The following is a 144,179-nucleotide window of genomic DNA, read 5'->3' as shown; positions in this document are numbered from 1 at the left end:
CGGTTAATCTACTGAGCTTGCTTGTCACCAGACACTGTAGTCAATTTAGCATTGCCAATCCAGTTAACTTGCACATCTTTGGAGTATGGGAGGAAACCAAAGCATCTGGAAGAATTCCACACACACAAGGGAAGAACAAACAAACTCCACACAGACAGTGACCTAAGGCTAGAATCAAACCCAGTTTCCTGGTGCTGTGAGGCAACAGTGCTCACCACTCAGCCACTATACCACCCCTGCAACGTGGGCTCTAAGTGCATAGATCACTAAAGTGTCATGGATAGACTGTGGAAGGACAGTTTGGCAAAACACCAGGTGCCTTGTAGATGAGGTTTTATGTAGAGAAGTATAAAATGACACATTTTGATAGAGGGAATACTGAGAGACAACATAAATGGTACAATTTTAAAGGCTGTATAGGACCAAATGCACATAAATCTTTGAAAAAGAAAGCAGTCCAGTTGTACCCTAACACCATATGCAGTTCATGGCCCAGCATGTTCCACGCTCTGCCATTACCATCAAGGCCAAGGATTCCTGAAGAAGGGCTTATGCCTGAAACGTTGATTCTCCTGTTCCTTTGATGCTGTCTGACCTGCTGCGCTTTTCCAGCAACACATTTTTAGGCCAAGGATCAACACTGGTTCAATGAAAGTGCAGAAGGGCAGAAGGAGTAGCAACAGGCATATCTAAAAGTGAGGTGCCAACATGGTGAACCTACAATGGAACTATTAAACAGCACAATAAGCAAATGATACGCTTATCCATTTCTTTGCCTAAGTGCTGTTCTCTCTTTTGGAGCTTCATCTCCTCCAAGTGTTTATCCCCTCCCCACCCCAGCTTCAGTATGTACCCCTACCCTTTCCAAGTTAAATCAGTTCTCAAGAAAGGTCACTGCACCCCAAGCATGAACTCTGCTTTCTCTCCACGGATGCTGCCAAACCTGCTGAGTTTTTCCAGCGATTTCTGTACTTGTTCCTGTTCCGTACTAGTTCTGTTCTTGTTAATTGAATATTTTTACAGAGTTGGTGAAGTTTGTGGACACCCAGAGTAGGACTGTTAGCGCTGTTAACTCTTACCTGGCTTCCTGAAAAAGAGACATGAGAATCTCTTGCATTTAGAGTTTAGGCGCTCAATGTTTTGAAAGAATTGGATAAGAAAATGGAATTAACAAGGCCGTTGCTATGAAGGGGTATATAATTCGGGAAGATCAGTAAATCGGGCAAAAATAAGTTCGTTTTTATTGCAATGCTTCAGAGATTTGGAGTTCTGAGCGTCACCGTCTGCCTTTTATATTTAGTGTACGGTTTTTTTTGTTTGTTTTTGTTAGCTTGCCTGAAAAGAGCTGCTTGAATTCAATGTCAATTATACACTGAAGGTGGATTGACACTGATCGTTATGTGTCATGATTTCTAGACAAGAGACGAGACGGACTCTTACTTTATTTGCTGGAATGATATTCAAAATGTTTTTCAAACGAAAATTATTGGCAGCGTAATCTAAGCTCGGCTCGATCTATTGAGGAGTTACTTATAAGGATCAAAGTATTTAGAAAGAATAATTAAAGGATATGAGTTACAATTGGTCTTCGACTGCATTCACTGATTTATTTTGAAGTTCAGCTAAATTATTATTTTTAGCGTTATTTGGCACCATGTTTTGACTCAAAATTAAATAAGCAGTTGTTAACATATCCCCAGGTGTTTGCATGAAATACCCTTTCGACACACCAATACAAGTTCTAGAAGTTGTACCTTTCCGTTTCCTCCTACCTGTTATTTTCCGTCAATCCTATCCGTGCAGAGCGGTTAAGTTCCCTGTTGACAGCCTTCGATTGTTTCGTTTGTCCTGTGAGTAGGAAAGCCAACAAGGGAAGGGTTCCCGTTGCGTCCCGAAATGCCTGAATACCGTGCCAGCCGTTGTTATGCAGGGCCAGGAATGAGCTGACCCAAAGACACACGCTGTGGAAGACGGAGGATCTGCATAGCTCAGAGACATCCCACACAGCACAGGCGCACAGCAAGTTCAACCCTAATGGGACAAACAGGCAACACTGCAAAACACATCACAACTAATATGGTTCTTTTAGCTCCAGTATAGACATTGTTAACGTAGCGGTGTGCGATAAAGATCCCACCAAATGCAAGACAAATGTCCTCAAACATCCTTAAACTGATGTTGAGGAGCAAATGTTAACCAGGACGATTGCGTATTCCATGCAATGCTGGCTAGAATCCTGACAGTGTGGAAGCAGGCCATTTGAGTCCACACCGACCCTCCGAAAAGTATCCCACCCAGACCCTGCCTCCTACCTCACCCCTGTAGCTCTGCATTCCCTAATCCCACCTAGCCTGCCCATCCCTGGACTCTGTGGGCATTTAGTGTGGCCAACCACCTGATCTACACATCTGAAAACTTTGTCTTCAAGTCCTGAAGTGGGGTCTAAAATAAAATCCTTTTGACAATGTGGGTGAGTGCACTGCTGCTGATCCATTACCAGCTGTACACAGAAGCCCTGTCAGGTTAGATAGAACTGTAGAGAGCAAGCTGGTGCTAGATAGGCCTACACAATAGTAGACAGATTTTCAGGATGACATTATCACAACAGTCATTGGATTTGTACGGTGACAGCCATTTGGATTTGACAGTATATATAGAAATATAGTATATACAACTGAATTTTCATGAATTCAAATGACTGTCAAATAAACATAATAAACCCAGTGGAGCTGGGTTCTGATGCATGTGTGGTGGGAAGCAACCTGAAGTTGATGTCAAGATGAGCTCCCACCATGATTCCATCCTCTTCGGGCGTTCCCTTTGGCTGGATTGAGGGAGAGTAGGGAACAACTTTCAATATATTGGGCAAACACTGACAAAGGTTATTCAGAAGTCAATATGAACTTATTAAATCCTGGATTTCCAAATGTGGGAGCCTGCTTCCTGACTCATCAGCAACTTGCAAGTGCCATCAAGTAATTGAAAGTAGAGGATTAAGGATCTCTTAACATACCAGAATATCAGTGCCTCAGGAAGCTCAAGTTTTCACCCCAGGTAACTGCTTACATTTGCACCATCCTCAAACAAGACTGCCTTCCAAGTGAAGATGATAGGTATACATTATCCATGGCTAATAAAGTCATGGGAGAACAATACCTCTCCAATGTGTTTCTACCTCTCACCAAGTTATGGACTTTTATTCTTCAGGAGGAAGTACAGAAGGATATGAGTATTCATAATGGCTTCTGTGAAGAGGAGATGAGGGGTAAAAGATATCATTACTTGAGGGTGATTGTGTGGAGTGTGTACAAGAATGAAATACAATGAGCATGAAGGTGATTGTTTGCTGAATGAGTTGTTACGTACCTGCAAGAATAAGGGTGAGTGGAACTGCAAAGTGTGTTGACTTTAGGAGTGCTGTGTAGGAGAATGGTGGACAATTCAGAATGTGGGATTTGGCATCTGGAGTATGATTCCATTCACTTGTCATACGGACTTGAGGTGCAGGAGCTTCAAAGTGCACTGTCTCCAGGTTGAAGGGAGCACAGTCCCAAGCTGAATTCTTAAACCACTTCTAGCCACAGTTGCTTGAATGAAGCATTCATCCTTTTCTTTTTGTTCTTCAAAGAACCTGTGAGAGATGTCCACTTTGTTGTGATAGAATCTTCTTTGGGTAAATTTATTGCCATTAACCCTTTTGTAATATTGGTCAATGATGTTCACTAGTATTATGGGGTGAAGGGTTACAATGATAGATAAGTCTTTAACAGAAGAGGCATATACACAAGTAAAAAAAAGTTACATAATAATAATAAAAACAATCACCTTAAGACTGATTAACCACATTAACATGAGATAAGAAACACTGTTACCTCCCAAATAATAGATACTAGGTTTATGCTACATTGCAGTAGATAGTAGAACTAACTAACAACAAACTGACTCGTTCCTTCAAGAAAAAAATATATTTGCGGGCAGAGCTATTATAACCTCAGGTCAACTAGCTTAGACAAGTGTGCCACACTGCTGCCACCCAAAGCCAACAGAGGATCGAGCAGTGTCCAGGTCTCCCCCACTTTCCCGTGGTTGCTGAATCTTCAAATATCCAAGAGCTGGTGATCCCTTATAACCTAAGCAGTAGCCCTTCAATTAGAAATCATTCCTTTGACAGAAAAGACCCATCCTCCCTCCTTTGGTCAGTGGGTCTGAAAGAGATTCAAATTGGTTTGCTCTGGTAAAGATCAAAAGCCAGACATGCTGTTCGGAGTCAGATTCCAAACCTGAAAATGATTCAATCACTCTGGCAAGGAACAAGGTGAAAAGATTTTGATCTATGTCTGCCAACCTTGCAACAAGGCAGCAAAAGTGAGTGAAGTTGGGAAAGTGTGAGGTGACTTCTGTGGAACTTTGCACTGTACAATGAGATGCTCTTCTTAAATTCATATGACATCAGTCATAGGTAAATGCTGGAATGTATTACTAAAGATTTTATAACAGGACCCTTGAAAATATCAAGGCTATCAGGCAGAGTCAGCATGATTTTGTGAAAGAGAAATGATGTTTGACTAATTTGTTAGGATCCTTTGAGGAAGTAAGAAGAAACATGGATGAAAGGGTTCTGAATGAAGTATACTTAGATTTCCAGAAGACATATGACAAAGCGCTGCATCAAAATTTTCTACACAAGATAAGAACTTGAGGTATGGGGCGGGGCAATGTATTGGCATGGATAGAGGATTTTTTAACAGGAAAAAGAGAGCAGGCGTTGTAATATCTTGCAAATTGTAAGTTTCGAGTTGGCAAGATTTCCTCAAAGTGGTTCATGAGCTAAATGTTTGTGTGTGTATGGCCCCTTTTAATTTGTGAATGATTCAATTTAAAAATAACCAGGAGCAAAGCTTTAGTCTTAACCAAGATAAAGTTTATTACAAAACACTGCTGTAAAAGTTCTATAAGAAATAGCAATAAAGTTACTAACTAAATATGTACAAGGTTTAAATGCAGATAAGCACAGAAGATATTTATAAAGTTAAAATTTGTGATATTTTTGCAGACCTGTAGCTTGGAGTTGAAATATTCATTATCTGGAGTGAAGGTTAGGAATTGAAGAGTAGTGCTCATAGTAACTTTTTACAAGTCATGTACTAGAACACTCAGATGCCCTACACCTTGGAATTCTATAGTTGTTCTCTATTTACATAATGCTTTCCTATTTTATTCTTACTGGCAAAGTGAACAACTTCATGTTTGCCCACATTATGCTCCAGCTGCCAATTTTTTTGCCCACTCAAGCAACCTATTAATGTTTATCTTCATCCTCCTTCTGTCCTCTTCACAATATACTTTCCCACCTATCTTTAGGTCATCTGCAAATTTAGCTATCATATCTTGCTCCCTCAAGTCAATCATTGATATAAAAGACATATTGAAGCTTTTCATCTTGCTGTCATCAGAATAATTTGTCTGAATTCCCAAAGTAAAGTAAAGGGAGTGCTGATTGGTTTGTGAGTGAGCTCTGATTGGTGGGCATGTTGCCATAAAGAATGCACCAGTTAATGAGAATGAGAATACAGGGGAGAATTTAAGTACCACCATCATCACTGGAAAAGCAGTATTAGTAGGGGCTAAAGGCATTTAGATACTCCATTCTTGATGGTTTGCTTCCAAGGAGCCAAGAAGAAGGAGCTACTGATTTAGTGGATGCATTGGCTGTAAGTTTCCAGAACTTCTTGAATTTTGGAGAAGTCTCAGAGGATTGGAAAACTGCTAAGGTATCACCTGTATTCAAAAAGGGAGGGAGGCAAAAAGCAGGCAAATGTAGGCAAATTAACTTGACATCTATAATTGGGAAAAAGTTGGGTTCAATTATTAAGGAAGTAATAGCAGCACATTTTGGAAATTGTAATCTAGTGAAGCAAAGTCACCATGGCTTCATGAAAGGGAAAGCATGTCTGACTAATTTATTAGAGATTTTTGAGGATGTTTCCACCAGACTGAATAGAGGGGAACCAGTAGATGTGTTGTACTTGGACTTCCAGAAGGCATTTGACAAAAGTATCTCACAAAAGGTTAATTTATAAGATAACAACCCATGGTATTGGAGGTAGTATATTAATGCAGGTAGAGAATTGGCTAATGGGCAGGTAACATCGAATGAAATAAAGGGTTCTTTTTCACGTTGGTGACCTGTGACGAATGGGATTCCACAGTGATCAGTGCTGGGACTACTATTAGTTACAATGTATATGAATGACTTGGAGGAAAGAAGTGAATGTACTGTAGACAAATTCATAGACAACACAAAATAGATGGAAAAGCAAGTTGCAAGAAGGATGCAAATAGTTTACAGGGAGATATTGATAGGTTAAGTGAGTGGGCAAGAAGTTGGTAAAGTGAGTACAATGAGGGAGATGTGAAGTTGTCATTTTGGAAAGGAGAGCAAAAGAACAATTTAAATGAAAAAAAACTGCAGGAAGCTGCAACACACAGAAACTTGGGGGCACCTGAGCACAAAGCACAGAAAGCAGGTAATCAGGAAGGCTAATGGAATGTTGGCTCTTATTTCAAGGTAGAACTGTACTGCAACTGTACGAGGTGCTGGAAGGACCACATCTTGCATACTGTAAGCAGTGTTGGTCCCCTTATTTAAGGAAAGACATTATTTTGTTGGAGGCAGTTCACAGAAAGTTCACTAGGATGATCCCCTGTATGGAGGGATTGTCTTACAAGCAAAGGCTAAACACGTTGAGGCTGTACTCATTGGAGTTTAGAAGAATGAGAAGTGATTGCATTGAAATATATTGGATTCTTAAGGGGCTTGACATGTAAATAGAGAACATTTCCCTTCATGAAAGTCTAGGACCATAGGGCAAAGTCTCACAATAAAGTAGCCACAATTTATGACTAAAGTAAGAAATATCTTATCTCAGGAACACTAGAACTCCCTGCCACAGAGACCTGTGGGAGCAGTCCTTGTGTATATTTAAGGCCAAGATCGACAGATTCTTGAAAAATAGGAGAATCAAGGGCTACGATGAAAAGACAGGACATTGGACCCAAGAAATATTGGATCAGTCATGATTCTATTGGGTGGTGGAGCAGGCTCGAGGGGCCAAATGCCCAATGCCTACTTCTATTTCTTATGGTCTTAATGATAACTGAAAGTTAACTGTCAAGCTTTGGTGAAATTTTAAAGCATGTGAGTTGACAAATTGATCAAGGCATACTCTGAGGCTCTCATGGTGCAGTAGTAATGTCCCTACTCTGAGCCAGAAAGACCAAGTTCAATTTCACCTGTTCTGAGATGTGTAATAACATCTCTGAGCAGGTTAATTAGAAAATACTTTGCCCAGAGAAATGAAACCGAGAATGGCTGTCATCTATCTTGTTGTGGTGAAACAGGCCAAGTGTGCATACATGTTCTTTCTGTCTAAAGTTAGGGACAATGAGTTCTAAATCAAGGAGTTTAGTTAAGTGGGTTAAAGGTAACCTGATGCCATTACCCTTTAAAAATCCTTTAATCTCTATTTTCCTGTCTCTGTTATTGTTAGCATGCTTTTAAATTTATCTTTGTTTCTCACAACCTTTTATTAGTACAAACAAGTTATTTAATTCATTTTCATTTCTTTTCATTTGCACCACACTTTTCATGGATATACAATTACACTTTAGTGAAATACTATTGTATATGCAGTGCCACAATAGTCAACTGTTCACAATATTTATGTTAAGAGGTAACTGTGAATGTTGTTTGTCTGGTTTTAAGGTTACTTTAATGTTGGCATGGAAACTGAGTAGTTTGTCTGAAAGCTTTTCAATCTTGTTGGCCAATGGATTTAATGAAAAATAAAGTCACCTCAGCTTTACAATCAGTATCCTCAGACTTTCAGTGGAATGTTCTTCCCTCGTCCATGTCTGAATGTTTGCCTTAGTTATGTAGCTCTACTTTATTGTATGCTTTATTAGGTGCTTGTAAAAATACTTTTTTTACACAAGTCAGCAATTTCATCACTTTACCAACAGGTTGTAAAAGTCTTAGAGAAAAAGATATTTTATGGTCTTTGTCAGTTATAAAGCAGGATTTCTAGATCACAGCCACACAAAGGTAATATATGACCTACATCTCTAAAGTTCACTACAGGATCATCCTCATATAACTAGTCTTTTATTGGCTTTTGAATGGCAAACATGACTATATAGATTATGAAGGTAATCCAACAAACAGCAGACTTACGGATTTCTGGCTTTTATCTGCCGTTACCAACAGTTTAGAGATCACAGTAAATATTAGCTCTGTGCAAAAGCCAAGAGCTGCCATTATGAGCAAATGGTCTAACACATATTCAAAAACTTCTCCACAGTTCAAAGTCCAGTGACTCCTATATTTTATTCAAATATTATCTTATCATTAGTGATAATAGAATTAATTTTGAAGAACTGTCTGAAATATACTGTTTAGTGCCTTGAGTTTAGTTTTATATCAGAGCTAAGAACAATGGTTAATGGATTGGGTTGGATTGGATTGCCACGTCACGTCACGTCACCTTACGTCACGTCACGTGTACTGAGGAACAGTGAAAAGCTTTGTCTTGCAAGCAATACAGGCAGATCACATAGTTAAATAGCATAGATAAATAACTAATAGGTAAACAGAGGCAAAAACAAAAACACAGGTACAGACGAATGTCAAGAGTTTGTAAGTCCATTCAGTATTCTAACAACAGTTTGGTAGAAACTGTTTCGAACCTTTAAAAAGCAGATTAAAATGTTAGATAAGATATGAAAGCAAAAAAGTAAGTTCAATACTTGTACTCAAGAAAATAAGGCAATTTGCACAAATATAGTTATGTATGAATTGAATTCAATGGCTGAAAATATGCCATAAAAAGAGTAGCATGGTTTGAAATAAAGAATTACTGGTGGGAATAAAACTGGGCATTGATTTGGATATCTTTTTGATTTTCCAAAATGCCATGGTATTAGAACAGTAGGTCCAGACTAACTTAAGATAGTTACATGTAATATTACAAAAAGAAGTAATGGGTCAGCCAATTAAGTTTTTTTTTCTAATTGCAGCCATCGTTTAATGTAACTAAAACACAGGCAAGTGGACCTCAACTTCACATCTCAGTCCTAAAAGGTTTACACCTCACCCTTAAACTATGACCCCTGGTTCTGGACAATCCCACCATCATGAATATCCTTCCTGCACCGAACTTCTCTAATCTTCATAAGCCATGATTTGGCCACTGTTTTAGATTAGATTACTTACAGTTTGGAAACAGGCCCAACTAGTCCACACCGACCCGCAACCCACCCATACACCTACATTTACTCCTTTATCTAACACTACAGGCAATTTAGCATGGCCAATTCACCTGACCTGCACATCTTTGGACTGTGGGAGGAAACTGGAGCACCCAGAGGAAACCCACACAGAGAATGTGCAAACTCCACACAGTCAGTTGAATGAGTCGGGAATTGAACCCAGGTCTCTGGCACTGTGAGGTAGCAGTGCTAACCACTACCATGCTGCCCATTTCTTTGCACTCTTGTGCAAGACAGGAATAAACGATTCATCCATTTGCTCTTTAAATGTTTCCCATTATCTATCCAGTGTCATTCTTTTCAGTAATATTTCTAATCCATCATAAGCAATTAACACCTCATACCATTGTAGCTTCTCTTCTTAAGAGTCAGGGTCCTAGTCTCAGAGTCAATTGCCTCACTCACCATCTTGATGAAGAATTCTGTCATGTTATGGTTGCTCATCCCCAAAGGGTCTCTCTCAACTACATTACCAATTATTCCTCTCATTGCATAATATCTAATCTAAGGTGGCTGTTCCCTAGTTGGATCCTCAATCCATTGGTCCAGAAAACCGTATACACTCTCGGAATTCCTCCTCTGCGGTATTGTGACTATTTTGATTTGTCCAATCTAACTAGTAATACAATTCCACAATATTTTCCTTTTTGTCTGTCCTTACTAAATACTGAATACCCCTGGATGTTCAGTACCCATCCCCAGTCACCCTGCAGCCATGTCTCTGCAGTACTAATGTATCATACCAGTTTATACCTGTTTACGTGATTAATCTTCCACTTTATTTTGAATTTTCTGTATGTTTAGACACAAAGCCTTAAGCCTTGTCTTCTTAATGTTCCTTGTCCCATTCTCACTATCTTTTTACTGTGACCTTTTTTAATTCTGACCTTTGATTCCTCTATCACTTCCTTTATTCTTCTTAATGTCTTTTGTTCTTTCCTTAATTCCCCTTCCTCTGACTCTTTACATAGGGTCCCATTCTCCCTGACAACTATAATTTAAACAGTCAGCAACCACTCTAGCAGATACTCACTGAAGGGCATCAGTTCTGGTCTTGCCCAAGCATAACCCATCCAGTTTATATGGCCCCACCTTCCCCAAAACCAGTCCCAATACTTGAGGAATTTGAAACTCTTCACCTTAATCCATTTCTTTAGCCATGTGCTCATCCAATATATCTTGCTGTGTCTATTTTGACTAGTGATCCTAAAATCATTGAGGCTCTATGTTTCAGTTTGCTTCCTAACTTGCTATATTCTGTTTTTAGGGCCTTATCCCTTTTTTTAACTCATGCCATTGATACCAATGTGTATCACAACCATTAGCCATTCACCCTCATCCTCCAGGGTATCCTGAAACTGGTCTAAGATATCCTTGATCCTAGCAACAGGGAAGCAATATACGATCGTGTTTGCATCCACAGAAACACCTATCTATTCCATTTACAATAGAATCCTCTATCAGTAATTGCATTTCCACACTTCTTTCTCTTCTTGGCAGAGCCAACCATGATGCCATAAATCTGGATGTTGCTGCCCTGAGAGGCCATTCCCCTCAGTTTCTAAAGTGGTATATCTATTTTTCAGGGGAATGGCCACAGGAGATTCCTGCACTGAGAACTATGTTATTGTCATTGTCAGTTGATTTACTGTTGAATCACATTACACATTCCCTATTTCGTTGCCTAGAAACAGAGTCTATATTGGTTTCTTCCATAATATAGAAAATATTGGAAGTACTTAGCAAGTCATTCTGCATTTGTGAATGTAGAAACAAAGTGAAAGGGCCAGGCTTTCTCTCCTGAGCTGGGTAGCTCAAGGTCAGGAGATTTCCAAGCATTGCATAGAAAAAGTACCCCTAGTAGTGCGGTTTCAAATTGGAGGTAGATGCAGGATGTCCACCTCAGTTCTCTAGGATTTTGTCCAGATGGTTCTGTTAACTATTAGGATTTGAAACCTGACTCCTGCATTCCATCCCTCCTCCACCCACACCTCATGATCTAAGCTCATGCTCAAAATGCTCCACAAATCTGGGCGGCATGGTGGCACAGTGGTGAACACTGCTGCCTCATCGCGCCAGAGACCTGGGTTCAATTCCTGCCTCAGGCGACTGACTGTTTGGAGTTTGCACATTCCCCTGTGTCTGCGTGGGTTTCCTCCCACGGTCCAAAAAAAATTGGTGAATTGACCATGCTAAATTGCCTGTAGTGTCAGGTGTAGGGGTATGGGAGGGTGGTGGTTTGGTGTGGACTTGTTGGGCTGAAGGGCCTGTTTCCACACTGTAAGTAAGTAATGTAATGTAAATCTGAAACCCTTGTTTGATACTATTCCTTTTGTGGTTCTGTTTATTAATATTTTCCTTAGCTTCTGAAACTCTACCCAAAGGGCCCCAAAACTATTTTATGGACTTCATTAATGGAAAAAAATAGAGAAATGCATTGTGAATCTTTATATTTTTGACGTAATCAGAGATGTTACAACAGACCAATGGAGTGGTGGTACTACTACTGTGCCACAAGAGCCCTTTCTATGGTATAGTGCAGTGAGGGTATACATCCTTCTTCCCTTTCCTACTTTGATTTTGTTGGTGATATCCCCTTCAATACCTTTTTGGAAGAAAGAGAACATTTTCTGGCCATTGCTAATTCTGCAGTTGGACTCCTATAAAAATATGTGCGCCAATATGATCTACTGGAGACAAACTGTCTGATTTCCATTTATGTATGTGAGAAGGTAACTTACCTTTGTCTGCTGCCTTCCCAAAGCTGGACTCAAATTAGAAATTCAGTGGAATAGGCAGTCAAATGATCACTCCTTTTGTCAATGATGGCAATATTCCATTGATACTCAAATCTAAGCAGTTTGCCCAGTTCACATAATGAATCCTGGACTTCTTGCTTCATTGGCTGTTTACCTTGGGTAAATTCTGGGAGGTCAGAATTGATTCAATTTGGCAATGGACGTCAGGAATGCCATGAATGTTTCTCTTGTGTCTCATGAACTTTTAACTTTTGGGTGGTCACTGGAAAGGGCACACATCAAGAAAACATGAACAGAGTAGGCCTCTGTTGAGTGCTCACCTGGGTCACACAAAGAAACCTTGGACCACTTTGCTTTAGTTTCCTATCTTTTTTCACAGCCACCTCAATGGACATAATCTCTTCTGAGGATGTTCCTGCAGGCCCAAAAGTAGTTTCCTGTCATCCTAATATTAGACTACCAACCTGACAGTAATTAGGAAGAAAATTCAATCATGCAAATGTAATTGAGGCCTGAGAGTTAGAATCTTTCCTGTTCTCATCATGGTTGTCCTGATACTCTCCCGAAAAACTGTTCCGCCAAGAGTTAGACTACCAGTTCAAATGCCTCGTAAATTAATCAAGCTTTGAAAAATGGACTATTTGTCTTTTCTTTACTTTATATGTTTGTGGAGGTATGTTGCCAAGCAACACAACAGTATTTGCGAAAATGTCAAATATGTGTACAAGTGTGTATTGTCCAAATTCTCAATCACTTTTCAATGATAGAATTTGTTTCAAAGTCCAAGTGGTGTAAAACAAACATCCTTGGCAAATATAAAGACTTGGATTTTAAAGTTTGAGAAGTGCATCCCGAAATTTTTAAATACCTTTCTTCACATGATTGTGAGGGCTGAATTAAGTTGAGGATTCAAGTCCCTAATCAGAATTTGTTAATTTCAATCCATCCCTCAACAGGCCACGCTATTAAAGAAGGGCAATTCTTATGCTGAGATGATTCTGAAGTTTCATCCTAAATCATTTTAAAACTAACTTGAAGCAGTTAAAACAGGGTTTACATTTGGCAGAATGCCTGATCGCCAGAACTTCAAACCAAGAATCAATTCATAACTTGGCTGGTGGTGAAAAGGAACCTGTGTGTCAGATCCTTTGTTTACACTGAATATCCGCATCCTTGAGAGGGTTTTCAATGGGAAGAAACTGTGTGCTTATCTCCTTCTGAAGCATGTTTTTGTCAAGAAACTCTGGAAAGGGATGCATTAATTTCTATCGGACTAATCAATGCATGTCTTCCAAACTTGGACTACGCAAGCCAACTGAACATAAGTGCTAATCGCGCACAAGTGAACCTGTATTAATCTATATAAGGACACCAACTCCTCGAAAATCACCCACATTTAGAGTGCTTGCCATCCAACTTGTATGTGAGATAATTTGACATATTTCTGCTGTGGTAGTTTGTGGAAGTACAGTACATCTTTCAAAGTTGTGAATGAGCTGCTAACCAATTAGGCAAGGCAAAGAATTTGTCCAACCAGTTCTGCAAGAAGTACGGAGGCTGCAGTTGCAATGTCTTTTAATGTATAACACAACTGAGAAATGAGGCAGAGGTTCAGAGATGGGAAAAGGACCTGCTCTTCACATAAGGTCCTATTGTGGGTGGCACAGTGGCACAGTGGTTAGCACTGCTGCCTCACAGCGCCAGAGACCCAGGTTCAATTCCCGACTCAGGCGACTGACTGTGTGGAGTTTGCACGTTCTCCCCGTGTCTGCGTGGGTTTCCTCCGGGTGCTCCGGTTTCCTCCCACAGTCCAAAGATGTGCAGGTTAGGCGAGTTGGCCATGCTAAATTGCCTGTAGTGTTAGGTAAGGGGTAAATGTAGGGGTATGAGTGGCGGGTTGGTGTGGACTTGTTGGGCCGAAGGGCCTGTTTCCACACTGTAAGTAATCTAATCTAATCTATCCACCAAAGATTAGTTTGAAGGTGCTTCTTACACTTCCAACTTCTGAAGAATCAATACCTGATGCAAATCAGATTCACCAAGGTCACTGAATAATATCATTTCCTTCAACAATACCAGGTCAAAAAGTGGCTGCTAGTGCTCATGAAGGTCACAATTAAACATCTACACAACCAACCATTTTAGCTTGGATCAAGTGACCTACCCAATCTCTACTAGTACACAATCTGTAACTGTATCCAAAAAAAAATTCATTTGTTTAATGTTTTCTCATGATTAAGAAAGGAAATAGAATATTGTCCTTCATTGCTAGAGAAATGGAGTTTTAAAAATAGGGATGTTATGCTGCAGCTGTGTGGGGTGCTGGTGAAACCATATGTACAGTTTTGGTCTCCTTACTTGAGAAAGAATGTACTGGCACTGGAGAGGGGCAGGGGAGGTTCACAGTTTGATTTCAGAGTTGAGGGGTTGACTTATGAGGAGAGAATGAATGGATTGGGACTATACTCATTGAAATTTAAAAGAATGAGAGAGGATCTCATAGAAACATTTAAAATTTTGAAGGGAATAGATCAGATAGGAGAGAGGTTGTTTGCACTGGTGGGAGGAAGAACACCTAACCTCATCTTCCACCTAAGGACCCTCCAACCACATGGTATCAATGTTGATTTCACAAGTTTCTCTATCTCCCCTTGCCCCACGTTTTCCCAGATCCAACCCTTCACCACCTTCTCGAATTGTCCTAACTGTCCACCTTCATTCCCACCTATCCACTCTATCGTCCACTTTGACCTATCACCATCAACCCCCACCTTCATCTACCTATCACCTTCCAAGCTACCTACACCCCAGCTCCAACCCCCTCCCTTTATCTCTCAGTTCCTTTGGCACTAACCCCCCCCCCTCCCCACCCCCCCACATTCCTGATGAAGGGCTTGTGCCGAAAATGTTGAATGTTCTGCTCCTCGGATGCTGCCCGACCTGCTGTGCTTTTCCAGTGCCCCATGTTTTACTCTAATATAATACCTCCATTCTCAAGTTGTCTGCGTTTCTGCTACCTTCAGGTCTCCAAAACATATCAGGGCATCACTGGCAAAGGACAGCATTTATTCCCTATCCCTAAACCCTTGAATTGAGTGGTTTGCTGGGTCTTTCCAGGTGGCACTTAAGAGTCAACTACAATATCGGGCCTGTAGCCACACGTCAGTTATACCAGTCAGGATAACAGACTTCATTGCATAAAGTGCATGACTAAATCAAAAGGGTCATGATAGATGCCATGGTCACTATTATTGAGACTTGCTTTATATTCAAGATTTTGTTAGTCAAATTTAAATTTCATCAGCACCATAGTGGGATTTGAAAATGTGTCCACAGAGTATTAGCCTGGGCTTCTGGATTATAACAACTACTGTACCATTTCCCCAGAGTTAATGATTCCCCACCCCAAGCATTGCTACACAATGCTATCCAGTGGCTCTTGACTTTCACTTGGGATGTTTGCAAACAGTCTAACAGGTCAATCAAATTCTGAGCCTTCAGGGCCTGGATCCACCTTCTCAACACCACCAGCATTCTGGGCTAGCTGAAAGATAACAGCAAGGTCACTAGTGGAACAGCAGCTCTAGGATCACAAATGCTGTCATTCTGAAAGAGGATTCTGAAAGTGTGCCATAATGCCACTGCCACATGGTGCATCTCACCCATCATAGTAACCTCTGGATGGTAGTTTGCTGGACTACCTTGAGTATGTGCAAGTCTCAGTGAACACTGAGATCTGCAATATGGTGGTAGCAATCTGAACCTGTGTGGATTTCCGTCTAAGTTTTGACTACAAAACTGGGCGGCCATAGCATGTGCAGGTTAGAAACTGAGATATTAATTACCAGATGTGTGTCAAGGCAGCAAGAGCTGGGTATGAGGCTGTCATCATAAGAGGGTGTGTGAAGGTTAGGTGGACAATCTGAATATTAGGCCTGAGTCCGGATTGCTATTGATTATTGCTGAGAGTGCAGTGCTGAAAAAGCACAGCAAGTCAGGCAGCATCCGAGGAGCAGGAAAATCGACATTTCGAGCAAAAGCCCTTCATCAGGAATCTCAAAATGTCGATTTTCCTGCTCCTCGGATGCTGCCTGATCTGCTGTGTTTTTCCAGGATCACAGTTTCAACTCTAATCTCCAGTGTCTGCAGTCCTCACTTTCTCCTGCTATGTATTATTGATAAGTAATTGATGGGAGTGTAATGGATTGAGCAGTGTGAGATGTTTATGGTATCGTGGAAAAAAATGTCCTCTGAAGATGCAATTACTATTGTTACAAAGATGCATTATATCTAGTATTGCTTAAAAGACTTAAATTTTGGAACATTGTGGAAAAGGGAATTTATTTTAAGTTTTATAGGCATACCTGGAGTGATTTCTTTAGAAAAGATCATTGAAAGTTTCAGTGTGAACATTGGTGATTTCTTTTTTGAACAAGCCTTCCTAGAAATCATATGACTGGTGATAACTACTTGCTTTTTTGCATACCCTGCCGAGGCTATTATCTACCAACAACAAATTGTGCTGGAGGAAAGTTTACTATGAACAAGCTGCCCAGCTTGCCATTTCTGAAAAAAATCTACATCTGTTCAGGAAGTTATTTATCCCTTTGAAAAATTGACTGAAAGAACATCTCAAGACTATATTTCTTGTCTGCAAGACTTCAGAGACAACTATGGCTGATCAGTGACTTGTGCAAGTGTGCCAGAGCAATAGAGCAACAAGCTCCAGAACATCCGACACTTTATCCTTTTCCCTTCAAGAATAACTGATCGGCCAAAGTGTTTTTTTCCGAAAGTCAGACTTTACAGAGATTTTGTTTTTCCTTTTTCCTTGCAAGTATTTATGTATGCATATGTATATGTTTGTAATTGCACATGTTTTGTGGATACATATAGGGATAAACATTTATACTCAGATGTTACTGACTTTATGTTACTCAATTATTACCTTTCTATTGAATGTATTTGTTTTGATAAAAGGCCCATAATTGTGATTATTATGATACCTGATTGACAGATCATTTTGTTTAATTTCTTTTAGAAATTATGTATATAACTGGTCACCTTAGTAACTGGAAAATTATTTTTGCTTTATGATTTTACTCTTGGAGTTGTGGGATTAGAATGACAGAGCACTCCTCTTGCCTTGGGTGTCACAACTTTCTTTTTTTGTATTCATTGATGAGATGTGGGTTTTGTTAGCTGGCTAGCATTTATTGTCTGTCCCTAATTGCCCTTGAGAAGGTAGCGGTGAGCTTCCTTCTTGAATGCTGCAGTCCACTTTTTGGACCCACAGTGCCACATGAGAACATTGAACTTTTTACAGAATGGTGGCAAGACCTTGTTCCGAGAATTCTTTCATTGTCAGTGTTACCATCTTTTCTTCCCCTCAGACAGCCTTCTCTTATTGCCATAAACTCTCTTCCAATGTCATAAAATATGGCTTATCTCCATCTGGTGATCTCCATGACAAAGCACCATATCTGTGAACTTGGGTATCCTCTCTCTGCCATAGAGCTCCATTTTCCATGTTTTCAATTGCAGCTAATTACAGTACGTTCTTTCTGTTAGCGCAGCTCCCCTTTAAGAGGCTCAGACTGCTTTTAAGAGCTGACGCTAGCCTTGTATACTATTACAGCCTGTTTGAGTGAACAGCCAGCAGCACAGTTCCCACTGGTTGCCAGTTACATCAGGCAAATTAAGAGGTAACATGGTTTGCCTGGATTCTTAAATTATGAGAAGATGGAATGCCATCTAGAATTTATTCCCTGGAAATTAGGAGTTTAAGGGGTTATTTGTTTAAAGTTTTCAAGAGATTAAGGGGAACAGATGAAGAAGAGAGAAAGTATTTTTGCAGTCAGTGATTTAGGAAAAACAAGAACCAAACTGTTCAGGAGGATAATTAAGAAATATCTCTTTACTCAATAGCTAATAGAAGTTTGGATCACTCTGGCAAATAGCAATTGATGCTAGATCAATAAATCTTCACCTCCTAGATTCATTAGATTTCTCCTCTTGTCCACTTTAATTGATCTAGTGTTGCATCAAACATTCTGGAACCATCTCTCTCCCTCTCCACTGGTATTTAGTTTTCATTTATTTAATTCGAGCAATATCACTCAAAGTAGCTTCTCCCTAAGAGGAGCAGCCTACTGTAAAGATGACCTGACTAACAGAACCAGAACAGTGTTGCGCTTCAGTAAGCCAAACCAGGGCAGGACATACACAGTTAATGGTGGGATTCTGAGGAGTGTTTTCGAACCGAGAGACCTACGGGTGCAGATACATAGTTCATTGAAAGTGGTGTCATAGGTAGACAGGGTGGCGAAGAAAGTGTTTGACGTGTTTCTCTTCAACAGTCAGAGCTGAATACAAGAGTTAGGACTGTTACAGCTGTATAAGACAATGGTAAGGCCACATTGAGAGTACTGTGTACAATTCTGGTCACCTTGCTATAGGAAGGATGTTATCAAACTGAAAAGGGTGCAAAAATGATTTACAAAGATATTACTGAGACTGGGAGATTCAAATTATTAGAGAGGCTGGATAGGCTGGGACTTCTTTCCCTGGAGCACTGGAGACTGAGGGGTGATCTTACAGAAGTTTATAAAATCATGAAGGGCATAGATAAAGTGAATAGCTAAAGTCTTTTCCTCATGGTAGCGGAGTCCAAAACCAGAGGGCATAGGTTTAAGATGAGAGGGGAAAGATTTAAAAGGGATGTGAGGGGCAACTTTTTCACACAGAGGGTGGTACATCTAGGGAATGAGCTGCCAGAGGAAGTAGTAGAGGCAGTTATAATTACAACATTTAAAAGACATTTGGACAGGTAAATGGATTGGAAAGGTTTAGTGGGATATGGGCCAAATGCAAGCAAATGGGACTAGTTCAGTTTAGGAAACCTGATTGGTATTGTTACGGACACCCTAAAAACATTTCAGGAAGGAAGTCCAGACCCTAGCTTTCCTAGTTGCTTTAAGCAGGTGTACAGTGGATATTCCAGGGATGATGCAGCTGGTCAAAACTCCTCAGTTTCAAACAAAATAGAACTTATTTACAGAGTACCAAATGAAACACAACCAAAACAGAATAAAATTCAGAATAACTTAACCTAACTGAAAACTTAACAGACCATCCCAACTTAGTAATGCTGTTCCAAATGCCTACAACAGTCCCCATAAACACCCCCTTGGCAAAAAGGTAAAATCAGATACAGGTTCTTACAGGATAGAGAGATGGCAGAGAGATTTAACATGGAGCTGTTTCTTTAGATTCCTCAGCTTAAACTGGGCTCGCAGCTCTGAACAGACTGAGTGCTAAAACCAACCAATCCAGAGGAAAACTGAGTTGTGAGAACTGGCCACATTGTAGGAGTGTTTTTATTTAAGACTTCTTCTTAAAGTAGACAAATCCAGACATCTCGGAACCATGACTTTTTGACCCCTGTGAAAATAGCACCTTGTTAAAGGAGCAGCATTGTCACACCTTGCCCCTCCCCTTAAAAAAATTGAACCAATAATATCCAAAGACGGCTTCATTTTAAAACCCATTAATCTTATCCTGTTAGTAGACTACAACATTCACATACATTACACTGACTATAAACTTGCAAACATGCACTGCTGCATTCTGTTCCAGTCCATTTACTTCTGCCATCGAACACCTCCATTTCTCATCCAAGTCTCGACAATGCATTGGCAATCACGTTTTCTTGTCTTGCCACAGATACAATTTTCAAATTGAATGGCTGTAACAACAAGCTCCAACTAAACAGTCTGGAACTTGTGTCCTTAAATTTCTCCACAAATTTCAATAGGCTATGATCAGTTTATATGATTGTCTCAGATACATTACTGGCAACATAAACATTGAAATGTTGTAACGCCAACACCAAGCTTAAGTTTCCTTCTCAACTGTTGAATATTTCTGCTGATGAATGTTCAGTTTCCTGGAGAAATACCCAATAGGTCTTCCTATCTTCCCATTATCTTCCTGTAAGAGCACAGCACCGACACCCACATCACTCGCATCGATAGCCATCTTGAATGGCTTTGTATAATTAGGTGTGGCTAACATTGGTGCAGTGGTTAAAACAGCTTTCAGACTGTCAAATGCCTTCTGAAAGTTCGCTGTCCACTGAAACTTCTTGTCTTTCTTTAGTAATTCAGTGAGTGGAGCAGCCGCAATGCTAAAATTTAGTATGAATATCCAATAAAATCCAGTCAATTGCAGGAATCATAGTACTGCTCTTTTTGTCGATGGTATGGGAAATTCCCCGATTACCATTGTTTTTGCATTCCATGGGGTTGTTTCTCCATGTCCAATCACATGGCCCAGGAAGGTGACTTGGGCATTGCAAATTTACTTTGAACCAGGTTTATCACCAAGCCTGCCTCCTGAAGTCCATCAAATAATTCTGATAGACTTGCAAATGTTCCTTCTACATTAGACTAAAAATCATAGGTTATCTATATATGTGACACAATTGGGTAACCCGGAGGTTACCTTATAGGTTCCTCTTTGAAATGCGGCTGGTGCATTTTTCATACCAAACGGCATGACTTTGAAATGATATATTCCGTTTAGTGTTACAAAAACCAAAATAGTCTTTGCTCTTTTGGACAAAGGTACCTGTCAATATCCTCTCAGCAAGTCCAATTTAGAAATGTAACTTGCTTCCCCACCTTTTCAACAGTCTTTCAAATGTAGAATTGGATATGCATCAGTTTTTGTAACTGCATTGACTTTGCAATAGTCCACACATAACCACTAGGTACCATGTCGCTTTAGCACCATTACTATAGGTGAGCTCTGGTCACTGTAACTCACTTCAATTATGTCGTGTTGGAGCATGCGTTCAAACTCCTTTTCAACCTGTGCCAACTTTAGAAGGTTATGCCTATAAATATGTTGTTTAATTGGAACAGCATTTCCTATATCTACATCATGCATAATTAGGTTAGTACCACCCAGCTTATTTCCACATATCTCCCTGTGTGAGCAAAAACTCTTTCAGGTTATTTTGATTCTCCTCTGGAAGGTAACTCAAAAATGTATGCCAATTTTTGACAAGCTCCTCATTGCCCAACTTAATTTGAGGAATGTCCAATTCAGAATCTTATAAACTTGGTTTTTCACTCTGTATTGTAACCAATAACACAGTCTCCTTTGGCTTTCCTTCCCTGTAAAAATACCTTTTAAGCATATTCACACGACACACCCTGTGAGATTTCTTTATGTCTTGAATCCTTATCAAATATTCACTTCACTCAATCTCCTTTCGACTTGGTAAGGTCCACTAAACCTTGCTTTTAAAGGTTCACCTACCACTGGAAGTAACACTAACATCTTATCTCCAATAGCAAAATTGTGAGTTTTTAATTCCTGTCTGCTTCCCATTTCATTGTATACTGTGATACTTTTAAATGCTGTCTAGCTAACACTCTCCCCAGCTCTATTTAATCATGCCCTTAAATCTGACACACAATCCAAATATATGGTCTCTGAATTATAACTTACCAATTTCTTCTTAATCATTTTAAATGTCCTCTCACTTCATGCCCAAAACCTAATTTAAATAGACTCAATTTGGTCGATTCATTTGGTGCATCTCTGATCACAATAAAGTACAAATGGAATTCCTTTATCCCAATCATCTGAATAGTCTTGACTATAAGTCCTCAACATGGTCTTTAATGTCTGATGCGATTCTGGATGGTATGCAGTAGATTTGAATTGTTTTATTCCTGAGCTGTCCATAACTTTCTTGAATAATTTTAATGTAAAGTTTAACCCTTGATTTGATTATATCTCTGTGGGTAGTCCATATTTAGTGAAGCACTTGACTAACTCCTGTAAAATCCTTTTAGCTATGATATTGTGTAATGGAATAGCCTCTGAAAATCTAGTGGACACATCCATTATTGTTAATAAATACTGATTCCTAGTTTTTGTTTTAGGTAAGGATCCTATGCAATTAATTAAGATCCTCGTAAAAAGGTCTGTCAAGTGTAGGAATAGGTATTAAAGGTGCAGCTTTTATGACTGCCTGTGTTTTTCCAATTACCTGACATATATAAAATGTCTGGCAAAATTCAACAACATCCTTATGCAGTCCAGGCCAGTAAAAATATTTTTGTATTTTAGCTTGGGTTTTTCTTATCCCTAAATGATCTCCCACTGGTAGTTCATTCGCCCCCCCCGCAACAACTCCTTTCTATAGTCCACTGGCAATACAACTTGATGAATTTCTGCCCATTTCTCCTCTGCCTGAATACGTGATGGTTTCCATTTCCTCATTAAGACATCATTTTTAAGGTAGTATTTTCAGGGATACATTCAGATTCTTCTTCCGTATATGCCTTTTGATATATTTGCTTTAAATTTTCATCTTTCTGCTGTAATTCAGTTAATTTATCTGAGTTAAATATTTTTACTTTGTCAGTTATTTGCTCCTGTTTTGTGTCAATCATTTGATCAAAGACGGTCTCTGCTAATTCCATTTCAACTTTCTTATCTATACTCTTTGATCTCTCCTGTTTCAACTGGTGATTTTATGACCTTGTTACCACACAGTCAGGAAAAATCCTAGGATATGTGTCTTTTAATAGTTCAGTTGCCGGAGTTTCCATTGACTTTTCAACCACAGTAGCCAGTACTCACATCTGTGAACCAGTTATATCATTAGCAAGGACAAAATATATTCCTGGAGCTGAGAGTTTGTCCAGCACTCCTACCACTCTATACCTTCTCCACTCCTCACTGGACACGCTAACCTCACGCTATATGATTGAGCACTTCTTGTCTCACCGTGAATTCCCATTACTAGCACCTTTTCTGGCAATAGTCCTTCAAAGTTACATATCTTCTCATCTTTCAACTTCAAAGATTGAGAGGATCCTGTATCTCTTAATATTGTAGCCTCTTTACCTGCTGCTCCTGGCCTATACAAGTAAACTTTACCTTCACAAGTATATGATTTAAGAAGATCTGACACTTCCTCTTTAACCAACCTCTGACCAGGTTATACTCTCTGGTGCAGCTTTTTAGGCTCCACTGTGTTTTCCATTGCCACTCCATCAAAATTCACTGGCTTATCCTATTTTCCTACATCTGACTTGCCAGTGCTTTTTCTAACCACTAACACTGTTATTTCAAGTGGCCTACTTTGTTGCAGTGAAAACACCAGAGCTTTTTAACTTCTCTTTCCCTTCAAGGGCTTCCTTTTCACCCTGTGGTAGGTTTCCCTTATGATCTTCACTGAGATCTACCTTTCCCTTACCATGTGAGGATTTCTCTTTTCCTCAATTTCTATCCCTCATGGATCAAAATTGATGTTGGAAACCAAACTTTCATTTATGGACCAACTCATAATCATCAGCCATTTCAGCTGATCATCATGCCATTTTAACTCTCTGCTCTTCCACATGAGTTCTCACCACCTCAGGAAGTGGATTTATCCACCTATCATAAGTACTTTGTTTGATCCTTTCAAACTCAATGTTGTTTGACCACGGTCCCTCGATAAATTCCTGAAATATTATCTGTAGGCTGCTGGCACAAGCTCATATGTACTTAAGATGGCTTTCCACATATGCCCCAGGTACCTCTTCTGGTAGTGATGCAAATACCTGATTCGCTCTACCCACAAGTTTTGTTTGGATCAACAAAACCCACATGGTCACTGGCCACTGCATTTGTTTAGTCACCTGTTCAAATGATAGGAAAAAAACTTCCATATCCTTCTCATCAAATTTAGGCAATGATTGAATATATTTAAACTGATTCTCACCAGGCCTTAGAATACTATGGATTTGCTTAACCTCACTCTCTTCTTCACTAAACTTGCCTTCAGCCTTCATCTCCATCCTCTTAAGCTGACTTTCCTGTCTAAGTGCCAATTTCTAAAGTTCAAACTCTCGGTTTCTTCCTTTCTGCTCTCTCCTTTTCTCTCTCTTTCTTACTGTTCTGCTAACGCGAGTTGTTCTTTTTCTCTTTCGTCTACCAGGGCCTTCCCTCCTTTCTTTTTGTGAAGCTAAAAACCTTCTCTTCCTTTATCTTCTAACATGGCTCTTTGTTCCCTTTCTTTATCTTCAAACTCCTTTTGCCTCACTTGCAATTTAAGTCTTTCTAACTCCACTGCATTTCTCTGTTTCTTTGATATATCCAAGCACTTGGCCAACTACATTACAATTTCAACTTTCCTTTTGTCCCTAGTTAAACCCAATTCATAAGTGTTTGCTAATTCTAAAAGTATATCCTTCCTTTGTCTTTCTAAAAACTTTCTTGGCAAATTTGAGAAGCATCTTCAAACTCCAGAACTTCTTCAGCAATGTTAAAGATTGTAATGACCTTTCCAGCACAGTTAAATGTTAAGCTATTTCAGTAAAAGACACATTTTCTTTGGTGGCATTGTCATTTTCAGGATTACCAATTCCAACAGTGTTGTCTTGTTTACCTTTCATAAAATCCTCAAAGTCACTTCATCCACCCCCAGAAAACTCCTAATGACTGAAAGAGCCATTGCTATCTCAAGCACTGTTTAAACAGCCAAAATCAACACCCAGAACAAAAGACACTAACACCTACCACTCACTGCCTTTGAGTCCAACAACACTAATCCCAAATTGAAAGTGTAGAACAAATCCTGTAAAGAGCCCTCAATCTATTATGATGGGCCAGACCCCCTCAAAACATTTCGGAAGCTAATTGTTTTAAGTCGGTGCACAGTGGATACCCCAGGACTGATGCAGCTGGTCAAAACCCCTCAGTTTTAAACAAAACAGAATTTATTTACAGAGTACCGAATGAAATACAAACAAAAGAGAACAGAATATAGAAGAACTTAACCTATCCAAAAACCCAACAGACTATCCCAATATAATGAAGCTGTTCCAAATGTCTGCAACATAAATACCTCCTTGGCAAAAAGGTAAAATCAGACACAGGTTCTTTCAGGAGACAGAGGTGGCAGAGAGATTTAGCATGGAACCTCCTTCCACTGTAGCTGTTTCTTTGGATTTCCCAGCTTAAATGGACCCCGCAACTCTGAATAGACCAATTACTAAAGCAAACCAAACCAAACCAGAGAAAAGCAGCTGGAAAAACTAGTCACTCTCTTCATTGTACAAGTATTTTTTTAAAAAAAGCTTCTTCAAGTACATAAACCCAAACATCTCAGAACCCTTGACTTTATGATCCCTCTGAACAAAATACCAAGGACAACATAACCTTGTTAAAGGAGCAGCATCATCACAGCATGGACAAGGGCTGAAGGGTTTATTTCTGTGCTATTTGATTCTATGACTCTATTTACAGCGTGAGTTCAGTAAAGACTATTCAATGCTCTGCTGAGTATAGGTAGTGAGCAATGCAAAGAAGATACCAATAATTGGGAACCCACTTGGAACTACACTTTTGTCAAATAATTGAGGAAGGAGCACTAAATCCTTGTGCTGTCCACCTCTAATGGTTCTGGCATAAGCAATTTGCAAATCTGAGCAAACATTGGGAAATGAAATGTTAGCCCATGCAATATAAATAGTAACATGAAACAGGTTGTACTGTATGGCCAGATATTTTTGCGTTAGAGGTATTATGCAATGCTATGAATTAAGCCTTGACTGTAAAAGAAGTTTGTGTCCTGCAAAAATTCCTTCAAATAGTTTCTGGGAAAGGAGAATGATGGGAGTACTTTAAATCTCAATCCTAAGTTTTTGAACTTAGCCCCTCCATCACACTGAGTTGAATTCTTCAAATTCTCCTCAAATTGCCATGGCAAAACTAGACAAGTGAAAATATGCATGTTTGTATTATTAGATTGTACTGCTGCCAGATTGGAAGAAATCCAAATTAGATCCAAACTGATGTTTCTCTAAATTTGCAATTTGAATTAATGCAGATATTGAATGACACATGCTGGTCTTTTTATGTTAATGCATCTTCAATTTTGAATTCAGTTTACATGGTTTCCTACATGGGGTTTAGAGTAAGTCATGAAAAAGATGTCAGTTCTTAATTAGCAAATGCATTTATTTATTGAATATTTATTGCTAAATTTCAAAATCAGTCTTAGTTCATTGGCAATACTCTTCCTTGAGTTAGAAATTCATTGGTTCATGACTCACTCCAGGACTTCAGTACATAATTCAGGTCAGCATTTCAGGATGATAATTAAGATAGCAGGAAGCCAGTTAACCCAGTTGGTTAGACAGCTGGCATGTGGTTCAGAATAACACTTTCCAGTGAGGTAAACTTGGGGTCTACTTCCTTGTACGATCCCAGCATAAAATCATAGCATAAGCTGTGGGTTGGGACCATTCAAATCATTAAAGAGGCGACTTGGAGAAGACAAAGTTTGAAAGATAATTATTGTCAGGACAAACATGTCTTCTCAGAAGTAACTAACAAACTATTCTAAGACAAGCAGAGGAGTTTGCCAGATCATTATTTAACCCTGGAACATTACTCAAAAAATAACATCTACTTAGTTTAGATGTTTGAGAGACCCCTTGTTGCATACAAAGTCACTGTTGTGTTTTAACAGTGGCTACATTGTAAAAATCTTTTGAACATCCTGATGTTGTGTAAATTGAAGTTATTTTGATCTTCTAAATAATTAAGAAAATGAGAAAACATTTTTGACCATCCAAGGGCAATTAAGGATGGGCAATAAACTTTGGCCTAGTCAGGGATATCCTCATCCCATGAATAAATAATATAAAAATTTGATTTCATTGTTATTTTGAAACCCAATGCAAATTTAAACTGTGGCTACATCAATTGCTTCCAAGTAGTAGATCATCCTGGACATATATTCTCACTGATCTGTTGCTTCCTAACACCATTACACAAGCACCATCGCCACAACATCAAAGGTAGTTTAAGGAGAATGCTCACTGTCACCTTATTTAAAATAAGTAGAAAATGGTAAAAAAAAATGTGGCTTTGCCAGCATCACTCATATCCCAAGTGTTGCTACGTACTGAGGTTCTACCTGTCCACAATGTTGCGAAGGATGAGCCTGGCCTTTCTGTATCATCTGTCCTTTGTGAAAAATTTGTGAAAGAAATACCTTTGACCAAAGGTCTATCAGGCAGTGGTCAGCACATAGCATCCATGAAACCCTGCAGGAAAATGAGAGGACCCTGTCAAGTTGTTCCCTGAGCCAACTGTGTCACCGCCAGAACTTTGCAACAAACACTAAGACATTGCTTGGCCGGTAGTAAGAAGGGCATTCACTACCCATGAGATCCTCCGTGCATGCCCAGACTGTCTCCACCACCATGCACTGCCAGTGCAAAGAAAGTCTGGAGAAAGTTGCAGTGGTTTTTGTTGAGGTTCATCCCAAGCAGCTCTGAGATGCAGGACGCTGTATTCTACAGTCTGTTCCCCAGGATGCACACTGAGACAAACATTGACTGTGCCTAGAGGACCATCAATTCAGTGAAAGACACTCTTTGGTCTGCGCAAACTTTGCTGGTCTTCCAGTGCAAAGAGTTGACTTCAACCTTATGTTGCAGGCTGGCACATTCCAAGGTTCAGGACCACATGCTGAGGGATGCACTAAAGCTTGGCACAGTTGCTGCCAGAGTACAATGGGAAAAGACCACTATTTAAGGGCTTTCTGCCAAAGTATAATGAAAGTCTATTCATTTGAGGTGCCTCAAATACATGTAAATAGTATGGTGGATAAGTAAGAATTGACTCTGTGTTTGTTGCAAGTCAAACTCCAAGTTAGTCTCCATATGTGAAGACTGTACAGTACAATAGTCGAAAAGTGTGACGCTGGAAAAGCACAGCAGGTCAGGCAGCATCCGAGGAGCAGGAAGCAACGTTTTGAGCATAGACCCTTCATCAGGAATGTCTTATGCCGAGATTTATTGATTCTCCTGCTCCTTGATGCAGCCTGACTGCTGTGCTTTTCCAGTGCCACACTTTTCGACTCTGATCTCCAGCATCTGCAATCCTCACTTTCTCTTGTATAGTACAATACCAAACTGTTCATTATCATAAAAGTCTTTTTGAATAAAGTATATTTTTGCAATTAAAAAGAAATTCACATCCCAAGAACAGGAAACTATAGTTAGTTAGCTTGATATCAGTTGTAGGGAAGCTGTTAGAATTGCTCATTCAGAAGGATAAAGCTAGGCACTTAGAAAAATTCATGGTAATCAGGAAGAGTCAGCATAGTCTATGAAGAAAAAAAAAATCACGTTTAACCAATTTATTGGGGTTCTCTGAAGGAGTAACATGCTGTGGCTAAGGTGGAGCCCATCGATTGCTGGACTCAAATTTCTAGAATGGATTTGACAAGTTGCCACACAAAATGTAATTCAAAAAGTAGAAGCTAATGGTGTAGAGGTTAACATATTAGCATGGACAGAAGATTGTCTGGCTGACAGAAAACAAAGTACACATAGAACATTACAGTGCAGTACAGGCCCTTCGGCCCTCAATGTTACGCTGCCCTGTCATACTAATCTGAAACCCATCCCACCTATACTATTCCATGTACATCCATTTGCCTGTCCAATGATGACTTAAATGCACTTCAACTTGGCGAATCTACTACCATTGGAGGCAAAGCATTACTACACTCTGAGTAAAGAAACTACCTCTAACATCTGCCTTATACCTATCTCCCCTCACTTTAAAGTTGTGTCCCCTCGTGTTTGCCATCCCCATACTTGGAAAAACGCTCTCCCTGTCCACTCTATCTAAAGCTCTGATTATCTTGTATGTCTCTATTAAGTCACCTCTCAACCTTCTTCTCTCTAATGAGAACAGCCTCAAGGCCCTCAGCGTTTCCTCATAAGACATTCCTTCCATACCAGGCAACATCCTAGTAAATCTCCTCTGTATCCTTTCTAAAGCTTCCACATCCTTCTTATAATGCGGTGACCAGAACTGTACACAATACTCCAAGTGTGGCCGTACCAGAGCTTTGTACAGCTGCAGCATAACCTCCTGGTTCCGGAACTCAATCCCTCTATTAATAAAGGACAAAACACTGTATGCCTTCTTAGCAACCCTGTCAATCTGGGTGGCAACTTTCAGGAAAACTGTGTACATGGATACCGAGATCTCTCTGCTTATCTGCACTCCCAATAATCATACCATTAGCCCAGTACTTTGCATTCCAATTACTCCATCCAAAGTGTATTACCTCACACTTGCCCACATTAGACTCCATTTGCCACCTCTCAGCCAGCTCTGCATCCTATCTATGTCTCTCTGCAACCTATTACATCCTTCGTCACTATCCACAACTCAACCGATCTTAGTGTCGTCCGCAAATTTACTAACCCACCCTTCTAAGCCCTCATCCAGGTCATTTATAAAAATGATGAACAGCAGTGGACCCAACAACGACCCTTGCGGTACGCCGATAGTAACTCGGCACCAAGATGAACACGTTCCATCAACTACAACCCTCTGTTTTCTTTCAGCAAGCCAATTACTGATCCAAACTGCTATGTCTCCCACAATCCCATTTCTCCGCATTTTGTATAATAGCCTACTGTGGGGAACTTTATCGAATGCGTTGCTGAAATCCATATACACCACATCAACCTGTTTAGTCTCATCTACCTGTTTGGTCACTTTGTCAAAAAACTCAATAAGATTCGTTAGGCACAACCTACCCTTCACAAAACCGTGCTGACTGTCCCTGATCAGATTATTCTTTTCTAGATAGTTATAAATCCTATCTCTTATAACCTTTTCCAACACTTTACCAACAACTGAAGTGAGACCCACTGGTCTACAATTACCAGGGTTGTCTCTACTCCCCTTTTTGAACAAGGGAACCACATTTGCTATCCTCCAGTCCTCAGGCACTATTCCTGTAGACAATGATGATTTGAAGATCAATGCCAAAGGCTCGACAATCTCTTCCCTTGCTTCCCAGAGGATCCTAGGTTAGATCCCATCCGGCCTAGGGGACTTGTCTATTTTCACATTCTGCAGTATTTCTAATACCCCCTCCTTGTGAACCTCAATCTCTTCTAGTCTAGATGCAAGTATCCCTGTATCTTCCTCGCCAACATTTTCATTTTTTATAGTGAACACTATCGAAAAATATTTATTTAGTGCTTCCCCATCTCCTCTGACTCCACACACACCTTCCCATATTATCCTTGATTGGCCCTAATTTAACTCTCATCATTCTTTTATTCCTGACATACCTATGGAAAGCCTTAGGGTTAACCCTGATCCTATCCACCAACAACTTTTCATGTCCCCTCCTGGCTCTTCTGAGCTCTGTTTTTAGGTCTATTCTGACTTCCTTGTAACCCTCAAGTGCCCTAACTGAGTTTTCACATTTTTTCCTAACATAAGTCCTCTTCTTCTTGACCAGGGATTCCACTTCCTTAGTAAACCATGGCTCACGCGTTCTATATGTTCCTACCTGCCTGACAGGTACATACTTATCTAGGACACACAGGAGCTTTTCCTTGAATAAGTTCAACATTTTTAATATGCTCATCCCCTGCCGTTTCCTTCCCCATTCTACGCTTCCTAAATCTTTCCTAATTGCATCGTAATTTCCCTTCCCCCAGTTGTAATTCTTGCTCGCTGTAGTACTCCTATCCCTTTCCATTACTAAAGTAAACCTGACAGAATTGTGATCGCTGTCTCCAAAGTGCTCACCTACTTCCAAATCTAACACCTGATCAGGCTTACCCAGTACTAAATTTAAAGTGACTTTGCCCCTTATAGGCCTACCTACATACTGTGTCAGGAAACCCTCCTGCACACACTGGACAAAAACTGACCCACCTATAGTACTCGTACTGTAGTGATCCCAGTCAATATTTGGATAGTTGAAGTCCCCCATGACAGCTACCCTGCCTCTCTCACTCCTATCGAGAATCATCTTTGCTATCCTTTCCTCTACATCTCTGGGACTATTCGGAGGTCTGTGGAAAACTCCCAGCATGGTGACTTCTCCTTTCCTGTTTCTAACCTCAGCCCATACTACCTCAGTTAACAAGTCCCCAAACATCTTTTCTTCAACTGTAATATTGTCCCTGATCAACAATGCCACACCTCCCCCTCTTTTACCATCTTCTCTGTTCTTACTGAAACATCTGAATCCCGGAACCTGCAACAGCCATTCCTGTCCCTGCTCTATCCATGTCTCCGTAATGGCCACAACATCGAAGTCCCAGGTACCAACCCACATTACTAGTTCACCCACTTTATTTAGGATGTTCCTCGCGTTGAAGTACACACACTTCAAACCAGGTTCTCACTTGCCAATGTCAGATACTTGATTTTGGAATCTTCTTCTCTCATCCTCTTCTGTACCTGTCCTACAACTTTGGTTCCCATCCACCTGCTGGATTAGTTTAAATCTACCTTAATAGCTTTAGTGAATTTCCCACCCAGGGTATTGGTACCCCTCTGGTTTAGATGAAAACCATCCTGCTTGTAGAGGTCCCTAGAAAGAGCTCCAATTATCCAAAAACCCGAAACCCTCCCTCCTGCACCATCCCTGTAGCCACGTGTTCAACTCCTTTCTCTCCCTATTCCTCACCTCAGTAGCACACGGCATGGGCAGCAAACCAGAGAAAAAAACTCGGTTTCTCCTAGCCCTAAGCTTCCACCCTAGCTCCCTGAATTTCTGCCTCAAGTCCCCATCTCTCTTCCAACCTATGTCGTTGGTGCCAATGAGTCATTTTTCTAACTGGCAGGGTGTGATGCAGGAGTCTCAGTTTTTATAATTTATATCGAAGACCAAATGAAAGGAACTAAGGCATGACAGCTAAAGTTGAGATGATGCAAAAGATAGGTAGGAAAATATGCTATAAAGAGGACATAGGTAGTTGCAGAAGAAGTCATAAAGGACTCAAAATGTTAACTGTTTCTTGCTCCACATATGCTTCATACTTGCTGAGTTTCATCAAAATTTCCTGTTAATATAAAAGGGAGAATGTGACAGTCATGTTGTGCATTGATGAGACCATATCTCAAATATTGTATTCAGGTTTGATCTCCTTATTTACGGAAGGATGTAAATATTTTGGAAGTGGTTTAGAGGAGGTTGACGAGATTGATTCTTGAAATGCATAAATTGTCTTAAGGGGTAAGGTTGGATCTTCACTGGAATTTAGAAGAGTTTGACTTGATTGCAGTACATAAAATCCTGCATGATTGATGGAGAAATAAGCTTTCCTCTTGTGGGCAAGTCCAGAACTTGGGGGCTCTAATCAAAGATTGGGGTGGCCCTTTCAGGGGACAAGGGTTAGGTGAGTTTTTCCTCCAGTTTAGGCAACTTTGGAACTCTCTGCATCAGAAGGCAGTGGAAGGCAGCAGAAGTTGCAACATTGAATAGTTTCAAGTGGAGGCAGAAATAGTTTTGTTACGTGAGGGAATCAAACATTGCCAGAATAAATGGAAATGAGGAATTCAAAACACAAACAGATCATTCATGATTCTAATGAGTGGTGAAGCAGCCATGAGGGACTGAATAACTACTTCTACTCCAAATTGATATGTTCATAACACATAACAAAATAATGTTCAGGAATTACATGTATAAGATCACCGTTGAATTTTATAACACAGACAAATGACATTTGATCCATCAGATTATTTACGGTAGCAACCCTATAGCTCACATCTCATTTTGTAACCTATACAATCCTTTAATTTGTATAGTGATACAGCATTCTCTTAATAGATGTAGTAGCGTATAATTATCCTGAAAATTATTTCTTGTGGAGTTTCATTGGCTTTGTTCTAGCCCCTTGATGTTTGTGGTATATATCACTCATTTAGACTGAAAAACAGGAGGCATGATTAAAAATTTTGCAGATGGAACAAAAATTGGCTATGCAGTTGATAATGAGAAAATAAAGCTGCAGATTGCAGGGAACTATCAATGGATTATTAATGTCAAGTTTGCAGCAAGTGGGAAGTGGAAATTCAATCTGGTAAAGTGTGAGGTATGCATTGGAATGCCAACAAGAAAAGGAAAACCTGAAACAGGTGAGACAGTGAAAATCATACAGGAACAGAGGCCATGGGCTGAACCTTATGTCCTTTTGGCTAAGTGTGAATTGCTTCAAGTGTTTTGGAGGTATTCTCACTATGAGGCCCAGCAAGATTTATCATTGTATCTTGTCAAATGCACCAGGAACACAAGAGTGCTCCAGGATGGCAGGGTGAGAGGGGACACACCTCCAAGAGGTGATAAGGGTGATCACCAATAACTGGGATATCACTGGTTAGAATCTCTTCATATTAATAAATTCTGCAGCGTTGTAATGTGATCCTCTCAATGGCATGTGTGTGGAGTCAATGGCTACTCGCACTTGGAGGAACCAATTACATTTTGAATTGTACTGCCTGAGCTGCAGCACCGACCTCATTAAGGATAAACAGAATGAATAAAACATGTGTTCTTGCAAAAGTAGCATTGGTCACTGTCCTGATGCATTTATAGATGTGTGATTGAGAGATCTCACAAGGTCTCCCGTCACTCTTGGAAGTAGCCAGTCACATAGAATTTCAAAGCAGCTGTCACCTTTACATTTGCCAGCAGACGATGACCTCCCTCTCCTGCAGACCTCAGCTCCTGTTCCAGCATCCAGCAAAATTCTATCATAGTGGCCCTGAGCATATGCAGCTTGTGTTGACACTGTACCTCATTCATTCCCAGGGAATGGAGTCAGAGCCAAAAAGCTCTGAACCTCCTGTGGAACCCAAGCACCCTGAGTGATGTAACATCTCTCTAAGCTAGGTACTCCTCGCCTTTCCAGTGGGCTGCTACTGCTTTCGAGCTTGCTGTTAGCCCTGGTTCTTCTGCATCCACCTTTGCCTTCTTATGAAGGCAGCCACAGTGACTAGCATCCTACCAACAAATGGGCACAGGACTCTTGCTGGAAACAATCAATGTTGAGAACACAAGGAGTGAAAGAGGTTCTTAGGTCTCAGAAGTGGATTGGTGGCATGCCCTGCAGACAACAGTTGCACACTCTCCTCCATATAACAAGGGCCTCAGTAAGTGCACCAACTTGGTGAACGTGTGATACAACACAGCACATTAAAATGAGATGCCTGCTGCGCTCCAACAATCTTACCATCCCAGACTCATATTACTCATTCAACTTTTCATTGTAGTCAGTATAGATAATTGTTAAATTTACATGATAGATGATGAAAAATCATCTCCACCTCTCACAAATACTTGGAAGATTATGATTACTCTTTGACCAGCCTTAGCCTGTTTTTAAGTAATTGCTGCTAACTTCTTCATCGTTGAGATGCAAATATTCAATTTGTAAGCACCAATGGCAGGATGCAAATGGACTTTGATGAGTATTTTATCCTTATGCACCTTCAATCTGCATGTATAATGCATGGACAATGAATGATTACAAAATAAATGTAGCTGGGGATTTCAAATGGCTTCTTCATAGATATGTCCTTTTCTTTTAAATATATTTTTATTAAAGAAAAAAGAAAGAATTTCTTGAATATTACAACAAATACAAAACGATTCAAAACAATACACAGAAACCCACAAATTATATAATTAAATAAACAATAACTAGTAATTAAAAGAAGACAGTAATAATAATAATAATAATAATAATACAGCTCAACAAAACATAGTAATAGCACTCGACCGTCGAGAGCGTAAATTTCTACATATTCACGTGTTTGTAGTTCCTCCTCTCTGGATACCAGACTCATTAAACAGCATTGTCAAGGCTATATAAAGGCACTTAGTAGACTGACAAACAAATCCACACCCAAGTAGTCCAAAATAGCCCCCAACATCTTATAAAAATCCTCAGTTTTATGTTGCACCATACTTGTAAGAACGTTCAAGAGGATGTGCTCCATGACGAGCATACGCCAGCCCGACACCTTGGGGGTTTTTGGGGCACCCAACATTTTCATGCACAAAAAGTGAGGATACTGAAACGTTTTATTTTGTGCACATCCAATAGAAGAGGGTTAACAAGACCAAGAAGAAGAGATGCCAGGTCCAACTCCACCTGTCCACTCAAGACCCTCACTATTTCACTGACCACATCACTCCAGTATGCCCACATCCTGTGGCAGGACCAGAGACAATGAGTGAGCGTATCCATACTCATTTTGCATTTAGGACACATTGGAGATTCTCACAGTTTAAATTTTGAAAGGTGGTCTGGATCCAAGTGGACCCTATGGAGAATTTTCAATTGCGAAACATGGGTCCTGTTGCAAATGGAGATCCTTCTTGCATTTTCCCAGATATCCTTCCATACTTCAGGACAGATTTCAATATCCAGGTCCCTCTCCCACACCTTACAGAATTGATCCAACTCGTCCGAGGGACCCTCTCCCAATAGGTGATAGATATTGCTGACAGAAAGTGTGTTCTCAGCACTAGCACCCTTTTCTCCATGTCAGATCTATAAGGATCGATTAGAAGTCTGGTCTCTTTTTATATGAAACTTCTAATTTGAAAGAAGAAGTCCCTACTGGGCAACTCATATTTCTGAACCAATTGATCAAAAGACATCAGTATATTCCCCCTTGAATAAGTCACCCAGGCAAGACACGCACCAGCTGCCCATAGTTTAAACCCCAAGTCCATCACCCCAGCGAAAACCTGGCATACCACCTATGGGTGTAAAAAATGATGATGGAGGCCTGTGACCAGTGGAGTGCCACAAGGATCGGTTTTGGGCCACTACTTTTTGTCATTTATATAAACGATTTGGATGTGAGCATAAGAGGTCTCATTAGTAAGTTTGCAGATGACACCAAAACTGGAAGTGTCATGGACAGCGAAGAAAGCTACCTCAGATTACAACGCGATCTTGACCAGATGGGTCAATGGGCTGAGAAGTGGCAGATGGAGTTTCATTTAGATAAATGTGAGGTGCTGCATTTTGGGAAAGCAAATCTTAGCAGGACTTCATGGTAAGGTCCTGGGAAGTGTGGCTGAACAAAGATTCCTTGGCGTGCAGGTTCACAGCTCTTTAAAAGTGGAGTTACAGGTAGCTAGGACAGTGAAGAAGGCGTTTGGTATGCTTTTCTTTATTGGTCACAGTATTGAGTACAGGAATTGGGAAGTCATGTTGCAGCTGTACAGGACATTGGTAAGGCCACTTTTGGAATATTGCGTGCAATTCTAGTCTCCTTCCGATCAAAAGGATTAGATTAGATTACTTACAGTGTGGAAACAGGCCCTTTGGCCCAACAAGTCCACACCGACCCGCCGAAGCACAACCCACCCATACCCCTACGTTTACCCCTTCACCTAAAACTACAGGCAATTTAACATGGCCAATTCATCTGACCTGCACATCTTTGGACTGTGGGAGGAAACCGGAGCACCCGGAGGAAACTCACGCAGATACGGGGAGAATGTGCAAACTCCACACAGTCAGTCGCCTGAGGCGGGAATTGAACCCGGGTCTCTGGCACTGTGAGACAGCAGTGCTAACCACTGTGCCACTTATTGTGAAACTTGAAAGGGTTCAGAAAAGATTTACAAGAATGTTGCCAGAGTTGGAGGATTTGAGCGATAGTGAGAAGTTGAATAGGCTGGGGCTGTTTTCCCTGAAGCGTCGGAGGCTGAGGGGTGACCTTATAGAGGTTTATAAAATCATGAGGGCATGGATACGATAAATAGACAAAGTCTCTTCTGTGGGTGGGGAAGTCCAGAACCCGAGAGCATAGGTTTAGGATGAGAGAGGAAAGATATAAAAGAGACCTAAGGGACAACTTTTTCACGCAGTGGGCGGTACGAGTATGGAATGAGCTGCCAGAGGAAGTGGTGGATACTAGTACAATTGCATCATTTAAAAGCCATCTTGATGAGTATATGAATATTTGGTGGGATATGGGCTGGATGCTGACAGGTGGGAGTAGATTGGGTCGGAATATCTGATCAGCATGAATGAGTTGGACTGAAGGGTCTGTTTCTGTGCTGTACATCTCTATGATTCTATGACTCTATTTGGCAATATTGCCCTTACTCTGACACATTGCCCTCCATGCCTTAACAGTATTAATAGCTATTAGGCTATGATAATATTACCTAACTGTCCTCATTTTGTCCAAGAACAGCAAGCTAGTAAGGGGGCAACTTGCCTGAGATGCTTCGATGTCCACACATAGTGAATGAGAGTCCCTCCGGGCCCAGTCATTCACGTAAGATAGCAACGGGTTTAGTCAATAGTTTTTAATAAAAGGGGAGGTCCACTCTTCCCAGGCTGTGTGGTAGCTGTAGTTTAGTTAGTTTAATAAGGGGTTGCTTGCGATACCAGATAAAGGAACTAAACCAACCATTCAGTCTTCTAAATGTTTGCTTAGTAAAAAGCAAAGGGAGCATTCGCATAGATACAACAGGCGGGAGAGAATGTTTATTTTAATGAGGGCTATCTGACCTAACCAAGAGATCGGAAATGCCTCCCAATTTCAAAGGACTTGTTTGATTCTGTCAAACAAATGGGGGTAATTGGTTTTAAATAGCCGATCAAAGACGGGAGTAAATGAATACACCTAAGTACAGGAAGCCCTCCTGTGACCATCTAAATGAAAATTGAGATTTGTCCTCAGGACCAGGCATTTTCAGGAGACTCCACCATGGGCATGGCCTCTGATTTTGCAAAGTTGATCTTGTAACCCAAAAAACCGCCAAACAAATTAATACATTGTATCAGGTGAGGCACCAAAACTGTTGGGTTTGATAAAAAGACAAGAACATCAACTGCATACAATGCAATTTTCTGTGACTTTGTCCCCACTTCTGGTGCGGATATATTGGGATCCCTATGTATTGCCTCCTCCAGCAGTTTAATCACCAATGTCAAATGCAATGGTGATAAGGAACAACCCTGTTGACTGCCCCTCAGGATATTGAAATTGCTTGACCGCACACCATTGGTGAGGACTGCAGCAAGAGGGTCACTATACAAAACCTTTACCCATCTGATGAAGGCTTCTCCCAAGCCAAACCGCTTTAAAATATAAAAAAAGATATGGCCACTTGACCCGGTCAAATGCCTTCTCTGCATCTAAAGAGATCACTAATCCCCATACCAATTGTTGTTGACATATTTGGATTATATTAAGTAACCTCCTGACATTATTCGATGACCAGCAACCTTTTATAAAGCCCGTCTGATTCTCCTTAATGATGGAGGGCAGCACAGTTTCTAGTCCGAGTGCAAGAATCTTAGATAGGATTTTGAAATCAACATTCAGGATTGAAATGGGCCGATAGGAAGCACAGTCCTCCGAGGCCTTCCCTTTTTAAGAATCAGAGGGATGTTTGCCTGTCTTAAGGATGGCGGGAGGAGGCCACGGCTATGTGAAGTGTTAAACATACTAGGCATCAGTCCTTATAGTATACTTATAAATTCCTTATAAAACTCACTGGCAAGTCTGTCAGGAGCCTTTCCATTCTGAAGCTGCCTCACAGCCTTCTGCACCTCTTGCACTGACAATAGGGCACTAAGGAGAGACTCTTGCTCAGAGGTCACTCCTGGGAGGTCCAGATTCTTAAAAAAAGATTCCATCCTAACCTGCCTATCACAACTTTCAGAATGGTATAGTTCAGAGTAAAATTTCTGAAAAGCCGTGTTAATCCTTTTAGAATCATGTGTTAAATTTCCAGTATCTTCCCTGATCGAGGTAATGGCTTGGGCAGCACTCCTTTTCCTGGCAAGATACACTAAGTACTTGCCCAGTTTATTTCCATGCACAAAAAGCCTTCGGTTTGCAAATGGAAGCTCCCTTTTTTGCTGTCTGTGTGAGTATGGAGTTCGGTGTGGACCGAAGTGCTGTCATCCTCTGCAGTTTAGCCAATGAGGGCCTATCAAAGTATGCCTTTTCAGCTGCCTTCAAACATGTCTCAAGAAGCATTACTGCTCATCCTTCTGCCATTTCTTACTGGCAGAATAAGAAGTTACTAAACCCTAGCATAGGCTTTAGCAGTTTCCCAGAGAAGGGATGGGTTACTGACCGAGCATGAATTAATGTCTAAAAAAAGTCCTGAATTCGGTAGAAAAGGATTCAGTAAATTTGCTATCCTTAAGGATGAAGGGATCCAGTCAGCAATGCCTAGAACCTACTATAGTATCCTTACTCTTCACCATTAGATGCACTAGAGCGCAACCATAAGTAGTGATATTGCCAAGTGTACATGACACCACCAACCCAAACACACTGTGGGAGTCAAGAAGAGATGAATCCTGGTATGGCTTTTGTGCGGATTCAAGAAAAATGTTAAATCCCTGCCAGTAGGGTGAAGGTGCCTCCAAACATATACCAATCCTAGTTCAACACACAAATCCCTTAATTGCTTAGATCGTGAAAAAGATATTGCGGGACCTTTTAGGCAATCTGTCCACCGTAGGATCTATTAGACAATTAAAATCCTCCCCATGATAATATGCTGAGATGCAAGGTCAACCAGTCCACAAAGTGCGTTTATCAAGATCTTGAGGGGGTGGACCGGAGGACAATAAACATAGAACATAGAGCAATAAATTGCAGTACAAGCCCTTCAGCCCTCAATGCTGCACTGACCTGTGGAACCAACCTGAAGCCTACCTATTGTACACTATTCAATTTTCATCCATATGTTTATCCAATGGCCATTTAAATGCCCTTAAAGTTGATGAGTCTACTACTGTTGCAGGCAGGGTGTTCCACGCCCCTACTACTCTCTGAGTAAGAAACCGCCTCTGTCATCTGTCTTATATCTATCACCCCTCAATTTAAAGCTATGTCCTCTCATGCTAGCCATCACCATCTGAGGAAAAAGGCTCTCACTGTCCAAGCTATCTAACCCTCTGATTATCTTGTATGTCTCAATTAAGTCACCTCTCAACCTTTGTCTCTTTAACAAAAACAGCCTCAAGTCCCTCGGCCTTTCCTCGTAAGACCTTCCCTCCATACCAGGTAACATCCTATTAAATCTCGTCTGAACCCTTTCCAAAGCTTCCACATCCTTCCTATATTGCAGTGACCAGAACTGTAGGCAGTGATCTAAGTGTGGCTACACCAGAGTTTCATACAGCTGCAACATGACCTGGTGGCTCCGAAACTCAATCCCTCTACCTGTAAAAGCTGACTGTATGCCATCTTTACAACCTTATCAACCTGGGTGGCAATTTTCAGGGATCTATGGACATGAACATCGAGATCTCTCTGCTCATCTACACTGCCAAGAATCTTACCATTAGCCCAGTACTCTTTATTCCTGTTGCTCCTTCCAAAGTGAATCACCTCACACTTTTCCACATAAAACTCCATTTGCCACTTCTCAGCCCAGCTCTATCTATATCCTCCTGTACCTACAATATATTTCGGCATGGTTCACAATTCTACTGACCTTAGTGGCATCCGCAAATTTACTAACCCATCCTTCTATGCCCTCATCCAGGTCATTCATAAAAATGACAAGCAGCAGTGGACACAAAACAGATCCTTGCGGTACATCACAAGTAACTGAACTCCAGGATGAACATTTTCTGTCAACCACTACCCTCTGTCTTCTTTTAGCTAGCCAATTTCTGATCCAAATCATAAAAGCACCTACAATCCTGTGCCTCTGTATTTTGTGCAATAGCCTACTGAAACTTATCAAACCCCTTACTGAAATCCATTTACACCAAATCAACTGCTTTACCCTCATCCACCTGTTTGGTCACCTTCTCAAAGAATTCAATAGGGTTTGTGAGGCATGACCTACCCTTCACAAAACTGTGTTAACTATCCCTAATCAACTTCTTCCTTTCTAGACGATTTAAAATCCTATCTCTTATAACCTTTTCCAACATTTTACACATAACTGAAGTAAGGCTCACATACCTATAATTAAAGGCCTTCTTGAACAAGGGGACAACAGTTGCTATCCTCCAGTCTTCTGGCACTATTCCTGCAGACAATGATGACATAAAGATCAAAGCTAAAGGCTCTGCAATCTCCTCCCCAGCTTCCCAGAAAATCCAAGGACAAATCCCTTCTAGCCGACCTTCAGAATTGCGAACATATCCTCCTTGTGAACTTCAAGCTTGTATCTCAGTATTCTCCTTGACAACATTTTTTTTTCCCAGTGTGAATACCAACAAAAAATATTCATTTAGCACTCCTCCTATCTTGTCAGACTCCAAGCATTTAAGATCCTGAACTCTTCCGCATATATCAAAGCTTTAAGGATTACAAATCTACTGTGTGTGTCTTTAATACAATGTAACAACTTAAATGGGAGATTCTTCCTAACCAGAATGGCCACCCCCTTACTCCTAGTATTGAAAGATGAGAAATAAAACCAGGTTATACCCATTCTGTTGCAGTTTCAGATGCTCTGCATCATTTAGGTGCGTATCTTGCAATAGGGCAACATCCCTTTTAAGACTGAAAAGTACCTTCTTCTTCTAGACAGGTGAGTCACTCCCCTTAATGTTCCAAGTACCACTTGAACACATCCTTAGCCATAACCTTCTACAGCACCATTTAGACTCTAGAGAGGGAGAGCTCAAACTACAAATCACTGAGCTTGAGTACAAGAAAGTCCACAAAACTCAAATACTGCATAATCTAAAACAGCTACAACAAACAAACCCACAAACCTTGCAAAAATTATGTATACCAAAAATGAAAACAAGAAAGCGCCAAAGGCACTGATTAGAGGAATTTACCTCCCATTCAAAAGGGGTACCAACACATCCCAAAACCTTACTGACCATCCCAACCACCCTCTTAACTCACACCAGTTAGGGTTGCGCAACACACATAAGCAACCCAGTTGGGGGTAAAAAAACAAGGTTAGTAATATACACAAGTAAGTTAAAAATAAATATGTCACCCATCCCTTGGTATAACATAACTTAGAAATTAAAGGTAAATATTCTAACCATCCCGAGCATAATTTAATGCAACTTATTACCAACAAAAGGAAACTCCACCAAGTCCTCTCTAAAGAAGAACAAACTCGAACAACCCTGTTGTCTGTGCCTATTAAGTCAGCGTGTTCACATGAGTTCCTCATTTTCTCTGGACGGTCAAATAAATGTACAGATCCATCATAATGAACCTGATACACCGCTAGATATCTTAGAGAGTACTGGATCCCAAGCTCTCTCAATTTCTTCTGGATGCCATCGTAGGACTTCTTTGTCTGGATTACTGCCGCTGAAATGTCTTGGAAGAACATGACCTTGGAACCCTTGAACCAATGTCCTTGGGTCCTTCCCTTGGGCTCTGGAAGCTCCCATGACTCTCTGTCTTTGTAATGATGGAACCGTACCAGGAAAACAGCGAGAGCGCTGGTCCATTCCTCGCCTTCGTGCTGCCATCTCGTGAATTCTCTCAATCTTTGTCCTTCCCTTTTCAGCCTCCAAATGAAGGAAATCCAGGAACCACCTCTCAAAAACTTCCACTGGCCACTCACCTTCCGTACCTCCGGCACGCCAACAACACAGATGTTTTTTCTTCTGCCCCGTTCTCAAGATCATCCACCAGATCTAGCAAGCCATGGAACTCTATTTCCAGAGATTCAATCTGATCTTGGATGAATCAGCCTCTGCCTCCACCCCGTGGCCCGGCATTCAAGCTCATCAGTCCTTTTCCCCAGGTCTTGCAGCATAGCAGAGAGTGGAGCCAGTTTTTTCTCAATTTTCTCTTCAATTTGCTTTCCCAAGAGATTTGGCAAGCTCCTCAAACAGGGCCTGGTAAGTAAGCAAGCCTGCCGCCTCGGTGGGTTGAGCTGCGGCCCTGGCCCCGGACAAGCTTCCTCCTTTCTTCGGCATTCTCCCGCAGCAAAAGGGAAGGTAAATGAAATTTTCTCAGCAAGATGGCCTTTGTGTGGAGCCACAGAAAATGGGGGAGATACTAAATGAATATTTTGCATCAGTATTTACTGTGGAAAAGGATATGGAAGATATAGACTGTAGGGAAATAGATGGTGACATCTTGCAAAATGCCCAGATTACAAAGGAGGCAGTGCTGGATATCTTGAAACGGTTAAAGGTGGATAAATCCCCAGGACCTGATCAGGTGTACCCGAGAACTCTGTGGGAAGCTAGAGAAGTGATTGCTGGGCCTCTTGCTGAGATATTTGTATCATCAATAGTCACTGGTGAGATGCCGGAAGACTGGAGGTTGGCAAACGGTGTCACTGTTTAAAAAGGGCGGTAAAGGCAAGCCAGGGAACTATAGACCGGTGAACCTGACTTCAGTGGTGGGCAAGTTGTTGAAGGGAATCCTGAGGGACAGGATGTACATGTATTTGGAAAGGCAAGGACTGATTAGGGATAGTCAACATGGCTTTGTGCGTGGGATATCATGTCTCACAAACTTGACTGAGTTTTTTGAAGAAGTAACAAAGAAGATTGATGAGGGCAGAGCACTGGATGTGATCTATATGGACTTCAGTAAGGCGTTCTACAAGGTTCCCCATGGGAGACTGATTAGCAAGGTTGGATCTCATGGAATACAGGGAGAACTAGCCATTTGGATACAGAACTGGCTCAAAGGTGGAAGACAGAGAGTGGTGGTAGAGGGTTGTTTTTCAGACTGAAGGCCTGTGACCAGTGGAGTGCCACAAGAATCGGTGCTGAGTCCTCTACTTTTTGTCATTTACATAAATGATTTGGATGCGAGCACAAGAGGTACAGTTAGTAAGTTTGCAGATGCCACCAAAATTGGAGGTGTATTGGACAGCAAAGAGGGTTACCTCAGATTACAACAGAATCTGGACCAGATCGGCCAATGGGCTGTGAAGTGGCAGATGGAGTTTAATTCAGATAAATGCGAGGTGCTGCATTTGGGAAAGCAAATCTTAGCAGGACTTATACACTTAATGGTAAGGTCCTAGGGAGTGTTGCTGAACAAACAGACCTTGGAGTGCAGGTTCATAGCTCCTTGAAAGTGGGGTCGCAATGGATAGGATAGTGAAGAAGGCGTTCGGTATGCTTTCCTTTATTGGTCAGAGTATTGAGTACAGGAGTTGGGAGGTCATGTTGCGGCTGGACATTGGTTAGGCCACTGTTGGAATATTGCGTGCAATTCTGGTATCCTTCCTATCAGAAAGATGTTGTGAAACTTGAAAGGGTTCAGAAAAGATTTACAAGGATGTTGCCAGGGTTGGAGGATCTGAGCTACAGGAAAGGTTGAACAAGCTGGGGCTGTTTTCCCTGGAGCGTCGGAGGCTGAGGGGTGACCTTACAGAGATTTACAAAATTATGAGGGGCATGGATAGGATAAATAGACAAAGTCTTTTCCCTGGGGTCGGGGAGTCCAGAACTAGAGGGCATGGGTTTAGGGTGAGAGTGGAAAGAAATAAAAGAGACCTAAGGGGCAACCTTTTCACGCAGAGGGTGGTATGTATATGGAATGAGCTGCCAGAGGATGTGGTGGAGGCTGGTACAATTTAAGAGGCATTTGGATGGGCATACGAATAGGAAGGGTTTGGAAGGATATGGGGCGGGTGCTGGCAGGTGGGACTAGATTGGGTTGGGATATCTGGTCGGCATAGACAGGTTGAATCGAAGGTCTGTTTCCATGCTGTACGTCTCTATGACTCTATTCTGGTTTTTTACTCACAGTAACATGGATGGGATGGGTTCTAGTTCTGTCCTGCCGATGTTGTGCATGGAGCCCAGCAATTGTGATCGTCCAAGGTCACTGCCATCTTGGATTGCCCCCAGATATGTCCTTTCAGTGTCCTATTATCCAGCAGATGTGGATCCTGTGTTTTTGCCAAAGTGACACTAACTGTACCCATCTTCAACACACTCCCTACCATTTTCTAGTCACACTTCATTTCCAAAGAATGGAAAGTCATGATAAGAAGTGTAGTTCACAGTGGACACCATTGACACTGAGCTCCAGCTGGCTACCTGATATTCCCCAGAGCCTCCATGTCCCATTTTATTTCATACTAACCCATCTACCTCTTCGACCCATCACTCTGTCCTCCATTACACTGAAATGATGCCCATCCCTGTTCCTCTATACTTAGTGTGTGTTGATTACAATGAAGGTCACTGCCAAAAATCCCTTCTTTTGGTTTACTGACAAGCAGCCTACCTGTGCGTCTGCACAAAAAACACAAGAATGTCACAGTACTGACAGTTTTTTTACACTCACTGAAGAGACAATAAGCATGGTATGAGAGGCAAGACAAGGCATGCCACTAGGTGAACAATCTCTTAGAGAGCAAGAAAGCAGCTGGCTCCAATCTCGGAGTTAGATGCCTATCCCTGCTTGCAAAACATCCTGGCAGCAGCCTCTCCATGCTAGTTGTCCATGTGTCATGTTGATCAGTGTTTCTTAAACTGCCTGCTGGTGGATTGGACAGGTGCCATGAAGGGTTAGTAGTAAATGTTTGATGTTAATGTCTGTGGATGAGAAGTGTGTGCAAGCTGGTGCCCAAGGATCATGCCCTGAGATACTGTTTGGTGCTGAGCAATATGGAGACTCCTTACAGCCAATGGTGAGCTGAAATCCCCAGGCGCCCAGTTTGATTTCCATTTCTCAACATCTATCTTGTTTGGCCTGTTTGGTAACATAGGAAGCAGAATACTAATGAGGCAAGTTGTGACATTAATAAGCTTTTAACAAGCTATAATTTCTTTAATTGGCAACTTGCCATCACATAGGAAGAGACTCATCTCCTCACTTTGCAAAAGTACAAAAGGTGGAGCAAGATGCTACTGCTTTTGGCCTTGCCAGATTTCTTGTCTGATTCGGCTACAAACACACCACAGCCCACATCACTCAGATTCCTATGATTCCACCACATAAGATCATAAAACATAGGAGCAGAAATAGGCCATTCATTGAGTCTGCTCTACCATTCAAAGAGATCATTGCTGATCTAATTATCCTCAAATCCAATTTCTACCCTTTTCCTCATACTTCGTGATTATACCTTACCTCATACCTTACTGATTAAAAATGTTTCTTAAATATTCTTACTCAGCCAACCTCAACAGGTCTCTACAATAAGAAATTACGTAGATTCCCTATCCTCTGAGAGAAGATATTCCTCCTCATCTCTGTCTTCATTGGGTGACCCCTTATTCTGAGATTATGCCCTTTGGTCATAGACTCTTCCACAAGAAGAAACAACCTCTCAACAGCTCCCTGTTAAGCTCCCTAAGATTGTTCTATGTTTTACTGAAGCCATCTCTCATTCTTCTAAACTCCATTGAGTACAGGCCCAATTTACTCCATGTTCAAGGTGGTGGCACAGTAGGGCTCCTGAGTCACAGATCGTCCACTCAGACCACTTTTATTTCTTCTTTTCTTGCTTTTTTCTTTTTTGTTTAGCTTTTTTCCCTACTTACCTTCTGGAGGGAGCATAGCCTGGGCAATAGCTGGGGGCCCACAGTGTAGGCTTTGGCAGTCAACCATGAGGTGGCTGGTGTGCCCGAACAGAACTCTGACGCTCAAAAACATTGCAGCTTCTTCAAGACCTAGATAGTGGAAGTGGCTGGGGGCCTTGAACAGTACCAGAGCAGGACTCTAGCGGTCTGTGGTGAGGTGGCTGGTGAGCCCAGATGGCAGCTTGGAGGCGCGGAGCTCGAGAGATCAAGTCAAGTGCAGGAGAGAGATGGAGCCCAATGCAAGAGAGAGAGAGAGAGACAGATGGAACCCAGCACAAGGAAGAGAGATCAATCCCTCATGGTGAGTGTGAGATTGAGCTCAGCATGGGGGAAAAAATCAGTTACTTGGGGTTTGCAAGATTGAGTTCAATGTGGGGAGAGATTGATCCCTCATGGGGAGTGCAAGCTGTCTGGGGAAAGCCCAGCATAGATGACTGTAGATCCATGGCTGAAGAAAGACTGTAATTTTGAACTTTTAACTTTATTTCTTTATTTACTACTTTATACTAAGAAAGACTGTATTGCCGAACTTTTAACTTATTTCTTTATTGATCTACTTTCTACCTATGATTTTCTACCTATGTATTTTGTACCTGAAATGGCACCATTAATTGTAAACTTTTCACTGTATTCCTGTTTCCCTGTACTTGAGTACATGTGACAGTAAAACCTAATTCTAATTCAACTGTTCCTCATGAGAAAATCAGTCCAAACCCGGGATTAATTTACTGAACCTTCTACGGACTACCTCCAATGCCAGTATATCTTTCCTGAGATAACAGGACCAAAGCTTCTCTCAGTATTCCAAATGAATTCTGACTGGTGCATAGCATAGATCTAGCCACTCTTCCCTATTTTTATACTCCATTCCCTTTGAATTAAGGACTAACATTTGATTTGACTTTCCTATTACCTGTAGAACTTGGGTGAACTATTTGCGAATCATGTATGATGATCCCAAAATCGTATTCCATTGCAAGCTTTCTGCAGTTTATTTCCCATTTCAATAATATTTAACTCCTCTATTCTTCCTACCAAACTTAATTTTCTTACATTACATTCCACTTGTCAAGTTTTGCCCACTCACTTAACCTATGCATACCTCTCTGTAAACTTTGAGTGATCTTCACCACTTGCACTCATATTTTTGTATCATCTGCAAACCAGGCAATAGTACAAAGTACATTCAATTCTGACATCCAAATCATTAGTATTTTGTGGTGCCCAGCATTTATTTATGTGGCACTCCACCAGACACAAACTAATATCCTGAAAACACATCTGTTATCCTGTCTGTCAATCCTCTATACATGCTAATATACTATTATGTAGCCTTATGTGCAATACCTTATCAAATGTTTTTTGAAAATCCAAACTATTAAAAGATTAAGATGACAATGGCAGAGTAGACAGCATCTGGTCTCTTGAGACCAAAGCTCATCCATTCCATCTGCTTTTCCTTGTATTTTTTCTTTTTTCTCTTTCTTTAAATTTTTTAGTTTGTGCTTTTTATATACCTTCTGGAGAGAGCTGAGTCATGGAGGCAGCGTGGCAACAGTGTCAGATTCTGGAGTTTGGAGTGTGGCAGTGGCTGGGGCCAGGGGACTTTGGCGATTAGCAGAGGAGCAGCCGGCGAGCCCAGATGTCATTCACTGGCAGAGCGGCTGGTGAGTCCAGATAGCAGCTAGAGGTGAAGCAAGTGGCAAGCCCAGATGGCAGTCCGTGACAAAGTTGCTGGCAAGTCCAGATGGCAGTTGGTGGTGAGGGACTCAGCCCAGCGTGGGGGAGAGCGTGGTTTTGTGGGGAAAGCCCAGCATGGGGTGATTGCTAGCCCAAGGTTATAGGAGTGTAATGTTGAACTTTCAACTGTATTTCTTTATTTTTCTATTTCGTACCTCAGATTTTGTGCCTTGGTATACTTGTACCTAAGATGGCACTGGGAATGGTGACTTTGTACACTTTTCACTGTACGCCTGTATTTATGTATTTGAGTACATATGACAATAAACTTAATTCTAATATATTACATCTACTGGTCCTCCCTTATCTGTCCTGCTTGTCCTGAGACCTGAGGGATCCAAGAGTACATAACCACAGATTCCTGAGTCTAACAGAATAAATTCTTTGTTAGCTGAGGGATTTAGCAGCAGGGATTTATTAAAAAGTGTAAAACATTAGTTAGATTATAACTAATACATTACAAGAAGGATGTGAGTGCATTAGAAAGTGAATATAGCAGCTTTACAATGCTGCTACCTTGAAGTCTATGTATGAGGGAAGATTGTAAAGAGTGGAATTGGGATTGTTTTCTTTGAAACAAGTTCATAGAAGATCATGTTGGAGCTGTACAGAACTTTGATTAGTACACAGCCGGAGTACAGTGTACAGTTCTGGTCACCTTTCTTATAGGGAAGATATGAATGCACTGGATTGTTGCAAATAAATTTACCAGGATATTCCCTGGGATGGAGCATTTCAGTTATGAAGAAAGTCTTGATGAGCTTGGGTTGTTTTCTCTGGAGCACAGAAAATTGAAGAGGGACCTGACAGAAACATATATGATAATGAGGGGCACAGGCAAGGGGAATGAGAAGCAGCCGTTCCCAGTATTCAATGAGTCAATAACAATGGGGCATAATTTTAAAGTGAAAGGTAGCCGGTTTAGACAGAATTAAGGAAAACCTTTTTTTCACCCAGAGTGCGGTGGGGGTCTGGAATTCACTGCCTGGGAAGGCAATAGAGGCAGGAAATCTCACAATGTTTAAAAAGTACTTGGATAGGCACTTGAATTGTCTTAACAATCAAGGCTGTGGGCCTGGTGTGGTAAAGTAGGATTCGTGTAGGTAGTAGGTACTTTTGATGATACAGACTCAATGGGCGAAAGAGCCTCTTCCATGCTGCATGACTTTATCATTGTAAAGGATGAGGGGATGATTAATTAAGGTACATAAAATTGTAATAGGCCTGGATAGAATGGATAGGAAGGTCCTATTCCTTTTAGCAGAGATCATTAATCAGAAGTCATAGATTTAAAGCAATTGGTCTCGAGATTGGAGGGATATTGAGATAAAATGTTTTCACCCAGTGGATAACTGTGTTGGTATCTCACTGCCTCGAAGCAAATCTCTTGACATTACAAAATACTTAGATATACATTTGAAGTGCTGTAACACATTAAGCTGTGCATTAAGAAGCAGAAAGTAGGAAGAAGCTGGATAACTCATTTTCGATTGACTTAGGTATGATGGACTAATTAATCCCCTTTTGTGCAGTAAATTTTCTGATTCTATTTTTCAATAGCTTCCTATCGCAGAGTATTTCACATGCCAATAATCCAACAAGAAACTCTTGCAAGCTTTTCCCTTATTCTTAACAAGCAATTAATTTTCATGATGACTTGTCAATGATTCCCAAAACAAGAAAAACAGTATTTCCCTCTTCAATCTATGAAATGTTTCAATGTAAGGTCACCCCTCAGCCTCCAATGCTCCAGGGAAAACAGCATCAGCCTATTCAGCCTCTCCCTATAGCTCAAACCCTCCTACTCTGCATAACATCCTTGTACATCTTTTCTGAACCCTTCCAAATTTCACAACATCCTTCCTATTGGAAGGAAACCAGAACTGCACACAATATTCGAAAAGTGGCCTAACCAATGTCCTGTACAGCCGGAACATGATGTCCCAACTCATAAAGCCAATGCTCTGACCAATTAAGGAAAGCTTACTAAACATTTTCTACACCATCCTATCCACCTGAGAGTCCACTTTCCAGGAACTATGAACCTGTACTCCAAGGTCTCTTTGTTTGGCAACACTCCCCAGGACCTTACCATTAAGTGTATAATTCCTGCCCTGATTTGCATTGTCAAAATTAAACTCCACCTGCCACTCCTCAGCCCATTGGCCCATCTGATCAAGATCCTATTGTACTCTGAGGTAACCTTCTGCGCTGTTCACTACACTTCCAATTTTGGTGTCATCTGCAAACTTACTAACTATAACTCCTATGTTCACATCCAAATCATTTATATAAATGACAAAGAGCAATTGACCCAGCACTGATCCTTGTAGCATATCACTGGTGACAGGTCTCTAGTTTGAAAAGCACCTCTCCATCATCACCCACTGTCTTCTATCTTCGAGCCAGTTCTGGATCCAAGTGGTTAGTTCTCCTTGTATTCCATGTGATCTAACCTTGCTAACCAGTCTACCATGAGGAATCATGTTGAACCCAAAACTGAAATCCATATAGATCACATCCATTGTTCTGCCTGCATCAATCCTCTTTGTTACTTCTTAAAAAAACTTAATGAAGTTAGTCAGAAATGATTTCCCACGCACAAAGCCATGTTGACCATCTCTAATCAGTCCTTGCCCATCCAAATATATGTAAACCCTTGACTCACAGTGTCTCAGTGGTTAACACTGCTGCCTCACAGCACCAGGGACCCAGGTTCAATTCCAGCTTCGGGCAACTGCTGTGTGGAGTTTGCACATTCTCCCCGTGTCTGCGTGGGTTTCCTCCGGGTGCTCTAGTTTCCTCCCATAGTCCAAAGATGTGCATGTTAGATGAATTGGCCATGCTAAATTGCCTATAGTGTTAGGTGGATTAGTCAGGGGTAAATATAGGGGGGGTGGGTTTCTCTTCGGAGGGTCGGTGTGGACTTGTTGGGCCAAAGGGCCTGTTTCCACACTGTAGGTAATCTAATAATACTCATTTATTTGACACAATTAATACGATCACAACAAAATATACTATAAATTAACAATTTACACTTGTAATCTATCTTATGCTTTAACTTAACTCTGGATGATCATATACCACCATACTAGAACTTGGCCATGCTGCATGTGGTGATATTGTCTGGTCTTCTTCTCTAACTGATCTCAGGGGTACCTTCCCAGTGGTTGGTCTCGAGTTATTGCACTGAGAGTGGTGTTGCAATGATTCTTATACTGCAAAATCTTCTTGCCTTTTGGGAGGGTCTTTAATGTCTTCCAATAGATCAATTAGGCTCAATCATCCTCATTGATTGGACCCAACCAGGCCTTGGCATGTTGATGGCAGGGTGGTCCTTAAGCATCTATTCCTGGAGGTGCTCGGTGTACGTAAACTCCTCCAAATAATTATGTGAGGTACCTCCATGTCTGATATGCACCTTCATGTTTCCGATCACCCTGGGGATGACATTCCATTTACTCCATTCAAACCCAAATTGGAGTGTGTATTGTAGGGTCTGCAGCTACCAGGTTGGTTGCAAACTGTCTGATGGTGGTTGCAGCCTTTCTGGATTCTAAGCATGTTTACAAGCACTATCACTTTGATCAAGGCTTGCTTTAGTTTCTCAGTATTCCTTAGTTATTGTCCAATCTTGGAAAATCCATCATAAATTCATCATGTCCGTCCACACATCTATATCAATAAATCTAAAATTGTGTTAGCCTTTCTATGGCTTTATCTACATGCATTTGTACTTTTATGGATTATGCATTTGAAGTCCTAAGTCTTCACCTCATTTATATTTTTTCGGTCCTTTTCATTAAGTATGTACTTGCATTCTTTGATACTCTGATTCTTTTACTTTCCATGATACTACATTTTTTTATCTAAATGAGTTGTATTTCCCATACTTCTAGCTATTCCCCAAACCTATGTCACCTGTAGACAGAATGTAATTTAGAGAGAATGTAATGGTTCTGTTCGCCGAGCTGGGAGTTTTTGTTGCAAACGTTTTGTCCCCTTTCTAGGTGACATCTTCAGTGCTTGGGAGCCTCCTGCGAAGCGCTTCTGTGCTGATTCCTCCGGCATTTATAGTGGTTTGAGTCTGCTGCTTCCGGTTGTCAGTTGCTGTCCGCTGCAGTGGCCGGTATATAGGGTCTAGGTCGATGTGTCTGTTGATAGAATTAGTGGATGAGTGCCATGCCTCTAGGAATTCCTTGGCTGTTCTCTGTTTGGCCTGCCCTATAATAGTGGTGTTGTCCCAATCGAATTCATGTTGTTTGTCATCTGAGTGTATGGCTACTAGGGATAGCTGGTCATGTCGTTTCGTGGCTAGTTGGTGTTCATGGATGCGGGTTGTTAGTTGTCTTCCTGTTTGTCCTATGTAGTGTTTTATGCAGTCCTTGCATGGGATTTTGTACACTACGTTGGTTTTGCTCATGCTGGGTATCGGGTCCTTTGTCCTGGTGAGTTGTTGTCTGAGAGTGGCTGTTGGTTTGTGTGCTGTTATGAGTCCTAGTGGTCGCAGCAGTCTGGCTGTCAGTTCAGAAATGCTCCTGATGTATGGGAGTGTGGCCAGTCCTTTGGGTTGTGGCATGTCCTCATTTCGTTGTCTTTTCCTTAGGCATCTGTTGATGAAATTGCACGGTTAACTTCTACCAAAAGAGGGAGTTTGACCCCACTCCACAGCTCACCAATAGGATAAACAACACACTGAGGAATCTACAAAAAAAACGGACAGATAACCAGGACTGACCTACAAAGAATGAAACCGGAAAGCAACAACACCCCCAGATTCTATGGATTACCTAAATACACAAACCAGACATCTCACTCAGACCCATAGTATCACTACCAGGAACACCATCACACAAACTGGCTAAAGAGCTACAACAAAAACTGAAACACCTAATCAGCGGATCCAGACACACAAGAATTCTTGGACATCATCAGAAATATACACATAGACAAGGAAGAAACCATGGTCTCATTCGATGTAACTGCACTGTTCACCCCTATCGACAAAACCCTAGCCTGAGAAACAATATCCAACCTGCTGGACATACATAACAGACAACAGGATGCTGAACCTATTAACAAAGACGGCATACTTAAACTACTGGACCTGTGCCTCACAACACACTTCACATTCAACAACCAGATATATGAACAAATCAACGGAACACCCATGGGCTCACCGATCTCCGGACTCATAGCAGAAGCAGTAATGCAAAGGTTAGAAAAAACAGTTTTAACGCAATTACAACCGAAACTCTGGGTCAGATACGTGGACAACACCTTTGTAATCATTAAAAACACAGAAAAAGAGAACACACACCGGATCATCAACGCCACACTCACAGGAATCCGATTCACGAGAGAGAAAGAAAAGGACAACCAGCTCCCATTCCTAGACGTGATGGTACAAAGAACACTGAACGGAGAATTCACCACGAAGGTATACAGAAAAGCCACACACACAGACCAAATCCTGAACTATGAAAGCAACCACCCCAACACACACAAACGAAGTTGCATCAGGACATTATTCAAAAGGGGCACAACACACTGCAGCACACCAGAACTACAAAAAGAGGAAGAAGAACACCTATACAAGGTATTCACCAAAAACGGATACCCGCGCAATTTCATCAACAGATGCCTAAGGGAAAGACAACGAAATGAGGACATGCCACAACCCAAAGGACTGGCCACACTCCCATACATCAGGAGCATTTCTGAACTGACAGCCAGACTGCTGCGACCACTAGGACTCATAACAGCACACAAACCAACAGCCACTCTCAGACAACAACTCACCAGGACAAAGGATCCGATACCCAGCATGAGCAAAACCAACGTAGTGTACAAAATCCCATGCAAGGACTGCATAAAACACTACATAGGACAAACAGGAAGACAACTAACAACCCGCATCCATGAACACCAACTAGCCACGAAACGACATGACCAGCTATCCCTAGTAGCCATACACTCAGATGACAAACAACATGAATTCGATTGGGACAACACCACTATTATAGGGCAGGCCAAACAGAGAACAGCCAAGGAATTCCTAGAGGCATGGCACTCATCCACTAATTCTATCAACAGACACATCGACCTAGACCCTATATACCGGCCACTGCAGCGGACAGCAACTGACAACCGGAAGCGGCAGATTCAAACCACTATAAATGCCGGAGGAATCAGCACAGAAGCGCTTCACAGGAGGCTCCCAAGCACTGAAGATGTCACCTAGAAAGGGGACGAAACCTTTGCAACAAAAACTCCCAGCTCGGCGAACAGAACCACAACAACGAGCACCCGAGCTACAAATCTTCTCACAAACTTTGAAGAGAGAATGTAAGGAATTTAAAATTATATTGTGTCTTTCCAAGAGCAGTTTTTGCCCTAATTTTGATAGCAAAGGCCCTGTTACACAAAATGGTTCTTTGCGGGAGCTGATGGCATGGTTGAGTTAAACTTAAAGAGGAAGTTCAGAGGTGGCCATGGAGGCATATGGTGTCTTTATTGGGATAGTTAGAAGGCTAGCTTCAGTTGTCTAAGACTTTGGTCCAGTTTCATAAAAGTCTGTTCAGTCCTTTTGCCCTCACACCTCAACCCCCCCCCACCCCTATGCCCCATTCACATAAGCACACACTCATATGTTACCACAATGCAAACTCATACGCCTCATCCCACCTTACAGCCCCATGATTCCTCATATTGCCATGCCACGTGTCCAGTATCTACTGCAGGGAGTCTTTAGGTGCTGGGGGAAATGAAATAGGAAAAACTTCCTACAGTCAAATAGGGCTCTCACTCATGCACGTGATACAGAAATAAACTCCCAATTATGATATCTATTTGAAGATTTTAAAATCCTTCAAATGGGTTGATATGTTATTAACACAACCTTCTATTCAATGTTATGATATCCTAATTGGTGGAACTGTAAACCAAAATAACCACATTTACCTAAATGAATGAAAAAACTACCAAACAAGATTCCACATTTTGTAACTTACTTTAACAGAGATCACAAACAACATAAATTAAACAGGAAGTAGCACACCTATAGTACTTCAGAGAGTTCCACATTAGTCAATGTATTATGCATCTACAAACATTTACATAAATTGCTGCATGAATGTGGAACCGTGTAGGAATATTGACAATATACTGTTTTTTTCTCAGATCAGATAGGTCAGCAATCTGATTTGATAAAAGCTTTCACCTTCAACATTTAATAGGTACACTTATAATTTGCCAACTACATCTTAATAAACTCTCTCTCTTTCAGGCCAAAGTGGTCTTGATGGTAAATTGGTGAAGGGACCAATATATTTCTAACCACTGCTGAAAAAATGTCCTGTTCTTTAGCATCACTAAGGTATTTATGCAGTTTCTTATGTTGTAATCCCTTTTAACTAGCTCACAATGTACCTCAAACCGCTTGTGTCTCTTTTTCTGAAAATCATTAAGCAAAACTATCCATACTGCCAAACTTCTTCACATATTTAGGTATTTTCTAATGAGCTTTTGTGAGGCTTCTTCTGGAATGCCTTCAAAATAAATATGCATTTTATTACACTATTCAATCATTGACTTCTCTAAAACACAAATTCTGTTTATCAATGTTAGCTGTCTTTGTCAACCCTATTCATTTCTAATACCAGGTTATTTCATCTCAAATAGAGATTGCAAAAGTTTGCTCACAATTGATACTAATTGATTACTAATTTGTGTACAGTTATGAAGTTAATCTTCATATTTTAACAAAGGTGTTTACATCCAGGCTCTCCAAGAGCACATTCATTATGGAACACTAGAAAGTGTAAACAAAGCCAGTGTCACTACACTGCATTCTTTCAAAAGGCTGAAGACATGCCATCAGGGTCAGGCAATATGTCCACATTGAATTAAGTAGGAACAAGGAATTTCCAATGTTTCGCAGTTTTAAAATGATCTTGTAACCTTTGAGTGGAGAGAATAAAGGCACATAAGGGTAATCTTTTTTGGACTGAGTCAACCCATGGCATAAGTTATTAGTTGGAGTTACAATCAAACGTTTACTTTTAAAACCACCTCCCAAAAGCAGCTGAAGATATGAGTTTGAAACTTTGCAGCAAAGACAACAGAGCATTTTGAACCTTAGTGAGCATGGAAAGAATAATAATTATTAGAACAGTATGTACTCAACAGCTTTAAAAAACATTAAATTACCAACTTTTTCTCAGAATTAAGTGGCTTCTTTCAACCTGCTTCTTAAATAGTCATAGAGATGTACAGCATGGAAACAGACCCTTGGTCCAACCCGTCCATGCCGACCAGATATCCCAACCCAATCTAATCCCACCTGCCAGCAACCGCCCCATATCCCTCCAAACCCTTCTTATTCATATACCCATCCAAATGCCTCTTAAATGCTGCAATTGTACCAGCTTCCACCACATCCTCTGGCAGCTCATTCCAGACACATACCACCCTCTGCGTGAAAAAGTTGCCCCTTAGGTCTCTTTTATGTCTTTCCCCTCTCACCCTAAACCCATGCCCTCTAGTTCTGGACTCCCTGACCCCAGGGAAAAGACTTTGTCTATTTATCCTATCCATGTCCCTCATAATTTTGTAAACCTCTATAAGATCACCCCTCAGCCTCCGACTCTCCAGGGAAAACAGCTCCAGCCTGTTCAGCCTCTTCCTGTAGCTCAGATCCTCCAACCCTGGCAACATCCTTGTAAATCTTTTCTGAACCCTTTCAAGTTTCACAACATCTTTCCGACAGGAAGGAGACCAGAATTGCACGCAATATTCCAACAGTGGTCTAACCTATATCCTGTACAGCCGCAACATGACCTCCCAACTCCTGTACTCAGTAATCTGACCAATAAAGAAAAGCATACCAAATGCCTTCTTCACTATCCTATCTACCTGCGATTCCACTTTCAAGGAGCTATGAACCTGCACTCCAAGTATTATATTTCATATTTTTTCATAGAATCCCTACAGTGTGAAAACAGTTACCATATTCATCAGCATTCATGTCATCATCAGCTATATTATTCCAAAAATATTTACATCTGTGCATTCAATATTGCTGACAATTACTGTTCTGATTTCATTTCAGATCTTTACAATCTACTCATATCAGATTAATAATGTCAGAGGTAGTATTTTGCCTCCTTTGATTACCCTTCAATCATCTAGTCATTCTATTATCTTTTAAGCGTTTGTCTACACAAAGACATCCAATGGTTGATTAAAGTTGGTTAGATCACTATAAATCACTGCAGTGTGACCATTTTATGAGCCAAACTCAGCAACAGCATCAACAATGTGTGTGATTATGAACACGTCCCAGATGAGAAGACATTTTCTCCACATAATCCTTCTGGTTGGAAGCTTGAAACTTTTCTCAACCATTTTTGAAGTCATCTTCACTCATCCATCCTTTATCATGAAAATGAACAACTAGTCCTTTTGAAAATTGCTGTTTTTGGATTTTTTTCTCTTGAATATCAACATCAATTTAATCTTTGTCCTGTTGGACACAGACAATAACACTATGAATTTTCTCTTCTCATGGGCCATTATCTTCATTAATACTACTTTCTCACCAAATTTGCTCACCATTTGACTGGCTTGCATGTCAAATGGGAGTCTCATCTATATTCCCAATATAGGCCAATCTCTATCCTCTCTTTTGTTGATGTTTGTTATTTTTACGATGCGGAGGTCGAACTCCTCTGATAATTAAAACCAAACACCCAGAAAAGCTCACCTCGGAATCTGTTAAAATATGCGCCAGTGAATACAACTCCTAATTGCCACTATTTAAACAAAAATAACAGATTATTTTTATTAACAAACCAAACACTCTTTCCCCTAAGTAACCATGTTTTCTTAAGTGAACACAATTCCATCAATATGCTGGTCCAATTGCGCAATTATTAAATATTACGTTAACTTAATCTCAAGTCTCGTATGCTAACTTCCTTCTGGTCTTCTGATTCTGCTGTCTTCTCCTTTGGTCTTTTTTCTTTATACTGCAAAATCTTTTTACATAAAAAGATACCTTTTGATAGATAGTGCCTTCTGTTTCTTTGGGAGCTTTTCATTTTGGATGGACAGTTAGGTCTATGGTAATTGCTCTGAAAATTTTCAAAATGCCTGGTTTTACACCCCCCCCCCAATATCGTTCCCTCTTATTGGTCCTATGTTGTCAATACAATAAGTCCGAACTCAGTTAGATTTTAGGATCCTGGACACAATTTAAATAAATTGGTTAAATTTGAATTGTTGTCAAAACAGCAATCTAAAGTCCATTTAACAGCCAATTGTCACATGTCTCTATTTTTGGAAAAGCCCACCCCTTAGCTATTTTGTTCTGGCAGCAGAGGCTGTACTTTAAATTTATTTTCAAATTCAGAAAACACTTCCCATCCTAAGGTGAACATACACCCTTTCGACTTCCTAACAGTTATAAATCACTAAAATGCAGTAAAGCTGTTGTCACATTCTCCTGAGAGAATACTATGAAATCCAAATCTTCTATTACAACATTGTTTGTCTTCATAAACCCGTTACTCCGTTTAGGACTGGCTTTGAAATCTGCAATGCCTGATTTCCTTGTTTGTTTCAGAGCAAAGATTCAAATAGATCTTCAAGAAACTAAGGGATCATTCTGAGAATTTTAATGCTTTATTTTTGCAAATGTGTTTCACAACTGTAATCACTTACTAGGCTTTCCACTTTTTGCACATTTATTTCAGGTGACCTGAATAAGTTGTGTCAGAACTTCCTCTAAACTCCAATGTCCTTCTCTAATACACTGAATTCACTACCTGCTGCAAAATTATTTATCTGGTCTGCACTGACTTTAATTTTGAATTGAACTATGTAGTATCTACCACACTTGATACCGTACTGTCATTTTAAAGGGTGAAATGGGTAGGAACATAGTGTGTACATCATATGTTGATGTGCACAGACATGGCGAGCTGACTAGCCACTTTCAATACTATGCTATTCCATGATATAAAAAGCTAGGCTTGCACCAGGAAAAGTTTGAATTCAGTAGTCAGCAGATTTTAAGAACAAAGAGCTTAGAATTTTTGGCTGAAAATTCTAAACATGGCATATTAATAATTAACCATGTTTTGGCCAAGTCAACCTTTACATGAGTCTGACCATTACTTGAGTCTCAACATGGTAATAAATGATTCAAGTCACAGGAGCACGATATAACAAAGTATGACACTGAGCCACATAAGGAGATATTAGATCAAGTGCCATTGACATGCAATGCGCAGATGACAAACAGGTTACATACTTGGAAGAAACCAAGGGAACATGAATGAAGCACATTGCAAGTGATTCTCTGGCTATGATTGAATAGATTAGAATAGGACCTAGTGAGAGGGTATTCTCATCTACTTGGATAACAGTGAAGAGGTCTTGTAGGAAGATGTTGGCAAATTATGTCAAAACTTGCAGACAAGTCAAGAATGACAAGGAGGAAGAGGTTATCTTTGTCAGTCACATAGGTTGCTAATTATGACTTTGATAAGAACCATTTGAAACTGCAGCAGGGGCGAAAGCTAATTGTAGCGATTCAAACTTTGTTCCTTGAAAGCTAGACAAGCATTTGAGAGGTTAACACGGATAGGGAAGGGATGTTGGACGGTAATTTGAAGATGTGGAATCAACATGAGAAGGGTGTGGTGTGGTAAAGCCTGATTTAACGGCGAAAAGATAACATGTGAAGAGATATATTGGCTAAAATCGGGATTAGCGACAAAAGATGCATGATCAGCAGCAAGTGGGAATAGGATAAAGGGAATAGGAGAGTTCCGGGACAAGATGACCTCGGAAAAGAGGAACCATAGTAGAGAAGGAAAAGAAAGACATGCGTGGACTGGTTAATCGGCCTGCAAATTCTGACAACACGTCATATTACTCTTCAAGGAATGAATGTGAAAAAATAATATATTCAAGCTAACAATTCAAGATCAAATGCACAAAACGGTACAGAAACACTACGGGGAACTCTATTTCCAAGGCAGTGTCATTATTCACCATCAATATCTAAACACAGATACCAATAAAATCAAACTTTGCATTGCTGAATTTTTTTGCGCACAGACCTCTAAAGTACTGAGGCTTTTAAAAAGTAAAACAGGACGGGGAGGGGGGAACTGGCTACTCATCTAAATAGACACGCACAACTGATTATGTCGATTAAAATAAAAATAAAGAACTGCGGGTGCTGGAAATCCGAAACAAAAACAGAAAGTGCTGGAGAAACTGGCAGCATTAGTGAAGAGAAAATCTGATCGTTTTTTTCCTCTCTTCACAGACGCTGCCAGAGCTGCTCAGTTTCTCCAGCACTTTCTGTTTCCGTTTGTGACGATATAAACATATGCTTCTCCCGGTAACCTAAACATGAATTTGCCAGGTCCACATCTTTGCTCAGTCAAATAATGCTCAGTAAAAACTCCAACTCCAGAGGTCGACTCCCAGCGAAAACGCAGCACACAACTGCTCTCAAGCAGCAACCTGAGGACAATGTTTTTTCAGTAATCTCGCGTACATGCGGACGCTCATGCCCCTAAACGTCTGTTTGACAGCGCTTGTGCGTCCTTACGTAGGACGCGGCGCGACTGGTCTGTTTGTGATACTGACGCCCTATCGGCAGAAAACTAAACCGAGATGGAATCTCCCAGTCTGAACCGGTTACAACCAGTTACTAGTTTTGCCAGAGAAGCTTTCGAGGTTGTTAGTAGAACACGGTCTGCTACAAAAACGCTCTCGAAACATGAATCGGAAGAGATAAAAAATCTTTCTGAAAAAAAGTAAATTAAGCATCGGGCATGGCGGTTGTTTTCATTTTTGTTAAATTGTTATAATTATTAACTCGCACAGTTTAACAAATTTGCAGAGGAGTGAGTGTTCCAAATTGTGGCTGATTAGCTCAAGTACTTTCCTTTTTTATGCTTTTCGTGTTTGGACCAAGAGAAGCAAAAAAGGGAAGAGCGAACCTTGAGCGTGTGCTTGTATTTTTTTTTAAATTCCCGCCATTTGATTTTTTTTCGTCTTGCCCCCTTCCCTCCCCTGTTCAACCGAACTACTGTGTGTTGGGTAAGATCTTTAAAAAAAGGTTGCTGAGTCGGTGTGTGGTGGAAGCTCGTTCATTTAGACTGAAGGAGGCTAGCAGTTTAACCAAATCAAAACCATTTTGGGTGAGTGTTAATAAGTTTTAAGATTGTTTCTGCGCTGGTGCTGCCGCCGAGGCCTGGCTGCAAACTCAAACTGTGCCGAGGGAAAGGCCTGCACGACCCGAGTTTACCACACGGAGCCGCTGTGTGGGGGTTGTGCGACCACCAAAAAAAAAGTCGAATGGGATTGGGGAGTGGGGCTGGTGGGAAGGAGATAGTAAACACTGGCATGGAGAGTTCATCACTTTATGTCGCTATAACTATAAACATTTAAATCCTACTGAGTGCGTCTGAGCACTGGTTTTTTTTGAGATCTGGAGTGGAACGTTCCAGAAATAACGGCCGAGGTTCGGCTGCGGAATCACTGCACCTACTAATCACGTGATGGTCTCGCCGTGCTCCGATTCTGAGGGAGGGGACTCCTAGGAAGTGTGTTTATTTTAAGAGGCATTATTACTACGGTGTATACGTATACCGTGTTTTGGTAAACAGTTTTTGGAGTCTTTAATATTGCGAATTTCCTTTTAAAGCACACTTGACTAATTGACAAGTCTAGGTTCTGGATGCTTTTTATTATTAATAAAAAGCAAGTTATAAAGCAAGCTCGACCATGATAGTGCCATCACTTTTCAGGTAAGATGGGTAGGCCTTGAGGTACTTTGTAAGCGGTTTAGTATAGAAATTTCTTAAGCCGTTATAAATTGTCAATTTATAACTGCTTACATTTAAAACCATTTAAGTGGAGCAAGAAACCGGACAATGGCACATGGTGTATATCAGAATATTTGCCGTTTAAGCTGATCTTTTGCTTCATACATTAAATCTTAACCAAAGTTCCTTCTGTATGCGCAAAGCCTTCAGTTGACTTAAGGGGGGTTGTTTCTTTGAGTTGATCCATGCTCCGGCTAAAGTAAGATGCAGTAATGGAGAATTCAAACATTGGAGCACTTTGAAAGTTAGATGTGAGTTCTTTCTTTAACATGTTTCTGCACATTCAAGTACAGAATTGATGACTTGGTGTCTAGCAGAATGTTGAATTTCATAGTACTGTAATGCAGATGGCTAGGTTTTTAGACTTTGAGTACTTTTCTCACCCTCGATCCCATTCGGGGCTGGGGGGTCATTTTGCAGCCTGTTATCTAATAATATATTTGTTAATTCAACTTTGTGCATAACTTAATTTAAAATGTGTACATTTGCCAACGTTTTTTTCCAGTTTACACCTTTTCCTGAAGATGTTGACTCGTACTGGGGGTACTGTTCCACAGCGCTGGGCATCCTCTGGTATCTTGCCCAAGTGGCTACTGTTCAGTGCCAGCCTAGACAGTGAGTGTTGGCAGGCTATTTCACTGTGGGGTATCACATCTGAATGCAGTCCTGTCCTTGCCTGACATCCACAGTGTACATTCCAGTCGGAGTCACTGCACTTTGACAGGAGTGAGACTCCTTTTGTTTTGTTTTTGTTGTGTCCTCTTTTCTCCCTATTATTGTCCTGGGATGCCGGGATAGTTGTAAAACAGGGAAGTGACCTTTAGCTTGTTTTAAACAGTGTTAAAACCTCATCTGAAATCAAGTAATTTAGTAAACTGCAGGTGGAAACTCTTCAAAAGAACATTTGGTTCATGAGTTTACCCACTTGTGCATGCCAATTTATTTTTTAAACTTTTAAGTAGACATTATAAAAATAGAGGGAAAAGTTAGTTGGTTGCAAGTAGGGCATCTTCCCATCCTTAATGAACTGTATCTGGTGGCCAGAAGTGACCTAATGATATTGTAGTTCAGATGGAAGAATTAGATTACTTAATTCTTGACTGGCGGTTGTTCAGTCATTAGTCAAAAGTTTCCAAGGCAGCTTGTGACTTGGAACTTGGTTCTATGTTGTGTTTAATGTCTGTATTAAAAAAAAGTATTCTAAGATAAACTCTTGTTTATCTTCACTCTTATCTCTTCTGCCTCCAGTTTGACTGTAGGTTTGCAATCTATACAAATATGGTACATTTTAAACAAGACGGTGAGTCTTGTGATACAGTTTAAAAGGATAATGATTGGCTGCGTTTTGATTTTAAGTTTGGTATTGTTGTCATCTTGGCTTCTTTGTTTCTGTAAGTTTTTTTTCTTTTGTTGCTTTCTGATTGAAGACTGTCACCTGTGTGTTTGTCAACAAATGTTTAACTGTTTTTGTTTTAATTTATTTAGGAATTGCATCAAGGTATTTCTTGCAGTAATCTATGCCAGCCATAATGACAATTTTGGCAGACCATGCAGCTCGCCAGCTGCTGGACTTCACTCAGAAGCTTGATATAAATCTTCTGGATAATGTGGTGAATTGCTTGTATCACGGAGAAGGTGCACAGGTAACCCAGTCAATTTTAAATTAAAAAATTCACCCAGTTAATATCAGTTTATTTGAATAAATAATCATTTAGTAATGCAACCTGAGTTTTGCTGAAAAAAAACTGTTAAAGCTTTTAGTCTTGTAGTTATCAGAATAATTCACAAGAATATTCGAAATTCATATGACTGTGGAGTTTGTGTGATTTTCTACTGGGTGCACCGGTTTCCTCCCACAATCCAAAAATGCGCAAGTTAGGTGAATTGGACATGCTACATTGTCCGTAGTGTCTAGGGATGTGCAGGCTGGACAGATTAATTATGGTGAATGTGGGATTACGAGGATAGGGTGGGAATCTGGGTTTGGATGGGATGGTATCCAGAGGGTCGGTGCAGACTCAATGGGTTGAGCAACCTCTTTCTAAACTAGGAGTTCTATGAATACCAATTCATTGGGAGAAATGAACATTTATGCTGTATGCAAAGACATAAAATGTGGAAAATAGGAGCAGGAATAGTCATTCAGTCTTTCAAGCCTGCAATGCCATTCTGTATGATTGTGGCTGATCATCCAGCTTCATCACCTGTTCCTGCTTTCTTCCAATAGCTTTTGATTACATCAGCCCTAAGAACAAAATCTAGTTCCTTCTTGAAAACATTCAGTGTTTAAGATTTCTGGAGTAGAGAATTCCACAGGCTCATCACTCTGAAGAAATTTTTCCTCATCTCAGTCCTAAATGGTCCACCCCATATTCTTAAACTGTAACTTGTGGCAGTAAACTGAGTCATCAGGAACATTTTTCCTACCTTTTATCTTGTCTAGTCATATTAGAATTTTAAAAGTTTCTGCAAGCTTTTCCCCACCCTATCAAGAAAAATTCTTGACTTCAGTTAATATTGTCCTAACTGACTGAGTTTCTCTATATCTCTGTCCTGTTGTCCCAGGAATCAGACTGATAAACCTTTGTTGCACTCACACTTAAGCTAGAAAATCCTTCTTCAGATAAGGAGACCAAAACTGCACTCGTGACTCCAGGTGTGGTCTGACTGAGGCCCAGTACAAGTGCACCAAGATATTGCTGTTTTTCTTTTTGAATCCTTTTTGCTATGCCAGCCAACATCCTACTTACCATTTACCTTCTTCACTACCTGCTGTATCTGCACGCTTTCAGCAACTGGTGTACAATGATACCCAGGTCTAGTTTCACCTCCCCGTTCTGCTGTAATTCAGATAATCTGAGTTCCTGTTTTTTGCTATCGAAGTGGATAACCTCCGATTCATCCACATTATACTTCATCTGTCATGCGTTTGCCCACTCGTCAACCTGACCAGAGAAACTGAAGCTTCTCTGCGTTCTCTCAGTTCATTCTCCCACCCAGCGTTGTCTTTTTCAAACTCTTGAGATATCGTGTTTATTTCACTTACCTAAATCATTTAATATATACTGTGAACAGCTGGGGTCCTAGCACTAGTCCTTGCAGTACCGCAGTAGTCACTGCCTGCCACTCGAGAAAAACCCTGTTATTCCTATTTTGTTTCCTAACTACCAATCGGTTTTCTATCTCAGACAGTGAATAACCACTAATCCCATGCTGTTTACTTCTACATGCTGGCATCTTATTAAAAGCCTTTTGGATGAAGATTCAAATAAATCACAACCACTGCTCCCTCTTACCTACTCGAATAGTTTCATTCTCAAGAAAGTTTCAGTAGATTTGTCAAGAATGATTCCTGTTTCATGTTGTTCAGTGCATAGGCACTATTCCAGAGAGTATAGAATCTTGAAACTTGGCTTCCACAATATCTCGAGCCATTTCCTTTGGTATTGAGATTATTAGGTTTTGGGGATTTACCAGCCTTTAATCCCATCAATTTTACCCCTGTAGTTTCCCCACTATACAGATTTCCCTCAGTTCCTCCTCTTAATTACAATATTTTTGGGATGGTATTTTCATCTCCCTTTATGAAGACCAAACCAAAATATATGTTTAATTGGTCTGCTATCTCTTTCTTTCCTATTACACTTCTGCTTCTGTCTGTAGAGTACCTGCATTTACATTGACTGTTCTTTTTCTCTTCACACACCTGTAGAAGATTTCACACTCGCTTAGTTGCATGCTATTTTTCCCCCTCTTGCTCTCCCTCTTAATCATCAGAATGCTGATTAGTTGGCATTAATGCCAACAAATTTCAATGGCGATATCGCTTTCAACCAATCAGCAGTGCCATGTGGTAAAAATGCTGGGTTCCTTTTTTATTGGTAGTCTTGAGTTGTCCTGATGAGTGCACGTCATAATCTGTCCTTTTTAGCAATATGTGGCAAGTGCATTTCATAGTAGCTTGGAAAGAGAGAGGTTGAATAGTGCCAGAATTTAGGTTAGCATATTTTGAACAAGTATTGGAATTTATAAACCAGGTGGGTTAATGTTGATAATAGGAACGGCAGAAGAACCTATTCTCAATTATGTAATAGAAATTTTGGAGCAGAAATAATGGCAAGACTCTTGGCATTTACTGCTATTAAACATGAAAGCCTATTGCCTTTTTCTTTGTTGGACAGAGCCATTTAACTCCATTTCTGCCAACAGTACAAGCACAAATTATCTGGTCATTTATCACCTTGCTGTGCACAAATAACTGTGATACTCCATTATGTAGCTGTGATAACATTTCAAAAATTTTAATTTGCTATGCAAATTAAAGGTGTCCTGAGGTTATGCTGGCGATGGAACTACAAAGTCATTGTGAGAGATTTATTATCCTGTCTTGCTGGTCAGAAATCTCCTTTATGCAAATCCATTGTTTAAGACAAAAGAGAGAGAGAACTGGGAACTACAGATCTGCTAGTGTGATATCAAGAGGTTAAATACTAGAAGCGATTATAGAGGATGTGATTACAGAATATGTAAAAATAATAATTGTCTAATTGGACAGTATGAAGGAGAATTTTTATTACTAGCAGAATGGATAAGGGAAAGTGGTTGATGTGATGTATTTGGACTTTCAGATAAAGGGAGGTTGGTTAACAAAATTAAACTGCGTTAGACTGCGAGTTGTATACTAGCATAAATTGAGGATTGGTTACCGGGCAGAAAGCTTTCTCTGATTGGCCAGATATGAATAGTGGGATACCAGAAGGATGAGTACTTGGACTCCTAGGTCTTCATGGTCTATGTCAATGATTTCATTGTAGAATGTACTGTTTTCAGGTTTCCACCAAGTTTTATAAAATCTGAAAATGAGTTGTATGGAGGTTGCAGAAGCTTCAAGGGAAGTTAGGCTGTGTGTTTGGGCAGGTTAATTGTGAGGTTATTCATTTTGGTAGGTGGTACAAAAGGAGCAGAGTATTTTGTTCTTTTATAAAATGCAAAATGGGATGCATGATCCAGTGATATTATTGCTAGACCAGCAATCTAGGGGCCTAGTTAATATGCTGGGGACCTGGGTTTGAATCTCCCCACAACAGATGGTGGAATTTGAATCCAATAAAAATTACCGTGAAAACACTCTACATTGTCGTAAAACCCGCCTGGTTCATAAATGTCCTTGCCTTGTCTGGTCTACGTGTGACTCCAGTCTCAATTGAATGAGGTTGACTCTTAACTGCCCTCCCAAAAGGCCTAGCAAGCCAGTTGCATTTACCTCTGGAAAGGACAAAAGAAATAAAACTGGATGAACAACCTGGCATTGACTTAAGGCACCAGAAACAACAATGGCAAACAGCCCTGTCAGTCCTGCAAAGTGGGGGGGGGGGGTGCTGGCTGATGTCAAAATTGGGAGAGCTGTCTCAGACTGGCCAAGCTGCAGCCTAACATAGTCATACTCTCAGAATTGTTCCTTGCAAACAATGTCCCATACAATGCTATCGCCAAAAGTGGTCTACTTGATTTACACAGCGTCCACAAATATTCATGATTTGGAGATGCCAGTGTTGGACTGGGATGTACAAAGTTCAAAATCACGCAACAACAGGTTATAGTCCAACAGATTTAATTGGAAGCACACTCACCTGATGAAGGAGCGTCGCTCCGAAAGCTAGTGTGCTTCCAATTAAACCTGTTGGACTATAACCTGGTGTTGCGTGATTTTTCATTTCCTCAACTGATGCTCTGTAGCACCCAATGTGTACCAACCAGAAGATGCAATGCAGAAATTCACTAAAGCTCCATAGACAGCACATTCCAAACCCATGGCAAACAACAATCTAGAAAGACAAGGGCAGCAGATAAAATGGAATGTCACCACCTGCATGTTCTCCTCCAAGATACTATCCTAACTTAGAAATAGGGTTCTTAGTTTGGCAGTTGGTTTATGATGCAGAGTGGTTCCAATAACACAGGTTCAGTTCTCAAACTGATTTGAGGTTACTCTAAAGGGCTATCCCTTTCAAGCTTCCCCCTTGCCTGAGGGATAGTGACACTCTGGTTAATCAGGTTGATTTGAGAGAGCACCCCTATGGTCTTGTAGGACCGTGCTGAGAAAATAAAATTGCCATTCCTTCAGTGTCATTGGGTCAGAATCCTAGAATGTCCTCCTGTAATGGCTTTGTGGTTGTACCAGTGCCAAATAGATTGCAGCAGTTCAAAAAAGCAGCTCACCACAACCTTCTGAGAGGCAACGAGGGATGGGCAGTAAATATTGGCTCAGCCAGTGACACTGAGATCCCATGGGTGACTTAAAATAAATCAATGCCGTAAAGGAGTCAGTAGCCACAGTGCACATGGCCACTATAAAAATATGTTGAGCAATGAAATATCACTGTTAACAGATATGTGAACGTTTTGTTTAGAATTTTGCACATATGTGCAGACTGGAACAAATGACAAAGTTTAATTAAAAATTCTATTACTTGATGTTACTGGACCTCTGATTTGACAGCAAAATAGGACAGTATTTGGAAAGGGTTTGCAATTAAACTTCAAGCACATTGGACTATGAGAAGAGGGGCTGTTAATACAGGACTGGAGGTGTTATATCTGAATGTACACAGTATAAGATAAATGAGCTTGCGCATTGATCAAAATTGGCAGGTATGATGGGGGCAAAAAAAGACAATCCTGACGTGGCTGTAAGGGGATCAGGATTGGGAGCAGAATATTGGAGGATATACATACTATTGAAAAGATAGGCTGGTGGGCAGAGGGGGTGGAGTTGCCTTAGTAAGAAATGAAATTAAATCAATAGTAACAAACGAAGTAGGGTCAGATGGTATAGGATCTGTGTGGGTAGAATTGAGGAACTGCAAAGGTAAAGCAAAGCATAGTTGGAGTTATTTTTAGGCCTCCAAACAGTAATCAGGAGCTGGGGCACAAGGAGATAGGAAAGGCAAAGTTACAGTGATCACAATATGTGATTTCAATATGCAAGTGGACTGGGAAAATCAGGTTGGTAGTCGATTGCAAGGAAAGGAATTTGTGGAACACCTACAAGGTGGCTTTTTGGAGCAGCTTTTGGTGGACACCATTAGAGAACAGGCAAGACTGGATTTGTGTTGTGCAATGAGGCAGACTTGATAAGGGACCTTAAGGTGAAGAAACCCTTCGGAGGCTATGATCATAATATGATTGAATTTACACTGCAGTTTGAGAGGGAGAAGATAGAATCAGAGGTGATGGTATTAAAGCTGAATAAAGGCATCTACAGAGGTATGATGGAGCAGTTGGGTATAATCGACTGGGAAAGGAGCCGAACAGGAAAGACAGTGGAGCAGTAGTGGCAGGAGTTTCTGGGAGTAATTCAGGAGACACAGCAGAGATTCCTCCCAATGGGGAAAAATACAGGGAGATTGAGGCAATCATGGCTGACTGGGGAAGTCAGGGACAGCATAAAAGCAAAAGAGAAAGCATAAAATGTGGCTAAGGGCAGTGGGAAACTAGAGGATTGGGAAACTCACAAAGAAACTTACAAAAAAAAGTGAGGCAGAAGATTAAATATGAGGGTAAGCTAGCCAGTTGTATAAAGGAAGATTAAGAGTTTCTTTAGATTTGTAAAGGGAAAAAGTGGATATTTTGGCTGCTGGATAATGATGCTACAGAAATAGTGGGGAACAAGGAAATGACTGAAGAACTGAATAATTACTTCACAATAGTCTTCATGGTGGAAGACACGAGTAACATCCCAAAAATTCAAGTGAGGAGGCAAATCTGAGTATGGTGACCATCACCAAGGAGAAGGTGCTAGAAAAACTGAATTGTCTGAAGTTGGATAAATCACGTGGACCAGATGAACTATACCACAGAGTTCTAAGGGAGATAGCTGAAGAGATAACAGAGGCATTAGTGGTGGTCTTTTGGGAATCGCTAGAATCAGGGAGGGTCCCAGACGACTAGAAAACCAATAACGTGACATCCCTGTTTTAAAGAGTGAGGCAAAAGATGGAAAATTACAGACTGATTAGCCTAACCTTTGCTATGGGTAAGATCTTGGAATCCATTGTAATGGCTGAGATTTCTGAATACTTGGAAGTGTATGGTAAAATAGGGCAGTGTCAACATGGTTTCATCAAGGGGAGGTCATGCCTGACAAATCTGCTAGAATTCTTTGAGGAAGTAATGAGCATGTTAGACCAAGAAGATCCAATGGATGTTATCTACCTGGATGTCAAGAAGGCCTTTGACAAGGTGCCTTGCAGGAGGCTACTGAGTAAGAGAAGGGCCCATGGTTTTAGAGGCAAGTGTTAACGTGGATAGAAGCTTGTCTGTCTGGCAGAAAGCAGAGAGTGGGGATAAAAGGATCCTTCTCAGGGTGGCAGTTAGTGACAAGTGGTGTTCTGCAAGGCTGTGTTCAGAACACAACTTTTCAGTTTATATATTAACGATCTAAGATGAAAGAACTGAAGGTATTCTGGCTACATTTGTATACAGTACAAAGACAGGTAGAGGAACTAGTAGCATTGAGGTATTGGGGAGGCTGCAGAAGGATTTGGACTGGTTAGGAGAATGAGCAAAGAGGTTGCAGATGGAGTAGAATGTGGCAAAGTGTAAGGTCATGCACTTGGCAATTGAGGCACAGACTATTTTCTAAATGGGGAGAAAATTCAGAAATCTGAAGTGCAACGAGATTCGGGAGTTCCAGTCCAAGATTCTCTGACTCAACCTGTAAATTTACCTTCAGTAGTTAGGGTGGTAAATGCAACAATGGCATTTATTTTGAGGACTTGAATATAAAAGCAGGGATGTACTTCTGCGGCTCTATAACGTTCTGGTCAGACCACATTTGGAGTGCCATGGACAGTTTTGGGCTTCATATCTAAGGATGTACTGGCCCTGGAGCATGCTTAGAGGAGGCTCATTAGAATGGTCCCAGGAATGAAAGCTTGACATATAAGATGTAGGGGAGGAAGTAAGGCCATTCAGTCCATCGACTCCACCCCTTAATCATGGCTCCACTTACCCGCACTCTCCCTATTGCCCTTAATTCCTTGCGAGATGAAGAATTTGTCAAACTCTGCCATGAAGATATTTAATGTCCTGAGCTCTGTGGCAATGAATTCCACAGGCCCATTTCTTCTCTGGCTGAAGAAATGTTCCTTATTTCTGTTCTAAATTTACCCCCTCTAATTCGAAGGCTTTGCTCACTGGTCCTTGTCTCCTTGCCTAATGGAAACAACATCCGAGTGTCCACCCTTTCTAAACTGTGCATCATCTTCTAAGTTTCCATTAGATCTCCCCTCAACCTTCTAAACTCGAATGAATACGATTCCAGGATCCTAATCCATTCATCGTAGGTTAGGCCTAACATTCCAGGGATTATCTTGTGAATCTCCGCTGGACATGCTCCAGTGCCAGTATGTCCATCCTGAGGCGTGAGGCCCAACGTTTGGCACAGTGTTCTAAATGGGGCCTAACCAGAGCTTTATAAAGTCCCAGAAGCACATCACAGCTTTTATGTTCCAACTCTCTTGAGATAAAAGATGACATTACATTTGCTTTCTTAATAATGGACTTAACTTGCAGGTTAACCTTTTACAGAATCCTGGACTAGCACTCCCAGATCCCTTTATACTTCGGGTGTATGAATTTTCTCACTGTTCAGAAAATAGTCCATACCTGTTTTTTTTTCCAAAGTGCAAGACCTTGCATTTGCTCAGGTTGAAGGATATAAAAAAAGTTTGAGGACTCTGAGTCTGTACTCAATGGAGTTTAGAAGGAAAAGGGGGAATTTAATTGAAACATACAGAATACTGAATGACCTGGATACAGTAGATGTTGGGAAAATGTTTCCATTGGTAGGAGAGACTAGGACCGACACAACCTTAGAGTAAAAGGTAGATCTTTTTAGAACAGAAATAAGGAGAAATGTTTTCAGCCAGTGAGTTGTACATCTATGAAATTCATTGCCATAGAAGGTTATGGAGGCTAGGTCATTGAGTACATTTAAGACTGAGATAGATATGTTCTTGAGGATCAAGGGTTACAGGGGGAAAGCAGGAGAATGGGGTTGAGAAACTTATCGGCCACAATTGAATGGCCTAATTTCTGCTTCTGTGTCTTACGGTCTAAAATGTCGGTGTCGCCAATACATTTGTTATGTCAGGGGATATACTGGCAATGCCACTGGTCTAGTCATCCAAATGGCCCTTCTGCTGTGTGGACATCGGTTGAGATCTGATTGCAGCAGTTGTTTGAATTTGGGGAGGCAGTGAGGAAAGAGATCGGTCTAAGACTGGTACAGTTGAGAAAAGAAGTGAGTCAAACCGTCAGGGCAGGCAGGGACAAAGCGCCGAACAAGGTAGGACTGATAAATTAAACTGCATTTATTTCAGTGCAAGAGGCCTAACAAGGAAGGCACATGAACTCAAGGCATGGTTACGAACGTGGGACTGGGATATTATAGCAATTACAGAAATGTGGCTCAGTGATGGACAGGACTGGCAACTTAATGTTCTAGTATTCAAGTGCTACAGGAAGGACTGACAGGGAGGCAAAAGAGGAGGGGGAATGGCCTTTTTGATAAGGGATAGCATTACAGCTGTACTGGGGGAGGATATTCCCGGAAATGCATCCAGAGAAGTTATTTGGATTAAACTGAGAAATAAGAAAGGGATGATCACCTTATTAGGATTATATTATAGACCCCCTAATAGTCAGAGGGAAATTGAGAAACAAATTTGTAAGGAGATCTCCGTTATCTGTAAGAATAATAGGGTGGGGATTTTAATGTTCCAAACATAGACTGAGAACTGCCATAGTGTTAAGGGTTTAGATGTGTACAAGAAAATTTTCTGATTCAATACCTGAATGTACCTAGTAGAGAGAATGCAATACTTGACCTGCTCTTGGTAAGTCAGACAGTGCAGGTGACTGAGGTGTCAGTGGGGGAGTCCAGGTAAAGGGACTGCTGGAAAATGGGAAGCCATCAGTAATGAGATAACGAGAATCCAGAGACCATATATTCCTGTTAGAATAAAAGGAAAGGTTAGTAAGTGTAGGGAATGCTAGATGACAAAAGAAATTGTGGGTTTGATTAAGAAAAAGTAGGAAGCATATCGGGTTTAACAAGATAGATTGAATGAATCCTTAGAGTCTAATGGCAGTGGGAATATCCTTAAGAGAAATCGGGAGGGCAAAAAGGGGACATGAGATATCTTTGGCAAATAGAGTTAAGGAGAATCCAAAGGGTTTTTACAAATACATTAAGGACAAAAGAGTAACTAGGGAGAGAATAGAGCCCCTCTCAAGATCAGCAAGGTGACCAGTGGAGTGCCACAAGGATTGGCACTGGCTCCACTATTATTCTTCATTTTATATAAATGATTTGTATGTGAGCCTAAGAGGTGTAGTTAATAAGTTTGTAGATGACACCAAAATTGCAAGTGTACTGGACAGTGAAGAAGGTTACTTCAGTTACAATGGGAACTTGATCAGATGGGCCAATGGGCTGAAAAGTGGTAGATGGAGTTTAATTTAGATAAATGTGAGTTGCTGTTTTAGGAAAGCAATTCTTAATAGGACTTATACAGTTAATGGTAAGGTCTTGGAAGTGTTGCTGAACAAAGATCTTGGAGCTATGAACCTGCACTCCTTGAAAGTGGAGTCACCGGTAGATAAGATAATGAAGAAGGTTTTGGGTATGCTTTCCTTTATTGGTCAGAGTATTGAGTACAGGAGTTGGGAAGTCATGTTGCAGCTGTACAGGACATTGGTTAGGCCACTGTTGGAATATTGGCGTGCAATTATGGTCTTCCTATCGGAAGGATGTTGTGAAACTTGAAAGGGTTCAGAAAAGATTTGCAAAGATGTTGCTGGGGTTGGAATATTTTGAGCTATCGGGATAGGTTGAACAGGCTGGGGCTGTTTTTCCTAGAGCATTGAAGGCTGAGGGGTGACCTTACAGAGGTTTATAAAATCATGAGGGGCATGGATAGGATAAATAGACAAAGTCTCTTCCCTGGAGAGCGGGAAACTAGAAACAGAAGGCATAGGTTTAGGGTGAAAGGGGAAAGATATAAAAGAGACCTAAGGGGCAACTTTTTCGCGCAGAGGGTGGTATGTGTATGGGATGAGCTGCCAGAGGAAGTAGTGGAGGTTCATACAATTCCCACATTTAAAAGGCATCTAGATTGGTGTATGAATCGGAAGAGTTTGGAGGGAAGGGCTAGGTGCTGATGGGTGGGATTAGATTGGGTAGGGATACCTATTGGGCATGGATGACTTGGGCTGAAGGGTCTGTATAACTCTATGCCCTTTTAAGGAAGGGAGTCTGTCACCCTTACCTGGTCGTCTTCAAATGTGATTCTTGATCCACAACAATGTGGTTGATTCAACTCTCTTCTGAATCGAAGCCGAAGGGCTCCTGCTGGAAACGTCAATTCTACTCCTTGGATCCTGCCTGGCCTGCTGTGCTTTTTCCAGCACCACGCTCTCAACTCTGATCTCCAGCATCTGCAGCCATCACTTTCTCCTATCCTCTGAATTAGCCCCGCAAGCCACTCCATTTGAGAGCAATTGGGGATGTCTCACATGCCCATCTTATGAAAGAGTTAAGTATTATTTAACAAAGTCCTCATTAACAGGCCACTCGATCTATGTCTAGTGAAACCTGGCGGAAATTAAATTGGCTGTCTTAATGATATTTTGTAGATAATGGATTGATATTCATAGGAATGATATTTTACATATTATGAGCAAAAGCTGCAAGATCAGTAAATGAATTGTGCATTCCTCTAAACATTCTAATATCTTGAAATCACTACTTTGAAACAAATTTGCCATGTTTTCGGTAGGTTTGTTTGAGATGTTGCTAAACCACCCACATAGGTGAAATTGGTAAAGGAGGAATTATAAGAGTTTGCTAAACATGAGCATCTTATGGCTGAGAGTCGAGGTTCAGACAGTTAATGCTTTTCTTCCAAATCTATGTTGGTTTGGAAGTCTGTTTCACCAGTTTGATATAATGTTTGACACCTTGAATAAGTGAGAGTGTCTTTCTTGACAGTAACTTCAAATTTTTTCAAAGACTTTGGGTAATTCAAGTTTGTTTGGTAATTTCTTGCTCCTTCAGTCCAAGCTGCTATTTGAGTCAGAGACCCCACCAAATAGAATTATAAATTTTCAGGTAATTATTGTTGCTCTTAAAGAAAAATTGTTTTCAGTGTTGTGAACTTTTGCAGTGGCCAATAATTCTTCTATGGTAATTAGTGCTACCCTGACTTTCAACATCCAAAGCTATGTTATCTGTTCTGCAGGATTTGCTAATGTTATATTTTGTTAATTTGATGTGGTTATAGTGACTTTACAACTGTATGGAATTATGGTTAATGACTTCTTGTTATATTACTTTGTTTTGTAACCTCATTCGAAGTAATTGTAGGATTTTTTTCTTCTAATAGCAAAGAATGGCACAGGAGGTCTTAACTCATTTAAAGGAGCATCCTGATGCATGGACTAGAGTTGACACTATTTTGGAATTTTCACAAAATATGAACACAAAAGTAAGTGATATGTTTAAGAAATCTTGAATTTGGTAAACATTCGGGAAATACAATTTAGCAAATTTTAAGCTATTTTTGTACTAGGTTTGAAGGGGTTTAGATGTTTGCATGGCAGCATAGCAGTTGTATGAGCCATTTTTTTTTAAAAAAGTACCATCGAGCTAAGATACATTTTGTTTCAGTTTCTGAACTCAGAAAACTGGCTGTACAGGTATGAAGTGAACCTAAAGTATAATTAGCTATTGTATTGATAATATTCTGGACAACTGTTAATTTGGGTGGGTTCTGAAAAAAATCTTCACTCTCTTGCCAAACAATCCAGTGGAATGTAGGCTTATTTTGGATCATCTATTCCAATAGTTATCTTGTTTGGAAGCACAGCGCCACCACTTATTGATTTTCAGGGTAATCTGTAGTGAACTAACTGATTTTATTTTCCCAAAAAATGCATTTTTTCCCCTAAAAATAGTGCAGATGCTGGAAATCATAGCTAAAAGTGATATTACCGGACCCATTGAGTATTTCCAGCATTTTATTTTTATTTCACTTTTTGGTGTGATTTGCTCATGGGGATCTAGCACAAAACAGTACTTTTAAATCATCTAAATTTAATACCTGTCAAATGAATTGGCAAAGATGTATAAAAAATTATAAGGGATTCTACTCTTATTTAATATTTTTGCAAAATGTTAAGCTTGATGTTGAATACATCTAGGACTTCCTCAAAGTTCAGTCTGAATGAAATGCAGGTGTTTGCCTTGTTTTCTTGCCTGTTACGTTGCTTTGTTACTGACAGTTATTACTAATTTTTAAGCCGATTTGTCAACAGTATTTGTAAAACTCTCAAAATTGTATCTTGTGACAAATGAGATGATTAGAGGAACAGACAAAACTGAAGGTAAAGAATTTCTTGAATACCTAAAATTAAAATCATTGCTAAATTTTATGCGCTGATATTTGGCTTTATTCAGTTTTATGCGTCACTTTATTTTTAGATTTTTATACAAATTGTTAATGTTATTTGACATTAATCATAATATTCCATTATGTTGATTGTAACAGGAAGAAAAGGGGTGTCTTCCTGTGCAACTGACACAGCTAGGCTTTGGCGGCAGGCCTCCACAAGGTCTCCCCTTTTGATTCCCTTTTACTGCATTCTGTTCATCAGTTATTTTGTTTTAAGGGAAGGAATTAGTAGATAGGGAATAAATGTGTATTATTTCTCCTGTAGGGATCAGTAGTCCTATTTATTTATTTCTGCTATTCTTTTACTCACTCGCCAATAGATTTATTCTTGACATTAAGCAACCAGACCACACACAGTTTGTAACTGATGCCAAGTTACTAACCAATTTGATTGCTAATGTGATTTTGGCAGTATGACAAATTTTAAGATTTAGATTGTGAGAATACAACCTGTACAATTGAAGTACACCAAACATTGAATTCAAATTAATATATCCACATTTCAATGCAGTTCAAATACAATTACATAATCCTGTTTTTTTTTCTTAATTCAAATGGATATTTAAGTTTAAATCTCTCTCCTTGCACTCATGCACTGTTCCTTCATTGAACTTGGTCAGGTGAATGTTTGGCTATGTTGCAGTAAATGATGCTTGGTGGCCCACTTCCCTCTGGGTTGCATGACTCAAATTGATCGTGATATGGGGGGTGGACCATTATCTGCTACCCCATCATTTAGTATGTTGCACTATATTAATCTCCATGAGACTTGAAACTTAATATAACTATCTTAATTTCTACCTTAGCCTGCCTTAGAGAAATGTCCAGAAAATTTTACATTTTGAGACTTATTAAAAACTATTATCTTATCATTTAACATTACTTGCTTCTGATGAGCTAATTCTGTAATTCAAAAACGTGCTGATGCTTGGTCCAGCTTTTTGTTTAAAAGCTTATGTTTAAAGAATCAAATCTATTGCTGTACTTGCATTGCAATATATAACATTTTTGATATTTTGTACTTGTTTCATTGTTTCACTAAACATTTGATCCCTATGGTTGAAATATGGTGTTACTTAAACTAACTGATAACTAAGATTTAAATGTTTATGAATCCTAACTTAGTACTGTTATCTGGGGAAATTGAGATCTCCAGTGTAAACAACTCTGTGGGTTGTCTTGCTGTTCATGAAGAGCAACACCAGGGGGATAAGTGAGCGCTTTGTTTACAAACTGTTGGAAACTTCAGACTGTGGGACTTGGTACTGCTGAGCTATACTACCGCATTTCTCGCTGGTGTGAGCCCTGACCAACAGCAGGACTGCTTGACAGTTTAATATTTATAGCTTTATGAAATAGCTGTAGCAATTGCATGAAATATTAATTCTCAAGCATAAAGTACTGTAGTACATCAGATTCTGCTTTAGATTTTTTACATTAACAGAAAAGACTTTCATTAGAAATTAGAAATGGAAAGCAAGCATTTTGAGAATGTGGTTGATACTGTTTTTAAATGTGTGAAAATTTAATTTTTTTTCATACTGCCTTTATCTAATTACAGTACTATGCCCTGCAAATCTTGGAAAATGTAATAAAAACCAGATGGAAGATTCTGCCCAGAAATCAATGTGAAGGTAAATTACTGTAATTAATATCTCCATTAAGATGAAAACCACTTCCCCTTCCTAACTTGAGGACAGTACACAATTTAACTATATACTGTCCTGTGTTTACTGTTCTTTTCAGTCATCATTTTTGTATAGCTCACTCAATTTATCTGCTGTAGCTCCATATTCATTGATATCGACACCTAATAAAAATTTGTTGGCTTCAGTTTTGAAAGCTCCCAGCTTGTCCCAGAATCGGTATTATTTGGGTAGAGTTGTGGATTTCAAATTTTGTCCCTCTGCATTTCTTTCTTCAGGGAATATTTTCTCTTGTTTAACATACTGACTCCCTTTAACATTTTAGCTATCTCAATCAGACCATTCCTTAATCGTATATGTTCAAGGGAATGCTAGCCAAATTTATGCAACTATATGCATCTAACTCTCTAAGTATGGTGTTATTCTACTTAATGTTATTTTGTTAGGTCAATATCTCTTGAGGCTCACATGACAGCTGAATGAAGCTCCAGTAGATTTGGCAATCCATACTGCCTTTTCCTCCCTCTTTGTAGTGCAGCCCTTTTGAAGTAAAAGCCTTTTGGTTAAGCTTATTGCATGTGCCAAAGAGTCCTAAATCTCTTTGGTGTTCAGTAGCCTATTTTCCAGATACAACTTACTCATTAACAGATTCTAATTACATCTACAGAATTGACGAACTGACTGGCCAACAGTTGCTTGGATGCATGCTCTCCCACCCTTCCAGATATTTGAATAATTTTGCTGTGAAATGGCACAAAGTAAGCTTAGAATGTTAAAGAGGGTTATGGTCCAGCTAACACTTAAACAATTTTCTCTCTGTATCTTAACATACACTGGATGCAAACTGTGGAGTCCAGGAGGTTACCAATCCCAAGTTGCATCATTTGGCCTTAATTTACAGCATCTAATATCCAGTAGAAGTTCATTGTAGTTAGTCTTTCTGAATTCCATTGTCATGCTTTAATTGAATGAAAACTGAGAAGGATTCCTCTTAGCAATAGCTATCCATTTAATCCTTTCATTTGCCTACAGCTGTGCAAAGCTTTTCAGGACCAGATAATCTAGCACTGCATGAAAATTGTAACTGAGATCATTTTGCTCAGCCGAGCACCTAGCGCCTCAGCCATGAATTATGGTGCTGTTTGGTTTGAGCAACACTGGTAATGTCAACTGAGCAGTCACCCTGACATCAGAGGAAACTGAAAAATGTACTTGTCAAAATGGAATCAAATGAATTTTTGTTTTAATCGGTCTTGATATGTGGGTGACAGTGTCAAACCATGTCTTATTGGCAATTCATTATTGCCCTTTAAAGGCGATGGTGAGCCGCCTTGAGCTGCTACTGGTATGCTAAGGATGCATCCATGATTTTGGTAGGAAATCCCCTGATTTTAATCCATTAGTAAAGGTATACTATTATGCAATTAGTTTGTTTTGTGAGTTTGTAAAACCTTAGCAATGCTAATCTTATTTATGTTTCCATGTACCTATTGGGAGTATGAACTGCATTCTCTGTACTGTAAATATGTTTATTGTAAGAGGTTCTAAATATATGCCAGGATGGAATGCACTGCTTGAAATTAAATATGCAGCTTCACATAGGTAGATGTCATTCTTAGCTATGACCTGTTAAGGTGATTGTTAAATTTGTCTAAAGTATGAAGATCGATGGATCCAAAGTTCAGAATGCTGTAAAATGCTGAGAATATGGTATGCTATCCACCTCCCTCACCACTGAAAGTGGGCAGAGGTAATGTTTTTGCCCTTGTTTGTTAACCAGTTTGTATATATCTCAATATATACCTTACAGATAGATTTCAACAAAACTGGGTACACCTGGTGTGACTCAAGGCAGAACTGATTTGTTTTAGTAAAGCTGTGGATTTGGTAATTTTTAAAGGATTCACTAACATCAAGAGGGGGAGTTGACTTTTTCTTTAAGGATGTTGTGGGTTGTCTCATTTCCTGTAGTGCAATTTTTCATAGCTATCAAATATGATTATGTTGGATTTGGATTGGCCTGAAGCTACCTCTGAGAGCTGGAAGCTCTTAACAAAACAAGATTATTTTTAGTATTGTAGTTTCATAGTATCAACCAGGCAGGGGGAAAAAAAATCTAAAGAAAGTTGTATAAGTGTAATAGCATTGACCTGAAACAGCGTAGTGGAAATGCATGTTCAAATCAATCTCCTCTGTTACGTATCTGTAATAGTAGTATGTCTTGAGTTAATACTTAGGACCCTGTCAGGGTGAAAGGGAATGCTGGTAGGTATAGGGAATGCTGGATGACTAAAGAAATTGAGGCTTTGGTTAAGAAAAAGAAGGAAGCATATGTCAGGTATAGACAGGATAGATCGAGTGAATCCTTAGAGTATAAAGAAAGTAGGAGTATGCTTAAGAGGGAAATCAGGAGGGCAAAAACGTGGATATGAGATGAGCTTTGGCAAATAGAATTAAGGAGAATCCAAAGGGTTTTTACAAATATATTAAAGACAAAAGGGTAATTAGGGAAGAGAATAGGGTCCCTCAAAGATCAGCAAGGTGGCCTTTGTGTGGAGCCACAGAAAATGGGGGAGATACTAAATGAATATTTTGCATCCGTATTTACTGTGGAAAAGGATATGGAAGATATAGACTGTAGGGAAATAAATAGTGACATTTTGCAAAATGTCCAGATTACAGAGGAGGAAGTGCTGGATGTATTGAAACGGTTAAAGGTGGATAAATCCCCAGGACCTGATCAGGTGTACCCAAGAATAGGAAGGGTTTGGAGAGATATGGGCCAGGTGCTGGCCGGTGGGACTAGATTGGGTTGGGATATCTGGTCGGCATGGACAGGTTGGACTGAAGGGTCTGTTTCCATGCAGTACACCTCTATGACTCAGGCAAAAAAAACAGAATAAAATCAGTTTATTCTATTAAATAGTGTATTTTTATTTGAGTAATTTGTTTACTCCAATGTCCAATTTTATGGAAGTAAAGTCTCCCCTGTTCTAAAGAAGAGTCATACTTGACTTGCAGTGTTAACCCTGTTTCTCTCTCCACAGCGGCTGCCAGTCCTGCTGAGTTACTCCAGCATTATTTCTCTTCCCAGCTCTAATTGGTGCTAAGCATGTGAAAATGGACCACTGTTGTGTTGCAAATTAGAGCTCTTGTATATAGGATGTTTTACATGGCAGCTTTTAAGGAACAGTATGTTGATTAGGTGTTTAATATTTTCATCTTTTAAAGTCAAATATACTTGCTACTAATAAATGAACCACCTATGTCACTTATCGACTTTACTGTTCCTTTTCCATTGTATCTAGGCATTAAAAAATACGTTGTTGGATTGATTATAAAAACTTCATCTGATCCTGTTAACATTGAGGTAAGTTCTCACTAAATTGTATTATGCAGATTTTCTGAATTCTGTCCATAATTGTTTACTGAGTTGTTTCTTTTTGTTTTAGAAGGAGAAGGTTTACATTGGAAAACTAAATATGATTTTGGTTCAGGTGAGATTCAAGATGGTTTGTGAGTAGATTCACTTAGTTCTTTTTGGTGTGTTTGTATTTCTAAATTTGTATCAGTTTTTATTGAAAATAAACTTGTTAGCTTATTTTATTTCTCAATTGATTTCTAATTTATTTTTTACTTTAGCATAAGATTCTGGAGTTATACTAGGGCACGGGATATTGTTTGTTCAACGCCCTTCATGTTCATAAGTTGTAAACCTAGGCAACAAATTGAACACACTATCTTGATCATTCTGTCCTTTTTGTGCTCCGTACCCCAAGAGAGATGTCAAGAATTATTTTGCTCTCGGGTACAACTATCTCTTGGGTTTTGAATGTTTTTACCAGGGGGCAAGAAGGTTCTGTACTCTGAAATTAAAAATTTGAATTTGTTCTGATTGTAAATTGGTGGTTTTATTTTCCTGTTGAATCTTTTCGGATTGGTGCAAAACAAAGACATCTCTTCCCACATAGAATTGAACTTTTTTGTCAAAATGGGGGGAAGTGGGTGTAATGTACAATTGAATAATAAGTATCTGCACATTGCTGGTTGGAAACTCTCTACCCTGACTTTACAATCTAAAAAGAAGGGTGAGCAGCAGACTGTTCTCTAACTCTAATATATATTTAATTGGGGTCTCGTTCCTTATAACCAGAATGGTGTTTCTTGAAAGGCGAACTTAGTGTTAACACACTATATGTGTTGACCTTTAGTGAATATACTGTCTGCTAAATATCTGACTCAGAGTCCTGCAGCATGGAAACAGGCCCTGTTGGCCCAAACTGGTCCATGTCGACCAAAGTGCTCAGCCACACTAACCCCATTTCTCCGCAATTAGCCCATACCTTCTTAACCTTTCCTCTCCATGTATTTATCCAAATGCCTTTTAAATGTTGTAAATGTGGGAATTTAGCTGTTCTTTGACATGAAGAACAAATGCTGATGTAGAATTTACCCAAACCACCAGTTTGGCAAGTTGCATTAGGAATCAGCTGAAATGCATGAGCAGTAACCAAACCATACATTTAATTCTGACCCTGCATCTCGTTAATTTCTGAATACCTGTGACATTTTAAAGAACGCTTGAAGTGGAGTAAGCCAGTTAATCCCTTTAATTCCAGTGAAATCAATGGCCGATCTGTAACCGAACTCCATATACTCACAATTTCCCTAATCCTTTTCTTAACAAAAATCAACTCTGACTTAAAAATTAACAATTGACTTTGTATCAACTGTTATCTGTAAGCAAGAATTCCAAACCTCAATCACGGCATTTGGAAATGCTTCCTAAATTCACCTGAAAGGTCTGGTTCTAAATTTTAGGCTATGCTCTCCTTGTTGATGTCCCAATCAGAAATAGTTTCTACCAATTAACTTGAACAGTTCACAGTGTTATCTTGAAAAATTAGATCAAATCACCCTGAATATTTAAAGTTTATGGAATAGAAGTCAATTTGTGTGGTGCAGGCTCGAAGGGCGGAATGGCCTACTCCTGCACCTATTGTCTATTGTGTATTTGCAGTGGTCACACTAAACAAAAATTAGGGTGTGAAAGGAAACTATATTGCCAAAAATGTATCTTCAAATTTTATAGTTGGAAACTTGGCACATGAAATGTTATCAAAACACACTAGAATTCAGGTTACACTCTCACCTGGAGTAGTACATTTTTTTTCAGTGTTGCAGTTTCTGAAGATGATGTCTAGGTGACAACTGGCTGTGGATTCAGTTCACAGGAGACCCATCCAGATTCTCTTCTTTCAAAACAAATTCAGCTGTTTTGTTAGAAATAAAACAAGGCAGCAATAAAAATTGTATTCACATGCAATGCAATCTTTTAACATACCAAAATCTTTGCACTGTCTAGATTTTTCAATATAGACTTATTTTACTTCTGGAATAGATTGCATTATCCGTACTGAGTGGAGATATTAGTACAAGAACTTCCAAAAAAAACCACGCTAAATTAATTGGACATGCTAAATTGCCCATGGTGCTAGATGCATCATTCAGAGGGAAATGGGTTCGTGCAGGCTAGTTGGGCCAAAGGGCCTGTTTCTGCACTAGGGAATGTAATCTAAGCTAAATTGGTTAGTGTTTAAATGACATTAAAGCTAGCTTCTCCTGAGATTTGAGTGGAGGCCAATGATTTCGAGGGATAGCGAAGCTATGTAGCTTTTTTTAAACTCCCTGTTAATGAGGATTCTGCACTTGTAGACAGACGACAATTTGATCAGAATTATAACCTAAAGAATGTCTATCTTTTTATTGTCTTCAGGTTGACTGGCTGTATTAGCTGATAGAGGAAAATGTTAACTGTCCTTCTTTTCAATGTTTAAGTTTGCAGTAAATGCATAATTTTGTATCATTATTTACACAGATACTGAAACAGGAGTGGCCAAAACATTGGCCCACGTTCATCAGTGACATTGTTGGTGCAAGTAGAACTAGTGAGAGCTTGTGCCAGAACAACATGATTATTCTTAAATTGCTGAGTGAGGAAGTGTTTGATTTCTCCAGTGGACAGATGACCCAGGTTAAAGCAAAGCATTTGAAGGACAGGTATAATCTGGACTTGTACTTCATTTAAGTCAACTTTGATCCAATAATCATCTTAACTTATTCTCATACATAAATATAACTTCTTCTTTCTTTGCAGCATGTGCAATGAATTCTCTCAGATATTCCAGCTGTGCCAGTTTGTCATGGTAAATAAGTCATTTAATTTTTAAATCTGGCAGTTTTGCTAATTTAGATAGATTTCAACAAACTATTTTTCATTATAGGAAAACTCTCAAAATGCTCCACTTGTTCAAGCTACCTTGGAAACATTGTTGAGATTCTTGAACTGGATTCCACTTGGATATATCTTTGAAACAAAATTGATCAGTACACTGATATATAAGGTATGTGCATTCTTTATTTTCAAGATCTGTAGAAAACCTCTTTTAAGCTAGTCTAGGTAAGAACATTTAAATAACATATGGCTTTTGTGTTTTAGTTTTTGAATGTGCCCATGTTCAGGAATGTGACTCTGAAGTGCCTGACAGAGATTGCTGGAGTGAGTGTCAGTCAGTATGAAGAGCAATTTGTTACTCTGTTTACACTAACAATGATACAACTGAAACAGGTATGTTAATCCCCTCTTCTCTTTCTGTCTTCTCAAGGATGATATATCAAAAGAGGCTTAGGTTTTTAAAAATTTTTAAATTGTTCTGGTCATGTGGGCTTTGGGTGGACATGTATCAAGAGCAAACTAGTCTGGAATATACACGCACATTGTGTGAGTGTATCTGTTTTTTCACAACAGGAGGCAAGGTAAATAATGTCAGACATGTTGAACCTATATTTTGTTATTTTAGAAGACAGAAATTTCATACCCAGATCAAGAAGGTAACCATGGAGCTGATAGGAGAGAGAAATCTGAACATTAAAATCTGACACATCACATGGACTTGTTGACACATGTCCTAAGATTCTTTAAGAGTGAGTTGCTGTGATTAGTGGATGCACTGGTCTGATTCCCCAAGGTTGCTGAAAGGCCCAGTTGTTTTAAAAGCAATTATGTTAAACACTTCTAATTTAAAAAAAACGAGAGAAATCAGGGAAGTATAGACCAATTACCCTGAAAGTAAACATCAGAATTTGCTGAAATTATAATTAAGAAAGTTGTGATTCACTTTAAAAAGTCATAGTATGATCAAAAACCAAGATAATTTAACAAAGGCAAATGTATCGAGTAAGGCAGATAAAGGGGAGCGAATAGAAGTGGAATGTGTAAGCTTCTCAAAAGATAGTTGGCCAACTATATTGTGCCTCTTTAAAGTACTGGATGTGACCTAGCGGCTTCACAGGAACATTTGTAAAGCAAAGGGATGCAGTGACATAGTAGAAATGTAATTGGGCTGGTAATACCCTGGGATATGGATTCGAATTGCACCTTGGGGAATGGTGAAATGTGAACTCGGTAAAAATCTGGAATAAACCGCTAGCCCAACAGTGACCATGGTGATTATGATTTTTTAAAAAATGAATATAGAAGTGGATTTTGGCAGAAATTAAGCTCTAATGATTAAATGGCAGATCAGGATTGAGGGGCATATTATTCTAAACTATTTTATATTTTCAAACTTGATGTAACATCTCCTGTATGAGGCTTCTGGACTCACCTAAGCAAATATATCTACTTCAGTAAGAAAATGGTTCAGGAACGTCATTAGTAAATACAAGAAATTGCATGGGAATACTTTTAATGTTTCAGGCTTATGTAATTAATTGTATTTTGTGGAAGTACATGATGGGAGCTCAGGCCTGCCAAAGCCACACTAATGACTTTTTGAAATGGAAAGAACTTTTCAATTATGCGCTTAAGCAGGGTAACATCAGTGTTTTTGGTGACAAAGATGTGGCTGTGTGTGGTTCTTCGGTACATCAGGGAAATGGTCTATTTTGCTACTTTGGTTTCTGAAGCTGGGTGGAAAGTCCAATAACATTTGATCACATGAATTGAAAGAATACCATCTATTTCCCCATATTTTATATCTTCCATGTCCTTCTCCACAGCAAACACTGATGCAAAATACTTACTTAATATCTCCCCGGGGCTCCCCACACAGGCTGCCTTGCTGATCTTTGAGGGGCTCTATTTTATCCCTAATTACCCTTTTGTCCTTTAATGTATTTATAACATCCCTTTGGATTCTCCTTAATCCTATTTGCTAAAACTATCTCATGTCCCCAATTTCCCTCTTATGTATACTACTTTATAGTCACAGGTGAGATGCTGAAAGATTCTGGTTTGGCTAACATGGTGTCACTATTTTAAGAAAGGTGGTAAGGAAAAGCCAGGGAGCCATAGACTGGTGAGTCTGATGTCTGGTGGGCGAGTTGTTGGTTGGGAATCCTAAGGATTTACATGTATTTGAAATGGCATGGACTGATCAGAGATATGCAGCATGGCTTTGTACATGGGAAATCATGTCTCATGAACTTGATTGAGTTTTTTGAAGAAATAACAAAGAGGATTGAGGGCAGAGCAGTGGACGTGATGTCTATGGACTTCAGTAGGCATTCAACAAGGTTCCTCGTGGGAGACTGGTTAGCAAGGTTACATCTCGTGGAATACAGGGAGAATAGTCATTTGGCTACGGAACTGGTTCAAAAGTAGAAGACAGAGAATGGTGATGGGTGGTTGCTTTTCAGACTGGAGACATGTGACCAGTGGTGTGTCACAAGGATTGGTGTTGGGTCCACTGCTTTTTGTCATTTTATATAAAATGATTTAGATGTGAACATAGGAAGTGTAGTTAATAAGTTTGCAGATGGCACCAAAATTCGAGATGTAGTGGACAGCAAAGAAGATTGCCTCACAGTCCAGCAGGATCTTGATTAGATGGGCCAATAGGCTAAAAAGTGGCAGCTGGAGTTTAATTTCATAAATGTGAGGTGCTGCATTTTGGGAAAGCAAATCGGAGCAGGATTTGTACACTTAATGGTAAGGTCCTGGGGAGTGTGACTAAACAGAGACTTTGGAGTGCAGGTTCATAGTTCCTTGAAAGTGGTATCGCAGGTGGATAGGATAGTGAAGAAGGCGTTTGGTATGCTTGCCTTTATTGGTCAGTGCATTGAGTATAGGAGTGGGGAGGTCATGTTGCGGTTGTACAGGACATTGGTTAGACCGCTGTTGGAATATTGTGTGCAGTTCTGGTCTCCTTTCTTATTGGAAGGATGCTGTGAAACCTGAAAGGGTTCGGAAAAGATTTATAAGATGTTGCCAGGGTTCGAGGATTTGAGCTGTAGGTAGAGGCTGAATAGGCTGGTACTGTTTTCCCTGGAGCGTCAAAGGCTGAGAGGTGACCTTATAGAGGTTTATAAAATCATGAGGGGTGTGGATAAAGTAAACAGACAAGGTCTTTCCCCTGGGGTGGGGAATCCAGAACTGGAGGACACTGCTTTATGGTGAGAGGGGAAAGATTTAAAAGGGACAATTTTTACACGGAAGATTGTGCGTGTATGGAATGAGTTGCCAGAGGAAGTGGTGGAGGCTAGGACAAATGCAACATTTAAAAGGCATCTGGATGGGTATATGAATAGGAAGGGTTTGGAGGGACATGGGCCAAGTGCTGGCAAATGGGACTAGGTTAGGTTAGGATATCTGCTCTGCATGGGTGAGTTGGACTGAAGGGTCTGTTTTTGTGCTGTACATCTCTATGACTAATAATGTTATGCAGTAAATCCAAAACTTAGTACAGCTTTGTCCTGTAAGCACTGGGTTGTTAATATGCAGACATTGGTAAATAATTGCAGTGTGTCAAAAGGCATAGTTGAGAATTGTATCACAACAGTAGTCAGTAATTCTAATCCTTCTAAGTGAATTTGAAAACAAACTTAATTGCCATTTTGCAACAGCTTTTTATTTTGTTTTCTATGTACTCATTTCCCACACCCTTGCAATCTTCATTGAGATTTAAATATATTATTCAAGATGACAGTTTAAAAAACATCTAACTTTAAGTTCTTCTGTGGAATTATGCAAATGATCTCCTATCTATAAAAGAATAATAGCCATTAGATTTGATCAGATAAGAGCTTGTTTGTAGCAGTTGAACTGTGGCTGTAGGCAATTCAGTGTGGGAGTAATACTTTTTTTCTTAACTTACTATTAGATGCTTCCTTTGAACACCAATATTAGAGTGGCTTATGCTAATGGAAAAGATGATGAACAGAATTTCATCCAGAATTTGAGCCTATTTCTTTGTACATTTCTGAAAGAACATGGGCAACTTATTGAAAAACGATTGAATTTGAGAGAAACACTTATGGAGGTAAGAGTTTTAGCAAATCTTTCTTTATAATGCTGTCATAAATTATTGTGCACAACTGAGGAAAGAATAATTCAGTTTAAATCTTTTGAATATTCTGTAGGCTCTTCACTATATGCTGCTTGTGTCAGAAGTGGAGGAAACGGAGATATTCAAAATTTGCCTCGAGTATTGGAACCACTTGGCTTCTGAACTCTATAGGGAAAGTCCATTTTCAACACCTGCATCGCCTGTGCTTTCTGGAAGTCAACATTTTGATGTTCCTCCGAGAAGACAACTTTATTTGCCAGTGTTATCGAAGGTAAGCATTCAGTGAGTTAATAGAAATCTATCCTATTGCTTCAGTAAAATTTAATCACTGGACATAACCATTGCATTGTTCTTCTGAGATGTACTGCTGTGGAGGGAATCACACCATTTAAATTCTTTGTCCTTTGTGAATAAAATGTCTATCATTCCTTTGCTTTAATGTTCAGATCAAAATGTTTTCCAACTTCGTTGTATGTAAGTGCTTATTGGAGCAACATTTTAGTTCACTTTCATTAGAAACAGTCTTTGAAGTTCTTTGAAAGTAACTGACAGTTTATTGGATTTGCTATTTGCATATTTATATTGTGATACTCCACAACCACCTGATGAAGGAGCAATGCTTCGAAAGCTAATGCTTCCAAATAAATCTGTTGGACTATAACCTGGTGTTGCATGATTTTTAACTTTTGTACACCCCAGTCCAACACAGACACGTCCAAATCATGATATTCTAGCATGGTTGCTTGATTTGCTGTATGTGAGATTGATGATATATAACTATAAAATATTCCTCAAAGGTGCGCCTTCTAATGGTCAGTCGCATGGCTAAACCAGAAGAAGTACTTGTGGTGGAAAATGACCAAGGCGAGGTTGTACGAGAGTTCATGAAGGATACAGACTCTATCAACTTGTATAAAAATATGAGAGAAACTCTTGGTAAGGTTTTCCATTCCACCAACTGGGGTATTTATAAACATGGCTAAAATAAGCAAGTTGATGGTCACAGTAGCACTCCATGTTTCCATGCCTGTAGACGTTTATCAACTTAAACACAAGTAGGAGTAACCTTCCATTCGATAAGTAAAAACAATGACTGCATATGCTGGAAACCAGATTCTGGATTAGTGGTGCTGGAATTGCCCAGCAGTTCAGGCAGCATCCGAGGAGCAGTAAAATCAACGTTTTGGGCAAAAGCCCTTCATCAGGAATACAGGCAGAGAGCCTGAAGGGTGGAGAGATAAGTTAGAGGGGGTGGGGAGAAAGTAGCATAGAGTACAATAGGTGAGTAGGGGATGGGATGAAAGTGATAGGTGGGAGTGGGGGGAGGGGGTAGGGTGGAGTGGATAGGTGGAAAAGAAGATAGGCAGGTAGGACAATTCATGGGGGCAGTCCATTCAGTAACATCATGGCTGTTCTGATATTGGTTTTGCTGTCACTTTCTTGCATAGCCCAAAAGCTCGGACTGCTTTGTCAATCAAAAATCGACAAATGTATTTACCCAAATGCTGTTGCTTTCTGAAGATTCCAAAGACCCTCAAAGAAGAGTCCCTCTCCATTTCTTCTTAATTTGAGATCTATATCTTTTTAAACGGTGGGCCCTTGTTCCAGACTGCCCCATGTGGACAAACATCATTCTAGCATCGACTCTAAGTCCCCTTAGAATCTGACATGCTTCAATAAAACCATCTTCTAAATAGCAGTGTGTATAGACCTAACCTGCTGAACCTTTGTAAGGCAAGTGGTTCACACTAGAAATTAAGTGAATGAAGCTTCACTGAAATGCTTTGAATGCAATTATATACCTCTCGAGCAGAGGGAAGAAAATCATGCAGTATTATGAGTTGCTGTCATTTGGACCTTGTGTATAACTGTAGCACCACCTTGTCTTATATTGTGATAATTGATAATCTTCTTGTGATCTTACCATTAATTGCCTGTGCTTGCATTCTAGATTTTTGAGATTCAAAATCTCTGCACCACAGATTTCTGCTGTCTCCCTTAAGTAATATCCAACTTTTCCATTGTCAAAGTGGGCAGTGTGTTTTGTCATAGTTCATCCGCCAAATTTTTGTCCATAGCCTATCTATCCCGTGCAGATTATGTCCCCTTCACAACTTGCTTTCCTACTGATATTTGTCATCAGCAAACTTGGCTACTGTACGCTCATTCCCTTCATTCAAGTTATCAATATCGTTTTTACAGAGAAGCCTTGACTATCCGAAGGACACGGGCGGGCAATATTTCATTCGTTAATCGAATGCTGGATAGCATAGTTTTGCAAAGCATCAGGACCTTGCCATCTTGCTGGATAATCTGAAATTTGGGTATTTGAGGTTTCTCTGTATTTGGTCAGGGTATATGAGTGCCATTGAATAGGTTTGCAATAACTGCTTATCCTTGATTGCCCTGAAAAAGATAGCGGTGAGCTGTCGCTTTGTAGAGCTGTAGTGTTTGGGGTGCAACACACCCACAGTTCTGTTGGGAAGGGAGTTCAGGATTTTTACCTAGCCACACTGAAGGAATAAGGGTCTATTTCCAAGTCAATGGGTGGGGGGCTTGAAAGGAAGCTTGTGGACCATGGTGTTCCCATGCATCTGTCGCCTTTGTCTAGGTAGTAGAGCTTGAGTGTTTGGGAGGTGCTGTGAGAAAAAGACCTCTGAATTATTGCAGTGTGTCTTGTAGATAGTACACACTGTCTTCGTACATTGCTGACGAAGGGAATAAAATTTTGAAGGTGACGGAGCAGGAGATTGTTCTATTGGGAATAGTGTCAAACTTGACTGTTGTTGGAGCTGCACTTAATTAGACAGGTGGAGAGTATTTCATCATACTCCTAACCAGTGCCTTGTAGATCGTTGCCATGATGTGGAGGTGTCAGTATTGGACTGGGGTTGACTAGGTCAGAAGTCACACGACACCAGGTTTATTTGAAATCACAAACTTTCAAAGTGTTGCAACTTAAGGTGACCTGACAAAGTAATAGCATTCTGAAAGTGTGTGATTTCAAATAAACCTGTTAGATTGTAACCTGGTGGTGTGACTTCCAATCATGCAGATGGTAGACAGGATGGGATACTGAGGTGAATTACATGTCACAGAATTTCCAGCCTTTGACCTGCTCTTGGAGCCACAGGATTGATATGGATGGCACAGTTCAGTTTCTAGTCACTGACCATAAGACATAGGAGCAGGATTAGACCATTCGGCAGAAATTGCTCAGCCATTAGATCATGGCTGATGTGTTTCAAGCTCCCCATTCTCCAGCCTTCTCCCTGTACCCATTATCCACTTTCCAGTCAAGAACCTATCTATCTGCCTGGTATAGTCAGTGTGTTGGCCTCCATAGCGCTCAGTAAGTTCCGCAGATTAACCATCCTCTGGCTGAAGAGATTCCACCTCCATCCTTCAATCTATGGCTTTGCCCTCTGGTCCTAGTCTCCTACAAGTGGAAACATCGTTCGCTCAATCCATGCCTGTCGGTATTCTGTAAGCTTCAATCAGATACCCCTTCCACATCCTTCTAAACTCCATTGAGTATAGAGCGAGACTCCTCAACTGCTCGTATGACAAGCTCTTCATCCCTGAGATCATTCTCCTAAACCACCTCTGGACCCCCTCCAGCACCAGCACTTCTTGCCTTCAGTACTGGGTCCAAACTGCTCTCAATATTCCAAATACAGGCTGACTAGAGCCTGATACAGCCTCAACAGTACATCTCTGCTCGAGCCCTCTTGAAATGAATGTGAACATTACATTTGCCTTCCTAACTCAACTGAACCTGCATGTTAACCTTGGAGGTCCTAGTTCAGGATTCACCTAAGTCACTTAACTTTGCACTTTACCATAAGTATTCATTTGTAACTGCTTTGCCTGCTCTCCTAACATGAGCAAGTCTTTTTTTGCAGCCTTTCCTCTTCCTCAGCCCTGCTCATTCTTCCACATATCTTTTGTGTCATCTGCAAACTTGGCAACACTGCCTTTGTTCCTTTGTCCAGATAGTTAATTTATAACATGAACAGCTATGGTCCCAACACTGACCCCTATGCAACTTCACTCGTCACTGGCTATCATCCTGATAAGGACCCCTTTCTTCGTACTCTCTGCCTTCTGCCAGTCAGCCAATCCCCCATCAAGGCCAATACTTGTCCCTAACACCATGAGCTCTTATTTAGTGTCCTCATGGCAGCTCCTCGTCAAAGGCCTTGAAATCCAAATAGAGCGTGTTCACTGGCTGTTAGTTGTCTAACTTGTCTAACCTCTTCAGAATTCCATCAGATTTGTTCGGCTTGACCTCCCCTTGATGAAGCCATGCAAACTCAGACCTATTTTGTCTCACACATGCAAGTACTCTGCAATCTCATCCTTAGTAATCGACTCTTAAAATCTTACCAATGACAGGTTAGGCTAACCGGCCTGTGATTTCCTGTCTTCTGCCTCCCTCCCATAAACTGGGGTGTTACATTAACTATTTTCAGTCCTCTGATACCCTCACTCACTCCAGTGATTCCTGAAAGGTGCATTTGCAATCTCCTCAGCTGTCTCCTTCAGAACACTGGGGTGTAGTCCATCTGGTCCGGGTGATGTATCCACCTTTAGACTTTTCAGCTTCCCCAGAACCTTCTCCTTAGCGATGGCCGCTATACTCGCCTCTGCCGCGGCTTGCTTGAAGTACGATAAGCTGCTAGTGACTTCCACTGTGAAAACTGAAACAAAGTACCTGTTCTGACACTCTGCCATTTTATTTCCTATTACTACTCTGGCTTCATTTTCCATCAGTCCATTGACCATTCTTGCCTCTCTATTACTTTTTAGATACCTTAAAAAAAACTATTGCAATCTTCCTTTGTATTACTAACTAGCTCACTCTCAGGTTTTGTCTTCTCTCCCCTTATTGCTTTGTGAATTATCCTCTGCTAGTCTTTTTTTTAAGACTCTAACTTTACTAAGATTCAGCATATTGTATGCCTTTACTGACTTTTCCTTGTCAGCCTTTGTTGCCTTGTGCATTTCTTCTTCCTTGGATGCATTTTTGCTGTGCCTCCTGAATTACCTCCAGAAGCTCCATCATAGCTATTCCACTGTCTTATCTGGTAGACTTCCATTCCAAGCACCTGGCCACTCCTCTGTCACGTCTTTGTCATTACCATGTTAAAAACCCCTTAGGATATTGATAATGAGGAATTCATCAATGATAATGCCATTGGACGCCCAGGAATGATAGTTTCTTTTTTTGGAAATAGTTGTTGCATGAACTCGACAAGTATGTTACTTGACAGTAATCGCACCAAGCCTGGATGTTGTCCAGGTCTTCCTGAAAATCGATATAGACATTTTCAACATCACAAATGTGAATAAGCTGAATGTTATGCAAATATCCACTCTTAGGTTGGAGGGAGGATAATTTGATGAAGTAGCTAATATATGGTTCTAGGACACTTCTTGGAGGAATTCCCGGGGCTGAGACTATTGACTTCCAGCAACCACAATTGTCTTCATATGACTTCCACCCAGCAGAGTTGTCCCTTGATCTCCATGAGCTCAGTTCTCGTAGGACTCCTTGATGACACATGCAGTCACATGAGACCTTGAGATGAAGGACAGTCACTCTCACCACCTCAGGAGTTCGCCTTTTTTTTTGTACATGCTTGTAATTTAGTCAGAACTCAAAAGTTGAGCATCAGCAAATAGGTTGTTCCTTTGCAGATTTGGTATTTTGATTGTAGGTAGTTGAGGCCTCCTCGTAAATCTATCTGTAATTCTACGAGTCACAATTCTTCAGTTTGAAAATGACTCCGTTTTGGGTAAGATCTATACAGATCTCACCAAGACATTTGACATGATTCTGCATGGTAGACTGGGTAGGAAAGTTAAATCACATGGAATACAGGGAGAATTATCCATTTGAATACAGAACTGGCTCGAAGTTACAAGAGGGAGGCTGGTGGTGGAAGGTTGCTTTTCAGACTGAGGTCTGCAACTAGCAATGTGCCACAAGGATTGGTGGTGGGTCCGCTGCTATTTGTCATATATATAAATGATTTAGTTGTGAATGTTGGAAGTATGGTTAGTAAGTTTGCTGATGACACCAAAATTGATTATGTAGTGGACAGCAAAGAATGTTATCTCAATGCCATGGGATCTTGATCAGATAATCATTGAGCCGAAGAGTGGATAAATGTGAGGTGCTGCATTTTGGAAAGGCAAATCGGGCTGGATTTATACATTTAATGGTCAGGTCCTGGGGTGTGTTGATGAACAAAGAGACCTTGGAATGCAGATTCGTAGATCCTTGAAAGTAGTGTTGCTGGTAGACACTATAGTGAAGGTGGTGTTTGGTATGCTTGGCTTTACTGGGGATGGGGGATGGAGTCCAAAACGAGATGGCATAGATTTAGCGTGAGAGGGAAAAGATTTAAAAGGGACCTAAAGGGCAACTTTAACATGCAGAGGGTGGTGCGTGTATGGAATGAGCTGCAAGAGGAAGTGGTAGAGACTAGCACAATTAGAACATTTGAAACCCATCTGGATGGGTATATGAATAGGAAAGGTTTAAAGGGATATGCCCAAATACTGGCAAGTGGGACCAGATTAATCTAGGATATCAGGTCTGCCTGGACAAGTTGGACTGAAGGGCCTGTTTTCGTGCTGTACAGCTTTATGACTCATTTATCCTGACTCACTGCTTCCTGTTGGTGAACCAGTCACTATCCATGAGGTCTTACCTTGAGTAGTAAGATTTTTTTGTGATGCCTTTCCCACTCTCTTTAAGAAAGGAGGGAGAGAGAAAACTGAACTAATGCCTCACATCAATCATAAAGTAAATACTAGAATTTGTAATTGGGATGTGAAAACAGGACACAGTGTTAGGATTAGACAGTCAACATGGATTTATAAAATTGAAATCATGTTTCATAAACCTTTTGGAGTTCTTTAGGATGTAACTTGAAGGATTGACAAGGGAGAACTAGTGGATATGATACATTAGATTTTCAGAAAGCTTTTTATAAAGTCCCACATAAGATTAGTAAGCAAAATTAGTACAGGTGGAGATTGGGAGAATATATTTACATATTGAAAACTGGTCATCGGACAAAAAGCCTAATAAGAGCGAATGGATCACTTTCTGGTTAACGTGTTAGTGAGGTACTACAAGAATTGGTGCTTAATCCCCAATTATTTATAATGTCTGTCAAATATTTGGGAATAATTTAAAAACTAACAGTTCACATTTGTGGATGACAGCAAAAATAGATGGAAGTGAGAGTTAAAAGATGCAAGGACACTTCAAGGGGCTTTGGAGAGACTAGGTGAATGGGCCTCAAATTGACACACAATACCGTATGGAGAAATGTGAAGTCATTGACTTTGGCAAAAATGGAAGTAATGTTTTTTAAATGGTGCGAGACTAAGAGGGCTTGATCCTCCAAAGAGAGTTGAGGTCCTTGTTCATTAGTTAATGAACATTAACATGCAAGCATAATAAGCATTTCATCCAAATGATATACTGGCTTTCAAGAGAAATTGTGCTTATAAGATATCTTACTACAATTATATGGAGCCCTGGTTATATGTCACTGAAGTGTTATGTACAGTTTTGGTCTCTTTGCCTCTTCTGATTATTAACTTCTCCGTATCACTCTCCAACAGACTGACACTCTCGCTGTGGCTGAACTTATGTTTTAGTATTGCTGCGACTAGTTCAAATTATGCCTAGGTGGAAGAAAGAGCACACATGCACAAAGGAAGATGACAGTAGTTGGAAGCAATGGAAATTTTCAGAATAACTGTAATGAGTGGGAATAAAAAATTAAATTAAGTTGGAAACTGGCCAGTGTTACTGTCCCCAGTATGTTTTTTTACATTTTTAGGTAGTATTCTGGAAATTACTGTGGAAAGAATAAAGGTTGATAACTGCTAAGTTCAACAGAGACTGTTCACTAAGGCTGTATTAGAGTTAAATAACTAACTTTAAATATTTAGCCAGGAGGAAAACGTGCCACATGGGGACAAATACCAGTCTTGTGGGATCAACTAGCGCTGCTCCTGCCACAATTTGAAGTGGCTCAAGGAGATGTAAGAGAATGCAAGTGGAAGCAGAGGCAGTATATAGGATTGGTCATCACTTATAAAAGCTAATATGAAATAAGATTGGAGCAATTTGTGCATGTGCTGATGCTAACATCATTGTATCCAGCATGTGACACCCAGGGTGCATGCATGAATGCATCTTGAGGCTTGTAATGAGTAGCTGTCACTAGCCCTGTCTGTGCATCTAGTGTGCATTTTTATCAGCTATTTTAGAATTTGAAGTACTTCCTCTTTTTGTTTGTTGAAGTTCTTACTATACAAGGTTTAAATGAAGTATCAACATTTTTCAATGGACCAAAACACTTTCTGCTGCGTGGGGAGTCTGGGATCTGGGGGCATAGCTTAAATATTCGATGCAAACCTTTTGAGTAAAGTTAGAAATAATTTCCTCCAGGCAAAGTCTGGTAGAAGTTTAGAACTCTTCTGCAAGTGGAAGTTAGTGCCAAGTCGGTCAGTTTTGAAATTGAGGTTGATGGGTTGTTGACTGTAAAGATGCTAAGGGATATAAGAAAAGGTTGGGCAGGTTAAATTATTTTGCACATTGACCATGATCTCATTGAATGGTAGATCAGCGTTGAACATAAGTGGTGTATTTCTATCCATACATTCCTGTAAGTTGCTTTTAGCAAAATATAAGCTATAGACTTGTATAACCATCTTCATAGTGGATCTGCAAGGAGAATAAACTTCTAGAATTTTTTTTTGTTTGCAGTATACCTTACTCATTTGGATTATGCAGATACAGAACGTATTATGACTGACAAACTTCACAACCAGGTAAATGGTACTGAATGGTCATGGAAAAATTTGAACACCCTCTGTTGGGCTATTGGCTCAATTAGCGGCGCTATGCATGAGGAAGATGAGAAGAGATTTCTGGTGACTGTAATAAAAGTAAGTGTTATATTTCTAATGACTTTATTTAGAAAGTTGGAAATTTGTTTTTGTTGGGTAACACAATTGCGTACATGTCAATAAAGTGAGGATTGCAAAATACTGTGACAATCTATTTCCAGTAAATTTGCCAGATCTAATGCATGGAGCACCAATCAGAATGCTCAGTGTATTTGTATTGGTTGAGCAGAATACTGATTCATGTGTTGATACTTCAATTGTGATGTCCACAGAATGGATAGTTTTGAATAGTAGTGTGTATGTTCCGGAAGTGTCAGCAATGTGTTGCTTGAGAAAAGAAACTTGAATTTGAGAGCAATGCCCCTTAGTATGTGTTAAAAAAGCATGTTTGATGCAGAGACTTTGCTGATGGTGCTCACTGCACAGAATGATAGAACAAATACATAGATGTCTAAAGGAAGCAGTACAAGTAAACCCAAGGTGGTTGGAGTTGTGTAATTGGTATTGAAACGTTTTTTATTTATATTGACAACAGGAATTTGGTCTCGTCTTCCCCCACCCCCCCAAAATTGCACCCTGAAAATGTCCCAATGAAATTTTGTTTCAGTCAGATTACCTCTGGTTCTTCTAAAGTACAATGAACCATAGGCTCCAACTTTTCTCATACGGCAAAACTCTTCATCCCACGAAGCAGTGAAGTCAACCACTATCCAACTGTTTTCAATGAGCATTTATCCTTTCTTGAGCAAGATTACCAAAACCACACAATTCTCAGTGCTTTCTTATCAATGCCCTGAACTGTTGTAAAAACCCTGAAAATTATAGTCAGTTTACTCCCATTCTGTAGTGATTGTACCAGCTGAAAAAAATGAATCACCCAGCCTAATCCCACATTCCAGTTTTTTAGTACATAATCCTGCAGGTTACGGCATCATTTTTAAAGGCTTAAGAGTTCTTCATCTGCTTTTCAGGCAGTAGGTTTCAGATGTCTGTCACCCTTTTGGATAAAATATATTTTTTATTTATTCATTTTTTGGGCTGTGGGTGTCGCTGGCTGGCCAACATTTATTGCCCATCCTTTGTTGCCCTTGAGAATGTCGTGGTGAGCTGCCTTTCTGAATCACTGCAGTCCACCAAGATTGATCCAAAATGCCATTGGGGAGAGAATTCCAGGATTTTGACCCAGTGATCGTGAAACAACAGTGTTATAATTCCAAGTCAGTATTGTGAGTGTCTTAGAGGCAAACTTAAAAGTGGTGATGTTCCTGTATATCTGCTGTGTAGAGGGAAGTGGTTGTGAGCTTCGAAGGTGCTGTCTGAGAACTTTTGGTGAATTTCTGCAGTGCATCAGAGAGAGTATACACTGCTACTGAGCATCAGTAGTGCAGGGAGTGGATGTGGTGCCAGTCAAGTGGGCTGCTTCATCCTTGATGGTGTCAAGCTTCTTGTGTTGTTGGCGCTGCACTCGTCCAGGGCAAGTGTAGAGTATCCCTTCAATTCCTGACTTGTGCCTTGTAAATGATGGACAGGTTTTGAGGAGTCAGGAGGTGAGTTACTCACTGCAGCATTTCTAGCCTATGACCTGTTCTTGTAGCCACTCCATTTTTGTGGGGTGAATCCAGTTGAGCTTCTGATCAGTGATAACTCTCAGGATTTTGATAATGTGAGATTCAGTGATTGTAACACCGTGGGATTCGTGGGGCGGTAGATAGATTGTCTCTTGTTGGTGATGGTCATAGCCTGGCATTTGTGTGTCTTGAATGTTACTTGCCCCTTGTCAGCTCAAGCCAAGATATTGTCCACATCTTGTTGCTTTTGGACACAGACTGCTTCAGTTCTGAGGAATTGCGAATGCTGCTGAACATGATGCAATCATCGACGAACATTCCCATTCTAACTTTATGATGGAGGGAAGGTCATTGATGAAGCAGCTGAAGATGTTTGGGCCTAGGACACTACCATGAGAATGTCCTGGAACTGGGAATGATTGACCTTCAATAACCACTACCATCTTCCTATGTGTCAGGTATGACTCTAACCACCGGAGAGTGCCCCCGATATCCGTTGATCGCAGTTTTGCTGAGGCTCCTTGATGCCACACTTGGTTGATTGCAGCCTTAATGTCAAGGGCTGTCACACTCTCCTCTGGAATTCAGCTTTTATCCATGTTTGAACCTAAGCTGTAGTGAGGCGAGGATCTGAGTGGCCATGGCAAAGCGCAAATTGGACGTCTCCGAATATGTTATTGCTGAGCAGGTACTGCTTGATAGCACTGATGCCACCTTCCATCACTTTACTGATGAGCGAGAGTGGTCTAATTGGGCAGTAATTGGCTAGGTTGGATTTGTCTTGCTTTTTATGTGCAGGACATATTTGGGCAATTTTCCACATTGTTGGGTAGATGCCTGTTGTAACTATACTGGAACAGTTTGGCTAGGGGAGCGGCAAGTTCTGGAGCACAAGTCCTCGGTACTATTGCTGGACTATTATCAGGGCCCATTGTCTTTTAAGTATCCAGTGCTTCCAACTGTTTCTTGATATGTGGATTCAACTGATATCTGTAATGCTGGGGACACCTGGAGGAGGCCGAGTTGGAACATCCATTCAACACTTGGCTGAAGATTGCTGCAAAAGCTTCAGCCTCATTTTCTACATTGATGCAGAGGCCCAGCAAATCATTGAGGATGGAGATATTCGTGGAGCCGCCAGATTCAGTGGGTTGTTCAATCGTCCATTACCATTCACAACTGGATGTGGCAGACTGCGGAGCTTAGATTTGATCCATTGGTTATAGGATTGCTTAGATGTGTCTATCACTTGCTGCTCATGATGTTTGGCATGCAACTAGTCCTGTTTGGTGGCTTCACCAGGTTGACATCTCATCTTCGGGTATGCCTGGTGCATCTCTTGGCATTCCCTCCTGGATCAGGGTTGATCTCCTGGCTTGATGGTAACGGTTGAGTGGGGGATATGGTTACAGGTTGTGCTAGAGTGCAATTTTGCTGCTGTTAGTGGCCCACAGTGCCTCATGGATGCCCAGTCTTGAGTTGCTAGATCTGTTTGAAGTCTGTTCCATTTTGTGCAGTGATAGTGCCACACAACACAATGGAGGTTATTTTCAATGTGAAAGCAGGACTTTGTTTCACAAGGACTGTGTTCAGTAGTCACCCTTATCAATACTGTCATGGACAGATGCATTTGCAGCTGGCAGATTAGTAAGGGTGAGGTCAAGTATGTTTTGCCCTCTTGGTTCCTTCACCACCTGCCACCGACCCAATCTAGCGGCTATGTCCTTTAGGACTCGACCAGCTCAATCGGTTGTGCTGCTGTTGAGCCTCTCTTGGTGGGCATTAAAATCCCCACCCAGAGTGCATTTTGTGCCCTTGCCAGCCTCTATGCTTTCTGTAAGTTTTGTTCAACATGGAATACTGATTCATTAGCTGAGGGAGGGCGGAATGTGTTATTCAGGAGAGGTTTCCTTGCCTTTGTTTCCTTTTCTTTTGAAGTCATGAGACTTAATGGGTCCAGAATCAGTGTTGAGGACTCCCAGAGGCAATACTTGCCTGACTGTATACCACCGTGCCGCCACCTCTGCTGGATCTGTCCTACCAGTGAGACAAGACATCACTGGTGTGTGTGTGTGTGTGTGTGGGGGGGGGGGGGGGGGGGGGGGTGTAGAACTGTCAGCCCAAATGTTAGTGAGGAGGAGTTTGCAAGGTTGACAGCCCTGTTTCTGCCATTGTGTTTTCTACTGTCTCAGTAAATGCCAGGTAATGCATACAGTTTCATTTCTTTGAGACTTTGTAGCAATTGGTACAACTGAAATGGCTTGGTAGGCAGTTTTAGATGGCAATAGAGAGGCAGCCACATTGCTGTGGGTCTGAAGTCACATGTAGACCAGACCTGGTGAGGATGGCAGATTTCCTTCCCTGAAGGACATTAGTGAACCAGATGTGTTTTTCTGACAGTCATCAATGATTTCATGGTCGGTGGATTCTTACTTCCAGATTTTCTTTTTGAGTTCAAATTCCACCATCTGCTGTGGCGGGATTCATACCTGGGTCCCCAGACATTTAGATCTCTGGATTTATAGTCTGGCAGTAATACCACTAGGCCATTGCCTTCCCATTTCTTAATCTATCCTATAATCGTTCTATCACTCAGTTTAAATCAACACTTACTAGTCACTGACCTCTGTGCTAAGGTAAGTAGTTCATTCTTGTCCACCCTGTCCAGCTTCCTTAGGTTTTGTACACCTCAATTAGATCACCTCTCAACCTCCTTTTGTGCTAAGGAGAAACAATCTCAGTCTGTCCGATCTCTTCCCCCATAACTGCGTTTTTCTAGTCTTCATGCCACCACTTATGTAAATTTAGTCTGTATTTTCTGGAGTGCAATTACATGTAATGGGGTTACTGGAACTGTGCACAGTCCTCCTGTTTGGCCCAACTAATAATATATACAGTTCCAGCATAACCTCCCTTCACTTGGGTATTCTGTACCTCATCTGATAAAAGAAGGAATTTCTAATTCCACCTTTAACCAATCTATTAACCTGTTCTGCTACCTTCAGGTGTTAATGGACACTTAATCTGAAATTCCTAACGTTTTCTCCACTTCTCAATATTTCCCCACTAGTTATACATTATCTTGCCTTATCTGACTACCCCAAATGCATCATCTTTCATTTTTAGGTTTAATTTCATCTGCCACTTCTGTCTACCTAAGTGATCTGCTGATATCTTCCTGCAATCTGCAGCTACCCTCCTTGCTATCAGCCACGTAGTGAATTTCTTGTTGTCTGCAAAATTGATCTTCTCCATCATCCTTTGTTCCTACCACTGAGACAGTTTTGTATTCAGTTTGCTGCATTCCCCAGCATTCTTTTCAACTTGTCTGCCATGTGGGACCTTATCAAAAGCCTTGGTGTAATCTTTACGGACTATGTAAATGGCGCTACCTCCTCAATCCTGCTTGTTACCTCTTCACAACAGTTGTTAGGCAGATATGTTCTTCCCTTGTCAAGTTCAAGCTGACTATCCTTGATTCTTTCTAAATGACAGTTTATCTGCCCTCTTAATTGATTCCAACAATTTGCCCAATACTAAGTTTAGACTGACTAATTTGTACTTGGGTCTATCCCTTGCTTCCTTTTTAAACAAAGGTACAAACTCAGTCCTCCAAAACTCTGACACCACACCTGTATCCAATGAGGATTGGAAAAGGGTTAGACCTTTCGCTATTTTCTCTCTGACTTCTTTTAACGATCAGGGTACATTTCATTCGAACCCATGATTTACCACTTCAGTGCATGCGCATCCCATTTATTCTTCCTCACGCCCTATGTTTATTGTGTCAAATACTTCTCACTCCTCCAGAACTGAGAACTAACTGCATGGTCCCACCTTTTGTGAAGACAATACAAACTTTTCATTAAGCACTATGCAATGTCTGCTTCTTTATAAAGGTAGTCTTTTTGGCCTGTAGTTCCCTTTTGTTTTCCTCTACTGAGTTTACCTTTGATTTGCTTGCTAATGTCTTTTCCTGTGGTTTTTATTTTTTTGCTACCTTTAATTTGCTGTTCGATTTCCCTTGTCCACATGCTGCACTTGCAGCCTTTTCTATTATCAGGTTCTGTGGTTAAACATAGGCGTTCCTTCTCTGCCTTTTAAATTTCTTCACGTCTAGGGGTCTCTGGATTTGGCCATCTCGATTTTTTTCTTTCTGAAAGCCTGGTCACATTAATACTTTCAGTGTGACATCATTTGTGTGCCCCCCCCACCCCCATTACTCTAACACTGATTTACCTCACGTAGCTGTTGCCAGTCAACTCTTGCTAAGTTATTCAGCTTAATAAAATTGATGTTGCCCCAGTTTAGAACTCTCTCCTGATCTATGTGTCCTTTTTTTGTAGTCATGTGAAAGGTACCTGGATTTTGAGGACTACCACTAAAATGCTCACGCTGGCAAGTCTTTTGATCTGCTCAGTCATTTCCTAAAACTAAGTCCTAAACTTCTCTTAACCAAAATAAAGAACTGCAGATGCTGAAGATCTGAAACAAACTCAGCAGGTTTGGAGAGAAAGCAGTGTTAACATTTTTGAGACCAGTGACCCTTCAGAACTGCCTGTGCTTTTTTTTGTTATTGGTCTTACGGTACGCTAAATAGATTGCTTGTCATGCATTAAGGACAATGTTCTCTGCCAATTCCTTTAAATCTAAAACGATCTCAGTTAATATTGGGATACTCAAAATCCTACAGTTTTTTCACTTCTCCAAGATTCAATTGGGTACTTACTCTATCTGTCTCTCTGTAAATTTATACAGAGCAACCTCGGATATCCAAACATCAATTATCTGAATTTCGGATTATCTGAACAAGATTTCAAGGTTCTGTAAAAATGTTATCTATTATCTGAACAAAATAATCCCCGCCCATCTCGATTGGGTAACCATGGTTGTTTGTAGTACTTCCTCAAAAGTTTGACTTCCTATTTTTTCCTGAGTAAAACATAAAGTTGCCATAGTCTCAGAGGTGACTGTGGGTGAGATTTACTTGAGAGTCACAATGCCACAGGTGAGGGGCAAAGTTGAGAAAACGGGGCCTTCATAGTAACCTCAGTTGGTGTGGGACTTGAACCTCCATTGTTGTCACTTTGCATCTGCAAACCAGCTGTACAGCCAACTGAGCTCATGCTAACTCTGATTTCTCTCCACAGATGCTGCCAGATCTGCTGAGCTTTTCCAGCAATATCTATTTTTGTCTCTGATTTACAGTATCCAGCAATAGGTCCTAACTGGGTGATTCATATACAAGGACAATTATAACAATTAAAAGCAATTCTTTGGAGAAAATAATTAAACATGTTATTTCTCCTTCTGTCCTCACTCTAATGATCTACTTAACATTTTGAAGCAATTTTACTTAACAGTAGGGTTGTATTGTATTAGACAGCACTTACCAATCTAAAATCACTTCCATTTAGAGGGATATGGGCAGTAAATACATGTGAACACCTGCAAGATCCCCAACAAGTCACTGTGTCCTGACATGAAAGTATATTGCTGTATCTTTATTGTAGCTGTGTCAAAATCCTAGAACTCCCTCCCTGTCAGTGTTGGAGGGGTCTTCAGCAAATCAGTTCCAGCGTTTTTAAGAAGGCAGCCTCATCACCACCATCTCAAGGGGATCTAGGGATGGGCACAATTGCTGGCCCAGTCAGTGATGTCCATATCCCAAGAATAAATAAAACCAATTAGAAGACAGTGCTTTCTCAACTATCCACTGATGAAAAAAGTTGTTACTTGCTGTATATCTTCTGTTTTATTTTTCTCTCCCAAACACAATTTTTGAATTTAGTGCCTAATTCTCTCAGATTTTGTTTGGGTTCAAATTGTGATATGTATTCTTGTTAACTTCACAGGATCTTTTAGGACTGTGTGAGCAGAAAAGGGGTAAAGACAACAAAGCCATCATTGCTTCAAATATCATGTATATTGTGGGTCAGTACCCACGTTTCTTGAGAGCCCACTGGAAGTTTTTAAAGACTGTTGTTAATAAACTCTTTGAATTTATGCATGGTAAGTTTATTAGATTGGAAAAAGAAGAAACCAGTTTTTTTTTAAGTGCATATTTAAAATAAATTGCTGACAGTCAGCATTCTTAGAATTTGGATCCTTTGCTTAGAAACGAATGTGAAGGGACTTTGTAGGCATTATTATTTAAAAATACTTGTAGAACCAGAAATTTGGCTTGTGAAAATTGTGTAGAATACATTTTTTGTGTGTTTAATCTGAACACTGAATTTTGTACAAAAGTTTCAGAATGTTTCAGTTCTTCGAATCTATTAATGGTCAGCTGTTTTTCTCCAACTATATGATAAAGTCATTGATTCCATCTAAATCGTACTTTTCAAAGTTGTGTTCATGATATTGTTTGAAGATGTAAATTAAGGGAACAACCTATATGTCAGGAAAATTGTGGTTTCTATTTATGCACTATTTGAAACAAGAAGAAAAGTTTTTTGGCAAAAGAAATGAACTATTTGCTGTGACTGGTGTCGTCATTTCACAAATATACCGAACTATTTAGCATAATCATTTCATAAAAACTAAATCAGTGATAGAAACATAGTGAGTATGAAAAGGTACAGGCTAATCCACCATTCATTATTATGGCTGATTATTCAATTCAGTGCCATGTTCCTGCTTTCTCCCCATACATTTTTGATCCCTGCAGCCTGAAGAACTATATCCTTCTCCTTGAATACATTGTGTTTTGACCTCTGCTGCTTTCTGTGACAGAGAATTCCATTGGCTGGCCACTCTCTGGTTGAAGAAATCTCTTTGCTTCACAGACCAAAATGGCCTGCCCTGTATTCTTAAACTGTGACCCTGGTTCTGGGCTCACTGGTCATCGGGAACATCTTTCCTGCATTTACTGTGTAGTCCTGTTAGAATTTTGTTTCCATAAGATCTCCAGCACCCCCCCACAAAAATGCGCGCGCATACATTCTTCTAAACTGAAATGATCTTGTAGTCCTCACTGAATCAGCCTGTCGTCTTACCTCAGTCCTGCCATCCCAGGAATCTGAGGAAGGGCCTTAAATGTTAACTCTTGATTTCTCTCTACACTTACTGCCAGATCTGCTGAGCTTTTATAGCAATTTCTGTTTTTGCTTCAGCACAAATGTGTTGAATGCTTCTTGTATTAATGATTACTTTGAGGCAGAGCAGCTGTTGATTTTCAGGTGAACTTAACGCTGTTGTATGTATCACAAGTTCCAAACTACAGCAATAACATCTCAACTTTGTTTTATAACATTATTTTTAAGTGCTGACTAAACAGCTAACCTCTTGATTTGACGGCTCCATTAGTCTTAAGTTTAAAGTTAACTTATGTAACGGCATCATGTCCAAGATAGGATTTAAACCTCGACAACATTTTTGGTTCTGAGATGATACTCACCTGGACAAGGTGACATTTCATGTGCTTTATCTGTTTCTGTTGTAATATTGTAGTTTTTCTATTAATGCAATATTAAGAATGATCTGTTCCTGAATAAATTGCATTTGAATTTTGAGACTTGAGCCTTTTTATGGTTTTTAATAAAAAAAATCCTTGGGTCAGACAGTGAGTTTTTTAAAAGTACGTTCATTTTACCTTATGAATTTAGAAACCCATGATGGAGTTCAAGATATGGCTTGTGATACTTTCATTAAAATTGCACAAAAATGTCGTCGACACTTTGTTCAGGTCCAAGTTGGTGAAGTAATGCCATTCATTGATGAGATCCTGAATAATATAAATACTATAATTTGTGATCTTCAGCCACAACAGGTAAGACTACAAAATGTTTTGAAAATAAAAAATAAGTTTAGCTGTTGACTGAAAGGCTAACATGCAAATTAGTTTTTTAGAATACGTTGGTTTAATAGTGTTTTTAAATGTTTATATTTTCATTGTCGATAGGTTCACACGTTTTATGAGGCAGTTGGTTATATGATAGGTGCTCAGACTGACCAGGCCGTTCAAGAACATTTAATAGAGAAATACATGATGCTGCCAAATCAGGTCTGGGACAGTATAATTCAGCAGGCAACTAAAGTAAGTAATGGTATTTTTGTTTAAATATTGGAAAGTTTATAATCGTTTATTTAATTTCTCACTTTAATTCTTGCCATGGAAGTGTGATTTTGTTTGAAATCCAGTTGCATTTTTAAACCAGAGTAATTGGCATACTTGATGCTGCATAAATTTTAAAAAGTGTTTCCCTTTTTTTTCCACCCTACCGTTACTGCATTTTCCTTTTACTAATTGTATTTACAGAGGAACGTTGATTATCCGAAGGATGTGGGCGGGGAGTATTTCGTTCAGCTAATCAAATTCTAGATAATTGAATACTGGATTACATAGTTTAGCCAAGCATCGGGACCTTGCAATCTTGCTGGATAATCCAATATTCGGGTAATTGAATGCTGGATAATCGAGGTTCCTCTGTATTGAGCTTTCCTCATGAGTCCCTGACAACAATTTTGACCCCCTACCAAATGTTATGGATGTTAGAAAGAAGTTTATGGAAAAGTGTTATTAGAACTGCTAAAACAACAAAGACTGGAACTATTTCTCTTTTCTGCCCTCTGTACTGAATTATCTTTTGTGGAACTCATGTATTTCTAGACTCAGATATCAACCATTGATTTATTATTGTAAACCAGTTGTGATCAGTGTGGTCTATGTGCCATTAGATATGTCTTCATGGAAGTGGCACACAGTAGATGGTACGGCGGCTTACTGGTCATTACTGCAGCTTCACCGTGACAGGGGCCCAGGTTCAGTTCTGACCTTGGGTCACATTCTGTCTGGAGTTTGCAGATTCTGTGTCTGTATGGGTTTCCTCCAGGTGCTCCACTTTCCTTCCATAGTCCAAAGACTCTGCTTTGTGAATATAGACGTTATGTCAGTGAGTTTGCAGATGACACCAAAATTAGTAGTGTAGTGGATAGTGAAGAAGATTATCTCAGTACAACAGGATCTTGATCACATGGGCTGAGGATTGGCAGATGGAATTTACTTAGATAAATGTGAGTTGTTGCATTTTGGTAAGGCAGAGCAGGGCAGGACTTGTACTTCTAATGGTAGGGCCCTGGACACTATTGCTGAACAAAGACATGTAGGGATGCAGGTGCATAGTTCCTTGAAAGTGGTATTACAGGTAGATAGGGGGTGGTGAAGGAGACTTGGCAAGCTTGCCTTCATTCGTCACCGCGTTGAGTATAGGAGTTGGGATGTCATGTGGCTGGGCAGGGCATTGGTGAGGTCATTTAGCATTTATTTTATTTGGTTGTGAATGTGGGTATCACTGGCATTTGTTGTCTGTCCCTGATTACCCTTCGATTTGAGTGGCTCACAATACCATTTCAGAGGGTAGTTGAGTTGTCTTGAGTTGCATGTAGCAAATTGCTTTCCCTGAAGGACATGAATAAACCAAATGGGTTTTTACAATGTTTGATAGTTTTACAGCCACCATAATGGGAACTAACTTCATCTTCCAGAATTATTCATTAGAACAGTGTTCTATAAGAAGGAATAAGTTCTAAGGAATATATTAACCTTCAGACTAATTCTGTTTCAAAATTGTTTTTTGACCATTGTGTTGATTATTTAGAAGCATTTATGTATTACTCAACCTTGTTTAAATTCTCTAGTTTTTTGTTCTCTGTGCATTGCAATGATCTAGCAGCTTTTTGCCTTTAACAAAAAAAATGAATATGGTGCATCTCCTTTCTGAACTTCTCCAGTGAACAAACCAATTGGTTGATTTCTTTTTTCTCCCTTCTGTTGTAGAATGTTGACATTCTCAAGGATCCTGAAACTGTAAAACAGCTTGGCAGTATTCTGAAAACTAATGTTCGAGCCTGCAAAGCAGTTGGTCACCCATTTGTCATCCAGCTTGGTCGAATATATCTGGATATGTTGAATGTATACAAGTGCCTGAGTGAAAATATTTCAGCAGCAATTCAAACAAATGGTTGGTTGAATATTTTGTGTTTCTAAAACAAGCTTGTTTAATATGAAATTATGGATTCATAGTAAAATAAATTGTTTTACAAGTTAAATGAGCATGAATGAGAAAATTGCTTGATTTCTTAAAGGCTTTGTTGGTTGCTTTTTAAATGTTTATCAGAATATTGGAATTGTTTACTCTTAAAAGGAAGATTGCAATTTAAATTTCTGTCAACAAGTGTTAATACTAATTAAGATCCAGTGCCAAGAATACAATGCTTTCCAAACTTTAATGTTCTGAGAGGATGATCAGGCATTTTGTTTGTAGAAGTACATTTGGATAGTCAAGGTCTGATTAGGGGTAGTCAGCATGGATTTGTGCGTGGGAAGTCATGTCTGACAAATCTTGGGGTTTTTTGAAGAGGTAAGTAAGAGGATAAATGAAGGTAAGGTAGGGGATGTTGTCTATATGGACTTCAGTAAGTCCTTTGACAAGATCCCACATAGCAGCTGGCCATGAAGGTTAGGTTGCATGGGATCCAGGGAGAGCTAGCTAATGGGATTCAAAATTGGCGTGATGGTTGAAGGTTATTTCTTGGACCGAAAGCCTGTAACTAGTGATGTGCCATAAGGGTCAGTGCTGGGATCTTTGTTACTTATTACTTAAGTGATCTGGATGTGAATGTACAAGGTATGATTAGTAAGTTTGCGGATGATATAAAATTAGGAAGTGTCATTGGTCATGAGGAAGATCAAATAGTACGAAGAGATCTTGATCAGATGGGGAAGTGAGCTGAGGATTGGCAAATGCAATTCAATATAGATAAGTGTGAGGTGTTACATTTTTTGGAAAGTCAAACTAAGCTAAGACTTGTACAGTAAAGCATACGGTCCTGAGGAGTGTTGTGGAACAGGGACCTAGGAGTACAAGTACATAGTTCTTCGAAAGCGGCGTCACAGGTAGACAGGGTGGTGAAGAAGCGTGCTAACCTTTATTGGTCAAGGCATTGAGTATAGGAGTTGGGATGTTCTGTTACAGTTATATAAGTTGTTGAGGCTGCACTTGGAGCATTGTGTACAGTTTTGATCATCCTGTTATAGGAAAGACTTAAACTGGAAGGAGTGCAAAGAAGATTTACAAGGATGTTGCCTGGCCTAGTAGGCCTGAGTTAGAAGGAGAGGTTGGCCAGGGTAGGACTAGATTCCATTGAACATGGGAGAATGAGGGGTGACCAAATTGAGGGGTACAAAATTACAAGTAGCATAGAATGAATGCATATAAAAGTTTTCCCAGGCGCACAGAATGGAAAACTAGAGGGCATAGATTTAGAGTGAGGGGAAAGATTTAAGGAGGACCTGAAGGGCGGCAACTTCACGCAGGGTGGTGCATATGGTAAATGGAATGGGCTGCCAGAGAAAATGGTTGAGACAGGTACAATAGCAACATTTTGTTTAAAATGTGGATCGGTACATGGATGAGAAGGGTTTAGTGTGATATGGACCAAATGCAGGCATTTGGAATTAGCTGAGTGGGTACCATGGTCAGCATGAACCCTTTTAGGCCAAAGAGCCCCTTTCCATGCTGTATTACTCTGATGAAGTATGTTATCTCTGATTCTTGAAATTTAATAATCTCCAATGTGAATTAAATATATGTTGGTACAATTTCAATCGAATGATCAGAGTTTGTACATTTTGGTTTGTTTTTTATTAGATTTTGTTGGGGAACTTACAATTGTGATTTCACCCTGAATAGAAATGTCATGTGAAAATTCATTACAAACTAGGTGTGTTGGTTGGAAAAACAAATGGCTCTCAGCAAGGTCTGTTATATTTTCATTGATATCTGTTCTATTGTAGGTGATGTGGTTACAAAACAGCCCCTGATCAGAAGTATGCGCACAGTAAAAAGGGAAACCCTGAAGCTTATTTCCGGTTGGGTGAGCCGATCCAATGATCCACAGATGGTAAGTGATGGATAAATAGGAACTTGAATGTGGAGGAATAAAGTGTTAATTTCTTTTTTGATGCAGAGTTTGTGTTGGATTGTCCAGGGTTTTCTTGAACTGATCAAGAATGCCTGATTAAATCTCTACTCTATCATGTTATGTGCATCTTCTACTCTTAACACCCAGAACAAAATTTTCTATACTCGGCATTCTATCTTCCACCTGAGGAATAGTGGTGGGGGTGGTGTAGAAAAATATTGATTTTATTTTGGCTCATGACCAAGAGAGACAAGTTTGGTACTACGCAATGGTATTTTGTAGCAAAAGAGCAAAGTACTGCAGGAGATCTGATATAAAACAGTGTTGGAGAAACTCTGTTCTGAAAACATCTGTGAGGGCAGAAATGGAGTAAATCTTTCCAATTCAAAAGACACTTGTTCAGAACTGTATAGTTGTAGTAGACTGTTAAATGCTTTAGCACTTCATTTTATCCGAATGCCAGTCCTAATTTTTAAAGCTGAAGGGATGATCTCCTTCTGAAGAAGGGTCACTTGATCTGAAACATTAACTCTGTCTCTTTATAGATGCTGCCAGACCTGCTGAGCCTTCCTGGCAATTTCTATTTTTATCCTCTGCAAGTGTTACAATTGTAATCCTGCTGTGGTTTTACTTTTGGCTACTATAAGTTAGCAAGTGATCACATGATTCCCGATGAGGTGTTGACTGTCTGGAACTGATTTTGTATGTTACTGAGCTTTGACTCCATTTGTTCATTTTGTAGCATTCTTGAGCAAGCGATCTTTCTTATTTGATATTTTCAAACCACCTTATTTCAAATTTGATTGTTGCCAGTTAAGCCTATCTACTCTATTCATCGACCATATCTCTACGTCCCTGTCCTTTTTTTAAAGCCCATACTTTTGCAAGTTTTATTAGGGTTGCTGTTGATTGTGCATCTGTGTTTATGGGGTATCTCATTCTAGTCTGAAGAGATTTGTCTTTTATGTTAAAGTACCATTCCTTGAAATGTTGACTTCCAACTACGTTGTCTCATTTTAGCATTGTTTTCTAGATTTGCCTTCAACTCTCTCAAATTTGAAGGGAATATTCTCCAAAGTTATCCAGTTTCTTGTAGCTAATTTCCTTTATTGTGAGTAGCTGTAATTGATTTCAGATTTGACCTCTGCCAACCTGTTGGTCTTTTTCTAAAAGTACTCAAAACCAATTGTCAGTGGTTGAGCTATTATTCTGTATAGTGTCGGTAATACTTCTATATCCCGAACACCATTTATTCTCTGACTTTTGCTAAAACAGTATCGTCCAGTTATTATTGCTGTTGGTAGGCTTTTGCAGCAAAAAGTTGGCTGTCATGTTTCCCTAACTTATGCAACGGTGCTTCTAAATTCATCAGCTTTAAAGCACCTTGGGATGTGTGACCATTATGGGAAGATGCTGTAAATCCCGAGTATTTTTCTTGCCTCGATTGTTCCATTCTTCCTTCCTTCTACCACTCTCTAGAGAAAGTGAGGACTGCAGATGCTGGCATCAGTCAAAATGTGTGGCGCTGGAAAAGCACAGCTAGTCAGGCCGTATCTGAGGAGCAGGGGAGTTGATGTTTCGAGTTCAAGCTCCTCTTCAAGCTTATGCTTGAAACGTTGACTGTCCTGCTTGTGGGCTGCTGCCTGACTGGCTGTGCTTTTCTACCGCCACACCTTTTGACGCTCCTCATCCTTGCCTTTCTTTTCATAAGAACTAGGAGACAGTTCAGACCCTCATGCCAGCTCCGCCATTTGGTACAGTAATGGTTGATCTCCTCTAGGCACCACCATCACTCTCCATAACCTTTCAACCCCTTAAGAATTAAAAAATCTGCCCATCAACTCAGATATACTCCATGTCCCAGCATCCATCACACTTTAGGATAGTGATTTCCACATATGCACGATTCTTTGTAAGAAGTAATTTCTCCTCATCTCAGTTCTAGGATAATGGGTAGCAGATTTAAAACAATTGCCTCCTGTTTTAGATTCCCCACATGAGGAAACATCATACCTCTGTGATGGCCATGCTTCCACTTTCTAAACTTAATAAATATTAAATACCTAAATTCCTTTGTTCACCTATCCTCCATTTGCAGTCTCAACCTTTTGAACTTGAACGACTGTGCATTAGCCCACATAATTCATTTGGAATTTATATTGTTGACCTTGTTATGCTCTGAGCTTACTAGACATTATTTCTCCCTTGCCTTTTGATTATATATTATCTGCTTTTTACAGAAACATGTTAACGTGTTCTAATCAGCTCCTAGCTTTTTACATTTATACATAATTCTGATAATTTTGTCTGATAGTTTTGGGACTTAGTTTTTATTTCAACTAATGCTAAATTTTTTTTTTCCCTTTGCTGTGAAAGAACGAAATAGTCCCTATTAGAAATATTCAACAAACCTGGCAGCATCTGTATAGAAAAACAGCTAATTTGTAGATTCTGACTCTTTGAAGGACAGCTAATTTAACCCCACTATTTCAAAAAGACGATAGAGAGCAAGTGGAATTGTAAGTCGATTGTCCAGACATAATCGGTAGTGGGGCCAAAGGTTTCAATGCAAAACACTGACAGGATTGGACAAAGTCAGCATGGATTTAATAAAAGGAAATCATACTTGACAAATCTACTGGAAGTTTTCGAGGCTATAAGTAGGAAAGTTGATACGGGGAGCCAATGGATGTTGTTTACTTGTGACTTTAAAAAAGCTTTTGATTAAGTCCCACTTAAGAGGTTGGCAAGTAAAATTAAAGCACGTGGCTTTGGGAATGGTGTACTGAACATTGGATAGAGAAATGGTTGGCAGACTGAAAAAGAGTAGGCATACAAAGATCTTTTTCTCAGTGGTGACCAGGGACTAGCTGGAATATCATAGGGAACAGTGCTTGCACCCCAGCTATTCTCAATATATATTAATAATTTAGACGAGTTTGTAGATGACAAAAGCAGGGTGGAAAACTGAGCTGTGAGGAGGGTGCAGAGATATTCCAGTGTGACTCACAAGTTGAATGAATGGGAAAATGTAGTGAAAGTGTGGGTAAACATGAGGTTATCCACTTTGGTAGCAAGAACAGGAAGGTATGTTATTACCTGAAGAATGGTTTTATATGCAGAGGAAAGTATTAAATGTAATCTAGCTGTTTACCTGCAGCACAATTTGAAAGATTTCAAAATAGTTTAAAAATATAATATCCCATCTACCCCCAATAGCATCCTTTTACAATTCTCATAATATGATGAAAAAAAAGTCTTTTTCCTATTGTATCTGTAGTTTTGATTTAACTATTGTTTTAAATTCCTAGTCTTGAAAGTAAGATAGCCTCTAGAGTTTCATACAACTGAGCTGAGGTTTGTTTTTCCAGCTCCAAATAACCCCTCTAACCAAACATTTTCTGATCTGGAACTTGCCAACTGTACTTCTTACACTGGGGTAACCCATTTCTTAACTTGTATGACTTAACTCTGGTTGGAAAACTATTTCTTGCATCTAATGCCAACCAGTACTTTTCCCAGCTGAAATCCTTTCCCAAGCTATGGGTTTCCCTCCAGCCACAGCAAAAAAAATCCATATCGTTCTAACTGAAAGCAAGATTATCCTGTTTGATGTTTATTCTGTCAGCTCATAGAAACCTCTGCATTGCAAATAAACTTTCTTCTTCCACCCACTCACCACCACCATGGGCTCAGCTCTTGCTCTAGCCCTATCCTCCCACCCCCACCTCTACTTCATCCCCTTTTTATATGCACGGACTAAAATCTAGTTCAAATCTACTTCAAAATTCTAATTCTACAGTGTGATATTAAAATATATATAAATCCACTTGCTATACATCTCCCTCACCTCGTTCTTTCATCATCCATTTCATCTGCCAACTATTTCTATGTTGTCTGTAAACCGAATCAATTAATCACATTTCCAATTTTTGTCATGAAAATACTTTGACAATAGCAATTTTAGTTTCAAGGGCAAGCAGACTAAAATTGTGTTGGGGGGGCAAGTATCAAAATACATTGTGGTGACAGATGAATGCTTTTCCTGAAAACCCTGGGATGGGGCAGGAGGCGAGGATTGCCGCATGGATAGGTACCTGGGACTTCGATATTATGGCCATTTCGGAGACATGGATAGAGCAGGGTGAGGAATGGATTTTGCAGGTTCCAAGGTTTAGATCTTTATTGTTAGTCAAGGATAATGTAATGATGGCTGAGAGAACGTTTGAGGACTCATCTACTGAGGTAGTGTGGGCTGAGGTTAGAAACCGGAGAGAAGAGGTCACACTATTTGGAGTTTTTATAGGCCTCCGCAGAGTTCCAGGGAGGTGGAAGAGAGGGTTAGCAAAATTTATTCTGGGTAAGAGTGAAAGGAACAGGGTGATCATTATTGAGGACTTTAATTTCCCCAACATTGACTGGAAGCGCTATAACTGTAGTATGTCAGATGGATCAGTTTTTGTCCAATGTGTACAGGAGGGTTTCCTGACACAATATGTCGAAGGGCTGACAAGAGGGGAGGCCACACTGGATGTGGTGCTTGGTAATGAACCAGGCCAGGTGTTGATTTAGTTGTAGGTGAGCACTTTGGAGAGAGTGACCATAATTCACTTACGTTTAGTTTAGCGATGGAAAGGAATAGGTACATGCTACAGGTCAAGAGTCATCGATGGGGCAAGGGCAATTATAATGCGATTAGGCAAGAATTAGGATGCATAGAATAGGGTAGCAAAATGCAGGGGATGCAGACAATGGTAATGTGGAGCTGGTTTAAGGAACAGATATTGTGTCCTTGATAGGTATGTCCCTGTCAGGCAGGGAGGAAGTGATAAGGTAAGGAAACCGTGATTTACTCCAGAAATTGCATCTCATGTTAAGAAGAATTTCTGCTTATGTGTTGATAAGGTAAGATGGTTCAGATGAGGCGATGGAGAGTTACAGATCATCTAGGAAAGATTTAAAGAGAGTTAAGAGCAAAGGGAGGACACGAGCAGTCTTTAGCAAATAGAATAAAGAAGAACCCTAAAGCTTTCTATAGGTATGTGAGGAATAAAAGGATGATTAGGGTGATGGGAATCGGACCAATCAAAGACAAGTGGGAAGTTGAGTGTGGATCTTGTGGAGATCTGAGCGATGCTAAATGAACGTTTCTCATCAGTTTTCGCTCAGGAACAGGAGAATATTGTAGAGGAGAAGAATGGGTACAGGATATTAGACGAGAAAGGATAGAGGTTAGTTACAAACAGGTGTTATCAATTCTAGAAGGAGTGAAAGTAGACAAGTCCCCTGGGCTGGATGGGATTTATCAGAGTATTCTCTGGGAAGTTAGGGAGGTGATAGCAGAGCCTTTGGCTTTGATATTTGAGTCGTTGTTGTCTACAGATTTAGTACCAGAGGACTGGAGGATTGCAAATGTTGTGCCCTTCAAGAAGGGCAGTAGAGGTGACCCAGGTAATTATAGACCAGTGAGCCTTACAATCCTTTCCAACAACAAAAGTAAGAGATGAGACTTACAATCATCGAGCAAGCGGCAATTTGATTTCAAATAGTCAACATGGTTTCGTCAAGGGCAGGTCGTGTATCACAAACCTCATTGAGTTTTTTGAGAAGGTGACCAAACATGTAGATGAGGGAGGGCAGTTGACGTGATATACATGGATTTCAGTAAATCCTTTTGATAAGGTTCCACATGGTAGGCTGATGGAGAAAATGCAGAGGCATGCATGGAATTGAGGATGATTTAGCAGTTTGGATTAGAAACTGGCTTTCTGAAAGAAGGCAGCGAGTGGTGGTTGATGGAAAATATTCAGTGTGGAGTCCGGTTACAAGTGGTGTGCCACAAGGATCTGTTTTGGGACCACTGCTGTTTGTCATTTTTATAAATGACTTAGAAACAGGCATAGGTGAATGGGTTAGTAAATTTGCAGACAACACTAAAGACGGTGGAGTAGTGGACAGTTTGGAAGAATGTTACAGGTTGCAGGGGGACTTAGATAATCTGCCAACTTGGGCTGAGAGGTGGCAAATGGAGTTCAATGCAGCTAAATGTGAGATGGTGCACTTTGGGAAGAATAACAGGAAGGCAGAGTACTGAGTCAATGGAAGGATTCTTGGCAGTATGGATGTGCAGAGGGGTCTTGGAGTCCATATACATAGATCCCTGAAAGTTGCCACTCAGGTAGATAGTGCTGTTAAAAAGGCATATGATGTGTTAGGTTTCATTCGTAGAGGGATTGAGTTCCGGAGCCGCAAAATCATGCTGCGACTATACAAAATGCTGGTACGGCCACACTTGGAATAAAGTATACAGTTCTAGTCCCCATATTTTGGGAAGGATGTGGAAGTATTGGAAAAGGTGCAGAGGAGATTTACCAGGATGTTGCCTGGTCTGGAGGGAAGGTCTTAGGAGGAAAGGCTGAGACACTTGGGTCTGTTCTCATTGGAAAGAAGGTGGCTAAGAGGGGGTTTGATAGAGACATACAAGATGATCATAGGATTATATAGGGTAGACATTGAAAGCGTCTTTCCTAGGATGACTACGTCAGCTTGTACGAGGGGGCATAACTACAAATTGAGGGGTGATAGATTTAAAACAGATATCAGAGGCAGGTTCTTTATGCAGAGTGGTAAAGGGCATGGAATGTCCTACCTGCTAATGTAGTTAACTTAGCCACATTAGGGAGATTTAAATAATCCTTAGATAAGCACATGGATGATTTTAGGATAGTGTAGGGGGAGGAGCTGAGAATAGTTCACAGGTCGGTGCAACATTGAGTGCCGAAGGGCCTGTTCTGCACTGTATTGTTCTATGATATGAATCATGAGGATAACCAATCAGAGCAATAGGTCCCTGCACATGAGCAGAATCTGAGAAGAGCTGTTCCTCCATCCGCAGTTTCCCTCTCCCAGTTTTGCTACCCGTTGAGACAAAATCAATGATTGAATAGGCCAAGAGTGGGGCAGAGGAAATCTGTATTTCTGGCCTGTCCCGCAGCATGAAGGAGAATATGACTATGATGAAGCAGGTTCTGAGAAGCTATTACTCTGCTCACTTTAGTGAGGAACGTGTCAGTTAGGACTGGGCCCATGATTTAGCCAAGTTGAGGCAAGAGTTGTTTGGGTCTCAGCCTGAGTCTGGGTATCATTTTGAGGGCAGTGACGAATGCTGGGCTTGAGCTTGAATCAGTTCTTTGATTCAAGGAGTGAAATTTCAGGCTGCAAATTTCAGCTGATCAGGATGGTGGGAGTGACCGGGAATGCTTAGGATTATTGGTCAGCGTAATGTTATTTTATTCTTTTTTTTAACTTTGGCCATAAAAGTCTTGAGATTTGAGTGAACCTTTTTGGTTTGGCCTCTTCATATGTCTCAAATGTCAGTAAAGTTGAAAATGTGTGCATTGTTTAAGCTTGACTTGGCTATGATTACACTCCCTTTGCATCTCCAACTGCAACTAGTTTCTTGTCAACAACAAATCACCCCTCATTTCTTTGGGACTGTGACTCAAAATCTGATTATCTTAATCCTGAATTTTTTTTTAAATTGTGCATTGTCTTTTCAAGTTGCGCATGATTGGGTATTGATATTCACTTACAATTCAGATACAAAGGAAAGCTGATCACTTTTCACATGCGGTGCAGGAGTGGTTGTGAAACTTGTGTTTCTGTTATATTTTCAGTAATGATGCAGGAATTGTTACCGTTAGCCAAGTTTTAATTGAAGCTTGGCTGTAATGAGGAACTGTACGAAACTCAAGAAACAGCCAGGAGGGGAATTTAATCAGCCAGGATAGCTGAAGTGAGAGGTGTAAGCTGGTGCTAAGAGAACCCAGCTTCTAGGTGGTGAAAGGAGCGCAGACAGAAATTCTACGTGGCAGTTCTATGCCATTACCGAGTGACTGATGCATTCCGTCAACAGGACTGGACTATTTAACCAACCTTCTGGCATTCAGTGAAACAGTGATCGCTGAATGCCAGATTGGTGAAAAGTCCTCGGTGCTGTTAGCACTCCCTGCCCCTTCTTACTTCCCCAATTCAAATTGAGCCTATACTGTCTGTCCTCAGCTAAACAGTTGGTGCACTCAGAATTTGAACCTCAGGAGGTGTACATAAACAACCAATGTGAGATTATTGCACAGAACATAGTGAAATCAGCCACACATGTGCAAATTCATTTTGGCTCAGGGACATCTATCAAAAGTAGCTGGTATTGCCATGCATGTATATCATGCTAATCACTTCATTCATATAAATGGTTGACAGGCTTCGGTGGTGGAGAATCTCAGAATACCTCTACAGCAGCATTTGGTAGTTAATAGTGTGTACACAGTTACAGACTTTGAGTTTGTCCAGCCTTTATGGCCTAATGTAACAGATTGATGTCAACATCTATGGTATTATAGAAGAAGTATGCTGCAGTACATTTAACATTATAAGTGTTTAGAGGTTAAATGTGGATATTTAACATTGGATCTTCCATTGGAGGAGGTTGATGTAAACGTTTTCAATGCCATACTGAGGTTTTTTTGCAATTTCATATGATTCTTACTTTAGAGAAAAATCCTAACAAAAAAATTGTTTATTTGAAAAACTAGGGTGGAGATAAGACTTGACTACTGATTCTTTTCAAGAATTATTACTGTTTAAACTGTCCTATTCTTGTGCAAAAAGTTAATTTTTACAATGTTGATCATTGTAGGTAGGCGAAAATTTTGTTCCTCCATTGCTGGATGCAGTGCTTATTGATTACCAGAGGAATGTGCCAGCTGCTAGAGAACCAGAAGTACTTAGCACCATGGCAACCATTGTGAATAAACTGGGTGGACATATCACTTCTGAAATTCCTCAGATATTTGATGCTGTCTTCGAATGCACTTTAAATATGATTAACAAGGTAAGGTAAACGGGTCATTGGATACAAGGATCCTGTATTAACAGACTTGGAAAAATAGGTAGAAAATAGCAGACGTGTTGAGCTACGGGAATTACAAAATTCATGCATGGATTTTAAGTTGGAAATAAAAGGTTTTTAAATTAAAATTTGGTACTGTTGAGGTTTTGACAGCTTGTCACTTCTCATACTCTACTCCCAGAATGAGATTCATGTCCACATTTATTGTCCATCCATTGATGCTCTGAAAGTATCCACAAATATCAGAAAGATGCCGCCTTGATGCTTTTAGATTTTGTATCAGTGATCAAAGAACTTAGAGGTGATATTGCCTCTGCCTCTGTTTGATTATTGAGGTTTGGTGATTGTTATTATACATCCTACAGCCACAATATTGCTGATTTTGAGTTTCTTGGAAGATGAAATACTTATCCACATTTAAAGCCTCATTAACAAGGCTAATGTTCTGAATCGAAAAGTGTGGTGCTGGAAAAGCACAGCAGGTCAGGCAGCATCTGAGGAACAGGAGAATCAACGCTTTGGGCAATAAACTCTCTTCATCAGGAATGTGGCTGATGAAGGACTTATGCCCAAAATGTTGATTCGCCTGCTCCTCAGATGCTGCCTGACGTGCACTTTTCCAGTGCCACAATTTTCAACTCTGATCTCCAGCATCTGCAGTCCTCACTTTTCCTTTAATGGTCCAAAAGTGACCCCATCTGTGTCCAGATTGTTGAAAGTGAGTTAATACTGAAATTCAGGGAATAAGCAATTCTGAGCTTTGTTCTGACAAATACAGATCCTTAAGCAGCTCACAAAGTTTGGGCTAAGTAGTCTTCTGGGAATTCTTTTGCTTATATGATGGGCTGTGATTGATTTGACTCATTTCCTGCCTTTGCCAAGTATCTGTCCAACAATTTGAGGAATTCCCTCTTGATTCCAATTGACCTCAACTTTTCTGAGGTTCTTTACCATACTCAATCAAATTACTTTTGCATTGAGGCCACCTACCTTGTGTCACCCCTCCGCTCTTGTGTATGGTTCAAGGCTGTAATAAGGTATAAAACAGTTGTTATCCTGATACCTAAATTGAGCAGATGATGACTGAGGTGTCATTTAATGACACTATTTGATGAATACCACAGTTGTCTTAATTCCCTGAGGTTGATTAAAACTCAGATTAGATTTGTGTGCAAAGTATGGGTAGGGTAATTTTCCTCCAGTAATTTAGAAGGCAAATAATATTGTAACGTCCATACCTCTTTCTTTTACTATATTCTTGATTGCAGACTTAAATGGGAAAATAACTGATTTAAAGATCATGGATTTTTGAAGGATTTCTTACTTTTATAAAAGCATGTTTCCTGACACTCAAGTGCTGCTTGCATTGCTACTTTATACAAACGTTGGTGGGAGGCACTAGTTGCAGATGGAGTCCAGAGATATTTGGCTGGCATCAAGTAGCTGATTGTTCAATGAAATGGTGACAAGTTATCAATGACCACTTAGTTACCTTGCCTGCCAGCAACCATATGATTAGCTCCCAGACAGCGGAACAGCTGGGGATGCGAATATTCAGGGTAGAAGCCATACCTTGGAAGAGAAGGTGCTTACTTTCATCTGTGGTTGAAAGCATTTCAGGCCTGAAACCCAGTTTTTCCCATCATCTGTTGATTTCAGCAGTGACTTCTAATTAACTAGTTAATTAACCTTTATAAAAAGTGTACCTGTGCCTCAGACAAGTCAGGAGAGGCTCTAAAGTCAGTGCAGACTTGATGAGTCATAAATCCTACTTTACAGCTCTTGGTCCATAGCCTTGAAGATTATGACATTTCAAGTGTACACCCATGTCCTTTTTTAAAAGTTGAGATTTCTTGCCTGTGCTACCTTCTAGGCAATGCATTTAAAATTAAGGATAAAAATATATTCCTCAAATCTCCGCTAAATCTCCTGTCATTCACCTTAAAGTATGCATGTTGTTATTGATCCTTTACCTACAGGCAACACCTGATTCTAATCCACCTTGTCCATGCCCATTGTAATCTTAAATATCTCTGAGGTCCCCGCTCCACGTTTGCTCTAAAGAAAACAACCTGAGCATACCCAACCTGTGTTCATGGCTAAAATGCATTCCAGGCATGCCATAGTGAATCTCCGCTGTATCCTCCAGTGTAATTGCATCCTTCCTATAGTGTAGTGACCAGAAATGTGTGCACACAACTCCAGCTATGGCCTGACCAAGGTTTTGTACAACTCCAACATAATCTCCCTGCTGTTACATCCTATGCACTATAGACAACAGCCTCCAGTCTCTCAAACAGCCATCCACTGCCATGTTTGGCTTCTGCCACTAAATCTCCTGCAAGCAAGTAAAAGTATCTGGAAAAGAAAGATCAAGAAGCAGCATTCTGTTTGGCAAAGGGAACATCTTGGCAAATCTAGCCAGGGTCTGTTGAACTGCCTTCCCAGTTATAGCTTTAGCCCATAACACCAGTTCATATCTCCTGAGTGTGTGTGTAAATTGAGGTTTTTAAGGGGTTAGAGTCATATGCTGATGTTTCATAATTGTTTATCTGTAGTTAAAAACTTGAATTTTTGTAATAGAAGTTCTTGAGTGCGGAAACCTGGTCCCTGCTTTCTGTCAACCTGAGTTTAAAAGACAGAAAATAAGGAATTCTGCATTTTATATAAAATCTATTAACTTTTCTGATGACCCCAGGAATAGGACAGCTGAATTTCCAGTGTGCTACAACAAAATGTTGCCCTGAAAGTATAAGGATAGAGTTTAAAAGTAAGGTGCTCTTGCTAAAACTGTACAGCATTGGTGAGATTATATCTGGGGGTGTACTATGTCCAGTTTTGCTGGTTTAACTTGAGGAAAGGATATACTTGCTTTTGGAAGTTGTTCACAGAAGCTTCTCAAGGCTTATATCTGGGGTAAACGTGTTTACTTTTGAGGAAACATTCAATCTGGAGGAGGATAAAGACTATGTTTCTCATTGGTAAAGGAGTCTAGATCTAGGGAGTATCGTCTTAAAAATAAGAGCCTCCCTTTTAAGATAGAGATGAGAGTCATTCTTAGGCTCTTCCTCAGAGAGCAATGAAGGCCAGGTGATTAAAAATATTTAAGGCTGACTTGGACTTTTTTTTGCTTGACATGAGAATTGAGGGTTTTTGGATTGGGGGAGTGCAGGGCACAAGAGCATGGCATTAAGGTCATAATGAGAACAGCTGTGATTCAATTAGACAGTGGAGTGGATTTGGACAGATTGGCTAAATCCTACTCTTATTTCTTATGATCTTCCACACTCGAGTAGATGCTACTGTCATAGTTGTACAGAAAACACTCTTTTGGGGTTCGTTTGTTTTGGTGTGGAGTTATTTAACATTAATCAAGATACTCAGGTCTATACCCTTTTTTTTATTTGGAGAATGCTTATCTTGGTTGGCAGGATATGTAGTGCAGACTTTGGGAGAAGGCACAATAGTATCCTTTTTGATTATTGTTACTGAAGGCACTTGCAGATATTTCAGCCTTCTATTTTGATAGTCATCTGAAAATGCAAGTGAAAAGGTCAATTTTACAGTTTATCCTAAATATTTAAGACAGATTCCATTGGGATGAACTGGTAATTGACATTTACTAGAACTTGCACAAACCCTAACTTTGAAGAGGTGATGATTTCAATTGTCTCATTAAACTGAAAGTTATTTCCAAAATTGAACTATAGATTATCTCAGTGTATGCAGAAAGAATGCCCCTGTAAGATCAATGCAGACAGTCACGAAGGAGATAATCTGCTTTATATCTGGATATGAAGCATGTACTTGAGATTAAAGAGTAATGTGTTAATCTAAAAAATTGGTAAGAACATCAAAAGCCTGGGCACAGATTTAAGGTGATTAATTGAGGCATGAGAAACTTTTTCATGCAATAGGTAGCTGGGATCTGGAATGTGACAGAGACATTCACAACGGAACTGGATTATTATCTGAAAAAGAACATGTGCAGGGTTGTGGAGATAAGGCAGGGGAATGACACTAAGTGAATAGCTCATTTGGGGAGCTGGTGCAGTGATTGAATGAATGCATTCCTTTTGTGTTGTAACAATTGTGATTGTATTGTTACCATTGCTTTTTTCTTTGGGAATTGCATTGAAAGCTACATTTAGATTAGATTACTCATAGTGTGGAAACAGGCCCTTCGGCCCAACAAGTCCACACCGACCCCGCCAAAGCGCAACCCACCCATACCCCTACATTTACCCCTTACCTAACGCTACGGGCAATTTAGCATGGCCAATTCACCTGACCCGCACCTCTTTGGACTGTGGGAGGAAACTGGAGCACCCGGAGGAAACCCACGCCGACACGGGGAGAACGTGCAAACTCCACACAGTCAGTTGCCTGAGTCGGGAATTGAACCCGGGTCTCGGGCACTGTGAGGCAGCAGTGCTAACCAATGTGCCACCGTGCCGCCCCCAAGCATTTATTAATGCTTGATGCTGAAATATATAACATTGAGGCAATGAGAAGCTATGCAATCAGATAATTTTAATATTGATTAGTAACTGACACCTTTAAGCCAAGATGAACCATATTAATTAAAATAAAATGGTTAAGATGAAAAGAGAAAGCAATTGGAGACTGGTGTGCATGGTAATTGATAGGAGCTTTGGGGAAGTGATGGTGTGCTATAAATAATTTGATGATTGCAGTTTTTAAAAAAGCAAAAAACTCTGCTAAGATTTACTTCAGTATTAGGTGTTTGAACAGGTTCTAAAATTTCATCCAGCCTTCGAATTATAGGAATAGTCATAGTTCTGATTGTTGGGAATCACAAAACAATTTCTTCATGAGTTAAAATTGCAGTTGTCAGGTAACAGTTTCAGCAGAGGAAAACAAATGTGAAGAAAGTAGATGTCTATTATAACTTTGGATGTTGTCATATAAGTCAACCTTTTGAAATCTCAGAATCCCTTCAAAATTGAGCGATCTTGTATGTTGAAGAGTGAATGCTTGGTGTAGATGGTCTCCATCTTTGTTATTCACCATGTGAGGATATTTCTTCTTAGAAAAAAAACCTGAAACATGGCTTTCTTGATCCCATTCATTCCAAGGTGCTGGGAAGTAAAGCAGCTATTTGGCTTAAAAAGTTAAGGCTGACTACTAATGAGTGTAGCATATCATGGCTGAAAAGTGCTTGACTTATGCTGAGTGTATTCAGAAATATTGTGGTTTTTAAAAAAAAGTCATTTTTATGTGATGACCTATGATAAATTTATTCATTAAAAAGTATACATGAGCCAGTAGTAATAACTTAAAACAATTGGCTTTCACCATTGTTGCTCTTTGAAACATTAAACCCACACATGTGCAAGGTAGAAGGGATAGTCAGCAAGTGCTGGTGTCTCAAACAAGAATGCTGCTTTTGAAAATGTAGGGAATGAGGGGGAATGGAACACTGACGGCCAGGTTTCTACTATAACAAAGGGTATGTCACATTCCAGTCAAGCGATTATGAAAGGGGACTCTATTCAGAAGCAAAGACAAACATTTCTGTGGCTGACAATGAGACCTCAGGTTTGTTGCCTATCTGGTCCCAGGTTCAAGGATATCATGAACAGGGTGCAGAATATTCTCAAAGGGGAGAAGGACCAGCAGGAGGACAATGCACACGTTGGAACTAACAACATAGGAAAAGAAAACTACAAGATTCTGGGGAGAATATTGGAAGTTAGGCTGGAATTTTAAAAGTAGTACCTCAAGGGTAGTAATATCTGCTCCCCGCGCCACGAGCTAATGAGAGTAGAGCAGCTGAATGTGTTTGAGGAACTGATGCAAAGAAGGACTCTCACTTTTTGGATCATTGGAATCTCTTCTGGAGTAGAAGTGACCTGTATAAAAAGGACGGATTGCACCTAAATTGGAAGGGGATTAGTGTACTGATGGAGAGACTTGCCAGAGCTACTCAGGATTTAAACTAAGAAGGGAGTGTTGGGAGGGACCCAGGGAGACAGTGAGGAAAGAGATCTGTTTGAGACTGATGAAATTGGGAAAATGAGCAAAAGTAACAGAGCATTGAGGGCAGAGCAGTGGGTGTGATCTACGTGGACCTCATTTAAGACAGTCACCAAGGTTTGTCATTAGGTAAAAAATGAGGTCTGCAGATGCTGGCGATCACAGTTGAAAATGTGTTGCTGGTTAAAGCACAGCAAGTCAGGCAGCATCCAAGGAATAGGAAATTCGACGTTTCAGGCATAAGCCCTTCATCAGGAATGAGGAGAGGGTGCCAGGCAGGCTAAGATAAAAGGTAGGGAGGAGGGACTTGGGGGAGGGGTGATGGAGATGTGATAGGTGGAAGGAGGTCAAGGTGAGGGTGATAGGCCGGAGTGGGGTGGGGGGGCGGAGAGGTTAGGAAGAAGATTGCAGGTTAGGAGGGCGGTGCTGAGTTGAGGGAACCGACTGAGACAAGGTGGGGGGAGGGGAAATGAGGAAACTGGAGAAATCTGAGTTCATCCCTTGTGGTTGGAGGGTTCCCAGGCGGAAGATAAGGCGTTCTTCCTCCAACTGTCATGTTGTTATGTTTTGCCGGTGAAGGAGTCCAAGGACCTGCATGGTTATGTTTTGCCGGTGGAGGAGTCCAAGGACCTGCATGGTTACGTTTTGCCGGTGGAGGAGCCCAAGGACCTGCATGGTTATGTTTTGCCGGTGAAGGAGTCCAAGGACCTGCATGGTTATGTTTTGCCGGTGAAGGAGTCCAAGGACCTGCATGGTTACGTTTTGCCGGTGGAGGAGCCCAAGGACCTGCATGGTTATGTTTTGCCGGTGAAGGAGTCCAAGGACCTGCATGGTTACGTTTTGCCGGTGGAGGAGTCCAAGGACCTGCATGGTTATGTTTTGCCGGTGGAGGAGCCCAAGGGCCTGCATGCAGGTCCTTGGACTCCTCCACCGGCAAAACATAACAACACGACGGTTGGAGGAAGAACGCCTCATCTTCCGCCTGGGAACCCTCCAACCACAAGGGATGAACTCAGATTTCTCCAGTTTCCTCATTTCCCCTCCCCCCACCTTGTCTCAGTCGGTTCCCTCAACTCAGCACCGCCCTCCTAACCTGCAATCTTCTTCCTAACCTCTCCGCCCCCACCCCACTCCGGCCTATCACCCTCACCTTGACCTCCTCCCACCTATCACATCTCCATCGCCCCTCCCCCAAGTCCCTCCTCCCTACCTTTTATCTTAGCCTGCCTGGCACCCTCTCCTCATTCCTGATGAAGGGCTTATGCCCGAAACGTCGAATTTCCTATTCCTTGGATGCTGCCTGACCTGCTGTGCTTTAACCAGCAACACATTTTCAACTTTGTCATTAGGTAGACTGGTTAGCAAGGTTAGATCACATGGAAGGCAGGGAGAAGGTAGAAGATGGTGGTGTAGCGTTACTTCTCAGGTTGGAGGCCTGTGACCATTGGTATGCCACAAGGATCCGTGCTGGATCCACTGCTTTTCTGTCATTTATATAAATGATTTGGATGTGAACATATGGTTAGTAAGTTTGCAGATGACATCAAAATTGAAGGTGTAGCCGACAACAAAGAAGGTTACCTTGGAGTACAACAGAACCTTGATCAGGTGGGCCATTGGGCTGAGGAGTGGCAGGTAGAGTTTAATTTTGATAAATATGAAGTGCTGCATTTTGCACAAGCAAATCAGGGCAGGACTAATGTACTTTAATGGTAAGGTCTGGGGAGTGTTGCTGAACAAAGAGACCTTGGAATGTAGGTTTATAGTTCCTTGAGTGGAGTCACAGTAGAAAAGTTAGTGAAAAAGATACAGTAGTGCCTCGACTTACGAACTTAATCTGTTCGGGAACCGAAAAATTCACGAACTGAATCAATTTTTCCCATTGTTTGGATAGCGTAAGAATGCTTGGACATAGCAACGAGCGCTGTTCACCGCGCACGTGTCAAAGACTAACTGAATGAGATCATGCAGGGCCTGAGAGCTTAAGCATTCAACAAGCATGTAGCAAAGCAGAACATTGAAACCACATGGTTGCACATGGGCTTTTTGTGTTCGTACCGTGAGTTTCATACATACGTTGAAGCAAAACTTTATGTACAATCCTGTTTGTAAACCGATTTGTTTGTGAACGGGGCCGTTCAAATGTCGAGGTGCTACTATATTTGGTGTGCTTGCCTTTATTAGTTTGTGCATTAAGTATAGGAATTGGGATGTCATGTTGTGGGTGTACAGTACTTTGGTTAAGCCACTTTTTGGAATACTTAGTACATTCTGTTCTCCCTGTTATAGCAAAGATGTTGTGAAACTTGAAAGGATTCAGCCAAGACTTTACAGGGTTGGAGAGCTTGAATTATACCAAGAGGCTGAATATGCTGGGGTGATTTTTCCCTGGAGTGTTGGAGGCTTTCAATGCAATGTAACTGGATTTATAAATGGAGTAGACTTCATAATTTTTCCATTTGTGATTTGCACATTTTTAATTTTAGATTTTATTAAGGTATGTGCTGATCATTTATTTTGATCTCTAAAATGTGAAAGTAAAAAATAGGCAGTCTATTTAATTCCTAATTTGCTGTCTGAGAACTTTGGTTGTTATCCTGTTTATTCGTTACACTTTAGCTGGGCATCTGGACAGCTTTTTTATTTGAGTTAAACTCATGTTGGGAAAAAGGAAACTAATGCTACACAAATCACTCAATGTTTGAAGAGACCAAGCTTCTCAAAGTTGTGTGATTGCACAGCAATAAGGAAAATGCCACGCACACAACAAATTTGTTCACGAGCCATGTTCCTTTCCAGTTTCATGGCAGTGCAGCACTTTGAAGGAGAATAGCATGGTAGAACCAACTGGCTGCCTACATTAATAGAAAATTAAAGAGTTTGATGGGCAGTTTCCTGTTTTGGTGGGCCATGTCATTTTGCCATTGGTTGCAAAATCTGAGCTAGTGTCGTGAGGTGAGAAGTTGTAAACATTTTGAGCAAGATAAAGCTGCCCCCAAAGTCCATCCTTTCAGTTCTAAACTGATACAGTAAGCTTCAAAGTGCATGGTTCTGCTGCTACCACAGGATCCTCCGACCTCCATAAGGAATGAGAATAATTGTTCAGTAAGGACTTCTGGTTTGAATCCACTTAGGATTTCTAGTTTGAAAGCAAAGATGACCAAAATTAAACTAATTGTTTATTGCATATTAAGGGATATTAAGAGCAACATTTTGTCTTTGGCTTTTTCTATTCTAAATGCATATTAGGATGCTGTATTGGAGTTCATCTACACTGTCCCAAAAAGTTGTGGGCGACAGGTAAATTGTCTAACTCCCACACACTGACTTTCCCTGCTGTCATGAGTGGATACATGGGACAAAATGTGACCGCTTGTTCCGGCATTCTGGGTATTTTCCTAAAGAAAAATCACTTGTTCGAGGCTAGGGATGCTACTTACATGAGAATGTTGCAGTGTGAAGTAGGGTTGAAAAGATCTTCAAAACTAGTTTAATGTATTTGTAGGCTTTTAAGCTGTGCATCATCAGGAAGTGATATTTTCCTTCATTTTGTATTTAATATCTAAATTTATGAACTGCTTTTTCTTTTGTCCCACATTTGTCTTGGCCGTGCAGAATCGGTTTGCAAACTTAGCCTATTTCCAGGTGGAAAGTGGCATGACTGCATACTATTGTGTCCAAGGGCTAACACTTTCAAAATAAAAACTATTTTAATTGAAAGGAATGCAACCATAATCAGGAATTTTCATGTGTACAGTGGCATTTTACTTCTTGGTGCTGTACAGATTCAAATGTTTGTGTTCTTTTCAATTGAATTCTTCTAAGATTCACGTAATGTCTCAACTATTTATTTTTTTTTAATTTCAGGACTTCGAGGAATATCCTGAACATCGAACAAATTTCTTCTTACTTTTACAAGCTGTAAATTCACATTGTTTCCCAGCATTCCTAGCCATTCCTCCAGCACAATTTAAGCTAGTTTTGGATTCTATAATATGGGCTTTTAAGCACACAATGAGAAATGTTGCTGATACAGGTTTGTTTAACTTTTTTAAATCAAATTTCCTATGTATAATTCTGTTTCTGACCATTGACTTTTTGCAACCATGTTTTATATAATAGGTCTGCAAATCCTCTATACTCTGCTACAAAATGTTGCCCAAGAAGAGGCAGCTGCCCAAAGTTTCTATCAGACATACTTTTGTGATATTCTTCAGCATATATTTTCTGTTGTCACAGATACATCTCATACTGCTGGTAAGCACATTGCATAAGTAGCAATGATTATTTCTGTTCACTGTTTTAGAATTTGGTTACAACTAACTAAATATTTATTCCAGATTGGTAGAGAAGTTTGATATGAAAAGTAATTTGCATGGGGAATTGGGAAACTTTCTGATTGGTGATGTAATTAATGTCTGCGTTGAGTAAATTATTCTTTGTTTCCTTCCTAATTACTAATTTGTTTCACTGCAGCTTCCCAACAATTGTCTGTTTAAAATTGATTTAAAATAATCCAGGAATCAAAGGTTAGGTATTCTCATATTTATGGTTTTTGTACAGCATCTTTCTTTATAAGACTCTGCAAAACGCTGAACCTTTACAATTGTAATTATGCAAGTAGCAATTTGCTCGTCAATTTGCTGTTTGATTCTATAGACCACTTCTGCATTAATTTAATCTTTCATAAGATTTCCTTTTTTTGTGTTTTGTTCATGCAAATTAATAATTTGTGAAATGAACCAAAAATTTTGAAACCATTAGTTCATTCTAACAACATTATACAGTAAGTATGGTTTAAGACTAATGGTTTTGATGCCTCTAGAATCCTGGCATTTTGGATAAACTTATTGGGGTCATGAAAAAGAAATGTAGATTCACAAAGATAACATTGAAGATGTGATAATTTTGAAATTTGGGGCAGTAAAGGTTAAGGATAGATCCAATAGATGTCAACAATATAAAATTGCAACTCATTGATTTACTGAGTAATGAAAGGAAGCAGATCTAAAATTAACTCGGGTTGTTCTGCTATAACACACGTTTCGGTAATGCAAATTTACTGTGATGCGATTGATGAATTGGGGACACTTTCTAAACAGGGAATTTTTAAAGTGTGTATTGGTTATAACATTTAATTTAAATGGTGCTGCTATTACACAATTTTCTTATAACATGGGATTGTGTGAGAACAGAACTACCGCGTTATAACAGAAACATGAAGGTTGTTTGACTTTGAGCAATTTTGACTCCTGACTGTCTTAGTTTACAGTAGTGATAATACCAGATAATGTTCTTCTGAAATGTAAAGTAGTTTGGTCTGTCTGAGAGGTTTAATTGGTGCCGTGTAATCAGAAGTCTGTCTTCAAGGCAAGTAGGGTTACCTTTAACGTTAAGGGTTGTTGGAATCAGGTCATGCTACTGCAAGTTCATACTGTCTCACAAGTTGAAGTGGCCTGTGTTTCAGTTTCTGTGATGTAGGATTGAAAGTAAATTCAACACAAAGTTGAGGGTTGACAAATCTTAGCTAGTTTTTGTGAAGTTGCTTATGAAGTTATTGATACAAAAAACTGTTCTCTACTTTGGCATTATAAGTGAGGATATATTAGTAAACACTAAACTGTTATGCTATTTCCTAAGCAGTAAAGTTGTCACCTTTCTAAGATACAATTTACACTGTTTCCAGTGTTGTAAAACAAAAGATACTTCAGACGTTTAAAAAATGTAATGTTTCACAGAATGTGGGTATTGCTGGCAATCCTTTTTTGTCCTAGAAATGACCTATCCTCTGAAATGGCATGAATGTTATGTATGGGTTAGATCGGTCAAGGGTGACAGATGTCCTTTGCTAAAGGACATTAGTGAACCAGATGGATTTTTTCCAACAATCAAAGTAAATCTTATGGTCACTATTACTGAGGCTAGATTTCAGTAATGGATACAAATAATTGAAATAAAATCCATCTACATGCTTTGAGCATTAGCCAGAGTCTGAGTTTTGAGTCCTGTGACAACATCAATATACCACCAGATCCCCTCAATATCTCCTTAATGTTTCAACTCTTGGTTCCGTCTTCTAGTTAGGTTGGTTGTCATATGCTTAACTGCAAAGAAATCAACAACTTGTCTTTATAGTGTAAACGTACAGGTTTGTAATATATTTAATGGAAAATGCTACTTTTAATAAGAGGCAAAACTTATAACTAAGGAATACGAACAAAACTAGAGATGGACAATGTTAAAGAGAAAAGTAGGGATAAAGCCATGGAAGAATTTTAACTTCAGAATTAAGCTTTGAGAGATGATAGTTGATTAGAAATTGGTACTGGATATAATAGTAAAATCTGAATGCTGCAGTCATTATTTCTGCCATTAGAGAGTATGATATACTGCAATTTTGATTGCTTGTAACTGATTTTAATTTTCACCAATCTATCTGTGAAATTCAGGGTTGTAGATAAATGTTTGCATAATTGCATCTAGAAGTCTATGTTCATGTGAAAATTAGTTTTTGACATTCTATTTTTTTTTGTAGGTTTGACAATGCATGCATCAATACTTGCATACATGTTTAACCTGGTGGAGGAAGGAAAAATATCAGTGCCTCTTAACCCGACAAATCCTGTCACTAATCATGTATTCATTCAGGATTATGTGGCCAATCTGCTGAAATCTGCTTTTCCACATCTACAAGAGTATGTTGGTCTTGATTTTAAAAAGCTTGCTTTAATTAGTTGTTACTTTACTTCCTAATCTGAATTTTCTTTTTTTCCAAACAGGGCACAAGTGAAATTATTTGTAACGGGCCTTTTCAGTTTAAATCAGGATATTGCAGCTTTTAAAGAGCATTTGAGAGATTTTCTCGTTCAAATCAAGGTAAAGAAAATTAAGAATAATCAAATATTGGAATTTTGTGAAATTGTCTACCAAGTTTTAGCTACATGAAAATGTTATAAGAATTCCAGGTTTCATTGAATGGTATTCATGAACAAATAAAGAAAGATGAGATGTGTTACCTGTTTGACCCTGAGCTGATTTTACTAACAGGAAAGTGGGCTAAGAGTAAAATAGTCAAGGCAGGCAGGAACAAAGCAGAAAATGAGGTAGGACTGATAAATTTAAACTGCATTTCAGTGCGAAAGACCTGATGGGTAATGCAGCTGAACTCAGGGCATGGTTGGGAACATAGGACTGGGATGCTATAGCAATTACAGAAACAAGGCTAAGGGATGGACAGGACAGTAGCTTAATGTTCCAGAGTATAGATCCTACAGGAAGGATAGGGGGCGAGATCCTCAAGACCTGATTGGATGTACCCTAGAACTGTGGGAAGCTAGGCAAGTGATTACTGTGTCCCTTGCTGAGATATTTGTATCACAAATTGCCATAAATGAGAAGACTGAAGGTTGGCTAACGTTTTACCTCATTTTTGAAGGCTTCCAATTCCCCAGCCATCTCTTTACCTCCAAATATCTGACCCCAATCAATTTTTGAAAGTTCTTGCCTAATACCATTATTTGTGAAAGGTGATGAGGAAAAGACAAGCGAGCCTGACATCGGTGATGGGCATTTTATTGGAGGGAATCCTGAGGGACTGATTTACACATTTGGAAAGGCAAGGACTGATTAGGGATAGTCAAAATGGCTTTGCATGGGAAATCATGCCTTGCTAACATAGTTGAGTTTTTTGAAGAAGTAATAAAGAGAATTGATGAAGGCAGTACGGTGGATGTAATCTAATGGAATTCAGTAAGGCATTTGACAAGCTTCTGCATGGTAGACTGGCTAATAAGGTTAGATCACATGGAATGCAGAGAGAACTAGCCATTTGAAAAAGGAACTGGCTCAAAGTTAGGAGACAGGGTGGTGGAGCTTTGCTTTTCAGACTGAAGGCCTATGACTAGCGGTGTGCCACGAGGATCAGTGCTGGGTCCACTGTGTTTTGTCATTTATATAAATGGTTTGGATGTGAGTATAGGAGGTATAGTTAATAAATTTGCTGATGACACCAAAATTGGATGTGTAGTGGACAGCCAACAACAACCTTTGTCGTACCTCAGAGTATAACAGGACCTTGATCAGATGTGCCAGTGGGCCAAGGAGTGGATAAAAGTGCAATGCTGAATTTTGGAAAGAACAGGACTTATACACTTAATGGTAAGGCCCAGGGAGTGTGGCTGAACAGAGACACCTTGGAGTGTAGGTTCATGGTTCCTTGAAAGTAGAGTCCCAGGTCGACAAGATAATGAAGAAGTCATATGGTATGCTTGTCTTTATTGATTAGTGCATTGAATATAGGAGATGGGAGATAATGTTGTGGCTGTACAGGACATTGGTTAGGCCACTTCTGGAATAGTATGTGTAATTCTGGTCTCCCTGCTCTAGGAATGTTGTGAAACTTGAAATGGTTCAGAAAAGATTTACAAGGATGTTACTAGGGATGGAGGATTTCAACTGTAGGGAGAGGCTGAATAGGCTGGGGCTGTTTTCCCTGGAGTGTCGAAGGCTGAGGGTGACCTTATAGACGTTATAAAATTATGAAGAGCATAGATAGGGTGAATAATCACGGTCTTTTCTCCATGGAGAGCAGGGGGTGGAGTCCAAAACTAGAAGGCATAGGGCATGGGATGGGGAAAGATTTAAAATGAACCCAAGGGGCAACCTTTTTACGCAGAGGGTGGTGTGTGTAATGGATGAGCTGCTAGAGGAAGTGATGGAGGCTGGTACAATTACAATATTTAAAAGACATCTGGATGGGTATAAGAATAGGAAGGATTTAGAAGGATATGGACCAAAGCTGGCAAATGGAACTAGATTAGGTTAGGATATCTAGTCAGCATGGATGAGTTGGACCAAAGAGTCTGTTTTCGTGCTGTAAAGCTCTATGACTGTAAAATTAATGCTGCTCCTTGTGTATAGTGGGCCTCATTATTGTTGGTTGAGAGTCAGTATAGGTAATTTTCTAATAGTTTCTAACTTATCATTGTTCTCCAGTCACTTTTCACAAATTTGAGTTGTTGCTTGCAGAATCTATTTGTATGAATGCAGATTGTTCTACCATAGAGATTTTATTCTGTGTAACAAAACCAGTCCAGTTACATTGATCTGTTTCCAGAATTATTGTTCTGTATCTGATTAAGAAACCAAGACTCATTCCTGATCCATTTGTAGTTTTGTGAAAAAGAAAATTTGGCTTTCCAAATATTTGAGCAAATAGAATTTTATGATGTGAGCTATTTATAGAAAAGGCGAAGACGTTTTCTTTTCTTAACAAAGTTGTATGCGGATTTTAACTTGTGTGGTTATCCTCTAAATGAATACCTTCATTAAAGCTTGCCTGCCCAACATTAATTCAACACTGTACAAGGTTTCTCACATTTGACTTGGAGCTATACTACAGAGTGTGTTTTAACTACATTCCTAGTAGTTTGTTCAAATCTGAAACTTTTTGTAACTAAGTTTAGTTTTTGCTAACAGCAAATTGTAGCCTGATTTTGGGGTGGGCCAGGGTTCCTACTCATGCCTGACTCTAATTTGTGTTTTAAAAATGACGGCCGTTTCTAAAAATGACATCGAGTACCTACTGGATAAGCAAGCACATGAATGCCCATTTAAAGAAAGTACTCAATTTGTAGTTTTGCCCATCTCAGCCAAATACTGGAAGTAGTAACCACGGAAGTGTAAATAGGCAACATTGTTAACAGTATTAGTACATCCATTTAATTTTGAGAGTTTCACTTTTTAATATTGCTTGCCACAGACTTCTGTGCTGTGACCTGAAATGCACACATGACGACACACTTTCTCAATACTTCACTTGCTCTTGCCCTCCAATCTGAAGCCCATATTTGTTTCCCTTTAATCTGACTCCTGTTCCTATTGACCATTTTTTTTGTCCACCTCTGGTACCACTTGTAGCTTGCTCATTTTCTGGCTCTTGGCTTCTGTTCTAAATTTGTGCTCAGTTCTTGGGTGCCAACTATTGGCAAAAGTCGGTTAGTGCAGATAGACCTGGGATTCAGTTGACTCCTCCCTGAGTCAACCAATCTGCCACTAGATAATACTTAGCGTAAAACAATATTAAGTTTGCAATTTTTTTAAACACTTACAGCATTTAAATTTTTATTTACATTAATATTACAAGGATATTTAGGAAGGTACAGCTTTTCAATTTGAACCTTCAGAAAAGTCAATCTACAAAATTACAGTATTTATTTTGTAAGGTATTTCAGCAAAGAATGCACAGAGGGTACAATATTTCAACCTGTACATAGGTTATTTAAATATACCTTGTGCAGTAATAACTGTTTTAACATTGATTCCAATGAGAAATTGTGATTCATATAAAATCGCAATTTTCAGGGTGTAATATACTAAAGGTTACTGCATTATTCTGAAAGAACACCACTTTGCAGCTCAACATAGGCAGAGTAGGTTTTTAGGATTACTTTTATATTGGCACAAGTCAATATGATATAATGGGCACTGAGATTGCTATTTTTGCAGCAGAAGAATGGAATTAGTCTAATTTCAAAAACTGGATTCTTTTATTTTTGCCTGTTAACAATGTTTCTGTCTGCAGGAATTTGCTGGAGAAGATAGTGCTGACTTGTTCTTGGAAGAGAGAGAAGCTGCTTTACGACAGGCCCAAGAAGAAAAACATAAACTTCAGATGTCTGTTCCTGGTATTCTTAACCCACATGAAATTCCAGAGGAAATGGTTGATTGAAATATATGGAGTAAACCAAGTTGTGCTATTTCTTCTGTTCAGCCACCATTAATGTAGCTTTGCAGAAGGTAATTGCACATCTATGTGTGTTGACCAAAAACAATGCCAATATATGTATATTAAACCCTTTGTCACCTGGTAGCTCTTTTTACTTAGTATGCAATTTCTATAAGCAGTTTTCTTGTGTAATACCTTTTTTCCATTGTTATAAATTAAAAGTTTTGTCATCTTTGTTTAGATTTGCATGCAGTTGTATGAATTAAATCACTTTTTAAAGATCACTTGTGCCCCATTTTATGGTTTTGCGAGGGGGTCAGAGGACAGCTGAGAAGTGGACTTTGCCTGTGCCTCTGTTTGCAAAGTGTACAACAGATATAGGAATTATTTTCTGGAAATGATCACCAATTTCTTTAATTAGGTGTGTGTTACTTTGTTGTAGTGTAGCCTTTCTTTTCGTTTTGCAGCCTAGGAATTAAAGTGATCTATGGGGGGAAGCAATGTTCAAAAGGGTTGTCTGTCAGGCATGTCCCAGTGCTGCTTATCAATTGTATCCATGGGTAGTTGGAAGAAATGGTAATGCTTGACTTGAATTAATGCAATTCTAGCCAGATGGGTTTGCGGCAAGATCATGTGCATATCATCCCAGTGTAAAGCATCTTGAATGACTTGGGAACACAGTACACTTGGTTATTTTTTATGAATTTTTTTTGTCTATGTATGTGCTGTCGCTTTGTCGACAACAGCTTTTTGTTTTCCTCAATGAGGAGTGTTGCTCATTTGTGAGCTTTCATTAATTCTAAGTGAAAGTGGTTAAATATTTATCGAGTTAGCATAGGCTGCATCTTTATAAACAGCTCATGGAAATACTGATGGCTTTTGAAATGACTTGTACTAATTTACATTGTTTACCATGCTGTAGTGCTTCAAGAACACTACTTAAGAGCAAAATAAATTTGGTTTACATTTAAAATCTGACTTCTGATTTTGATATTGCTTGTTTTTGTTCTCCAAAATAATAAAATTCACCTGAATTTCTCAATTGTTTCACTGACACTATCAAATTTTGGAGGTGTTTTAACATAGCTGACATTTATCCATCAGTTGTGAACTACATTTGCTACAGTATTTACAACACATTGAATTAGATCTTTTACTTTGGATGATGCTACAACTTAAAATGCAATTTACTCCATCATTTTCATTGGTGTAATATTACTATTGTGCGGAATGCATTACTAAGATTAGCGATACTAAAACAGACCATTTAGCCCACCTTACCTATAATAGGTACTTGTATTCACACCAGTTGCCTCCTACCCCTGCTTCCATTCAGCTGATCAGCACTTCCTTCTGTTTCTTCATTCCTCAACATATCCTCCGACATCTTCTGCTGTTCACCTCCATTGTTCAATAGTGAATTCACATTCTACCCTCCAGTTAAAAATAAGTATATCTAAATTTCTTTTTGCAAATATTGACTTCCATATTTGTAACCCGTGTTTAGGCACTGCCATAAATTTCTAATTCTCCCTCTTCAGAATTTTAAAGAACTGTTGGGTCACTGCCTTTAATAATTTTTTTCATGCATGTTCAATCTCCAAATGTGGTTATCATGGTTGTAAACATTTTTTACACTGTCCCTACATTCCATTTTTGTGTTATGTAGAACAACTATATGCAATGATCAAATGTCACCTAATCAATTTCTCTCCCAGTTCCTCTAGACATAACTCCCAATGAATAATTTGGTATTTAATTGGCTTTGTTAATCTGTTTTTAGTTTGTGGATTTGTACCCCTTGCTTACCTACTCCAGTGAATGCAATGTATTTATCTAGTATTAAAATGCAGTCAATGATTTCGGTCATCTTAAAATTTGAGTTTTAAGCTTACTGAAGAAATTTAAAGTATTTGCATTCTGTTGTGATTACATTCCTAGATTTCACACCACATGGTGATAAAATAAAGCAAAGAACTGCTGGTGCTGGAAATCTGAAACAAAAATTGGTGGAGAACTCATCAGGTCTGGCAGCATCTGTGAAAAGAAAACAGTTATTGTTTTGAGTCCAGTGATCCTCCTTCAGAACTGATAGTAGCTATCACCAGATGACGACTTGATGGAAAAAACCAACATATCATTTACTATATTGTACTTTGCATCTACTGGTTAAGAATAATCTGTTGGTTGGCCATAATGTGAAATGAACCATGCTTAGCTATAAAGGATTATTTACTGGATTCATCAAATCAAAATACGCAGGATTAAATTGATAATTTACAGTTTATGAAAAACATATGTACATTAATCTGGCATATTAAAACTGTTGTGTATTGTCTGTTTTGGGACATTTGACTAGAACAGATCAGTAGGTTTCCAAGGAATCATTGAGCTAAACTTGCCCCACCCCCCAAAAAAATCTGGTTAAGATTCCTGTTCAAATGCATCATTGAATTTAGAACCATATCTTGGTCAGTAACTGCATTAATATTAATTATAATAAATCAGAAGCTTAAGTAGTAACTGGTAATGTACATTCACAAGAAGTGAAACTGCTCAAGGATCATCTCAATATGTAATGCAAAAGAAACCTCTATTTCTACAAACTTTACTGAATAGTGTCCATTTACCTGTTTTAATGTTAAATATATTTACAGGTGTGTACAACCTAAACGCACACTTATTGGTATGTCGCCTGCCACTGAAGGTAAGATTGGATGCAGTTATATTCCAGAAAATGACTTGTCTGATGGGCCAAATGAAGAACACAACATTCAACTACCTGCTGGGCGATCTCCAGTAATTTTTGTTTTTGTAACCAAAGAAGTTGTTCTTTCACATCTGGCACTGATAAGGAAGATTTCATTTCGCTAACTGAACATGGAATGGATAGATCATCAGACTTTGAGGACTGCTCCCTAACAAATGCAATGTATTTGCAGTAAAACTTGCTAGAACAATTAGAAAGTTACTATCACCCCAGGGACTCCAAATGAAAACCAACAGCCTACAGACACAGCATTCAGATTTTCTAATGATATAAAGATTGCATATGATGCCTGAGTGGGACAGACTAGAATTAACTGTTTTCTGCCCATGCATGACAACTTGTTTTTTGACTGCATATGGCCAACTTGCAATTAGAAGGTATAGTGCAGGCAATGTACTGTGAATTGTCATAGTCATGTGGCCTCTGAAGTCAACTCTTGGAAAAGGAAGCTTTGAGCAGATGCCATTTTTTATGAGCAACAGAACAAATGCACACAAATTTTATATATATATGTATGTATATGCATGTAATTCAACAACTTGGAAATAGAGGAGGAAAAAAATGTCAAGCTTGAAAGAAACCATGAACACTATGATCTTGGAAAAGAAATGAGTTCCTCCTCCATCGCCAGACCATGGCAACACCACACCTTGAGGAAGAGTACTTCATCTTCCGCCTAGGAACTCTCCAACCACAAAGGATAAATGCAGATTTCTCCAGCTTCCTCATTTTCCCCTCCCCCCACCTTATCTCTGTCCCACCCCTTGGATTCAGCACCGCCTTGTTGACCTGCAATCTGCTTCCTGACCTCTCCGTCCCCACGCCTTCTCCTTATCACCCTCGCCTTAACCTTCTTCCACCTATCGCATTCCCAACGCCCTTCCCCCAAGTCCCTCCTCCCTACCTTTTATCTTAGCCTGCTTGGCACACCTTCCTCATTCCTGAAGAAGGGTTTATGCCCAAAACGTCTATTCTCCTGCTGCGCTTTTCCAGCAACACGTTTTTCAGCTCTGATCTCCAGCATCTGCAGTCCTCATTTTTTCCAAAGAAATAAGCTTGACAATTTTAACAATAATTGAGAGATGCTGAGAGTTTGGTTGTATTCAAATTGGTTAGTGTTGTCCCACCCAGATGAACCCAATCATATGAGTGTTTGCATGGAGGGAGAGATTAAGGGAGGGAAAAAGGACAGTGAACTTTAATGAACTGCTGCAGTGCTTGTGGTATGGAGACATGTAGATTTCTGTTGTAACTTTTACATTCTTAAAAAAGATGTTTTGACTTGGCCACTAAAAAGAAATGGCAATACAGTTCCTGGTCAGTAAACTTGGAGACCATTGTGTTCCCATGTATCTGCTGCTTTTAGATGGTAGAATCTCTGGGTTTAGATGGTGCTGTTGAAAGAGGTTTAGTAAGTTGCAGGAATGCATCTTGCAGACAGGATAGAATATTGCCACTGTACATTGATGGAGATTGTGAATGTTCATTTGGTGGTGGATGAGGTGGCAGTTAAACAAGTGTTTTATCATGGATGAATGTCTAGCCTCTTTGAGTGTTGTTGGATCTGAACTCAAGCTTAGAATGTCAACACACTCCTGACTTGTGCTTGTGTCTTGCAGATAGCTGGCTTTGTGCAATCAGGGGGTGAATTAACGGACCTGAAACGTTAACTGTGTCGCTGCAGAATTTCCAGCCTCTGACCTGGGCTTATTGCCTTAGTTACTCCTTATTTACTCTCAATCTCACACCATTTCAAACACTCCAATGACAATTGCAAAACCCACCCCTAGATGTCTCCTCCCTGGCACAAAAACAGAAGTTGCTGGAAAATATCAGCAGGTCTGGCAGCATCTGTGAAGGGAAATCAAAGTTAATGTTTCGAGGCCAGTGACTACTCAGAACTGGTGGTAGCTTGAAAAATGTTTGATTATATGTAGAACACAGGGTGGGGGAGAGAATAAGGAGTAAACAATAGGTAGGGGTTGAGCCCAATGAGAGAGAACAACAGTTGAACAAAGGAGTAGATGGTCATCTGGCTGGGGGGGTGAATAGCTATTAATGGAGGCTGTAAGTGGCTAACAATGGGCATTAACAGTCTCTATTAACAACTATTAACCCTCCCAACTGGATTGTTATCAACTCCTCTTCACAGATGCTGTCAGACTTGCTGAGCTTTTCTAGCAGCTTCTGTTTTTATTTGATTTGCCGCATATGCAGTTCTTTTGGTCTCTCGTCCTTCTTACTTCTTTAGAAAGCTTCTTTGGCACTACCTTGAAGTATTTGAATGTCCTCCCTATGGTGCCCACTAACATTAATTTTTTTAAAATCTAGTTAACTTCATTGTTTTTGCACTCAAATTGCTATGACTTGCGCCCACACCTCCTCCCTCACTTCCCTCCAAGGCCCCAAGGGATCCTTCCATATCCGCCACAAGTTCACCTATACCTCCACACACATCATCTATTGCATCCGCTGCACCCGATGTGGCCTCCTCTACATTGGGGAGACGGGCCGCTTACTTGCGGAACGCTTCAGAGAACACCTCAGGGACGCCCGGACCAACCAACCCAACCACCCCGTGGCTCAACACTTTAACTCTCCCTCCCACTCCACCGAAGGCATGCAGGTCCTTGGACTCCTCCACCGGCAAAACATAACAACACGACGGTTGGAGGAAGAGCGCCTCATCTTCCGCCTGGGAACCCTCCAACCACAAGGGATGAACTCAGATTTCTCCAGTTTCCTCATTTCCCCCCCCCCCCCACCTTGTCTCAGTCGGTTCCCTCAACTCAGCACTGCCCTCCTAACCTGCAATCTTCTTCCTAACCTCTCCGCCCCCACCCCACTCCGGCCTATCACCCTCACCTTGACCTCCTCCCACCTATCACATCTCCATCGCCCCTCCCCCAAGTCCCCCCTCCCTACCTTTTATCTTAGCCTGCCTGGCACCCTCTCCTCATTTCTGATGAAGGGCTTATGCCCGAAACGTCGAATTTCCTATTCCTTGGATGCTGCCTGACCTGCTGTGCTTTAACCAGCAACACATTTTCAACTCGCTATGATTAAAGCCAAGTATCATCCAAGCCGCCTTGAAGCATTGTCAATATTTCGTAGCACCTTCAAAGATTTTCATAAATACACCACCAAATCTCTCTTTCTGAACCATCTTGGAAATTATACCATTTAGTTTATACTTTATCTCATTCTGTCAAATGACATTTTGTACCTCTGCATGAAATTGTCCATCTGACAATCCAAATCACTGGACTCTAGAAAAAGATGAATGGTGAACCAGCCTCCTGAAGCTGGACTGGCCTATCACTGTTCTGAAGTAGGTTGAGTATTATATATGTGCTGGTGTGCCTTCTGTGGAATTGCTCACAACATAGGTTTCTCAAGTTAGTGTCCTAGGCCCAACATACATAAACAATATAGAACATAGAATATGGTAGCTTTGGAACAGGCTCTTTGGCTACTGTGTCCACGCTGATCATGATGCCAGTCTAAGCAAATCACAACTGCTTGCATGTGGTTCATACCCCTCTATATTTGCCTGTTCATATATTTGCCCAAATGCCCCTCAAATGTTGCTATTGTATCTACTTCTCCCAACCCCCACCAATGCATTCCTGGCACTGACCACCCTCTGGGTAAAATACTTGCCTATATCGGTTTTGTTAGGTAAATAGGCGCAATTCTGAACATGTCTCTAATTTCTGATAGGGCAGCAATTGTTTCATTACCCAAAAGGATGAGACCACAAATGAGATAATTATGGTTTTGATGAGTAATAACTCCTGAAGATCTTCCTGCAGAAAAAAACACTAAGAGCTGCATATCCCAAAGAGTGAGTTTTACTGTTTCGTAGAGCCTTTGGATTCTAACATTCTGCGCGAAACTCAGGGGAGACTGAACGTTTAACAGGGGAATTCCAATCTTATTGCCAGGTAATTGGACAGGGAATAGTAGTTGGAAAAAGTGTTCCTACAGCTACATCATGAGGAGTACTTGCTTCATTCAAGACAAAGTAGTTTGATGCTTTATTATAACTAAACAAAAAAAGTTTAGTATAGATAATGGAGGAACCTTCCCAATAAGAAGCGAGCCTATCTTTGTGACTTCCTGGAGTATGTGGATAGTCCATGATTACATAGTTTGATCCCAAACATAGAAGGTGAAAATTGTCCTATTGAATGAGATGGGTCTCTCGATAAGAGACGTGATTATTGTCCCAGAATATTTCCACCCATCCCATAATTGTGAAGATATTGGTGCCATTAGGGGTTTCATAATGAAGGTGGGTGTTATTACCCACCCCACAAAGGGTTTGAATACCAGTGGTAATAGAGACCCATTCCTCCTTCAGGCATACGCATGAGATGCGAGGGCCTTCAAGGAAGCAGTGACGACTGGTACGTATGATCATAGCCCAGGGGATAGTTTAGGCACTTTTACATAAGTGCACCCCCATCCCTTACCATTGTAACAATTTGGATAGGTTATCCTGGATTTATTAGAGGAAGTCCATAATCAAGTAGCGGGTGGGGACAGATAACAATTGAAAGAAATATTATATCCCGTAAATGCTTTAGAACCATTCCATAGCCCCATGTTAGGATTTGGGAGGATAAAAGGGCTCAAGGAGTGTTTTGCTGAAGTAAGGGCATAACAAACCACTTCATCCTTCCTAAATATTCTATTATGGCTTTCAGGAAACAAATTGTTAGT

General features: G+C 40.1%; 1 protein-coding gene across 6 annotated transcripts; it reads left to right on the top strand.

The window, feature by feature from the left end:
• Window positions 1-60,895: 60,895 nt before the first annotated feature.
• LOC132819785 (exportin-1) lies at window positions 60,896-138,938 on the top strand. Of its 6 annotated transcripts, none has more exons than XR_009645120.1 (27): window positions 60,896-61,410; window positions 62,603-62,712; window positions 63,583-63,740; window positions 75,549-75,650; window positions 78,178-78,250; window positions 81,571-81,632; window positions 81,715-81,759; window positions 84,141-84,322; window positions 84,420-84,468; window positions 84,547-84,666; window positions 84,762-84,890; window positions 88,426-88,584; window positions 88,685-88,882; window positions 89,409-89,547; window positions 97,412-97,593; window positions 104,978-105,134; window positions 106,730-106,893; window positions 107,026-107,160; window positions 108,901-109,084; window positions 110,920-111,026; window positions 119,743-119,937; window positions 129,823-129,991; window positions 130,078-130,212; window positions 132,491-132,650; window positions 132,735-132,831; window positions 136,538-136,752; window positions 138,623-138,938. XR_009645120.1 is itself a non-coding variant. In XM_060831554.1 (27 exons), the coding sequence occupies exons 4-27, from the start codon at window positions 63,615-63,617 to the stop codon at window positions 136,682-136,684; spliced, it is 3,216 nt and encodes a 1,071-aa protein (XP_060687537.1). In that variant the 5' UTR covers window positions 60,896-61,023; window positions 61,315-61,410; window positions 62,603-62,712; window positions 63,583-63,614; the 3' UTR covers window positions 136,685-137,654. The 6 variants fall into 6 exon arrangements, 5 of the variants coding, with proteins under 5 accessions (XP_060687537.1, XP_060687538.1, XP_060687535.1 ...); XM_060831554.1 differs by lacking the exon at window positions 138,623-138,938 and having other exon boundaries at window positions 60,896-61,023; window positions 61,315-61,410; window positions 136,538-137,654; XM_060831555.1 differs by lacking the exon at window positions 138,623-138,938 and having other exon boundaries at window positions 60,896-61,023; window positions 136,538-137,654.
• The last annotated feature ends 5,241 nt before the right edge of the window (window positions 138,939-144,179 follow it).

This window comes from Hemiscyllium ocellatum, chromosome 10 (assembly GCF_020745735.1).
Source record: "Hemiscyllium ocellatum isolate sHemOce1 chromosome 10, sHemOce1.pat.X.cur, whole genome shotgun sequence".
Taxonomy (NCBI): domain Eukaryota; kingdom Metazoa; phylum Chordata; class Chondrichthyes; order Orectolobiformes; family Hemiscylliidae; genus Hemiscyllium; species Hemiscyllium ocellatum.
Note: the sequence above shows the minus strand (reverse complement) of the source record. Positions and strands in the feature narration are given on the sequence as shown.

Excerpts from the sequence above, each read along its gene's own strand:
- LOC132819785 (XM_060831556.1), top strand. The coding sequence starts at position 63,615 with ATGCCAGCCATAATGACAATTTTGGCAGACCATGCAGCTCGCCAGCTG. Across the intron at positions 81,760-84,140 it reads TAAATATGATTTTGGTTCAG|ATACTGAAACAGGAGTGGCC; the intron begins GTGAGATTCAAG and ends TTATTTACACAG. Across the intron at positions 106,894-107,025 it reads GTGATCTTCAGCCACAACAG|GTTCACACGTTTTATGAGGC; the intron begins GTAAGACTACAA and ends CATTGTCGATAG.